General features: G+C 39.6%; 1 protein-coding gene and 1 long non-coding RNA gene across 3 annotated transcripts; one reads left to right on the top strand and one right to left on the bottom strand.

The window, feature by feature from the left end:
- The first annotated feature begins 27,821 nt into the window (after positions 1–27,821).
- Positions 27,822–134,375, top strand: RSPO3 (R-spondin 3). 2 transcript variants are annotated; one of them, XM_055534947.1, is made up of 5 exons: positions 27,822–28,448; positions 64,743–64,934; positions 66,877–67,023; positions 73,060–73,257; positions 133,730–134,375. In XM_055534947.1, the coding sequence occupies exons 1-5, from the start codon at positions 28,352–28,354 to the stop codon at positions 133,789–133,791; spliced, it is 696 nt and encodes a 231-aa protein (XP_055390922.1). In that variant the 5' UTR covers positions 27,822–28,351; the 3' UTR covers positions 133,792–134,375. The 2 variants fall into 2 exon arrangements, with proteins under 2 accessions (XP_055390922.1, XP_055390921.1); XM_055534946.1 differs by lacking the exon at positions 133,730–134,375 and adding an exon at positions 120,168–121,402 and having other exon boundaries at positions 27,823–28,448.
- LOC129619691 (uncharacterized) lies at positions 132,180–143,232 on the bottom strand. The gene is made up of 4 exons (XR_008698036.1): positions 143,078–143,232; positions 138,127–138,377; positions 134,369–134,534; positions 132,180–132,519 (listed from the first exon to the last, which is right to left on the bottom strand). It is a non-coding gene; the product is annotated as an uncharacterized LOC129619691 (long non-coding RNA).
- Positions 143,233–144,179: the final 947 nt, after the last annotated feature.

The following is a 144,179-nucleotide window of genomic DNA, read 5'->3' as shown; positions in this document are numbered from 1 at the left end:
GAAAAAAACACACATATATATATATATATATATGTATTACCATCTGTCCTAAGTATATGAAAATGTTTACTAAAAATCTGGAAAAGCGGGGCTTCCTTGATGGCTCAGTGGTAAAGAATCCACCTGCCAATGCAGGAAACACCAAGTTGATCGCTAATCTGGGAAGATCCCACATGCCTCTGAGTAACTAAGCCCCAGCACCATGACTACTGAGCCTGTGCTCTAGAGCCCGTGAATGGCTGCTCCTGAGCCCACTCATGGCAACTGCTGAAGCCCACGTGCCCTAGAGCTCATGCTCCACTACCGGAGAGACCACCACAGTGAAAAGCCCCACACCAAGACCAGAGAGTGGCCCCTGCTCACCACAACTAGACAAAAGCCTGCACAGCAACAAAGACTCAGGACAGACAAAAACAAGTAAATAAGTACATACAAAAAAATTTTTTAACTAAATGTTAAAAAAAGAAAGAAGATACTAGAGAGAAATATGGACTTTTGAGAATAAAAGAAGAGCAACACAAATTGTAAACATTGAATAAATAAACAGTATTTTTCCTTAAAGTTAAAAAAATTAAAAAAAATAAAAAAATAATAAAAGAAAGAACCCTTACAACTCAATAATAGAATAGCCCAATTTTTTAAAAATCTAGAAAATGAAAAAAAAATAGGAATTATTTAATGCCTACATTTTTATATTTCAATATAGGGCATAATTTAAAACAAATATATATCTGTCAAAACCAGGATTTCCTATAAACAGAGGCTAAGTTAAAGATTAAGTCTTAATAGCTTCACTTGGGAAAAGAATGCAATCAGTGGCTACAAGAATGAATGAGAGAAACCAGCAGATGAGACAAGGAAGCAAGAAAGCAGAAACGACATGGGACTGGCACAGCTTCACAGGAAAGCGTGGTTGGGGCTGTGTCCTGGCAGGCCACATGGAACATCCGTTCGCACGCTGCCATAGTTGGGGATGAGATGGGGGTGAACTAGAGAATCAGCTCTCTCTCATCTCCTATTCCTCACTGGTCAACTATCCCTTCACAAGTTAACTCCTCTGTCCTGCTGGCTTGTATTAGTCATCACGTCTGAAGAGTCTTTGGGAAAGGCATGTCTCATGCCCAATGCTCAGTGGAAAGCAGAACCAGTGGGAAGAGGAAAAGTTGTCATGCATTTAGCCGGGTTGAGCCTGCTTTACCTGCTGCTGTAGTTCTCCTCCATCAGGCGCAGCAAAATCTGCCATCTTGCCAGGGGAATCTGCGATAACAAGTGATATTTGGGAACGAGGCAACACTATAGTGTAATGGTCAAAGATCTCCACTGAGCAAACAGCCAAGACCCCGGAAGTACATGGCATCAGGTGAATGTGAGAAGATGCACGAATGTTTAATTCGACCACAGATACATTAATTATGTAAATATACTAATTACAGAAATAAAAATAAGTAACCTAAACAAATGAGTTGTTAATATATGTTTACCTCCAATATAAGAGACACTAATAAACTAAAGTATTTTTGAAACTATTTTAATTCTACTAGTTAAAGCAGGAGTAAAATTTAAAATGGGATGCTTACTTTCCAAATTCCTAGACAAGTCAAAACCAAAATATAACTCATCATTAGTAAAAGGAGTCTCCAAGGGAGCACAAAAGTCAGGAAACATCAAACAGAATACTAAAAAAGAAAGATTTAAATTATGCTAAATGGTCAACCTCCCTATTAAAAGGCAAAAATACACAGTATTAAAGCAAACAAATCAATACCCAAATATTTATTGGAAAAACATTCCTCATCAGTTCTGAGACCTCTCAGAGCACATGAATGAAAAGATATTTATTTTATTCAATGTAAAACATCTTCAGCTGTCAATAGAAAAAGTTAGTCCCCAAATGAGTAGATGAATACAGATGTCTACGCATAAAATCTAATGGCCAGAACTAATTCGGAAGTTTCAATCTAAATGCTTTATTCAATTATTTTTAATGGAATGTATTTTGTCTATAGTAGTAGAAACATGGTTACATTGCCTTGTTTTCTAATATGAAAAAAAATCGTCATTTTACAAATCATGGAAACCACAGTGGCATGGAGATGTTTTGATGGGGTGAGGAGAGACAAAGCACAGGAAGAGTGCGAATCCTCAGGCTTATGGAGAAGATCCTTTGAGAGCTTGACTTCCCTATATGTTTTGCATTTTTAAAAGTCTTGGCATGAAACTGAACAGAAGTATAAAGGCAACAAGAGAAATCTACCAGTAATAATTCAGATAAGATTTTTAAGAGAGTTCATTATGATTAAGATAAGTTCCTTATTTCTGTGCCTCTGCTCCAACATAACTTTTTTTCCCTATAAATATTTTACATATTTTTCTGCATTATTGTAAATGAAACTTAATCTTGTTTTCTTCCCTACTTCAAAGACTTTTAGTGGGTTTCCCAAAGCCATATCTAAATGTTTGAGATAATTGCTGCACTACAGAAATTTACATATGTTGTTCAAGTCCTTACCATTTACCCTCAGGAAATTTTGCAGTTAAAAGATAGTTTTTTCTGTGTCATCATTGCTATGCTTGATATAAGCTGCACCCCAAAACATAAAATATGAAGGAAAAAAACCATATATGCAGGACAAAAGCCAAGACTTATGACTCTAAGTAATGCATAGATTACTATCAAGACTACTCTTCTGACACATTTTTTCCCAAGGAATGATCCTGGCACTGCCTCTTTATATATCTTTACAGATAAACACATTAGCTATGATGTGTTTAGTTCTAGATTCTGAACATTTTTATGATATTAGTGTCTTTCTTCCAAGATATTCAAGCCCTAGCTTTATCAGTCATTCATTTTAGAGTTTCAAAGAAGACTTGGGTCCAGGACACATGAACACATCAGTTTGTCAGTTAATCTATACTTTTCAGCCATTAAAAAGAAATAAAGAAGAAGCAAAAGAAAGAAGGGAGATTATGACACAAATCTAAAATCCTGAAATATTGAGAGCAGTTCAATGCTATAACAATATCATAAAATTTATGTTCACTTTATCAATATTGGCCATATATATGTTATACTTTACCAGCAACTTAAATCATTATCAATAGCATGAAGTGCCAGCCTGAAATCCAAGTCAGCTCTGAAACCAAGAGAAGAGAATGATACCAACCACCTTATGAGGGCAGAGAACCAGCTGTTCCTTAATAGAGTCACAATGGCTTTAATGCTCAAAAGATTCCTCTATCATTTAAAGGCACACCTTAAACTGTAAAAGGAATCATCAAAGAAGACACAGAAACTAAGCCTCTAAAATCATAGATGATACTATCTCTATTATGAAATTCTGTTCAGAGTTTTGATGTAAAGGATAAAAATATGTTTTGTTTTCTGCCATATCAATAGTTTGATTTTTAAATGAAAACTTCTTCCTTCTACAAGGAAGACCTAGAAATTAATCTGGAATATAAGTTATCACAAAGCCTCTGCAATCTATGTTAGACATTGCACACTCCATAGTGCTCAGCCTTCTGGAACACCAAAAAAAAAATCAGTTGAGCAAAACATCAATCCAAGGGACAGAACTCAAATACAGAGTGCCATGAACTCCTACCAGAGCTCATCATTGCAAATGGCATTTATCCCTCTCTAATACTGTTTCAACCTGGCCTTTAACGTCAATCTTTTTGACACTTCTGATTCTAGTATACGATATTACCATTAATATAAGATGTAATTTTCTAATACATATTTAAATTAAGATAAAGTTTTCTTACCCTGGTCATCACACCAGTCCAGAAGAGGCACAAAGAACTGTGGCAGAAGGATGAGATAGGAATTAAAAAGAATGGATAAGAACTCTGCCTTCAGCCCTGCACTGAGCTCAGAGGTGAGGAGGCCTAAGTGAAAGAGATTCAACATCAGGGTAGAAGGAAGAACTCTGCCACACCCACTGATAAAGCCATAAATGTTCATGGTATGATAACGTGAAGGACATGATGATGCACAAGGCCCTCAGGTCCAGAAATCTCAACCCTGCCACTTAATATTTTATCATCAGGGATTTATGCCTTTGCAATTAACAAGGGAGGGAATCCCACAGTGTAAGCTGATGGCCAACAGGAATGAAATGGTAGCCACTTGAAGAAAATACAGAAGAGCTAAAATACAGGATGAAAAGTTTGTGATGAAAAAGGCCACTGAGAGGGCAAGTAATTTTGCAAGTTACCAAAAAAAAAAAGACAAATTCTACACGCATCACTCGTTTCCCTGGATAAAATTCCACTCCCTAGTAGAGGAAAATGACCAGTAAGAATAAAAACAAATAAAACATGTATTGAAAACCCAGTATATAAATGTCTTGTCATAACTGTGGGCTGTAAGGAAGAAACAAAATGTGGAAATCGAAACAGGAAGAAAAGAAGGAGGCATAATAACAGAAATCAAAGTTGCAATGATGAAGAAACTGTGAGGTAAATGTCTATACGCATTTTGTACTAAATATAAGAATTTCTAATTTCACATCCAGTTCTACTTGGAGATGTGATCCTGTTATGATATGGAAATAAATTGGTATCTGATGAGAAAAATGCTGGCTACTCCTCATCCCCAAGGGCTACATTTACAAGAATGAACTACATGAAACTGTTTTGCAGATCTTAAAAGCATTCACACAAAATCTGCTTTGAGTAATACCAACTTATAGCTGCCAGAGAATAAAATTGAAACTATAATTTCTTAGAAATAAATATGTAAAGTACACTAGAAAAAGATATTCAAAATAATTTTTCCTCCCTTGATCCCTAAAGAGAGAATTTCCTAAAACTATTTCCTCAAAAAATATAGGAGCTGTCTCAGCATTCAAGGAGGAAGCATGAAGAATTGCAATTAGTGATACTAAAACAGACTCCATGTCTCCTTATAAGTTTCTATAACTAGGTGTGTTTTTCTTTATTAAGTAGCATTCTTTTTATTCATGTTTGAATAAATATTTGAGCATTTCCTATGAGCAAGTCATGCTACTTAAAATGAAGAACATAATCAGAAAAGTTATGACCAACCTAGATAGCATATTCAGAAGCAGAGACATTACTTTGCCAACAAAGGTCCGTCTAGTCAAGGCTATTGTTTTTCCAGTGGTCATGTATGGATGTGAGAGTTGGACTGTGAAGAAGGCTGAGCGCCGAAGAATTGATGCTTTTGAAATGTGGTGTTGGAGAAAACTCTTGAGAGTCCCTTGGACTGCAAGGAGATCCAACCAGTCCATTCTGAAGATCAGCCCTGGGATTTCTTTGGAGGGAATGATGCTGAAGCTGAAACTCCAGTACTTTGGCCACCTCACGTGAAGAGTTGACTCATTGGAAAAGACTCTGATGCTGGGAGGGATTGGGGGCAGGAGGAGAAGGGGACGACAGAGGATGAAATGGCTGGATGGCATCACTGACTCGATGGATGTGAGTCTGAGTGAACTCTGGGAGTTGGTGATGGACAGGGGGGCCTGGCGTGCTGCGATTCATGGGGTCGCAAAGAGTCAGACATGACTGAGCGACTGAACTGAACTGAATCAGATCTACACTTAAGGAGCTTTAAGATGTGCTGAAGATCCCTGGGTAGGGAAGATCCCATGGACTAGGAAATGGCACCTCACCCCATTATTCTTGCCTGGAAAATCCCATGGACAGAGGATCCTGGTGGGCTACAGTCCATGTGACCACAAAGAGTCGGACACGACTGAGCACGAAGAGGTAAGCCACATCCAAAAAACAATTATGAGGCAAGATAAAAAATGATAATGCCAGAAGAAAAATGAAAGCAAATGCCAAGAAAGTTCAGAGGAAGTAGAAATCATTCCCATAATGTTGGAAGGTACAAGGTGTTTTTCATGGAGCACACATCAACTGAGTAGGGCCTTGAAGAACACATAGGATTTCTATAGTTGCAGAGAGTAGCTGGAGGAATTCCAGATGAAAAAAAAAAAAAAAAAAGCCATAAAAGGAGAAAAAAGCCCAAAAAGTGTTTAGGAGAAGAACATGTAGTCCAGTCATGTATGTTCAGTGATGGTCCAAGTATTTTAAGAACAAAACACTGGACATCCACAATTTATCTAGAAGTTCCTGGCTCCTTCTCAGATTTTCAAGGCAGGCTTTTATACAAATGGTAAACTATCTTCTGTTGAAATAATATCATAAAATTTAGATCTGGATCTTTCTAACTCAACGCTCTATTTTAGCAGAATTGGAAAACTGACTTTCGAAGAGGATAATGGCATCTCCAACTTCATACAGCTAATTAATGGCAATGTTAAGACTCATAGTGGAGCTTATATTTTTATCTGGAAGGAAGAATTTCCCTGATTCATGAATACTTTCTCACTCCACTCTTTACCTCCCCATTCATGCCAAAACATGCATCGGTTCACAGGCTGACCCATGCAGTCTGTAATGAAGGACAGGATATTTTCTCTGTAAGATGCTACCTGGTTCGTATAGGGAGTCAGTCCCCACTTTGGCCTCATTAGCTCCAGGTTCTCATCACCTCCTGGACTGAACCTTTATTAACTAAGAGGGCCAAACAACAATGTCACCAAAAAAAGGAATTTCTAAAAAGAACCAATAGCAGTTGAAATGCAGGAAGTATAACTTTCTTAGATTTGACTCCCTCTAGAGTATGTTGGAGGAAAAGACTTGATCCAGTGAATTATTTTTCAGTACATATTTTAAAACAGGAAAAGCTGTTGATACAATATTCCCCTTCCCCCACAAAATCTACAAAGTTTCTAAAAGAGGAAAAGCCATAACAATTCCATTATTCTTAATGGATAGAGCTAAAATGTTTCTGCTGAGTAAACTATTGATTTATATCTCTAACCTGCTGGTACCAGGACAAGAGATCTCTAAAGTCAAGTCATTAAATACTGGCTTTGTGATATATAGTATTAAAATTCCAAATTCCCAGTAATAGCTTTAGTGTGAGGCAGCTAGTGGTTTTTTCCAATGCGCTAGCATTTAATAAATGCTATCAAATAAACCTACCATGAAGCCTTTACTTCTACAAATTAAAGTTCACTAACCAAATTCAAATATATTCAGCTTTTTCGCATGTATAATGAACACACAGTTACTTGTAAATGTGAAAATGTTATGCATTTTATTATGGCAAGATATATATGTATTAGTTCCATGCTGCAAAAACAAAAATCAGGGACTTGCTTAATTCTCCTAATATCTTAACATTTGGATACCTTTAAGAAATTTCTTTCACCCGTTTTGCATTTTCAAACTCAAGTAGGCTTATTAAAGAGAAATTTTCTCAAGGTCATTGAAACATTAAGTATCATACATTGATAACAATCGACATAACTATGAAACCCCTCAAAGGAATAATACTTATGCTGCTGCTGCTAAGTCGCTTCAGTCGTGTCCAACTCTGTGCGACCCCATTGACGGAAGCCCACCAGGCTCCCCAGTCCCTGGGATTCTCCAGGCAAGAACACTGGAGTGGGTTGCCATTTCCTTCTCCAATGCATGAAAGTGAAAAGTGAAAGGGAAGTCGCTCAGTCGTGTCTGACTCTTCGCGATCCCATGGACTGCAGCCTACCAGGCTCCTCCATCCATGGGATTTTCCAGGCAAGAGTACTGGAGTGGGTGCCATTGCCTTCTCCAATACTTATGGTAGGATAATGAAATTACATCTAACCATTTTTGTTCTTTATAGCAGGATACCTACATAAAGTACATCTATATATGTGTGTGTGTGTGCTTAGTCTCTTCAGTCCTGTCTGACTCTTTGTGACCATATGGACTGTAGCCCACCAGGCTCCTCTGTCCATGGGATTCTCCAGGCAAGAATACTGGAGTGGTTGCCATTGCCTTTTCCAGGGGATCTTCCTGATTCAGGGATTGAACCCAGTCTCCTGCATTGCCAGACTGATTCTTTAACACTGAGCCATCTAGGAAGCCTATTATGGATATAGATAGATATTTTAGTGACCTGTTTAGTGAACTTCTGCTATTCTAGGTTGGTAAATCCTATTTTAATTTTATTTTATTACCTACCAACCCAAAATTTAAATAGTGCATTTGAGGGGGCGGGGGGTGGGGGTGGAGGTGGGGGGGCACGCGTGCAGGGAGCGGGCACGCAGCTTGCCAGATCTTAGTTCCCAGACCAGGGATCAAACCCAGGCCCAAACCCAGACCCTGGTAATGAAATGGAGAAGGCAGTGGCAACCCACTCCGATACTCTTGCCTGGAAAATCCCATGGACGGAGGAGCCTGGTGGGCTGCAGTCCATGGCGTCCTTAGGAGTTGGACACGACTGAGCAACTTCACTTTCACTTTTCACTTTCATGCATTGGAGAAGGAAATGGCAACCCACTCCAGTGTTCTTGCCTGGAGAATTCCAGGGATGGGGAAGCCTGGTCAGCTGCCGTCTCTGGGGTCGCACAGAGTTGGACACGACTGAAGCGACTTAGCAGCAGCAGGTAGTGAAAGCATGGAGTCCCAAGCACTGGACTGCCAGGGAATTCCTGAAGAAACCATAAAATCTTAATTTGAAAATGCCTTAATACTCATCCGAATTTACTTAGAAATTCTACTCTGCAGGAAAACATATTCCACTTTAGACAACTCTCATGATTCAAAGCAACCCTTATGTTCTTCTCTCTCAACAAAGCTCCTATCAGTAAAGAAATCTTTCCTTAGGCCTTGGGCCTCTGGCTACTAGTTAGTAAACTACTAGTTAGTAAAGTACTTTGGCCTGTCAATATTAATAGTTAACTTGATTGATTAATCTACATTAAAGAGGCAGAGGAAAGTCATGCTGGTGGGAACCTGTACGAATTGGTTATTTATTTGAACACTACGGTACATTAAGAGTTCATTTTGACTTCATTGAATACTGCAAAGCAGATAACTGCTCACTTTCTGCAGGATTTAGAAGGGGAAATTTTTTTTTTGGTAAGTTGCAAAATGCAGTGACTAATCTTTATTATATTGTATTACACAGTTGTATGATCACTCCTGATGTCAATAGACCATTTCCCATTCCACAGACTGGACTCACTTGACTTTCTGTTTATTTAAGTGACACTTTTGTTTGAAATTCTGGGTGCTTCTTATCCCTTTGAGTCACATACTGCGTCTGGGAGCCTCTGCTCTGGCACTTTTAGCACCTCATTAATTACTAATTGTAGCAAAGTCCTGCTGTTTTGCAACTCTTCTGCCTTTGTTGGGAAATCACAACCCCTTGCTAGAAGGAAAAGGCAGGACAATAGTTATCTGCCAAATGTCCAGTTTGGAAGCATATTACAAAGGCTAATTATCTTAAGGTCTTGTAACTTCCTTAGATATTCAAGCTTAGCAAGATAACTCATTGTGTCTCTGAAGTACCTTTAAACTTAGCGCCAGGGACACACCTAAGAAACCTTTGCATTCAGCTAACTGTTTTTAAGAGAAGTTAAATAATTATTAAAGCTCTAAGTGAGAAAAAGTGATAAAATAGAATAAGTCTCTGAGTTCACACATCTTTTAGAGGTAGAAGCCCAAAGCATAATATCCACAAGCGTAAGAGAACCCCCAGCTTCTTTAGCATTTGTCTGAACCTCCCATTTGGCTTTCAATATGTGCTCTGCTTCGCAGCTGTTTATGTTTATGGGCATACAAGTTCTGACCATCCCATTCCCCCCACTTCCAATAAATTTTAAGCCCTTCAGAGGCAGGAGGGGTATCCTTTAATATTCTTTTCATCTGCAGCACCTAGCAGAGTACTCTGCACATTTCTCTATGTAGGTATTTAAAATACACAGTATTTTCCTACTACAAAAATAAAACAAATAAAATCTAAATAGTTCTATAAATGGGTGCAAGGTCTTGAATGACAACTAACAATTTTATGAAGGATTCATCTTAGATACCAATTTGGTGCTATACGTCAAGATGGTTGATGTATTGAACGAATGCAAGGATCATATCCACCCCAGTATTAGAAAAGTGTTGTTGCCCTTTGTGTCAGCAATAAAAAGACTACACATTTTTGAAATCAGTATTCCTCAACTTGGGGACAAAATAGTAAAAGAAATCCACAGAATAGCTTTCCACAGTACTGAAGAACGCCTACTCATTCCTTTCCTATTGAATCCGAAGACTCTCAATCACATTATCCATTCTGATTTGCTCTCTGTCTTCCCCTAAATACTCTGGTTATCTTCTCTGAAATGTTACCTTCAGCACCACTCCTTTCCCAAACAAAGAGATTCAGAGTTGTTGAAAATCATTCACTGATCTAGGTACACCAATGACTCTTGATTAAGATAAGGGGATGCAAACTGATTTGAGCCCCACCCACCCCCACCTCTGCTTCAGTTCATTTCAGTTCAGTCGCTCAGTCCTGTCCGACTCTTTGTGACCCCACGGACTGCAGCACGCCAGGCTTTCCTGTCCATCACCAACTCCCAGAGTTTATGCAAACTCATGTCCATTGAGTAGGTGATGCCATCCAACGATCTCATCCTCTGTTGTCCCCTTCTCCTCCTGCCTTCAATCTTTCCCAGCATCAGGGTCTTTTCCAATGAGTCAGCTCTTTGCATCAGGTGGCCAAAGCATTGAAATTTCAGCTTCATCATCAGTCCTTCCAATGAATATTCAGGACTGATCTCCTTTAGGATGGACTGGTTGGATCTCCTTGCAGTCCAAGAGACTCTCAACGGTCTTCTCCAACATCACAGTTCAAAAGCATCAGTTCTTCAGTGCTCAGCTTTTTTTATAGTCCAACTTTCACATCCATACATGACTACTGGAAAAACCATAGCTTTGACTAGATGGACCTTTGTTGGCAAATTAATATCTCTGGTTTATAATAGGCTGTCTAGGTTGGTCATAGCTTTTCTTCCAAGGAGCAAGCGTCTTTTAATTTCATGGCTGCAGTCACCATCTGCAGTGATTTTGGAGCCCAAGAAAATAAAGTATCTCACTGTTTCCATTGTTTCCCCATCTATTTGCCATAAAGTGATGGGACTGGACGTCATGATCTTAGTTTTCTGAATGTTGAGTTTTAAGCCAGCTTTTTCACTCTCCTCTTTCACTTTCATCAAGAGGCTCTTTAGTTCTTGTTCACTTTCTGCCATAAGGGTGGTGTCATCTGCATATCTGAGGTTTTGATATTTCTCCCGGCAATCTTGATTCCAGCTTGTCCTTCATCCAGCCCAACGTGTCGCATGACGTACTTTGCATATAAGCTAAATAAACAGGGTGACAGTATATAGCCTTGACTGACTTCCCCAATTTGGAACCAGCCTGTTGTCCCATGTACAGTACTAACTGTTGCTTCTTGACATGCATACAGATTTCTCAGGAGGCAGGTCAAGTGGTCTGGTATTCCCAACTCTTGAAGAATTTTCCACAGTTTATTGTGATCCACACAGTTAAAGGCTTTGGCATAGTCAATAAAGCAAAAGTGAAAGAAAGTGAAGTCGCTCAGTCGTGTCCGACTCTTTGCGACCCCATGGACTGTAGCCCACCAGGCTCCTCAGTCCATGGAATTTTCCAGGCAAGAGTACTGGAGTGGGTTGCCATTTCCTTCTCCAGGGGATCTTCCCAACCCAGGGATCGAACCTGGGTCTCCCGCCCTGCAGGCAGATGCTTTACCGTCTGAGCCACAGCAAAAGTAGATGTTTTTCTGGAACTCTCTTGCTTTTTCTATGATTCAACAGATGTTGGCAATTTGATCTCTGGCTCCCCTGCCTTTTCTAAATCCAGCTTGAACATCTGGAAGTTCATGGTTCACGTACTGCGGAAGCCTGGCTCAGAGAATTTTGAGCATTACTTTGCTAGCATGTGAGATGACTGCAATTGTGTGGTAGTTTGAACATTCTTTGGCATTGCCTTTCTTTGGGATTGGAATGAAAATTGACCTTTTCTAGCCTGTGGTCACCGCTGAGTTTTCCAAATTTGCTGGCATATTGAGTGCGGCACTTTCACAGCATCATCTTTTAGGATTTGAAATAGTTCAACTGGAACTCCATCACCTCCACTAGCTTTGTTAGTAGTGATGCTTCCTAAGGTCCACTTGACTTTGCATTCCAGGATGTCTGGCTCTAGGTGAGTGATCACACCATCATGATTATCTGGGTCATGAAGATTTTTTTTGTATACCTCTGCTTAGACCCTATCAGATATTTTGAAACACATATCTTATCCTATATTCTCTCTTTCCCATGTTTACCTCCCTGCTTTGTGGGTCTGTCTCGTCATCTGGTAAAAGGATGTAGGGGCACTGACTAGAAGAAGGGCAATGCCAAAGAATGCTTGAACTACCACACAACTGCACTCATTTCACATGCTAGCAAGATTACGCTCAAAATCCTTCAAGCTAAGCTTCAGCAGTACATGAACCAAGAACTTACAGTTGTAGCAGCTAGGTTTAGAAAAGGCAGAGGAACCAGAGATCAAATTGCCAACATTTGTTGGATCCTGGAGAAAGCAAGGGAATTCCAGAAAAATACCTACTTGTGCTTTATTGACTACACAAAACCTCTGACTGTGTGGATCACAAAAAAACTTCAGAAAATTCTTAAAGAGATAGGAATACCAGATCACCTTACCTGTCTCCAGTCAGTTGTTCCATATCCGGTTCTAACTGTATATGGGTCAAGAAGCAACAGTTAGAACTGGACATGGAACAACTAACTGGTTCCAAATTGGGAAAGGAATACAACAAAGCTGTATATTGTTACCCAGCTTGTTTAACTTCTATGCAGAATACATCATACGAAATGTTGGGCTGGATGAAGCACAAGCTGGAATCAAGATTGCCAAGAGAAATATCAACAACCTCAGATATGCAGATGATATCACTCTAATGGCAGAAAGTGAAGAGGAACTGAAGAACCTCTTGATGACAGTGAAAGAGGAGGGTGAAAAGCTGGCTTACAACTAAATATTCAAAAAACTAAGATCGTGGCAGCCAGTCCCATCACTTCATGGCAAATAGAAGGAGAAAAAGTGGAAGCAGTGACAGATCTTATTTTCTTGGGCTCCAAAATAACTGCGGATGTGACTGCAGCCATGAAATTAAAAGACTCTTGCTCCTTGGAAGAAAAGCTAGACAAACCTAGACAGCATATTAAAAAGCAGAGACATTACTTTGCTGACAAAGTTCTTTATAGTCAAGGCTGTGGTTTTTCCAGTAGTCATGTACAGATGTGAGAGTTGACCATAAAGAAGGCTGAGTGCAGAAGAATTGATGCTTTTGAATTGTGCTTTTGAACTGTGGTACTGGAGAAGACTCTTGAGGATTCCTTGGACTGTAAGGAGATCAAACCAGTCAATCCTAAAGGAAATCAACTTTGAATATACACTGTAAAGACTGATGCTGAAGCTTCAATACTTTGGCCACCTGTTGTGACAAGCGGACTCATTGGAAAAGACCCTGATACTGGGCAAGATTGAAGGCAAAAGAACAGGGGAGCAGAGGATGAAATGGTTAGATAGCATCACTGACTCAATGGACATGAATTTGAGCAAAGTTCGAGAGACAGTGACAGAAGTGCCTGGTGTGCTGCAGTCCATGGAGTCGCAAAGAGCTGGACGTGACTTAGCAACTGAAAGAAGCACTGACTAGAACCTCCCAGGAAATGTTTCAATCATACAGATGCCAAGTCACCAGAGATTCTGATTTAACTATGTTGAAATAGAGCTCACTAATTAGTACTTTGAAGGTGTGTTAGTTGCTCAGTCATGTCTGACTCTTGGTGACCCCAGAGACTGTAGCCTGCCAGGCTCCTCTGTCCATGGATTCTTCTGGCAAGAATACTTGAGTGTGTTGACATTACCTTCTCCAGGAGATCTTCCCGATGCAGGGATAGAACTCAGGTTTCCTAGATTGCAGGCTGATTCTTTACCATCTGGGCTACCAGGGAAGTACCTTGAAAAGCTCCCTTAAATGACTATATTGGGAAGCAGCTTCTCAACCCTGAATGTGCATGCAAATCACCTAGGAAAATGGTTGAACTGACTCAGTGGACTGCTTCAGCTGATCTCGGGTGGGGCCTGAGATTTGGCATTTCTAATAAGGTGGTCTCTGGGGTGCTGCTCTGTGGACCATGTGTGAGCAGCAAGGCCTATTAAATTGACATCTTCGGGAACAGAGCGAGAGCTAGAGCTAGGGCTTAGTCACCCATCTCTCCTTCCCTTCTCCCTCTCCCCTACACACATCACTTATATATTTTAGATTCCAGTGGTGGGTAAGACTAATAGCATGGAGGGGAAGATTGAGAATAACCTGCCTCGATGGAAAAACAATTAGGTGAACGGATGTGACAACATGCCAGAGCGCTTTACATAGTCGATGGAACTGAGCTCTCAGGAACTGCTGCTGAAAGGGAACCTGAGCATTCTGAAGGGGCGGGCGCACAGACTGGGACATTCAGTTAGTCTCAAAGGAGAGAGAGAAAAATTCGAGCCCAAATGTTTCCTTTGAACAGTGAGAACTTCAGCACCTGAACTACCCTCTCCCTATATCTTCATCAGGTTTGCTTCAAAATCTGGCTTACCATCCAAATCTTCAAACACTGACATGTTGACTGACTGACCTAGTTCTTCTCATTTCTCTGTAGTCCAAAGAGTAACCTTTTTCTAGGGATAAGAATATATCCAGAGCATAAGATTTTCATGGTTCTTATATTTCTTTATGTCTTCTTCATAACTAAATTATGAGTTCCTGGGGACCTATGTCCATCATTTCTTTGGTATAATTTTCACAAGAGTAATAAATGCATGTTTATTGCTCACATGGCAGACAGAGTACTCTCACTATCAGCAGTGGGAAAGCAGAATCCAAGTGACTTTTTTATACATGAACTAATTTGAAAATAAATGACAATTTCATCAGTACAAGTATAGGGTAATACATGGAATAAATACATGGCCTTATTTAACTGTGGAAGTTATACTTTTTTTTTTCCTTAAGTGCAACTGAAAAAACAGGGCCACTTGTATAGCAAATTCATATTGGAATCCTATATTATAAAAACAAATATGGACCTCAGGAAAATAAAAACAGAAATATTAGATCTCCCTCCTATTATATTCGGAATTCATCTGACCCTAGATTTTGCAAAAACAAGTAAATGAAAGTCTATGAGGAATTATTCAAAGAATCAGAATTAAAGTGTTAAACCCAAGGAAATTGGTAAATTTGTACTATTTTCTGTATGAAGAGTTCTTCCTTTGAAAGTGGTAATGAGGATCAATACAATTTCCAAAGAAGGTAGTAAAGGAGTGTTGGATAAATGGGAGTACACAAAAGAATGAACTAGTTAATGAATGCGCTGTTCTGACCCTATTGATGTGAAACAAAAAGATACAAATTTCTAAAATAGTGATGAACAGTGAATGCTAAATGAAACTACATGCAGAATCTTGGTGTGGTCAAAAATATCCTAGAAACGAGAGGGACTGGGCTTTAGTCTCAGCTTTGCCAGTGTGATTTTGGGCAGGTCATCTAATCTTTCAGGTCTCAGTTTCCTCATCTACAAAACAAAATAATATACACTAGGTGATCTCTAGAAGCACTTTCAGTTCTAGAACTCCATGAATTTTGCAAGTCAAATTAAACTGAAACTTTAATTAAGAACTGGAAGTTTTACCAGCTTCTGGGCAGTTTTTGGTTTGTTTTTGAAATTGCAATTCAGGACAGAAACCTTATGCTGGCATAAGTGGCATTAGTGTTAGTCGCTCAGTCGTATCTGACTCGTTGCGACCCCACGGACCGCAGCCCCCCAGGCTCCCCTATTCATGGGATTTTCAAGGCAAGAATTCTCGAGTGGGTTGAATTCCTCCTCCAGGGGATCATCCCACCCAGGGATCTAACTTACCTCTCTTTTGTCTCCTACACTAGGAGGTGGATTCTTTATCACTAGCACCAGCTGGGAAGCCCATAAGCTGCATTAGAGTGAAATAAAATTTGTTCTGTACTTTTTTAAGCTTGCAAAGAAGACTGGAAATCCCTCCCGCCAAGGTGTTTAACAGCGGTGCAGTCTCAGGGATTCCTTAAGCATTCTGCCTCAGGTTCTGGTGCCAACAGGTGTGCCTATTGTATTCCAGCTCTAAAGGCAGTCGTAGCATGGTGCCCTGCGTACACAATAATCCTGAAGCCCCTTAGGGCTTGGTGTTCCAAAGTGCCACAATCACAGTGAATGAGTGCCCTTCAGAGGGCGGGAGTTGGAGCATCAGAGTGAAATATTTGCCAATATGAAAAATTAGAGTAACTACCACTCCCTTCAAATTCTCTAAAACGTGTATATAGCAAACATATCCTACTTCAGGGAATCAGCTATGCAGTCTTTCAGTCAATTTTGCCCATTATCAGTAAGAAACTATTGAATCTTACCTTGTAAATGATCCATTATTATTATTTTAATGGAAATTGCCTATTTTAATTCTCTAATTTATTCTCCTTCTGCACACTTATTTTCATTCACATATGCTAGGACCTATGTTGACTGAAGGAATAAAAATCTGACTTTAGGGAAATCTTAGTAGCCCACTAACTACAAAGTTTTGTTTCTCTTTCCTGCTGCATGTCCAACACAGCCATCAATAGGTAGAGAGTAAGAGGGCTGGCCACCATAGTCCCCCAGGGACCTAGTCTGATGAAGGCTTCATTTTGTCAAAATTATTTTTAGGACAATCCATTGTGAAGGCCTACAAGACCTTTTAGAACTAACACCCAAAAAAGATGTCCTTTTCATTACAGGGGACTGGAATGCAAAAGTAGGAAGTCAAGAAACATCGGGAGTAACAGGCCAATTTGGCCTTGGAATACGGAATGAAGCAGGGCAAAGACTAATAGAGTTTTGCCAAGAAAATGCACTGGTCATAACAAACACCCTCTTCCAACAACACAAGAGAAGACTCTGTACATGGACATCACCAGATGGTCAACACCGAAATCAGATTGATTATATTCTTTGCAGCCAAAGATGGAGAAGTTCTATACAGTCAGCAAAAACAAGACCAGGAGCTGACTGTGGCTCAAACCATGAACTCCTTATTGCCAAATTCAGACTTAAATTGAAGAAAGTAGGGAAAACCACTAGACCATTCAAGTATGACCTAAATCAAATCCCTTATGTTTATACAGTGGAAGTGAGAAATAGATTTAAGGGCCTAGATCTGATAGATAGAGTGCCTGGTGAACTATGGAATGAGGTTCGTGACATTGTACAGGAGACACGGATCAAGACCATTCCCACAGAAAAGAAATGCAAAAAAGCAAAATGGCTGTCTGGGGAGGCCTTACAAATAGCTGTGAAAAGAAGAGAAGCGAAAAGCAAAGGAGAAAAGGAAAGACATAAACATCTGAATGCAGAGTTCCTAAGAATAGCAAGAAGAGATAAGAAAGCCTTCTTCAACGATGAATGCAAAGAAACAGAGGAAAACAACAGAATGGGAAAGACTAGGGATCTCTTCAGGAAAATCAGAGATACCAAAGGAACATTTCATGCAAAGATGAGCTCGATGAAGGACAGAAACGGTATGGACCTAACAGAAGCAGAAGATATTAAGAAGAGATGGCAAGAATACACAGAACTGTACAAAAAAGATCTTCACGACCCAGATAATCACGATGGTGTGATCACTGACCTAGAGCCAGACATCCAGGAATGTGAAGTCAAGTGGGCCTTAGAAAGCATCACTACGAACAAAGCTAGTGGAGGTGATGGAATTCCAGTTGAACTATTTCAAATCCTGAAAGATGATGCTGTGAAAGTGCTGCATTCAATATGCCAGCAAATCTGGAAAACTCAGCAGTGGCCACAGGACTGGAAAAGGTCAGTTTTCATTCCAATCCCAAAGAAAGGCAATGCCAAAGAATGCTCAAACTACCGCACAATTGCAGTCATCTCACATGCTAGTAAAGTAATGCTCAAAATTCTCCAAGCCAGGCTTCAGCAATCTATCTGTGAACCGTGAACTTCCTGATGTTCAAGCTGGTTTTAGAAAAGGCAGAGGAACCAGAGATCAAATTGCCAACATCTGCTGGATCATAGAAAAAGCAAGAGAGTTCCAAAAAAACATCTATTTCTGCTTTCTTGATTATGCCAAAGCCTTTGACTATGTGGATCACAATAAACTGTGGACAATTCTGAAAGAGATGGGAATACCAGAACACCTGATCTGCCTCTTGAGAAATTTGTATGCAGGTCAGGAAGCAACAGTTAGAACTGGACATGGAACAACAGACTGGTTCCAAATAGGAAAAGGAGTTCGTCAAGGCTGTATATTGTCACCCTGCTTATTTAACTTCTATGCAGAGTACATCATGAGAAACACTGGACTGGAAGAAACACAAGCTGGAATCAAGATTGCTGGGAGAAATATCAATAACCTCAGATATGCAGATGACACTACCCTTATGGCAGAAAGTAAAGAGGAACTAAAAAGCCTCTTGATGAAAGTGAAAGTGGAGAGTGAAAAAGTTGGCTTAAAGCTCAACATTCAGAAAACCAAGATCATGGCATCTGGTCCCATCACTTCATGGGAAATAGATGGGGAAACAGTGGAAACTGTGTCAGACTTTATTTTTCTGGGCTCCAAAATCACTACAGATGGTGACTGCAGCCATGAAATTAAAAGACGCTTACTCCTTGGAAGGAAACTTATGACCAACCTAGATAGTATATTCAAAAGCAGAGACATTACTTTGCCAACAAAGGTTCATCTAGTCAAGGCTATGGTTTTTCCTGTGGTCATGTACGGATGTGAGAGTTGGACTGTGAAGAAGGCTGAGCGCCGAAGAATTGATGCTTTTGAACTGTGGTGTTGGAGAAGACTCTTGAGAGTCCCTTGGACTGCAAGGAGATCCAACCAGTCCATTCTGAAGGAGATCAGCCCTGGGATTTCTTTGGAAGGAATGATGCTAAAGCTGAAACTCCAGTACTTTGGCCACGTCATGCGAAGAGTTGACTCATTGGAAAAGACTCTGATGCTGGGAGGGATTGGGGACAGGAGGAGAAGGGGACGACAGAGGGTGAGATGGCTGGATGGCACCTCTGACTCGATGGACGTGAGTCTGAGTGAACTCCGGGAGTTGGTGATGGACAGGGAGGCCTGGCGTGCTGCGATTCATGGGTTCACAAAGAGTCGGACACGACTGAGCGACTGATCTGATCTCTGATTGTTTAATCTTTGACACAATCTTCTCCTATGGTAAGGGAATTGCAAAAAGGTGTCTAACTTAAATTTTCATTAATGCTTCATTTGCTCACCTCCAGAAAACTAAGTTCATCCTTGAAACAGTCACATCTCCCCTCTGCTGCTTTTTCTTGCAGCTTCTGTTTCTGTCCTTATTTTTCAACCTCCCATAGTCACTGAGCATCCTTATTAGACACATCTCCCACACACTCAGATTTCATAATGCCCTGCACACGCTGATCTTCCCTTGCCACATGTCAGAGATCTGTTAAGAAAAAACAACCTAATTAAAATAGTTCACCTGTTCTTAACTTTCTTGGGGGTATGTGCATTTAAACTTAATTTTTAATTATGATGATTTCAAGTAGTATACATAATGTTGTGAACAATTTCAGCAATGGGATTAAACAGGTGAAAAAAATATATAGTCATGAGCGCACATAAAGGAAAAGGTAAAGCAAGCTATATATACTAATAAAATTACTTGAGGGAGACACCCTCAGGTTATTACTTATCTATTAGAAGCCGAGCTGGCATCAAATTTCTAACTACTATACCACATGTCTTTAAGAAAAACATGAAAGACACCATATTTTACATAAATTATGATGCTACTAAAAATATTAATTCTTATGACCACAGATGATGAAAATTCACCGTAAAGTCAGGCAAAATCACTGTGCCATTCTTAAGTCAGAGAATCAATGAATACTGAGGGAGTAAAGATCGTGGCTTCACCTTATTAAATTCCTTATGTTCCTGTGCACGAAAATGATAAGTCCATTTGTCAGTGTTGGTAGGCAAAAGAAAGGCTCTCAGGAAGAAGGCATTTAAACAGTGGTTCTTTTTAATGAAGAGCCCTCTATGCTGTATTCACAAATCTTAAGTCACACTTATCTTAGCCCATGAGACAAGAAAGAAAGGAAGGAAAATAACAGGCTCGAGTTACCTCCATATAGGGAAGCTCTTATGACTTCTCCCAAGATTACAATGCCCCAACAAGTTTTTCCTCCATGAGTTCCAAATGACAACAGCTCTCTACTTATAGACTTAAGTCCAGAACTTTGTCCTACAAGTGTCCTGGAACTCTGTTGCTCTTGTTCAGTGGCTAGGTCATGTCCAACTCTTTGCAACCCCATGGACTGCACCATGCCAGGCTTCCCTGCCCTCCACTATCTCCCCCAGCTGCCAAATGGGAAAAAGTCAAAAGCAGGCTAGCATCCACATGCCAGAACCACTAGCAAACCAGAAACTTTTCTATTCCTTATACAGGCTTTAAAATCCCTATATCTGGGTCATACCCCCCCAGACCAATGTGAAATCAAAATACGTTTCTAGAAAGAAAGGCTTCTGTGAGGGAAGAGAAGAAGGAGACAGTGACAGAGCTAAGCCAATCCTTTATCACTAATGTGTGAATTAGACTTTGGTTTCAGAGTAGGGCACTTCTAAAGTGGGGGAGGGTTGGATCAACCAGTGGATGAGACTCAGCAGGGGACATTTGGGCAAGGTTGGGTGACCGAAACACTGTCTGAGAGAACATGTTGCAAAGAAATACTTGAATGTGTATGGAATGGTGGAACGTGGGGGTGGGGCAGGAGAATGAGAGCAGCCAGACACCAAGCAAGACTGACTTTCATTTTTTGTTGTTGTTGGTTATTAGAAATATATTCAAAATACTTATAAGAAACTGGAGAAACGAAATGTCATTTTTCTCACATGAGTGGAATCCACCCACAGTGCAGCTATAATAAACCAGTCAAATCATTAACCCACAAAGACCCCTGCATAGGTATCAGCCATTAACAACACTCCCACATAGTCAATACTGAGCCACATTGAATTGCTGGAAGAGGTGGAGGCCTGATACCACTCCAGGAGTATGGCCTCCTCCCTAGCAAGCAGGCAGCCAACCTTGACCACCGACCTTCACACAGCAAAATAGAAGGAGAGCTTATCCCTCCACTCTGAGTTAGGGCCAGTCTAAGCAAGGGAAGGAATCCTTCCTTATCTGCATTAAGATTCACTATTAGTCCTTTAAATGTTGCCCATCTTAGACACAGAGCTTATCACGCCCCACCTTCCCCCAAAGCATTGTTTCTCTTTCCTCTTCCCACAACACGACACCAGCCTTATCACACAGCATTTATCTCCTGGAAGCTTTCATGGTGTATGTGGCTCTCTCGCTCACTAAGGGGCTTCCCGGTGGCTCAGTAGAAAAGAATCTGCCTGCAAAGCAGGGAACTGCAGGAGACAGAGGCTCAAGTTTGATCCCTGGGTCAGGAAGATCCCCTGGAGAAACAAATGGCAACCCACTCCAGTACTCTTGCCTGGAGAATCCCATGGGCAGAGGAGCCTGGCGGGCTACAGTCCCTGGGGTCGCAAAGAGTCAGACACAACTGAAGCGACTTAGCACACACATTCCTTCACTGAGTATTCTCTACTTGAGGGCAAGGTCCTAGTCTTCAGAGTTTTGTATCTCTAGAGCCTAGTGGTGCTAACCATATGTTCAGTGAATGCTGAAATAAGGGTCACCAGTTGACCAAAACCAGCTACCTAAATGTATTGGGTAACAACCAATGTAAATCAGAAGCAACAGGTAAATATATAGATGGAGAGAGATTGTTTTTGTTCTATTGTTTTGCTTTTTAATAGAGTTGCTCAGATGAGATATTTCCTTAAAGTTTGTTGAACATGCCTTAATGTATCTCTCCATGCCATTTTATTTCTGTCATAAACCATCACATTGTTTCTAACCAGAATGCCAATACAACCTACACAGTCATCACTTCCACATTCTTGTCTTAAAGACCATGCATGAATCTCTGTCTCCTTGTCCAGCCTGGTGTCCTTCACAGGAGGCACCATCAACATACACTTGCGGAACAAATGAGTACCTGATTTACCTTTCCTGTGTAATCACCTTATTTCTGATGCCCAGTATAATTCTGTACATGAATTTCATTTTGCTCATTGCCATTCTGATTCTAGTTATTCACTCTGGCTTAACCCACAACTTTGCTCCAGAATCTGTTGTATGCCTGCTTGTTTACATCAGAAGCCTTCCTGGCTTGGAACCCTGCAACTTCCCCTATTATCTGCCCCTTTACCCATCTCAGTGTTAGTCAGAGTACATTCCTCTGGATAGGGCTGATGACATGGTAGAAAAAGCACTGACTAAGTCAGATGACCTAGTTTCCGGTCTCAGCTCTGACACTTATGTGTCACTTGGGGAGGGACCTTACAAGACTTTTTGAATAGGTGGTGTTTTTGTTTTTTGCTTCTTTTTTTAAAAAGGATTATTTATTTGGCTGCACCGGGTCTTAGTCATGACATGCACAAAGTAAAGGGGAACAACAGGAGATGTTAAGGCACCCAGGAACTAGCCATCTTCACTCCTAGGTAAATAAGCAGAGAGAGTCAATGGTGTTATTGAAACCTGGTTAAGAACTAGGGCCATAGAAATGGGGCTGCTTGACAGAGCTGTGGTCACCCCTATGGATACAGCCACTTCTAGAATGATGCTGAAGCTAAGAAGGAGCAGAATCACTCTTTCCTCCCATATTCTGATTTCCTCCTGGTGGTCCCATTGACCGAACTGAATCAGGAACCAGAGGAAGAAAGTTCTGGTGACTAGTCCATAGAAATCAACAACTGGGGGTCAGGGAGAGCAGAGAACATAGCTCTTGAGGGTGACATAACCAAAGAGTGTCTATGTAAGTTTAGGCAAACAATTTTATCTTTCTGACTTTATGTTGTCTCATCTATGAAATCATGTGCTTTGAGGCTGTTTGAGATAACACATTCAAGAGCAGTTGTTAACATGTTAACACATGCAAAAAAGTTGTTCATTTAAATTATCATGTAGCCTTGCCCACAACATCTTACAGGATTTGAATGTCATTGACAGTAATCCTTCCACCTAAATCTGTGACCACAGCCACTCAAGCTTCACCGTTAATTTCCTGGAGCATTTCCTGGGACAAAAGAGACATGGATATCAGTCCTCGTCCAAAGACAGGAGTAGGAAAAAGAAAGGAATAACACAGAATAAAAGGAAAGGCCACACACTCAGTGAAATCCATGTGCCTTCCCCACTTACAATTCCTAAAAACAAAAAGAGATTGAGCAGTATCTCCATGAGGCACAGAAGTCCTTTTCCCTAATCTCTCTGGGCATATGCCCAGAATCCAGGATTAAAATTTGTTCCTCTTTGTCCCCAAGTCTAGAGACATCTAGACAGATGAAACTAGTCCTGGATCTGACTTGCCAGGCCAGTCATCTAGGATTCTTGTAAGAGCTTAGGCATTTCCAGAAAATCAACACATTTACAGGCAGATTTCTAAATCTGGACCTATTCAGTTAAACATAATTCTGTAAGTGAAAGCTGTGATGTCACATAACTAGAAATAGCATTGACATTTGCAATTACAAGCATGTCTTTCTTTTCTGGATATATTGCCATTATTTTCAGAGCTAAAAGGGACTCTGCAGATGATTGGATTCCCTCATTTTTCAGATAAAGAAACCTGAAACACAACCACAAATTCAGAACAAGGACTCACCTTGATCCCTAGATTTCTTGCCCTTCTTATCACAACACACAGCCTCTTTGTATTAATACTCTGTAGTCAAACAAAATTTTCTGAGGTAGTAAATAATTTATATTAAGTACTACCAGACATTCACTATTTATATGAGCCCAGTAATCAACTGACTTGTGAAAGGTTTTTAAAAACAGGCACACCAGACAGTGAGTGTGTGCTCAATTGTGTCTGATTCTTTGTGGCCCCAGAGGACTGTAGCCCACCAGCCTCCACTGTCCATGGAATTTTCCAGGCAAGAATACTGGAGGAGCATTGCCATTTCCTACTCCAGGGGATCTTTTTGACCCAGGGGTTGAACTGGAGTCTCTCATATCTCCTGCATTGGCAGGCAGGTTCTTTACCACTGTGCCACCTGGGAAGCCCTGACACCAGATGGTGCTCACCACAACTTTCTAAGTGTCCCATAACTTCATCTGGGAGGAAGAACATTCTTTCTCATTGACAGAAAGTAATTCATCATGGGTCTTGATTTTCTCATGTTCTTAATGCTATATAACCATTTAATCATTTTTTAAATTGCTATAATAATTCTGTCTCCTCTGTTACTCTCTCTAAAAATAGTCATTTCCTTCATCTACTCATTTCAATAGCTTTTAAATACTGCTGTCTGCTCTCTGTTTCAGGAGTGACTTCCAGCTGCATCAGTTACACAGACCCCACCCGCAGTACCCTGCTTGACTTAACTCACTCAGATGCCTCCAGATCTGAGTAACTGGAGAGCTGAGCGTTTTCAGGGTCTGCATGTTAGCTTTGTGGTATAATGACTGATGTCAGCCCAAACTTTGCCAAACATCTCTCATCACTACCAGTGATGTCCCATTCCAAACTCTTGGGCTTGCTCTCTCTTTCTGCAGCACGCCTCCACCACCACCGCCGCTCCCACCCTCTTCACATATTTGCAGTATGGATTCAACAATATGACAATCATTTTCTTTCCTTAAAATGCCACTGCTGCAAGGGACAAAAATAACTTGTTACTGTTGTCACTGCCTGGTGGGGGAAGTAAAGAAAGGAGAGATGAGAAGTTGCAGTAACTAGTCTGGATGTGTTTAACCCTCTATCTTTGTCCAAAACTCTTCTGTCCTCATGGTCTGACTCAAACTCCTGGTTATCTAAACTCCCTGGAACTTTAATGTTTTCTGGAGAAAAACAGACAGCAAGCAAAAGTTGAGTTCTAGGCTAAGCCTATGGCTTTTAACTTGTTTTAGGCTTGGGCCCTAGAATCCATCAGCAGCCACATGCTTTTGTGAACATCGTTTCCTTGATTAAAAAAAAAAAAAAAAGGACTATGTTGCACAAAATAGGCCATGGCAAGCTTTCCATAAGCTGTAAGGACAGTGGAGGGGACATAAGACTCAGCCAGGAAAGAAAATACGCATTTAATAGTATGATAACATGGATCAGGAAAAAGTTATTCTAACACATAGTGTCAAGAGAGAAAGAATACACTAGCCATTTATTTAATGTTTTCCTTATGTTTCCTCAGAGCAGCTCCTTGACAAGCTTTTCCTGCCCACTGCATCTTTTCTGGGATGGCTCAGGAACCGTAGCGTCTCACTGTGTTTGTTTATTTATTGACAGGGCCATTCCTGCCCTCATCCAAATGAACGTATGTCTGCACAACACACAGTGAAAAGTAAATGTCTTTCTTCGTGTTTATTTCCCTGAACTTGTTCACCAAATTGCTTTTTTACATCCCCTTTTGCAACCTCACCCCATCCGGCTCAAGTATCTAGGATTAGAAAAGCCCTCTCTGGAGTCCTTTTCAAAGGGAGCCTCCCACAGCCTTTAAATCCCCACGTTTTATGGTGCAGATATTCAGGATCTGAGGCATTAAGGAAGAAGGAAAGCAAGGCTGGCCCAGAGGGGCACAGAAAACTAGAGTAGCTTCTTCCTTGGACAATCAGTATTGGAATTGTCCTGTTATCTGCAATTTTTCTGGTTCAAAGTAATAGACTCAGTCATTTGGAACAGGACATTATGCAACAGATTAAGGAAGGGAGTGTGTGTGTGTGATGTATAGAAAATACAGCTCCACCATAGAAAGAGAAATGTTGCAAATGACAATCTTTAAAATAAGCCCCAAAGGATAATCTTGATGGGTTGTTTTCTGCAGAATAAAGAAGCTAAAGAAAACTATTTCTACCTTCAAAATCCCCATACAGGTATGCAAAGTAATAGATGATATTTAATTAAGGAATTCACAAGGAAAGGCAAGTCTCTCAGATTCTAATTTTTAGCACTTTCACAGCAGTGTTCATTTCATGTTCCCTTCCTATTGCTTCCAGGCCATTTCATCTCCTCACTTTGGGGATGAATAACAGCTACATCTTCATAGACATATAACAATTTGAATGAAGCATTGCAAGCTTGTAAAATGTGATGGATAGAAGCACTTTTTTTTCCTCCTCTCATTCATCAACATATAAATTAAGGCAATCCAGTAAGAAGGATTACAAATGGATAAAAGAAGGGAAAAGACAGATCTTACTGTTTTTCTGCAAGGCTTTAGCTATTTTCTAAACCTAAATTTTTGAGCATAAGCATTAGCAAGCTGCTATGAATCAGGAGTTTTTCAAAGCCACCTCTAAGAAGCCTGGGGCGGTGTAAAGTTGTAAGGCCATAGAGCAGAACCCTGGAGACAGACTGAGTAATACAGCACAGAGGACAAATTTACATTAAAATCACTTTGGGGGCTTGCGACTTTCAGTTTCTTCAGTAAGTACTGGAAGCTCTTCCGACTTGTGGTACTGGAGAAAAGAGATGGGAAGCTACCACTAATAAGAGCCTGGGTGTACCCTGCTCTGAAGGGCCAGCCCTCAACTTTCCCACCTCGGACGGAGGTGGGGCGTGGGAGGGGGGCGAAGGCGCGGGAGAACAACGAACCTTATTTTCCACTGCCAAGGACCCCCTACTTGCATTGGGAACAGGAATAGCGGACCTTCTCCTCCTCCCCCAGCCCAAACCGGGAAAAATCTTTCCCAAGATCATTCCCAATCCCCCAGATGAGAAACCAAATTGCACACGAGATCTTCTCGAGAAGATTGAGAGAGAGAGAGAGAGAGAGAGAGAGAACGGCTCAGAGCGAGGGCGAGCTGACTGCGGAGGGAACTGCCCGAGGGGAGGAGGAATCTTCCAGAGCCCCGGCAGAGACTCCCTTCGGGAGAAAGTCGCAGCACAGTTGAACTTCCAAACGGTGTGTGAGAGCACACACCTCTGAGTCCGACCCGCGTCGGGCAGGTAACGGGCGGTCCGGCTGACCGCGAGTGTCCACCGAAATTCCTCCGGACCACCCGCCCTGCGCCGGACCAACTGCAGCGACTTTTATTGAAAAGAAAGAAAGGAAAGGAGAGAAGCAACAGAGGAAAGGCTCGAGAAGACGGGGAAGGAGTCCGTAGCCAAAAACCCTCCAGCGATCTGCCCCGGAGGGCGAGGAGCGAGCTGCCGTGGGGCCGGGGTTGCGCGCGGGCTTCGGGAGCCGAGGCGCGAGGGAGCCGGGACGCTTGGCCCCCGGGAGGAGCGGAGCGCTCCCGGCCTCTGGCGGCGGAGACCCGCCCAATTCGGGAGTCGGCCCCGGGGGGCGGGGGGTGGGGGGTGGTTCGGGGAAGGGGGACGAGGGGCGGGGTGGTCTCGCGGCCGCGGGACCTTCCACCTCCACACTCGCAGCCGGAGCGCGCCCACCTCTCCCCGCGAGAGCCGCCCTTCGGAGGGGTTCCACTGCGCTCGCAGTGCCTCCTCGGCTCCCCCCGCCCCGGGCTCTCGTTCTCCCGCCTTCTTCGCCGCGTCCAGAGATGCTCCGCCGCAGACCCGAGACCCCTTAGGCGCCTCTTCCCGTGCCTCTGCCAAATCGCGACGCCTGTACTTTTCCAGCTCCCTCTTTCACTCTTGAAATTGAAAGTTATTGAGGTCGCTCGGGGTTGTTGCTCCAGCAGTTTCCTTCCCCGCCCCCAAGCTCCCCCCGCCCCCCGCAGCCGTCCCCCTCCCCCTCCCTCGCCCTGTCCCTCCCTCGCGGCCTCCCTTCTTCCCTCCCTCCACCAGTGGAGCCGCTCCTGCTTGCGAACTGCAGAAGCAGCTCGGGGTCTCTCCGCCGCCCCTTGGCCATGGCCGCGGTGCCCACGGCTCCCGCTCCCCTCCGCTCCCGGGACCCCCGCCGCTGCCTCCGCCACCTCTAAAGCCCGAGGGGCCGCCACCGTCGCCACCGCCCGCCCGGATCCCGCGCAGCCGCGGCGCACCATGCTACCTGCGGCCACCCTGGCGAGGCCGCTCGCTGCTTCTGGAACCCTCACTCGCGGCATTGACAGCCACCGCACGGGAGCCCCCGCAGCTCAGGGCTCGGACAGTTTGAAAGTACAATAGTTGGTTTCCCTGACCACCCGACCCCGCTGCGTTTGCCATCCCGGCTCGCCTGTCGGATCTGAGTGGAGAAGTTGTCCGCAGCTGGGGTTAGCGCTTGCTATCTCCATACGCCTAACACCTACGTGTATTTCTGAAACAGTCAATCTTAATTAACAATCAAAAGAAAAAAAAAAGGAGCAGAGGAAGGGAAACATTATTGGGTTACTATGCACTTGCGACTGATTTCTTGGTTTTTTATCATTTTGAACTTTATGGAATACATCGGCAGCCAAAACGCCTCCCGGGGAAGGCGCCAGCGAAGAAGTAAGTGCAGGCTTTTTTACGCATTTGCTCCCTCCCGCCGCGTTCACCTGTCGGGTCGCTTTTCCTTAACTTGAGTCGGCTCACAGCGGCGGCAGTCCTCCCACCCAACACCCCACGCCTGGAGAGGAGGTAACAGTTGAGGCTCCGGTGTTTCACGCCTTCTTTTCGGCCGCTCCTCTCTTGCCCCGCATCTTCCTGGGTGCCATAGTCCGGCGGACCCGGCGCTCCTGTGCCTCCCGCGCCCCCCATAACCGCAGGTTAGCGGAAAAGTTCGCTCCTTCGTTAAGACCAGCTCAGGGGATGTGTGCTTTCCCCCCAAGACTGGGACAGGAGCCTCCAGCCCCCAGGCGTCGCGGACGCCCGGCTAGCGGGATGCCCCTGACCCACTGAGTGCCCGCCAGGGGAGGCGCGGCCGCGGCGCCCGCTCACCTTGCGTCGCCACCTCGCGTGGGGAGACCTCGTGGGGTCCTCCCTCGGCGCAGGGGTCGCGAAGAGCTCTGCCGCCCCTCGGGAAACCGAGAGCCAGCGCCTGCGCGGCCGCTACTTTCAACCACGCGCGAGTGGAACGGTAGGGCGCGCCGGGCGCTCTGGGTTCGCTTGCCTACGCGCTGGCGGAGCCGCTCGGCGTACCCCTCCGGGGATCGCGAGAGATGCAGAGCCAGCCGCTGGGAGCCAAGGGTGCCAGGTTTCCAGTGACAATCTTGCCTGTCACCCGGGAGGGTTTTTACCGTCTCAGGCCCTTTCAAGTGGGTCCCCTGGGGGCAGACACATACCGAGGGTGGGGTTCCCCTAAAGACTCTGGCTCGCCTCCTCGCTTCCCCTTATCCTGACTCTAGTTACTCGGAAGGTTGGCTGGTGTAGCCTTCCTAGGACTGTGCCGTAGCTGGGATGAAACGGGTATCCCGAAGGGCACCCCCCATCGCGGCTTGGTCTGTTTCAAGGTGGAGTCTTCCATAGATGAGGAGACAAACCCGAGAAAGGCACCTCTCCTTGCTGCCGGGAAGGCTGGCGCGCTGGGCGCTCTGGCTTCTGTGCAGAAGTGGGGAGTCCCTTCTTCGCAGATAGAGCCGGAGCGACCCGGGCTCCAGTGTAGGGAGCGCTGTCGGGGACCCGGAGGGAAAAAGGTTCCCGGGGCGCAGAGAACGATGCTATTGCCTTGACCAACTCAGTCCGCCGCCGCCCGGGAGTCAATGACGCTTGGCGGCGCCTGCTCCGGCGCGCAGAGCCAGCTCCCAGCGCTGGCCCGCGAAGCCCCTCGGGGTAAGCGTGGGTAACAGCGCAGAAGACACAGCATGGGCTTGTGTGAGATGGAGATTTAGTAATCGCTTCTCCGCCGCTATTTGTGCCCTGTCCCTGGACGTGAGGGTCCCCTGAAAGCCCCCTTTGTGCCGCTTGCCTAAAGCAGACAAGGTCTGATTCACCTGAAAATTGTCTTTAAAAAACATAGCTGAGCCAAAGCGCCAGGGGCTCCTGCCCAGCCTCACTGCCTCTAGGATCGTGTAGCAAGGGGCAGGAGGGCCTAATCTAAACATGTCAGGGCATCCGATTTATTTTTCTTGGCCTCTGAATGGTTGTAGTCTTCAAAACTCTTCTACCTACCCTTCCACTCGAGCCTTGCGGCTGCCTCATGCGGCTGCCTCACAAAACAAATGGCTTGGGACTCGAGGCTTGCCCTGGTTCCTGGCAGTCCCCAGGTCCTCTTTTTGCAGAGTCCGGCTCGAGGGCACCGAGTCTCTCCCGCAGGTCGATGGCGAGAAAGAGATGCTAGGCACAAGTGCAGCCTCCTGCCTTCCCATCCCATCTTCCAGCCAGTACCCCACCCGGCGCCCATGGCTCACACCCTCTTTCACCCTACCGAGAATCCCAGGGCCAGGAGCCCCACAATTGCAGGGGAAGGACAGGGTCTTGCGTGTCAGTTAGAGTTGTCTCCGATTCCGGGGTGGGAGTTGGGGGAGGGCTGTTTGCGATGAAAGACACCGGCAAGAAAGCTGACCACCCATTGGTTCTCACTTCCCTAGTGAGGACAGCGGTGCAGGAAGCTGCCCAGTGGTGCTGCCCCAAGTCTTCTGGGAGCAGAGGGGGATGATGCACCTCTGGGCTTGGACTGGAGAGGATTTACAGAGTCTAAAGACGAGCTGCTTTTTGATCTGCCTTCATCGTCTCAAGGCCAAGTCAAAGGCGCCCTCTTGTTGTGCAGCGGGGATGAGAGACGGAGTGGGTGGAACTGTGTTGAAATTCCGATTGTAATGTGGGTGTGAGGCCGGGAGAGAATTCCCCTAGCAGGGGATGCTCCTTGCTCCTTCACGTTTGAGTCTTGCCTTTGCTACTGGGGTTTGCTGGTGCAATTATGGGAGAGGGGCGACCCCTTGCGTTCTCTGAAGAGACAGATTCTCTTGGCAGGTGTAACACGGGGCTTGTTCGTTTATTTTGAGAATGGGGAAGGGGTAAGAGGGTAAAGAGAGAGATTTGTTCAAAATTCCAGAAATTCTAGGTCAGATTGCATGTTCACATACTCATTGTTTGGGAAATCTCTGGGGGAAAAAGTTTTCTCAAATAGGGAATGCGAAAAAGTTGTTTAAATGAAAAATAAGGTAGTAGAGGTATTCTAGAAAGAAACAGTCTGTCCTCTTTATTCTTCAAGAGACAATTAAAGTATTTAAGGGTATCCATTTTGTCCTTAGAGTTAAATATCTTCACTATCCTAAACTTTAAAATCTTAACTAATGATAGACAATTGAGGTGCAAGAACTATTTTTCAAAAATTTTAAAGCCGTCTCTTGAATGTTTTGGTGGAAAAGTTTCTTGCAAAAAAAAATTCATTTGCAGTGTTAAATATTATCAAGTATAAGGAGCCATGACTAATCCTCAGATAAAGGAGATAAAGCTATATCAGTAATCCTGGTTTCCCTCAGGCAACTGGTATACCGTTTATCTCTACTTTGTTGCAAACTAGTTTCTTGTTTCCTTTTATAAAAGAAACAGCATTTTAAACAGGAGTTTGATACTTTAAAAAATACTTATTGGGTTATGGATAAGGATCTGCCTGCAATGCAGAAGGTGTGGGTTCCAGCAGGGGTCAGGAAGGTCCCCTGAAAAAGGAAATGGCAACCCCATTCCAGTATTCTTGCCTAGAAAATCCCATAGACAGAGGAGTCTGGTGGGCTACAGTCCATAACGTGACACAACTTAGCAACTGAACCACCACCACCATGGCGTTATGGATGAAAAAATACCCAATAACTGTATTATCTACTTGGATTCATATACAGCTCCTAGAGTTGACTTAAGTTGATTTTACTTAAGATAAACATGGAATGCAATCCTCATTCAACAGTCCTCAACCAGAAATGTTTTCAGAGGATGTTACATAAAGAATCCTCAATCCAGTTTTAAAATCATTTCCCACTCAGCCTTTGCTACTTGATAGAGTTAGCTTCTGAATTCTAGATTATCTGCTAATAAAAGTAAAGGTTGTGTTTGCCATAATAACCACAGTATCTTACAATTGCACCACACTTTGACTTGAGTTATTTGCTAGGGACCCTGTATAGCCACTTGAGGTATAGAGGCCAGTATTAATATACCCATTTTACAGGGAAAGAATCCAAGAAACAGAGGCTAAGTAATATATACAAAGCTGTAAAATACTGGATGGAACTTGCCTCCTGCTATTTATGCTATATGCTAATCCATGTCTGTGAGTAGATGTCAGGAGTATTAGATAATAAATCTGATTGTCTCCAAACCATCATTTATCCTGTGTTTGGAGAATAAGCTCTTATGGTTGACTGGATGTTTTTGAACTGTTCTTTCTAATGTATTATATATTAATGATTGGTGTCAAAAAGTTACATACCTGATAGTTTGCTAAGTATAATATATTATTTGGTTATTAGGAAGACATTGTAGGTTCATATTATGCCGGAATGCTATTGTGAGAAACATCAGATGCCATTACGGTATCCTTTTTATTTGATGCCATCTATTAATTCATGTTTAATTGCTTAGGTTACAGACAGATCCAGGTTTTGACAAGCCATTGTATGCATCATAATTACCAAGCTCCCATTGCACAATCTATAAAATTTTTAAAACTATTTCATAAAGATGTTTGAAATAAAGGAGTAAGAACACAAGAGAAATTATTTTAATGGTGACAAACTGAAAAATGATGAATACAGTGGCTGTTGCTCACGATATCTTGGTTGTTGAGCCATTCTCTGAAATTATGATACACTCTTGATGATTATATAACTACCTGGGAAAATAACAGGTTAACTGTAAGACAGAAAAATCGTTCATTCTGCTATACATTTTGTAATATTAACTTTGAATGAAAGTGTGTCTGGTTTGGATACTGACTACAGTGCATTTTTTTCACGTGTCTACTTCTGTCACCAGTCTACCTTGTTTTTGAGAGAAACACTGTTTAATGGATGGAGATAGGAGTAAAATTTGCTAGAGAAAATATATTCTGCAACATATCATATGATATCTTCATGAATCAAAGCCCCAAATTCAGACTCTTAAGTAAGCAGTGATGGCAACATCTAAATATAAGCAAAGATCTATTTTTGTGAATTCTAATTTAATCATTATTACACTATCAAGATTGTTTCTTAAAATATCTCTTTGTCATACTATTTTAATCCTTTATCACTTCAATAGAATGATTTTACTAAGAGCATTAAGAATGATAGTTTTGTCTTTTTAGTCCCAAGTTATTCTATGTAAAGTCATTGACAATATAATAGGCATAAAATTGATCAATGTCATTAATTCAGCATTTTTTAAGCATGAAATATGAACGGCCTTTTAGCTTGTAAGTAAGTAAATAAGTTTCATTCAATCGTTTCTCCATTAAATATTTCCTGAAATTTAATATTTTACAAATTATGTCCCCAGAAAGTGATGAATGGGGAATTACAACATGTAGTTAATTTTGATTTTCAAATTATGGAGAAACTCTCGCCACACTACTGCAAAACAAATTTATTAGTCATCTGATCACTTGAGGCTATTTTGATCTGAACAGAGATCTCCAGATTGCTACTATTTCAAATATTTCTAGTTAAATGGTTAATCTTTTTTTTAAAAAATGCAATCGTTCTTTAAATTCTATATATTATTGATAGAACACTGTATGCTGTCAGATCCCTACGTAGAGTTAAGACAACATGATCCCTCTGCAATTACAAGAATAAACTATCAAAAAATAAAACTATTCCACATACAACAGTTTGCTAAATCATCTTCCCCCTGCTTTATCTCTATGCAAATGTTTCATTTTGGACATTGTCCTAACCTCTCTTCCCACTTCCTCACTATTCACTCTCCCCAGCCCCCAAAACATTTTTTTCCAAGTAGTGAATTCTTGAAATGCCATCAGAGTGGGTATTATGTTTCATGAAATGTAAGAATCAACTTTGGTTACCATTAGGAAAACATCATTCAGTTTTGAGAGCATGGTAAGGATCATGTAAGACAGTGTGTTGAAATTATATGTTTTACTTAGTTAGGACTTTTTCTTCTCTGAACAGTGCATTGTACACTGGCATTCTTTTGAGAATGATCATTTGTAAAAATGTTGCATCATAAATTATATAGATTTTTTTTTTGCCTTGCTTTTGATTTTGAGGAAAGATGTGGGTTGCTTTCTTGATTGTGAATTTTTTCATAAGGTTTAAAATGATTGGATTATCTTAAATTTACCATATGTTGGCCAACCTAGTAAGTTTGAAATGCTTTGTAACTATATCTTAGCAAACATATAGCATATAAACATATAAAGTATAAAATACATATCTGTAAAAGATGCTGTCCATTTTTTCTATTTATTTAGTTCTGTCCATCAGATCTTTCCCATTCAGGATTATTACTAGTATTCTGATTAAAGTAGTTATCCAACACTGCTGAAAAGAATGGAATGTTCCATTCTCAAGGATTGTAGGGGTGCTGAAGATGCCATTGAGTATTAAGAAATCCCAGTTTTCTGCTCTGAGGGTATTTCAGCAACATGAAACTTTTAAGCAAAAGAGCTGAATTCTTTTTACCTAACTTCTCTTCCCACTTCCTCACTATTCACAATTATTCAAACCATAAAAAGTTTGAATAACTTAAAAAATTCATTTTAAAAAAGATGTTTGCAGGTGCCTCTTATCTGATAAGAATGTTTCTGCCTTATTTGTAATCTTGGCAAAGGAGCTAGTTACCATCTGCTGTCACTACAATTCTTCTGAAAGTTTTTAAAGAAAATTTAATGGTACTAAAGGATATGATTGCCCAATTAAATACATATTTAATAGGCTTTAACTATCTTTATGCTCTATGCCTTATGTAAGTATCCAACCCAGTCTTCAAATTACTACTTTATTAGGCTTCCCTCTGACCTTAATAATTTGATGGATAACAGCAAACATACATAAATCCATGGTAGTGCCTGAGACCTAAGACATCACTGAGGGAGAATTCCAAGTGTGTTTTGGGAAAAGAAGACTGAGAAGTAGAAGTCCTGGGTGCTAGGTCCAGCGCTGCTTGTAATATCTGAATAACCCAGACGAGCCCTTATACCACACAAAGCTTCAGTTCCTCATCTGTGAAGTGAGGTGGTTGGTTAAAATTTTAGAGCTAAATGATTCTTATAGTCTCTTCAACCTTTAATCTTTTGGTATAAGAGCATGAAGCATGAGCAGAAGTGGGGAGTTATTTCTTCTAAACTTAGCTATCTTATTTAACTAAGTTTAGTAGATGAATATAAATGAATATAAGAAGTATCCATTTATTGTAAGTAAAATGTAAATTCATCATATAAAGATTAATAAGTAACTTATCAACATAGAGACTGAATTAATTATGATATCCCACACACCCCCCGCCCCCATCACAATTTCTAGTGCCAGAAGACCATAACCGTAGCATCAGTCCACACACTCCATCTTCAGCCAGTTCATTTTGTCCTTAGACATAAGAGTCACAGGGAACTGGTTTGGAATCCCAACCAGAGAGATGCTTCAGAACTCCCTTACATGTCAGGCTTTTAGAAGTGGCCTGTGCTGGGGGTGGAAGTGGCAATTACAGTGGCCCAGGTTTAAGTTATAAGAGCCTGTGTTATGACAGTGACTGAGCAGGAGAGTGCATATGAAGGAAAAGAGGAAGACAGCCATATTTGTCACCACACTTTGGAGTATAAGGACTCAGGTCTGGTGAAAAGCAAGGCAGTTCATCTGGGCTTCCCTCGTGGCTCAGCTGGTAAAGAATCTGCCTGCAATGTGGGAGACCTGGGTTCGATTCATGGGTTGGGAAGATTCCCCTGGATAACGGAACACTACCCACTTCAGTATTCTGGCCTGGAGAATTCCATGGACTATATAGTCCATGGGGTTGCAAAGAGTCAGACACGACTGAGCCACTTTCACTTCACTTCACTTCATCTGTTTTAAGGAGCCTAGTATATCATTCTCAACTGTGGTTTCTCATTTTTATAGCCCTTTTTGTGCACATAAGAGAGCAGTCACTGGTATCAGGAGCTTTAATTTTACATTGCCAAGACTTCCAACTAAAAATCATACTTGAAAGTCTCATCAACTGTGGAACTGTATTAGTTTGCCACAGATCTTAGGAGACCTAAAAAAGTTTATAGTAAGGAAAGATGTTTCCTTAAAGTATAAAAGTGATTTTTTTGTATCATTCCACTTGGATCTAGCATCTACTCATAGCATTCTACCTTCAAGCAGATTTTTCAAAGTACCCTCTCTTAAAATAAGAAATTCTCCAGTGGGCAAGAATGGAGGGAAGGATAGTTAGGGGCTTTGGGATGGTAATGTACACACTGTTATATTTAAGATGGATAACCAACAAGGACCTACTGTATAGCACATGGAATTCTGCTCAATGTTACCTGGCAGCCTAGATGGGAGGGGAGTCTGGGGGAAAATGGATACATGTATATGTAAGGCTGAATTCCTTCATTGTTCACATGAAACTATCACAGCAGTGTTAATTGATTATATCCCAATAAAGAGTTTAAAAATAAAATAAAAAAACACAAATTCTCAGAATGTATTGAAACGAAGGAATTCAGTCCATCTATATAGAACATGAACTACTTCTGCAACATGCCCACCGAGTAATTGTCTAGCCTCAGTTACAACCAGTTAGGGCTTCTTTGGTAGCTCAGAGGGTAAAGAATCTGCCTGCAATGCAGGAGACCTGGATTCGATCCTTGGATTGGGAAGATCCCCTAGAGAAGGGAATGGCAACCCACTCCAGTGTTCTTGCCTGGAGAATCCCAAGGACAGAGGAGCTTGGTTGGCTACAGTCCATGGGGTCGCAGAGTCGGACACGACTGAGTGACTAGCACGACTACTCAATAACAACCAGATCCCATGCCTTTGCTTGCTTCTCCTAGTCAAGTTGGGTCTTCTGTATCAGGAAGCAGGGTATATTTTCTAGCATGCCTGTTCTCCTTCTTCTGAGCAACTGACAGGGGCATGAGATTGAGATTTAGTTACCTTAAAACTTCTTTATAAAATGAATACACAATAATTCAGTGCACCATATTCACTCCCAAAAATTGCCCTTCGAAAACTAGCTGGTAAGCACATTTATAATTATACCCCAATACAAAGCACATTCCTGAGAGTAAGTGGTAAAGCAGCCCCCATTTTTTAACCACATAATACAAGCCACCACCACACAATATAAAATCACATAATTTGTGAAATGCTTATTTTAGAACACCATTTTCTTAACATATGCTTGATTATAAGAAAAGGAGCAGCTATTTTCCCATTGTTATGTACCCTCATACAATGGGACCTCACATATGTGAACACAGTCATCTCGTCAAAGGCTGTCCTGTAAGAAGAGGCAGAGTCAGTCACATTTAGATGATAGGAAAGAGGTGAAATGTTATGACAAAGTGTGTATAGATACCTCGTGGCAGCTGTAGTTTTATAGTTCTCAGAACCACCGTTATATTCACATGCATTCTATCTGAATGTGCATTTGTATTCATTTATTAAAGTGAGTAATGTGATGATGATGATTTAAATAGGTGCTGTGTTTTAATCACCCATGGGTGCCAGACTCTGTCCTTGATGTTTTTGCAAATATTATCTCACTGAGTGCTCACACTTAACCTGTAAGACAGGTGCCAGTAGTCTCATATCAGTTGCCTGAGGTCACTTGAGTAAGATGTGGTACCTGGGATTCCAGCCCAGGACTGACTTCAAAACTCATGGCCTTCCTTGATTTTTTTATGTCACTTCAACTGTTGGGGTTGGAGTACTTGAAGCAATCATGGCGGGGGATGGGACGGGGGCTCTCAAACCCTACCCTATTTTTCTCTTTCCCTTACTCTCATTGCTTAGCATCTCTTCCTCCTCATTTAACAAACCACAAGCCTTCTTCAGACTTTTACTCCTGAGGTTGCTTCTGGTATTCTAATACTCTTTCCCACATCTCTTTCCTTTCTTGGTTGTTTTTCCTCTCCTTTCTTAAACCTGCCCTACTGATAGTTTTTAAACATAGAAAGTTGCTTAGAAGCAATAGAATAGCACAGTTTATATGAAGTACTTGAAGATTATTCTTCCCATCTATGGTGTGTAATTCAAGAGAAGACTGACTAAGGCATGAGAATGTGGGCAAAGTCTGTAATTTTGCAGTTAAATATCAAAATCCTTCTATGTAATTTATAACCACAATAGATATTTCACTGGCTAGTGTTTGTTATCCAGAAGAGTTATCTTTATGGTGCTTCATAAAATCTCTTATTTATATTCCTTTTACCATGAGCATTAACAGTAACCTCCACCCTGAATTCTTGCTTTATGGGCCTTGGTACAGTGCTTTTGAACCCTAACTTCAAATTAGAATCACCTGGGGATCTTTAAAAAAAAGTCAGGCTCCACCCTAGACCAGATACAACCATCTCTGGGGATGGGGACCTGGACATCTGCACTTTCAAAAGCAATCCTGGTGATGCTAAGATGCAGTTAAAACTGAGAAGTTCTATTGAAACCTTCATCTGAAGATAACACTGACAACTGAACAATTTGAAAACAATGCCAGTTACATGAGAGCTAGACAAACAAAGTAGACTTGTGGGGATTATGATAAGAGATGAGATCTGTGTCACTGAACAGATAGTAGTTTTAAAATGTAAAGCATGTGTTTATCTGATAGCCCCCGATTGTTAATCAGGTGAGTCCTGTTTAAACTTGTGGCACTGACTGGTGCAGCCAAGATCATGTGATTTAGAATCGTCTTGTTCAGAGAGTCGGAGGAGAGATAGCCAAGTGCACGCACGCAGTAGGACATGTGGAGAGTGTAACAGACACTGCTGTTGGTTTCCCTGACGGGAACCTTGCTGCCAGGAGAAGTGGATTCAGGAGTCAGGGTGCTTGCTGCTGAACTACAGCAGGGCTGAGGGAGGCAGTAAATAGGATGGAAGATGAGGTATCAGCTGCACCAAAGATGTTTTTTCAGAGCTACAGAATCATAAACAACTGTTTTCATGTATTACAAGATGATTGTGCCCTAGAGTCCTCTTTGTTTTCAGGAAAAGCGAAATGGTTAGGAAATATCCTCTAATAAGAAATAAACATCTTTTTCTTTTATGATTTCTACAATTCCTGACTAACTCTAGATTGACTACTGGTGATCAATGAAACTACTATAAACCACATAGTTTTAACTGCATCTTAATGGGTGACGTTTTGCAGTAAGTTGTTTATTCTTGAACTTGCTGTTCTTACTTCCCCCCTAATGTGCTCTTCTTCAAGTGGTTATCTTCATTAAATCTTGTTTATTATTCTCTTCTAGCCCACGAACGATGTTCAGACCTTGCCATAAACCAGGGAAAACTCCATGTAAAAGTGAAGTGGAAGTTTGGGCTTCCTGTCAGACTTAATTCTGCTTGTTAAGGGGGCTCCTTGGGAGAATTTGGGTTCCAGGGAGTCACTAGGCCAAATCCCAATAGCCACAATTGCCAAAAGCAATTAGACTGAGGAAAGCCAGGCTTTGGGGGCAGAGGGTCATCACAGCACGCTTGAGCCATTGCTCCGTGGTCAGACCTAGTTACTTGTCCCTGGGGATTGGGAGCAATCATGAGTTACAGGCAGCAGGAAACCCACCAGAAAACAATGCTTTTCCACCAATTTTTTTCCTCAATAGGTTATTCACCCTACGCATGCACGAGATGGAAACATGCCGCCAGTATACGTGCCCAGGGCAAATCGCGGTCATCTTATAAACCACCTTGTCTGCCTGCACGAGGGCAAACCACACATACAGAGCTGCAGCTGCCACCACTGCGAGCTCTCCTCCTCCCTTCCTGAGTAGATAAAAAGAACTCGAGGAATGCAGCCAGAGTCTTTGTACAAGAGGTGTCCGATTAGGATGGGGAGGGAAGGGAAAGGATCTTTGTAAACATCCTAAGGTCAATTTAGATATAATATTACTGAAGTAATATTTGGAAATAAGAAAATAGAAGTACATTACACAGGATAGGAGGTCTAAAACCTCTAGAGCTAGGAAAAGACCAAGAGCAAACTTAGGGATTCTTTTACTGAAAACAATACCGTTTTGAGGTGTGTCGTCGTCAGTAGCTCAGTCAAAATTATTAAGAGCTAAGTGGTGCTCTAATTTTAAGCTCTCAACATGTTAGAAAGTAGAAGCTCTAGTGGTAGAGAACCCTCCTGCCAGTGCAGAAGATGTAAGAGAAGTTGGTTTGATCCCTGGGTCTGAAAGATCCCCTGGAGGAGGGCATGGAAACCCACTCCAGTACTCCTGCCTGGAGAATCCCATGAACAAAGGAGCCTGGAGGACTAGAGTCCACAGGGTCACAAAGAGTCAGGCGTGCCTGAAGCAACTTAGCATGGGAGAAGATTGTTAAACCTTTCTATAGGAAAACATTCAAGTAGCACATATACATCTATCCTCAATAATCTCAGTGAAAGTTCACCTTTGAAACTATTGGCATTGCCTCAAATACCCAGAAAGGTTACTCTGTCACCTCAAGTGTTGGATCTTTAGTTGAACAAAGACACAGAGTCCCCACTGATCAGTGTCCTAAATGTGGTAAGTCTGACATTCTTTTATGATTCAGAATGATGTCAGTATATTTCAGTACTCCTATGATCTTAAACCTTAGACTCCTGTGACCTGAGTCTCTCTTTGTTTAAACACGTGGATGGGTGATATTGCTTTTTTTAAACCCACAGAAAGGCAGGAAGTCAGATTCTTATTCTTGCCAGCCTTCTGTGGAAACTGGCAATCTCCAGGTAGCACTGGGCAAGTAAACTCTGACCTCATGCCCTTTGCCAGAGTTAGCATGATCTGCTATCAATATGATAGCAGTTTAGTGAAATCATGTATTTGATTTTCTTTGGTCTTAAATTTGGCCATGAGCTGATTTAAGAATGGAAGAATCTTAACTTTTGGAAATTTAGCAGCAAAATGTGCTTACTTGTATCATACCTTTTGATGACATGTAATTTCTGCCATGAAATACAAAAGATATATAGACTAATGTTGCCTGATTCTTGAGAGTCTTGAGAGACTCTTGAGAGTCCCTTGGACTGCAAGGAGATCCAACCAGTCCATCCTAAAGGAGATCAGTCCTGAGTGTTCATTGGAAGGACTGATGTTGAAGTTGAAACTCCAATACTTTGGCCACCTCATGCGAAGAGCTGACTCATTGGAAAAGACCCTGATGCTGGGAAAGATTGAGGATGAGATGGTAGGATGGCATCACTGACTCAATGGACATGAGTTTGAGTAAACTCTGAGAGTTAGTGATGGACAGGGAGGCCTGGTATGCTGCAGTCGGTGCAAAGAGTTGGACACAACTGAGCGACTGAACTGAACCTGAACCTGAATGTTGCCTGGCCACAAGCTAAAGGACCACACATTGAGCCGCTTCCCTGGTGGTTCAGACAGTAAAGAATCTGCCTACAATGTGGGAGACTTGGGTTCAATCCCTGGGTTGAGAAGACCCCCCGGAGAAGGGAATGGCCACCTACTCCAGTATTCTTGCCTGGAGAGCCCGGTGGACAGAGGAGCCTGGTGGGCTACAGTCCATGGAGTCGCAGAGTTGGACACAACTGAGCAACTAACAGTTTGACTTTTCATTGAGTCCCTGAAGATTTGTCTGTTACAGATTTCAGTCTTATTTCCCAATGTGTGACCAATTTGTTGATCTAAGTTTAAAAGGACCCTCATTACTATTAGGTAACAAGAAGTAAAGCCCAAAGGTAGTGTCCTTAAGCCCCTCTGGTCTCAATTCACACACTCATTTGATGTCAATATTAAGATGTTAACTTGTAGCCCCCTCCACAAAGACTAATGTAATTTAAAATAGGCAGTGTCTCCTGTAGCATATTTCTAAGACATCCATCCAGCATTCCAGTTCTGTCCAGAGCTTGATGTAAATCCAAGCTTTTAACATAGATCAGTGGGATTCCCTTGGAAGCCAGCTAGACTTGCAGGATCATGTCGATGCATTCTTGGCCCCAGTATAATCAATGGCATGTGCCATTCTACCCAGCATGGAGCCTCCAGGAGCCAGCCCTAATTCGTATGTGTTTGCAGACTTGTGAGCATTATGTGCCCATTCAACATTTAATTTCTAATAGAATAAGGGAGATTTCCAGCAAGAGTAGCTCTAGACCGTTTCAGGCTACTTCTACTGTTTTCAGTACCCACGTGGACATCTCATTGACGTTCTCGAATTCATTGTCAACTGTTTGCCTTTGAATTTAATAAACTGCCCATACTATAATGGAGTGCTTACAAACCCAGAAACCTTTATGGAATCCTTTTTTAACCAAACTACTTCATTCATAGACTTTGGGGGCAGAAATACCATCATTCATCAGATAAGAACACATTTCAAGTGAAAATTTCCGAGATTTTCCAGTGCAGGATATTTTCTCTGCCCTTTCTAGCCCAAACTTACTTCCTCAATCCACCCCTTAAATTCTAAACCATTACTAAGATGAGTCGAATAGCCTTAATTTTAGGCTCTTCCAAAGAAAAAACAAACAGACAGCGGAGTTAATTTATAAAACACTGTTAACATTTATCTTGGCATTTATCTTGGCAGGTTTCACTTCTCTCCTGTCTAACTCTTGCATGCTGACTGTCTCACTTAGCAATTCATGGAGGGAACAAGACATTTCTATATATTAAAGCACCTTGAGGGCCATTGCATAAAATGATTTCAATGTTTGTTCACACTTCCTGTACAAGATTCTTTCCTCATGTACAGTTTTTTTGCTGGGTCTCTGAAACCTAAACCATCCCTTTTACTTTAAACCTAAAGCCAATGGAGAGCCATTTTTACAAGAGCAATAAATGAAAGTGGCTGTTCAGATACTTCACTTGAATTGGTCTACACACTGAAGTACCTTTTTGTTAATACAAACCCCTCATGTTCCAGCAAGAAGCTTCCTGAAAATCTAGGACTTCTTAAGATTAGACAACCAAGGACCAGGAATCTCCCCTCCCCCTAACACCAGCTCCCTGCTCCTGGGAGTATGCCAGCAATTTTGCAGGATTCATTCTGACAACTGTTCTGGTGTAAATATTTAGAGAAATCCTTTCCATTAGAGATGAAGCAAAGTGTAAGTAAGTGCTCCCAAATGATAGATCTTATTAATGTTTGCAACAACAAGCCTTATGCTATCTGATGCACAGATTCTGATATGGGACACTAGAGAAAAAGGTGAAGGGGAAAAAAAATCAAGACAAGAGTTAGATTGAACTCTATGTAACCTGAGCGGCAAAATATTATTTTAAGTTATCACCAGAGAGATGACATGTTTTAATGTATACAGAATGTAGGGGAAATGAGTTCGATTAAATTGACAATAGTAAAACTTGGCTACTGGTGTTTTTAATGATTTAATAAAAAGTGAGGGGCAATTAAGATTTTTTGATCAACCCTGCCAGTCAAATACAGTTCTTAGCTATTTCTCCATATTCCCAAAAAAATGAAGTCATACATCTGAGATCCTATCTGATGTAAGTTCTCATTTCTATATTATTCAAGAACTACTAAAAAGGATAATGGCTAGTCTCTAATGCTTATATGAAATATCACTTGTTAAAACTGGGTGGTACCCTAGCCTCAGTGGGTGGAAGAGCACTAGTCCACTTCTGTGCCATCCTATTTGCGTAGCATGTTCAAGTGTTTTATATACTAGGGGATTGCCCAGCTAAGTAATTGAAAGCATAGGAGGCTTCACTGGCTGAATTTTAAGTTAATTCCACTATACTGATGATTACTGTGATACTTGATTAGAAAAGGTATTCAGCCTTTATACCAATTATTGTTTCCACTTTCCCTTGATGATTTAAGGCCTACATTAAAATATAAAAAGCCAAGAATTTTAATTCAGTTTCTATATTGATAAGTCACAATCTAAGATTTCTTATTAGTATATGTAATTTTTTCTTCTTTTATAGGAGTAGGATTTTTCTTTACTTTCCATAGGATTTTTTTTTCTGCTGAAACTCATTTTAGAAAAACAATGCTCTAAAAAGAATATTATTAAAATATCTACAATGAGATTTTACTCCTCCTTGTTTTGAGTCTAACTTATTATGACAACCATTTGATGCTGAGTCTCCAGTTGGATCCCACTTGAATCCTGTATTTGTTGATGATTTAGCAAAGAAAATAAAAAGAGATTTAAGGAAGATGAAATGGAAACTTGATAAACTTCATTGAAGGAAAATATCTTTTTCCTTGGCTTTTTAGAATCTTGATCATTGTGAGTTTGGACTATGGTTAGAGAAATGCCACACTAGAGGGTGGGTGAATTGATTTCTGATTAACACTATGCTGTATACTTTAGACAAATCATTTAGTCTGTGATTCAGTTGCAGCCATTATAAAATCTAATTTTTAATCTTTCTTTTATTTGAAAGCAGGACACTGATCTTGAAGTCCCTGCAACAGTAAGATCAAAGAACTTTCCCTTTCCTCCTTGTAGCATTCTCTAAACTTGACAACTATTCATCAAAACTTCAAGAATATGAAGTTAGGGCTTGAATGCAGCATAAGTTTCTCTTTGTACTTTCATGGGGTTTTTTAGATCATATTTTTAAAAACTAACAAATGGAAAAGAAGTTCTATTGGGGGAAAAGTTGAAATTAAACTTAGCCCTTATTAAAACAGCATAAATTTATTCATTTGTTCATTCAACAGTTATCTATTGAACATTTAGTATGTGCTGAGGTTACAAAAGTGAGCAAACCACACGTGAAACCTGCCTTCGTAGCACATCACGGTGGTTAAGGAAAAAAGAAACATGAAACCAGAATTAAACAATATTTGGTTTACAGTAAATGAGAACTGTTAAGCACTCTAAGCTGTATAACTTTTCTTTTGTAAGGCTTGCATAAATACAACTGGAAATCAAAGTGTTTACAAATAAGCCTAATGAACATCCAGGTTTTTCTCTGGAAAATAAGGATAGTAGACATACTGTAAGGAAAACACAGGAAAGTCGAAGACAGATCAACAGAAAACACTGGAATTTATTGAGTCTCCTGGTATTTTCTTGTTTGAAAATTTATGACCGATGAATAGGAGTCATCATTTAGCATGACCTTTGTGACAATCATAGGAAGTTTGCCATGCAAACCATAAAAGTGGTTGGCATTGTTAGGTAAAGCTTGTAATGGAGCAGCATGGTTTAGCTGAGTGAATTTCTTTTTTTGGCACTGAACAATTTCTATAGTTGAACTTTCACAGTAGTTCATTAACTGGAATTACTTTTATCAAACAAACATTAAAATATTGTATGTTTAAACATAGTGCATTTTTGCTCATATCTCAGAGGCATTTTCCAAACCATTTATGGTAACCTTTGACCACTACATGGAACATACAAACAGATCTATTAATACTTAAAGCACCGGTGTGGCAAGTGCATGTCAACAAGTTATTTGGATTTCTATGTAAGTCTGTTAGTGATCTTTCCTAACATCAATTGATAGCTTTAAGTCTGTCAGTTGCCAGAATTCAGATTCCCGAAAATCACATGACCCACTTCTTTTCTGTGTGTTATTACTAACTTGTGAAGGATTTTGAGTAAAGAGAGGTGACCCTCAGGCATTTTATATGTGTTATCTCATGTAACCTTCACCTCAGTCTTGTACAATATCAATATATAGTTAACTGTTTTAGAAATGAAGAAACTGAGGCTTAAACTAATTAGGAAACAGGTCAAAATGACATAGTCAGCAAGGGTAGAACTGAGTGTGTACCCAGATCTTCTAACCTGAAGCACCATTTTCTCCATTACACTCTGCTTTTCATTAAGTCCATTAACCAAGAAGGCCAAAAGAGGTTTAAGTGAGGGAAATTCTCTTTCTGCTACTGAGACAGAACTACTAACGCCTTCTTAGACAAGTGAGGTTGAAAGAGTAAACTGGGCTAACTGGCAGAAATGGTTACTTGGGAAGTAGAATAGAAGCCTTTAAACTGCTGTTGCAGCAGAGGCCTGATAAGATCACAGCTACTCCTCTGAAAAGTCCACTGTCACTGCTCAACAGGAGTAAAAGTGGTGGCAGGAAATGGGAAGATGTGAGCTCTGTTCATAGCAAAGGGATTGGAAATGAGAATGGGGAGGGCGCTTGGCTCTCTGGCTCTAGCCAATGGGTGGTACCATTTACTGAAATTGAGAATACTAGAGAAAGAGCCATGTGGATTAGGTGTACAACATGTTTTAATAGCTAGGAAGATTGGGGGAAATTATGTCTGTGGTATAATTCCCTTATGTAACTTAAGAGGAAAAAGAAAGGCCAGAGAAGTGAATTATTTGACCAAACTCACTTTGCAGTGGAGCCAAGAGTAGAAACAACTCCTGTGGCCATTCTGTAACACCAAACACCGCACAGCAGATGGTTCCAAGGACTGATATTCCAGAGAAATACTCTGTGGATCTTCCAGCAATCTGATTTCCTATTTGTTTAATTAATGGTCATTTCAAAGAAAATTATCTGTTCACTGGCTATTTATTTCACAATCTCTTCATTTTCTTACTCCAAGATCTAAACCTTAAAAAGTCCCTAGTGTAACAAGACTCACAAGAGGACACAATTAAAAAAAAAACAAACTCAATTATACATATTCCCATAAAATAAACTTGTCAGTTTTCTCGTCAAATGTATTCTTATTCTATTCCTGGGAATGGTAAGTTCAAATCTGGCCCTGAGATGGTAGAGTACCATCATGCCCATTTTTAACAACAACATATCAATATATTAGCTTGGCCAAAAATTTCATTCAAGTTTTTCCATAAGGTTATGGAACATCTTGCATCTTATGGAAAAACCGAGATGAACTTTTGGCCAACCTAATAATTTTGTATAACTTATAAACACTTTTTCATATTTGTCTTGATTTTTTTCAATACCCTATGAAATGAGCAGAGCAGGTTTTACCGTCCTTACTTTACAGATAACTCTCAAAGATGTTAAGTGATTTGTATAAACATCATAAAGGTGGTAAGTGGCAAACCTCAGCCTCAGGTTTCTTACAGGGGAATATGTCTTTTGTTTTACTACAAGTTTATAGCCTTTCCTGCATTGGCAGAATCCTCTTTTATCTTCCTGTGAAATTACTACTATTAATAAAATTTTCTTTGAGTCTGACAACAAAGGCATATAAATTAGGGGAAATCTTTGTTATGGATGAGATTGTTCTTACTGGTTGATAAGGTGGATTGGTGGTTCTTTAAGGTCCCTTCCCATTGTAATACCCAAGTGTGAGCTCATCCTGGAAGGTGGGATGTGGGGAAATTCTGAGGGAAAAGGGTACCCCAAAAGGGGGACCATTTTAAAGAGTGAACAAAAATGCTTTTAAATCTAAGAATAAAATTCTAAACCCATGACTCCCTCAATAGTCCTTATAAGCTAAAAGAAACTAAAAATAAAGATTCATAGTAATATATTAATTTATAAAATTATTAAAGATAAAATGCTTTCCCATTTTGTTATTTCATTGTCTATAATCATTTACTTTTGTTATATATAAGGTCATGAATTAGGACCTTGAAATTAGCTTCCTGATTAAAATTGACTGAGAGCTTTCTGATGATACAGTATCCAAAGTAACATGCTTACTGGGGGCATGATGGAAAATGAATCAATTTGGATCTCTTTTTGTTACTAAAGATTTTGGCTCTACAGTCTCAATGGAGAGTGACCACTTGTCACGGACCACAGGAACATTTCCTTCATCCAGTGAGGAAGATAGAATATCAGAGGTATAACAGCCAAGTGTCTGTGCTCCTACTCTGGGCAATATTAATGACTAACTTTCCAAGACCTGTCTCCACAATGACTAATCACAGGGAAATGAACATCAGGGAATGATCTCAAACCCTGGAAAATGTAATGGGATATTGATCCTGTAAGAAATTACACTTAGTGTCAGCATTTTAGCTCTCTTTGGTTTTGGAGAACTCTTAGATTCCATTCCTAAGTTCTCACATGCTCAGGTGTAGTGATTAAACTGCTGGATCACAAGCACCATGATTCCCAGCTTTGTGTTCTGAACTCATATAGTGCAAGAACAACTTTTCCTAAAGTCCCATCACCTTTCAAAACCATGACGTATCCTTGTTATCATCATGGTCAACTCCTTGGCCTGCTTCCTATGTTTAGTCTTAACTTTCTCTCCCCTCTATTTCTCTCCACAAATTTTACATTCCAGTCAAACCAAAAAAGAAAAAAAACAAACCCTGAAGAGTGCCACTAACGCTAGGAGATCCTTGTCAAGGCATCAAACTCCATAAACCTCAGCTTTTGCTTTTTGGGGTTTGAATTTTCTTTTTAATAAAATGAAGGGGGTTAGGGTATTATTCCTTATGGTATCTTGTGAACCTGTTAATATGCCTTGTCCTGTGCTATGGCTTTGGGATACACAAAGAGAAATAAAACAAGTCCAAGCCCCAGGACCTCAAAAACAATTATTTTAACTTACTTTTCTCCCTCCCTCACTACCTGTCCTTCTGACTTGATATCTGAATGCCCTTATCTCAGTTACCACGTTGTTTTATGCCTGGTCTCCCACGTTAGAAACCCCCAACTCAACATGTGTTACTCCTTCATTTGCCCATTGTAAACTGATTGTCAAATCCTGTCAGTCCTGCCCGTCTTCATTGGAAATAACTTTAAGATCTGTGCTTTCTTTGTAACATCTTATTAATGCTGTAGTAATTGAGCAGAAAGCAGTGCCAGGTACGGAACAGAACATCCTACTAATGCCCTCAACTTTAGTCTGCCTTCTCCAGTGCGTCTCTTCTTCACCATCAGAGAGGATTCCCTTAAAACCAAATTAGAGCATGGTCTTAGATTTGTCCATAAACAGTTCATCCAGATTACATTTATGATTAAATTCAACCCCCACCCTCCCCCAGTTTCTCCTTATTTCTCAAAATCCAGCTCAAATGTAAGGTCTGCCAACTAGGTGTCTGCTTTCTGCCTGGTTTGTACACAGAGTTCACCACGCTGGCTTAACCTAGTTTGTAATCTCTAGCCATACTGGAAACTCCTAGGTCTTAACTATCTTTCCATCCTAGGCACCAGGTATTGTCTGACAAACTGTCTTAAGGAAAACAGAAAGCATATTGAGTGTGGTCTATGATATTAGGTTGGTGCAAAAGTAATTTTGGTTTTGTATTGTTGAACTTTGCCATTTGATATTGGAATACATTCTTAAAATGTGGTTATGTTCTGCATCATTTTAATGTTCATTTCTTGCTTTATGTTTTTTGCTAATGAATTATTACTTGCTGTTTGTTTTATAAGTATTTTAGACTATGGAAATGATGTTAGACAAAGCAAATTCAAGCAGTTTTCTTATTTGAGTTCAAAATGGATTCATAAAGCAGCAGAGACAACTTGCAACATCAGCAATTCATTTGGCCCAAAAGCTGCTACTGAACATACAGTATAGAGGTGCGTCAAGAAGTTTTGCAAAGGAGATTAGAGCCTTGAAGATGAGGAGTGCAGTGGCCGGCCATTGAAAGTTGATAAAGACCAATTGAGAGGATCATCGAAGCTGATCCTCTTAAAACTACAGCAGAAATTGCCAAAGAACTCAACATCGACGATTCTTTAGCATTTGAAGCAAACTGGAAAGGTGAAAAAGCTCAATAAGTGGCTGCTCATGCTGCTGCTGCTGCTGCTGCTAAGTCGCTTCAGTTGTGTCCAACTCTGTGTGACCCCATAGACGGCAGCCCACCAGGCTCCCCCGTCCCTGGGATTCTCCAGGCAAGAACACTGGAGTGGGTTGCCATTTCCTTCTCCAATGCATGAAGGTGAAAAGTGAAAGTGAAGTCACTCAGTCGTGTCCAACCCTCAGCAACCCCATGGACTGCAGCCTTCCAGGCTCCTCCATCCATGGAATTTTCCAGGCAAGAGTACTTGAGTGGGGTGCCATTGCCTTCTCTGGGGTGCCTCATGAGCTGGCCACAAATCAAAACAATAGTTGTTTTGAGGTGTCATCTTCTCTTATTCTACACAACAATGAACCATTTCTCAATTGGATTGTGACATGTGACAAAAAGTGAATTTTATATGACAACTGTTGATGACCAGTTCAGTGGTTGGACTGAGAAGAAGGTCTAAAGCACTTCTTAAAGCCAAACTTGCACCAAAAAAGTTCATGGTCACTGTTAGGTAGTCTACTGCTTCTCTGATCCACTACAGCTTTCTGAATCCCAGTGAAACCATTACATCTGAGAAGTATGCTCAGCAAATCAGTGAGATGCACTGAAAACTGCAATACCTGAGTTTGCCATTGGTTAACAGAAAGGGCCCAATTCTTCTCTACAATGGCTGACTGCATGTCACACAAACAATGCTTCAAAAGTTGAATGAATTGGGCTACAAAGTTTTACCTCCTCCACCATATTCACCTGACCTCTTGCCAACTGACTACCACTTCAAGCATCTGGACAACTTTTTGCAGGGAAAATGCTTCTACAACCAACCGGACTCAGAAAATGCTTTCCAAGAGTTCATTGAATCCCAAAGCATGGATCTTTATGCTATAGGAATAGACAAACTTATTTCTCATTGGCAAAAATCTGTTGATTGTAATGGTTCCTATTTTGATTAATAAAAATGTGTTTGAGCCTAGTTATAATGATTTAAAATTCAGGGTCCAAAACCATAATTACTTTTGCTCCAATCTAATAGTATGCTTCAAAGGGCCCCTAAAACACCCCAAAGAAATATATTTAACTAATTAAGTTCATTTGGTATGTTGGATTACTTGAGAAGTATTGTCAAATGAGGGCTTCCCTGGTGGCTCAGATGGTAAAGAAGCTGCCTGCAATGCAGGAGACCCAGCTTCAATCCCTGATTCAGGAAGACACCCCTGGAGAAGAGAATGACAACCAACTCCAGTATTCTTGCTGGGAAAATCCTATGGACAGAGGAGCCTGGTGGGCTATAGTCCATGGAGTCACAAAGAGCTGGGCACTACTGAGCAACTAAGCACATGAACTTTGTGAAAGACAGATTTACATTCACTGTGGGGAGACGTTTTAATATGTTCAATATGATGGGATGCTGTAAAATAATTATATTGTTTGCCCCCAGATATCATAAGATTTGTTTTACTAAATATGATTAAATAGACTTTTCTGGGAGAGCTGTTTGAACTAAATCCCTCTAAAGTTCCAAAGGTTTATGATTCTATCAGCTGGAAGCTGGTTAACTTTATGGATGTCAGTGTTTTCATTTGAAATTTAAGAGAGAAGGAAGAGCTCTAAGATCCCTTAAAATTCCACAACTTTATATTCACCATTGTCCCAAATATTCTTTTTATATTCCTGTTATGAACATTCCTGTTCATAACATTCCTTCCCTTTCCATTTGTCTAAGTTCTTCTCTTCCCTCAAGTCCCATAACTATTCCTAATTGCTCTCTGCGATCTTGAAATACCTCAACCATCAGTAATTGCGCCTACCTTTTAATGTCTGCTGTACTTCATTTCTAAACTATATATTTATAGCCCTCAGAATATAAACAGACTATTTTACTGTGGCATTATAGAATTCTTGAGCCAGGGACCATGCTTTGTCTCTCAGTGCCTAGTAGAGAATTTCCAGTAATCACTGAATAAGTAAGTACCTAGTTGGGAGGATGGCCATGATATGATACTGAGAGTATGATATTAGTATCATCTGCATCACATTCACCTAGAGTGCTTGTTATAAATGGAGCTACCTAAGCCCACCTCTTCATTCCCCAAATCAAAGAGTTCTAGAGTGAAACCTATGCACCTGCCTTATTAACAAGTACTCCAGGTCATTTTCACACATAGAAAAGTTTAGTCTAGACATTAGTCTGGACATACTCTAGAACCTTCAGGTTCTCTGTTATCATTCTGGTACCACTTCCATGGCATGCCTGACCTCTTTCCAGGTTTAAGCAGGTTCTTGTCTTGTCTTGTTCTTGCTCTTGTCTTCAGTGGGTTGCTAGAGTCCCAGAGGACTTCTTGCTCAGAATGTTGTGTAAGACCATCTTGGATATTCATTAAAAGCTGTGTCTGCAGTCCTGAAAAAGTAGCCCCTCTCTATGACTGTTAGTGAATCCTTGGCTCTTAAAGGTTCCCCAAATCTCCTGTCTCCTTGCTTGGAGGCTTTTGAAGAGTTATTATTGACCAAAGCTCCCAGCTGCCTTGAATAAGAGTGGACATAATACAAGAATGTGTTTGGTACTTCTCAGGTAGAACAAAATGTCTTAACACTTACTGATCTGTAACAAGTACCTATAAGAGTGGGCTTCCCAGGCAGCACTTGTGGTAAAGAAACTGTCTGCCAATGTAGGAGACATAAGAGACGTGGATTCCGCCACTGGGTTGGGAAGGTACCCCGGAGGAGGGAATGGCAAGTCACTCCAGTTTTCTTGCCTGGAGAAACCCATGGACAGAGGAGCCTGGTGGCTCCCATAGGGTTGCACAGGGTCGGACATGACTGAAGCAACTTAGTACGTATGCACACACAGCTGTAACAGTGCTAGGTGCTTCCAAATGCTCTCACTTAATTCCCTCCTCCCACCCCCACCATGTCTATCAGGTAGATATTCTCAGGTTGCAAGTAAGGAAGCTGAGGTTCAGAGAGGTTACACATCTGTTGTCTATCTAAATAAATAATCAGACTGTGAACTCTTAGACACAGATTATTGGTTTTATTCATCTTTGAATGTTCACCAACTCGCCCCATGTCTGGATGTTTAGAAAACTCAATCGTTTAAATGAACAGCTAGATGAAGAGGTACATTCTGGTTTTCCAGGTAGTAAATGTCAGAACTCTGTTAAAGTCCCAAACCAGCTCTCCTCCTCCCAGTCCCTGTGCTCCTCTAGGAAGTGCATAAGCCACATTTCTGACTGAGGCAGTGCCCCGGTGAGTGGTGCACATAAGTACAAACACACATCCTACTCACAAAGGTGTGTGTCTGCACCTTCTGTTGTGTCAGCAATTTTGTGAACCTAGAGAAAAAAAAATCCACTTTTTTTTTTTTTTCTGCTCAGGATTTCAGATGTCACACATAAAGCTGAATTTATTTAATGGTATACCCACTATTTGCACATCTTCTTGTGCCTGTTAAAATACCACAAGTCCCTCGCCTGCTGTTTGCTTATGCTAAGACTTCAGCATGAGATATGCTACTTGACCATGCTATGTGGTGAGAAGATCCAAGTTTATTCCTAATATAACAAAGTGGAGTTTGTTTTTAGCACAAACTGAAGTTTGTTTCATTCAAGAATGCAAACTTAGTAGTTATGGAATCACACCCATGCAGATTCATTACCATTAAACTATCACATTTTCTGTTTATGTTGATTTCTAATTAATTCTCTCCTAAAAAAAAAAAAGGAATGGCTCAGCCAGACCAGAGCACATAATGATTCCCACTGTTGGATGAACACTGTTGGATCTGTCTCATGAAAAACGCTGCTATTACCACCCACTAACTCATCAACAGGTCCTGGCTCTCTACAGAATCTGGGTCTCCGTTACCCCCATCCAGGCCTTCTTGTCCTCTATTCACCTCCACTTGGGAACATAGCCACTTGGAGAAGGGGAAGCTCTCCCGCTCTACCAACAGCTGGAGATGTTGATTCAGTACCTTATGTATTACACCCATAGCAGAGTGCATTAACTTTATGATAGATTTTCTACTTGTAGTTAAGGGGAAAAAATTCCACTATTTTGATTCTACAAATGCTTTTTGTTGCAGTTTCAGCATCAACTACAGCTATTGGTAGGTCACATGAAAACTAATACGGTTTTCACTGCATTTGAAGAATCAACTTTGGAATTAGCCCTTAGGTTATTTAATTCATTTAATGGGAGAAAAAAGAACATAATAGTGGGATTCTAAAAGGAAGGTTAGATCATAAGTGAAAACGATAGTGTTGTTGTTCTAAATTAGACTGTGTCAGTATGTGTCACTAATGGCAAGAATTCAGAAAAATACAAAAAAAAGATTATATGAAAGATTGCAGAATGCTTTACTTTTTTAGAGTTTGTCCTTATGACATCTTATATATTTCATAACATTTTTGTTTCTCCTCACCACTACCAAGGCCCCCTCCTCTCCCCCCGACACACACTCCAGTACAGTAGAATGAAAATTTAAAACCCCAAAGAAAACTAAAGTTACTGCTAGAGAGAGATGGGAGAAACAAAAATGAAATAACATCTTCCCAAAGCAAAGTACAGGTAGAACAATGTACAGGAGATTGGAATCTGAATGTAAATTCCTAAGTTATGTCTAGTTAGAACATTATCCTTTAATATAAAACTTAATAAGAAAACCTGTGTTTGTGGAATCCAAGATGTTGGTTCTGTTCTATAACCTATAAAATTAGCAAAAAATTAAAGTGGATGACTAAATCAGGCAAAAATGTGTTCTTTCCTTTCCTTCTGATGTCTACTTAGCAATGCAGGGTCTAAAGGGTCTTGGTAGACAATCCCAGCTATTTACTTTGGTCATTAAGGGTCTGTAGGATCTGGCTTTAACTTTAACCTCTTTTCCTAACCTTGTCTCATACCAGTCACAGCACTGCAGCCTCATTGGTTCCCCTTGGCTATTCCTTGTGCCCTGTTCTTTCCCACAGCCTTTGTACTGACTGAGGCTCCACCTGGAGTGCTGGCCCTCAGGTTTTCATGGCTGAGTCCTTCTCATCCTCCCAGTCTCAACTAAAGGGTAAACTTCTTAAAGGGGCCTTTCCTGACCACCGTATTTAAAGTAGATTCCCAGAGTTATTTTCTGCTTTATCCACCTGTTTACTTCCTTCACAACACTCATCACAATCTTTGCCCATTTAATTTCTTTGTTGACTTGCTTATTAACTGATTAACATCATGAGATTGGGAACCAGCTGTTTTATTCGCTCCTATGTTTTCTGCACCATGTGTAGTGTTGGGCACATACAAGTTATCTGAAAATTTTGTTAAAACCCTTAACACTGATCTCCACTATATACATGTGTATATAATAGCATATATATGTATATATTGTGTATAATAACACATACATATGATATATAATGTATATATAACATGTAATATTATATGTAATATTTTATGTAATACATATATATTACATGTAATACTATATATACATATATACACACGATGCAACCCACTTTCATCTTTCACTTCTAGTTCTGATTCTATAGCCTGTGGATAGACAAAGCTCAGTCATTGGCCACCAACTTGGCATCTAGTTCCAAATATTCATCATATCTTAGATTTCGGGAAATCTATGTCTGCCATCACTTGCTAGCCATGTTCTTAATATTTTGAGCTGGCTTGATTTTAGTGGAAAGTCTAGCTAATTGCTACTTAATGTTAGGTCTGTTTTATTGCTGTGGTTTTATTTTAAAGTATTTATAGAATATAAATATTAGACTCCCTTCAGGAAATTATTATTCAGTAAGAGAAAGAGAAAGATCTTCCAAGTTTTCAAAGAAATAGTTTCCATTAAAAACAGTATGTTTCCCACATAATAATGGTGGAGTCCTAACTGGGCTATATTCAGCAGCTGGTGAATACATTCCACTCTGAGATTGCTAGGAATTTTGTGAACCCATTGGTCTGGGCACAGACTTTCAGAGTATCAGAAGTTGATTCACTGGGATAAAAGATGTGGCAGACTCGATTATTTTAACTGCTTCATGTCAGTTAATGTCTGTAATATTGATTTAATAACAGACCAAATAGGATGTGTGAGTGTCATGTGTCTAACACAAAAACGTGTACATTTGTATATTTACATAGCATAGGCAAATTTTAATTCATTTAATGATTAAAACATTGGTATACAAAAACATTAAAATCATCAGATGATACACAGTATTTCAACAATAGAATATATGTGTGTATATATAAACATGTCACTCTTTCAACAAATTATTAGTCAAAAATAATAATGGATGACTATGCTAGACCTCTGTTCATCCAGATATCATTATTTAAGAATGTATACAAGTATGTATGCAAATATTGTATGTATACAATTGTATACATTGTATATATACAAATGTTTATGTATACCAGTATTGTTACTATATGGACAATAAGTAATCATATTTATTCAAGCAACTTTTGATATTTTGATGTCATACCTAATAGTCCCAAGTTACCCAAATGGTTCTAGAGATCTTAACTATAGTCACTTCTGCCCTAAAAGATTTAACTTAGGAATAAATAAGAAACATTGACTCTCAATATTTTCTGGGGTTGAATCAATAAAATTTGAAAGAGACTGCCAAGTTATTCAAATTTTTAGTATTAGATTTTTCTTAAAGTGAATATTGCCAAACATTCCAGAGGAACCACAGAACATCTTTTTCTGTGACCAAAACATTGCATTAAACTTAAAAATGATTCTATAACAATCAAGTCTCAAGATATGATAGAAATGTGCTGTTCTTACTTAGGCAGGAAAAAAGTCTACATTTTCTCTAAGTGAATTGATAACTCAAGTAAATGGCACCTAGAGAACTGTGTGTGTGTGTGTGTGTGTGTGTGTGTGTGTGTGTGTGCACAAGAGACTGAGCCTGTAGCATGCCAGATCCTAGTTTCCCAACTGGGGATCAAACCCATGCCCACTGCATTGGGAATGCCAAGTCTGAAGCAGCAGACCACCAGAGAAGTCCCCTAGGGAAGCTTTTATTATATTATTTTGAATGATTTATTTCATAATTAATGAAGCATCCTCAGAATGTATGTGATATAAAATCTGATTTCTTTACTATATGTTCATAGCTGCAGTTCATTTAAAATCAATTATTGGGCTTCCTTAGTGGCTCAGATGGTAAAGAATCTGCCTGCAATGCAGGACACCTGGGTTCAATCCCTGGGTTGGGAAGATCCCCTGGAGAAGGGCAAGGCAACCCTCTCCAAGCTTCAGCAGCATGTGAACTGAGAACTTCCAGATGTACAAGCTGGATTTAGAAATGGCAGAGAAACCAGAGATCAAATTGCCAACATCTGTTGGATCATAAAAAAGCAAGAGAATTCCAGAAAAATATTGGCTTTATTGACTATGCCAAAGTTTTTCACTATGTGGATCACAACAAACTATAGAAAATTCTTAAAGAGATGTAAATACCACACCAACTTACCTACCACATGAGAAACCTGTATGCAGATCAAGAAAAAGCAGAACCAAACATGGAAAACAGACTGGTTCAAAATTGGGAAAGGTGTGTGTCAAGGCTGTATATTGTCACTCTGCTTATTTAACTTAAATGCAGAGTACATCATATGAAATGCCGGGCTGGATGACTCACAAGCTGGAATCAAGATTGCTGGGAGAAATATCAATAACCTCAGATATGCAGATGACACTACCCTTATGGCAGAAAGTTAAGAGGAACTAGAGAGCCTCTTGATGAAGTTAAAAAAGGAGAGGGAAAAGGCTGGCTTAAAACTCAGCATTCAAAAAATGAAGATCATGGCCTCTGGTTCCATTATTTCATGGCATATCAGTTTAGTTCAGTTCAGTAGCTCAGTCGTGTCTGACTCTTTGCGACCCCACGGACTGCAGCACACCAGGCCTCCCTGTCCATCACCAACTCCCAGAGTTTACGCAAACTCATGTCCATTGAGTCGGTGATGTGATCCAACCATCTCATCCTCTGTTGTCCCCTTCTCTTCCCACCTTCAATCATTCCCAGCATCAGGGTCTTTTCAAATGAGTCAGCTCTTCTCATCAGGTGGCCAAAGTTTTGGAGTTTCAACTTCAACATCAGTCCTTCCAATGAATATTCAGGACTGATTTCCTTTAGGATGGACTGGTTGGATCTCCTTGCAGTCCAAGGGACTCTTAAGAGTCTTCTCCAACACCACAGTTCAAAAACATCAATTGTTCGGTGCTCAGCTTTCTTTATCATCCAACTCTCACATCCACATATGACTACTGGCAAAACCATAGCCTTGACTAGATGGACCTTTGTTGACAAAGTAATGTCGCTGCTTTTCAATATGCTGTCTAGGTTGGTCATAACTTTTCTTCCAAGGAGTAAACATCTTTTAATTTCATGGCTGTAGTCATCATCTGCAGTGATTTTAGAGCCTTCATGGCATATAGAGGGCAAAAAAATGGAAACAGTGAAAGACTGTTTTCTTGGGCTCCAAAATCACTATGGATGGTGACTGCAACCATGAAATTCAGATGCTTGCTCCTTGGAGGAAAAGCTATGACAAACCTTGATAGCATATTAAAAAACAGAGACATTACTTTACCAACAATGGTCTGTCTAGTCAAAGGTATGGTTTTTCCAGTAATGTATGGATGTGAGAGTTGGACCATAAGGAAGGCTGAGCACTGAAGAATTGATGCTTTTGAACTGTGGTGTTGGAGAAGACTCTTAAGAGTCCCTTGGACTGAAAGGAGATCCAACAAGTCCATCCTAAAGGAAATCAACTCTGAATATTCATTGGAAGGACTGATGCTGAAGCTCTAATACTTTGGCCACCTTATACGAAAAGCCTACTCATTGGAAAAGACCCTCATGCTACAAAAGATAGAAGGCAGGAGGAGAAGGGGATGACAGAGGACCAGATGATTGGATGACATCACCAACTCAATGAACATGAGTTTGAGCAAGCTCTGGGAGATGGTGAAAGACAGGAAAACCTGGCATGCTGCAGTCCATGGGGTTGCAAAGTCAGACAGGACTGAGTAACTGAACATGAGCAACAACAATAATGGATTCCTTCTGCATAACAATTACAGATTAGTATTTGCGTTTGGGCTTTAGAAGGGAATAAAGTAAGGCAAGGGCTTCCATGGTGGCTCAGCAGTAAATAATCCACCTGCAATGCAGGAGTTGCAGGAGACACAGGTTCAGATCCCTGGGTTGGGAAGATCCCCTGGAGGAAGGCATGGCAACTCATTCCAGTATTGTTGCCTGGAGAAGCCCATGGACAGAAGAGGCTGGTAGGCTACAGTCCATAGAGTCACAAAAAGTTGGGCACAACTAACGCTACTTAGCATGAACACACAAAGTTGGGAAAATCGTTGACTTACACTTAAATGGTTAAAGAAACAAACTTAGATCCCAATGCTGCAGTTGGTTTTGTATATTATAAACACTAATATAAAGATTGTGTATTTTTCAAATGCACAGTACCATTTAAAACTCCAAGTTCTAGATATTTTATTTAAAAAGTTGAATTGGCTCTCATGACAAGAGCCTTTAGGAATGGTTGCATCAGTTATGCATCGTAAGTTTATCAAACAGAGAAACAGTAGGAAGGTTTGTTTAATAGCTAGAGAAATTGAAGTCACTTACACAGATAGTGTCAACAGTTCAGACACTGAAAATTGGTCTGTTATACATTAAGATGTATTCTTCATACTTAACTTTCATATACAAGTTAAGAAAAGATACTTTCCTCTTTCCCAGTTTTAGGAAAAGTCATACAAATTTCACCATGTATTTGGTGCATCATAAGCAGAAGGTCCCAATTTAGAGTTTCCATGAATTCTGCCCATTTTTCACTTTATATTTATCCATGTTACACATCTAAAGTTTACTTATATGTAAATAGGTTGGTTTGCTGTTGTTTAGTCTCTTAAGTCATGTCCAACTCTTTTGCAACCACATGGATTGTAGCCCACAGGTTCCTCTGTGCATGGGATTTCCCAGGCAAAAATACTAGAGTGGGTTACCATTTCACGTCTCCAGGGGATCTTCCCAACCTAGGGATCGAACCCACATCTCTTGTGTCTCCTGCATTAGCAAGTGGATTCTTCAGCACTGTGCCCCCTGGGAAGTCCTAAATAGATTGGTTTCAAGTATCAAAGGTCTAAGTTCTACTCTTGGATCTAAACTCACTATTTGTCAAGTAGCTTACAGCATTTCATTGAGTCCTAGTCTGGGGTTCCAAAATAAGTAATTGTGATAACTTCTGTCCTTACTGACAGTAATGTCCATGCTTATATTATTTGCTTATTTACTGATTGCACTGAGGCTTTGTTGCAGTGTCCAGACTTCTCTAATTGTGGTGTGTGGGCTCAGTAGTTTCAGTGTGGGATCTTAGTTCCTCTACAGTGATCAAACTCAAGTCCCTTGCTTTGGAAGGCAGATTCTTAACCACTGGACCAGCTAGGGAGTCCCTCCATGGCTAATTTAGCCTTCTGAGATGCATGCTTTGAAAGCAAAAGTGATATAGAAATACAAAGTATTACTGAAATTGTTGTTTAGTAGCTGAGTTGTGTCCAACTCTTTGCAGTCCCATGGACTGTAGCCCACCAGGCTCATCTGTCCATGGGATTTCCCAGGCAAGAATAATGGAGTGGGTTTCCATTTCTTCCTCCAGGGGATCTTCCTGACCCAGGGATTGAACCCACATCTCCTGTATTGACAGGCAGATTCTTTTCCACTGAGCCACCAGGGAATCCCTATTACTAAAATTAACTGATTATACATCTTTTTCTCTTCCTTATTTGGACTACTATTCCTTCTTTTGGCCTCTTTGGCAATCTCCCCCTTTCAAGATGTCTTCTCTAATTAAATGACTCCCACATTCATCTCTAGGAACCATCGCAACATTAAGCTCCATCTACTAAGCATCGCTTTTTGGATATTTCACAAAATCTGCAAAATCAAGGACTCCAACCATGTTTATATTTGTAGACCTTCTTATTCTATGTACCTTGCCCTTCCCTCCAACTGCAGGCTTTTATTTAGCAGTCCCTTTCCATTCTGTTTACTGGCCAAAATGCAAAACACAAGTTATTTTACGTACTCAGTCCACATTCTGTTGGTCAACATATTTGATTGATGCCGCCTCCCAAGTATCCTTGGCATATGAATCCCTCCCTCACCACATTACACTACTTCTGCTGTATTTGAAGCTTTCATCTGTCTTTTTACCTTGATCATTGCTTTAGTCTTCTAGTGTCCGTGCCTGCATGCTGCCAAGGAAATTTCCCCTCTATAATAATACAGATGTGGTTATATCACTCACCAGGTTTAAGTCCTCCAAGTCTACAGAATAATTTCCTTGGGAGAGCCCACAAGGGGTTTTGTAATCTAGATCTATCCTGTGCTTCAAAATTGTCTTGATATGCCTTCTATTTCCATTCACTACTAGTTCAGCATCAGTTGCGTGGAACTTGTGCCAGTCTCCTTGATGGGAATTAACATGGTGTTCCCACCTCCAGCCCCCCCATGGCCTCTTACATACTGCTAACTTTGATACATTTTCTAAGATTAAGTTCAAACTTGAGATGTTCTATGAAACGTCACCACCACCAATCCCTCCAGTGCTTGTATAAAATAATAATACAAAACATTGTTTGAAAAGGAATGATTCAGAAATAGAAAATGAAGGTATTACTAGAGTGGGGGGAAAATGAACAGCATGACAAGTAGAGTTCTATTTTCTCTCTTAGTATTGTAAGACTTTAAGGCTGGAAGGGTTGTTACAGTCAATCCAGACCAAAGTTTTCTGTGGTTTCCATATAAAAAGTAAAAACTCTTCCCTTAAGATGAAGTTTGGGAAATTTGTATCTAGTTGTGTAATACCAGCTGCATAACTTGAGTGATCCTTATACAAGGTTCAAGAAAGCAAAATGTCATGATTCTTAACTATAAAAGAATCTAGAATCATAGAATCTGAATTTTGTAGTCTCAATTTTTTTCTTACTTCCCACAGCATAATACTTAACCCCTCCTGAATAAATAAAGTTTGCCATTATTTGTAGCTGCCCATGTTCAAAATTCTCTAATTAAAAACAAACAGGTATTTTCTTTGCCAGTTAGAACAATTACATGAACCTTGAAAAAACAGATCAAAGTTGTAGGTATTAAACCTCATAATTAGAAAATATCCTAAATGGTACACCAAAGTAATTAACACAGTGTGATAGTGGAATGAAGAAAATTGGGGAAAAGAATGCTATTTTGTCAAAAGCTTTTGTCTCAAAAAGCAAAATACGGGGGAAAAAAGAGTAATTGTAGTACCATGTGTGAGTTGAGTGTGCTACATTTCATCAGTAAAGGTTTTATTTTTATTTTTTTTTTTTTAATTTGATGTTTGCTTTTATAGATATCTCTATCATTCCATTTTTTCCTTTGGCTTAATTGTGTTTTATTTCCTATAAATATGATTTTTTTTTTTAATTTTATTTTATTTTTAAACTTTACATAACTGTATTAGATTTGCCAAATATCAAAATGAATCCGCCACAGGTATACATGTGTTCCCCATCCTGAACCCTCCTCCCTCCTCCCTCCCCATTCCATCCCTCTGGGTCGTCCCAGTGCACCAGCCCCAAGCATCCAGTATCGTGCATCGAACCTGGACTGGCAACTCATTTCATACATGATATTTACATGTTTCAATGCCATTCTCCCAAATCTTCCCACCCTCTCCCTCTCCCACAGAGTCCATAAGACTGTTCTATACATCAGTGTCTCTTTTGCTGTCTCGTACACAGGGTTATTGTTACCATCTTTCTAAATTCCATATATATGCGTTAGTATACTGTATGGTGTTTTTCTTTCTGGCTTACTTCACTCTGTATAATAGGCACAGGTTTTAAAGAGGAGGTTGAGAGAGATCACTTTAGCACATTTCATAATTTGGGGCAAAATTGTTAATCCTGGGATGCATACAGAGGTCTCTCTTGCGGAAGTTTCCAGACATTCAAAACCCAAAGTTTTAAATAAAATTTATTTCAAGGTATATCCATTTTTGAGGCTCAGAACATGTAAATCATGTTTATTTTTTTAACTAATATATTTAACCTTATAATTGACAAACGTTTCAAGGGGCTTAAACTTACACTTCTGTTCCTTCGAGCAACTGTATCTCAGAGACAGAGACACATTGATGTGGACCAATCCAGTCCATCTTCATTTAAATTCAGTCACTTGCTTCCCTGAACTTGGAATGACTTTCTTTCAAACTGAGGTCTATTTTCCCATGGATGATTTTTATGAAAAGTTTTACAGGTTTTGACCTACAACTATCACTTTTTGAAATGGATCAGTTTGATTCCAAACACATGGGGTTTTCACCCCCTTTCTTTTTTAGGGTCTTTCCCTGATTAAAATATGTACACATTTTCTGTAAGTCTCCAATACTGGAGTTACTGGCATGAAAAATGACTCTGTTCCTTGGAAGGCAGTATTCGCTTACAAGTCCCCCAGGTCCTGTAATGTCTAAACCTCCTGTGCCACTTTATATGTCCGCCCCACCCCATGGAGGAGCATGTACAGGAAAAGCGGACTTCCCTTCCCCCACACATTTCCTCAGTTTATTTACAAAATGTCTTGGAATGAGAATGAGCTGCTTGTGGTTCCTGTGGCTGATTCAGGGATGGTTTCCTCCAGGCAGAGGATGCTGGTCAACTGAATGACCTCTCAGCAGCTAACCCATGCGCCCCCGTGGTAAGGCTGATTGGGTTTATGTGTACCCCTTCTAACTAAGCCTGATGGGACTTGTTTTTGCAGTAAAGGACTTTGCAATAATCAAATATCACTGTGAAGACAGACTTAATAATGGAAGGTCCCTCCCACCACCAACAGAAGTGAGAGAGACACAGGATGCCTTTGCACTCTTGTGCATCAGCCCTACTTCTCTTAGGGTCAGGATGATTCCCTTCTGCACTCCTAAAGGGACAATAAAGATGTTACTATTGTATTTGAATAGAAAATACATTAGAAGAAAAAATCATCCCAAACACTAGCTACATGAAAGAGGCCCCTCAGTCAGCAAATTCCATCTGCTCACAGACAGTGCCTATAACTAGTTAATAGTCATTAAAAAAATGTTTAAAGTTATGAAGATCTCAAGTAAACATGAATCTTCCAAATGTTTGCTTATATTTGTTCAGACTTGCTAATGAATAGTCGCACCACATATGTTGGTGATTCTCAGAAATCTTGGGATTCTCAGGAACATGTGTAGTAGCAGCCCTTAGGATGGACTGGTCATGTCCTCACCAAATGTAGATTTCACTTAAGTAAATGAAAGATGAGGGCACAAAAACTATGACTTCTCTCCTAACAGATCAAATATTGAACACAACCTATAATAAATATTATTTAATATTATAAATACTTAGTATGATCCACATGGAACTACTGGTAAGGTAAATCACATTTTCACCATTATATAAATTTCAACTGGTAAATATCATGTGAGCAGAAATAATTCAGGAAAGCATTGGCAAGGAGTGAGGTGCTAAATAGCTACAGAGCTTCAGAGTCAATTTGGTTTGAATCAAAGAGTAAAATTGTGTTTTCTAATACACCAGAGTTTGAAAAGTAATGGAAAGTAATGTTCCTTTTCCAATTAAGTCCCAGTCTATGTTGTCATTCTTATTTGAGGACATTAGATACATCCACCACATACATGAAAAGCAAAACTAATATGTACTGATTTCAATGAAAGAGTACAAAATTCTCATCTCTAATCTACTGGGACATTAGTTCAGTAAGGGTACTTCCATTCAATTTATATTATCTATAAATATTTTGAGGCAGTATATTCTTATTTTTCAAATGCTCACATTTTTAAAGCCTTGAAAGTAAAAAATAATGTATCTATTCAAGGGAAACACCAGATCACAGAAAAGAGAGGGAAAAATTCTGAACTCATTCACCCATTACCACCAAATTGCAAGCTAATAAAAGAACATGTGTATCCTGCCCAGAGAACGTCACTGAACTTCTATATTTATGATTTAACTGTTATTTTTGTCTTTCTCCATTTGTCCCCCCAGTGCATCCTAACGTCAGTCAAGGCTGCCAAGGAGGCTGTGCAACATGTTCAGATTACAATGGATGTTTGTCATGTAAGCCCAAACTATTTTTTGTTCTGGAAAGAATTGGCATGAAGCAGATTGGAGTGTGTCTCTCTTCATGTCCAAGTGGATATTATGGAACCCGATATCCAGATATAAATAAGTGTACAAGTAAGTGCCTAAATAAAATTATGTTTTTATCTCATCCTTGGGGGATGGCATCAGTGACTCGATGGACATGAGTTTGAGCAACCTCTGGGAGGTGGTGATGGACAGGGAAGCCTGGTGTGCTGCAGTCCACAGGGTTGCAAAGAGTCAGACAGGACTGAGCGACTGAACTGAACTGACTGGGGGTACGTTCCAGATATGAAATGGCCTCTAGAATTTTTTAAATATTCAGTGTTAAGTCAATAATAGTCTTTACCTGACAATTAGACTAAACCATACTTGAACTTAGCCCTCAGGGCAGGAAAATTCTCACCACTCTAAAAAATATTCCAGTTTTGAGAGGTGTTTTTTTTTTTTCATTGTAAAAAACAAAACTGAGAATGTGGTGATTATTCATTGAACCTGTATAGAATATGGCAAGCACCAATGCCATTTGGGTTCCCACTGCTATCACGGAATCCAAGTATTTAATGACTGAAAGAAGTAATTCAGCTATTCTTGCTTCAAGGATTCCATTACAACAACTGAAATATTGATTTATCAGTTGGAATTAAATGTTGGAAACTCTCAGATCACCTCTCATGTAGGCCCTGAAAGTCTTCTCTCCACACTGTAGACTGAGGAACTTTTCAAAACATGAATTAGCACACAGCACTTCTCCAGCACACACCACATGTGGCCCTGCTTTTCTCTCCAAATTCCCTCCTGTGACTGCCCCTCGATCACTTTGCACGAACTCCACCGGCCTGCTTGCAGGATCCTCTCACCTCAAGGCTTTTGAAATCATTGTTTTACACTCCCTGTCCGGTAGTTTGGAAAGTTCTTTTCCCACACCTTCACTTGTTGGCTGGCTCTCCCCCTTCATTTAAGATGCTGCTCAGATGTCATCTTCTGAGAGAGGCATTCCATGACTATCTTATCCAAAATAATCAACCTCTTCCCCTTACCTGGTGGCTCAGATGGTAAAGCGTCTATCTACAATGTGAGAGACCTGGGTTCGATCCCTGGGTGGGGAAGATTCCCTGGAGAAGGAAATGGCAACCCACTCCAGTCTTGCCTTGAAAATCCCATGGACGGAGGAGCTTGGTGCAGGCTACTATCCATGGGGTCACAGAGTTGGGCACGACTGAGCGACTTCACTTCACTTCACTTTCGCCTTACCTGTCATTTTTCGTATCTTTTTCCTACCTTTTCTTTTTGTCTTAATTTTTTTTTCTAGAGCACTTGTCACTCTGGAACAAGTCTGAAACAGACTGCCTAGTTTCAAAGACCACTGTGTTCCGTGGTCTTCAGTTAATGACACAATCTTTTTGAGCCATAGTTCCCTTATCTGTAAAATGAGAAATAATAGGGGCTACCTCACTGGGTTGTTGTAAGGTTTAAATGACTTAATATTGTAAAATACTTGTAGCAGTGTGTGACCCACGGTAATCACCATGTAAGGGTCAACTATCATTGTTGGTCACATCTCCCGTCTTAGAATATAAGCATCATGAAGAATAGACTTTATCTCTCTTTTGTTTGCTGCTGTCAACCTGTATCTAGAATGGTGCTTGGCACACAGTGGGCAATCAAATATTTGGTGAATGAACGAAGAAATCTCAAGAGCAGCGTGAAGGCAATATCGTAGTACATTTCATGAAAGTTCTAATAAAACATTTTTACTATCATTTAGTAGAAGTAGACATGCAGTCTTATAAACATTCTTGTCAAAAATTTTTTCACAAGGCAAGAAGAACAACAATTTTGAAATCAATGACTGATGTACATCAACTAAATGATTATGGAGGAATTTTGAATTCTGTTTGGCAAAATAGTTTTGAGGCTGTGTGTTTAACACACAAGTTACAGGTACCAGTGTTGTGAGCATACAGAACTGGACCCACAAAAAATAGCTAACTCACAATAATGGAAGTCTATTTCTCTTTTCTTTTTTTGTTTTCAGAATGCAAAGCTGACTGTGATACCTGTTTCAACAAAAATTTCTGCACAAAGTGTAAAAGTGGATTTTACTTACACCTTGGAAAGTGCCTTGACAATTGCCCAGAAGGGTTGGAAGCCAATAACCACACCATGGAGTGCGTCAGTATTGGTGAGGACTTAGGAGATTTGAGAAACATCAGAGCTGATAACATCAGTCTCCGTGGAAGTGCTGCTCAGAGTCCTGCCTCGCAAGAACCTGAGGGGTTCCTCTTAGAGGCTCACTCCCTCCTTTACAAAGATAACATCTTAATGGGCCTTATTCAGCATGTATTACAGTAAATTTAACACCTTGCGGGCGCCCCATTATTTCTTAGGAACTGTCGATAACTCTTTCAACTATTGTGATATAGACTTATTTTATATCATTATTTAATGAAGTTTTACTTATAGCAATTTATAAGTATACACACACATACTTCCATATATATGTGTGTGTGTATTACAAATTTAATCTTGAACTACATTTCCACCTTAGCTTAAGAGTTTCCATCTAGGTCTGATGTCAACCAGTGACCAAAGTTATTTTCCAAAAGGAGGAAACATAGTCTCTGGATCCAGCCCATTAATACTCAGTAAATGGATTAAAGATTTAAAGAACTGGATATGATAAATCATATTTTTGAAAATCACACTTTTTTCTCTCACACTACTTTGCTGAAATTCTCTGCTTGCACAGGTATTCAGAGACAAGAAGAGGATTTTGGGCTTACTCAAACTGACAGATGGACACAGTCCCAGGGTCTGATTAATTGCAGGCTGAGTTTCCTGGAGGGGAGGTTCCTCAGACAAGTTGTTTGTCTAAATAACGGATCACTGTCAGGCTATATTTTCCCTCTTTTAAATGGTGGGCAGCTACTACAGCTACGAGTTTGATGAACAGTTGGGGAGCAGATGCTCAACCAAATGGGGAAACAGCATACTAAATCTCAAAATCCCCTGGGCAAGGGCTGCAAGAACCTTTGATGCTGCGGTGATGTTGGCATATGCACACAAATGTCCCCTTGATTCAGTACAAGATAGTCTCCAGGACACCCCTGGGGTCCCCACAGACAGATCCATTAGAATCTAAAGTACTGGAGTAATAACTCTAAAATGGCGCTTTAACCACTTCAGATCCATATGAGACTTTTATTTCTAAACAAAGTTTGTATAAGAATGAAACAAATAGATGATATTTTAAAGATAATTTCAGAAGCATCTGGGAAACAACTTTCCTGAAACAGCTCATGGCTCAGTTGGGTTGAGTCTTTATTTTTTTTTCCCTCTAGTCAATAAAAACAGAAAAATAACTTAGAAATAAAGTAAAAGGTACATGAGAAAGCACTTCACATTCATCTCTCTGTAGGTCCTGAGGGCTGACGATTAGAGGTAATAACTTCCAAGCTGTGGAGAAAATAGAAAACAGTTCTGTGGAATATTCAAGGACAGAAATTCAGAATGAGTTGTAGAAAGTTAGTGGTGTTGCTCTACCTAGGAAAGGGGTGAATGTTTAGACTTTATCAGTTGTAGAAGGTATAGCATCAGTTCTTCAAAGACCATTCATCTTAAATGTGTTAATGCTTTCCTATCAGAGAGAGCATTTAACATCTGAAACTGTGGGATTAGCTGTTAAAGCTTCCTGGTAATTTATGCAAAGTAATTTACATAAAGATTGGTAACACAATTAAATTTAAGAAATGTATATATTTTAGAATAGGGATTAGCAATCTAAAAGCCATTTAGTGAATCTGGCTCCTTGAATAGATCCGTGTAAATCAGGGGTCCCCAATTTCTGGGATCTAATGCCTGATGATCTGAGGTGGTGCTGATGTAATAGGAATAGGAATAAAGTGCAAAAAAAAAAAAAAAAAGTAATGCACTTGAATCATCCCAAAACCATCCCTTAACCCCTGGTCCATGGGAAAATTGTCTTTCGTGAAATAGATCCCTGGTGCCAAAAAGGTTGGGGACTGCTGGAATTGACCTCTGACATAGGAATAGGCAAATCAACTGCTTTAGTTCTCAGCTGGCTTTTGTTGCTTGCTCCTTAAGGGATGCCTCCCATTGCGTGGTATCTGGCCTACAAGCAGTGTGTTGGCCGTGCCCGTGAGTTTACCTCAGAATTTCATGAAAAATGGTAACCTGCTTGATGACCACAAAGAACTGTTAGAGCTGTTCCTTTAACAAATCTGAAAACTAGAACCCAGTGAGCTGAAACAGTGATCCCAAGGACACAATGTGAGTTACTGTCAGTGCTATAATTAGTACCTCGACTCTAGCTCTCTAGGACAGAGGTTAAAGGATGTGTCTCTCCCTTTGCTAAAATCTATACCGTATGACTTGTATCTTACCCAGATTTTAAATTGAGAGAGCCTGTCATAAACCGAGAAAACACTACCCTCATACAGAGCTAGGGTGCAAGACTTATGTCATAACATATCCACTTCTCATGGTTTGCAGGTCAAATTAAGCAAAAATGTCAAATGAACCCAATCTTTTAGTAGACCTATTACTTACACTTTGTGCTCCAAATATTTGCCTCTTTTCTGCACTGTCATTCTGCCATTGTCATTGCTCTTCTTAGAGAGCTGGTGTTCAAGTAGTCATAGAAGGAAAGTACCTAGCTCCAAACAGTGAGTAGTGAAGTAAATGGCCTTGCTACATTCCCTCTGGAGCTATGCAGTCAGACAACAAGAATGAGAAGTGAATAATGTTGTAAGACCATTACTAGTGAAACATTCAATTGAACTTTTCTCCATTTCAAGAATCCCTTTTACAGCATTCCAGGCTGATGATCAACCACACCATGACCACTTCCGGGGACAAGGAGCTCATTACATTTTTGAGACACTTGTTTCATTAGTGAACAGTTAAATGTTTCCAATGTTAAGATTATTCTTAATGCAGAATATAGAAGAAAGGCAGAGTTGAGCAGTCCTGTTTTTTTCCTTAATTACCTCTTAACCAAATAGTGCCCCAGACCTACACTGTTCATTTAATGACCTGAATATTACTTAAATCACCCTTTTTGTTGTCTTTACATATTCAACAAAGTTGCCATTTTTTCCTAAAATCTTTTTGCACGCAAACATTAAAGGCTCATTTCTTATTCTCTCAATATTTTTTAACTATCTTATTGTATTAGAGCCCTTTATTGTCTGAACTCATTAGTTTTGAATATTTTTCCTCCTCCTTATTCAATGGAATAATATAAGGCTGTCAGTAAAATTTCACTTTTAGAACCATTCATCATCTGACTGAAGCTACCTATGTTGTAATTTTTAAAATCTGTTTCTCTAAAGTCTAGATATGCTTTTTCCTAGAGCATCTTTGCTCTTATAGCAAAGCACTAAAGTTTGGGTCATTTCCACATCATATAATTTTTTTTTCTAATTTAGTACTCATAGTTCTGGCATTAAATGAATACTGGACAAAGTTACAGCTCACAAACTGGATTTATTTTTTCCATTTACTTTCTTGAAGGTATTTTTATTGGTGTGTACTAAAGCTCCCCTATGTTTTAATGACTAATATTAGTATCAGAGATATGACCTTAACTGGCAAGAGATTATGATGTCATTAAGTGATTTGGTTGCTCCATTCTTTAGCCAATATTATAACAGTATAGCTGAGCATGAAGACTCTTTTGAAAGTGGCTCAATAAAGTTCATTTAAGTTCACAGAAACTTAAACTCACATCCATTTCCACTCAACTCTGTGTTGCACTCAGATATCTGAAAGTAACTGAAAAAAGCATGTGAAAAAAAATGTATTATGAATGGTTTTAAATTTCTAAAACCTTTAAGTTATATTTCTTGAGATTGTATGAAAAATAGTATTCTGCTCTGAAATAAGGATTCTTTACATCAGAAGCCAGCAAAAAAGGTTACTGGGAATTTGTTTTTGTAGAAAGAGAGTCTTCTATCATCTGAAAGGGTTACTGTTGCAAGTCATTTCAGTTGTTGTAAGTCAGGAAGTTTTATGAACATAAATATAAGAATATCACCTTGCAGGTACATATTTTTATAAGTGCAAAAATCTGTTATAGGAAAGACCTTGGAAAGCCAAGATTGAAAAGATTGATACATACAGAAAAAGGGAAAAATTCTACCAAAGAAGCTTTAGAAAAAGGATATCAATTCATCCTAGAAACAAGCCAGTCAAGTGAATTCTAGAAGCAGTTTATCAGCTGAAATTTACCTGGAATTCACTTAAAATAGACACTGCTATGCCTGATCTATACTAATTAATAATTGGCAATATTACAATATTGTAGCACTGTAGCAAAGGCAGTGAGTTGTAGGCCAAAGACCTGGATTCATCTTTTGCTTAACCATTGTCTCGTATAGAAGTTCTCAAAGTGTGTTCTCAGTACCTGCAAATCTGTATCACCTGTATCATAAAAATGCAAATTCTCAGGCCCCACCCAAGACAACTGAATCAGAAACTCAGGGTTGGGACAGGTCCAACATTGTTTGTTTTAGCAAGCCCTCACTGAAGGTGATCCTGTTGCACAATGAACTTTGAGAATCAATTCTTGAGAATGACTAACCTAGCAAGCTATGGTCAGTCAGTTCAGTTCAGTTGCTCAGTCGTGTCTGACTCTGCGACCCTATGGACTGCAGCACACCAGGCTTCCCTGTCCATCACCAACTCCCGGAGCTTGCTCTAACTCATGTCCATCAAGTCGGTGATGCCATCCAACCATCTAATCCTCTGTCATCCCCTTCTCCTCCTGCCTACAATCTTTCCCAGCATCAGGGTCTTTTCCAAAAGGTCAGTTCTTCTCATCAGGTAGCCAAAGTATTGGAGTTTCAGCTTCAGCATCAGTCCTTCCAATGAATATTCAGGGTTGATTTCCTTTAGGATTGACTGGTTTGATCTCCTTGCAGTCCAAGGGACTCTCAAGAGTTTTCTCCAACACCACAGTTCAAAAGCATCTTTGGTGCTCAGCTTTCTTTATAGTCCAACTCTCACATCCATACATGACTACTGAAAAAAACCGTAGCTTTGACTAGACAGACCTTTGTTGGCAAAGTAATGTCCCTGCTTTTTAATATGCTTTCTAGGTTGATCATGGCTTTTCTTTCAAGGAGCAAGCATCTTTTAATTTCTTGGCTGCAGTCATCATCTGGTCAGGATCAATCAATAGTTGTAGCAGGGCTTCCCTGGTTGCTCAGTGGTAAAGAATCTTCCTGCCAATGCAGGAGACGCAAGTTTGATCCCTGATCCAGGAAGATCCCACGTACCATAGAGCAACTAAACCCATGTGTCACAACTATTGAGCCTGTATCCTAGAGCCGGGAGCTGCAATTACTGAGTCCTCACACCACAACTACTGAAGCCCGTGTGCCCTTAGAGCCCATGCTCCACAACTACAATAGCTCCAGCTTGCCTAAACAAAAGAGAAAGCCCCCAAGCATCAACGAAGACCCAGCATCAGTTCAGTTCAGTTCAGTCGCTCAGTCGTGTCCGACTCTTTGCGACCCCATGAATCGCAGCACGCCAGGCCTCCCTGTCCATCACCAATTCCCGGAGTTTACTCAGACTCACGTCCATCGAGTCGGTGATACCATCCAGCCATCTCATCCTCTGTCGTCCCCTTCTCCTCCTGTCCCCAATCCCTCCCAGCATCAGAGTCTTTTCTAATGAGTCAACTCTTAGCATGAGGTGGCCAAAGTACTGGAGTTTCAACTTTAGCATCATTCCTTCCAAAGAAATCCCAGGGCTGATCTTCTTCAGAATGGACTGGTTGGATCTCCTTGCAGTCCAAGGGATTCTCAAGAGTCTTCTCCAACACCACAGTTCAAAAGCATCAATTCTTCCCAGCATAGCCATAAACAAATACATAAATTGTAGCAGTGCTCTAGAAATTATAAAGCATTGGTTACTCGTGAGTAATTACATTAATGCCTGAGTTAAAATCTACAGTGAAAAGTAAACCCAATGCAAGAGTGAGTTTACCTGATAATATCAGGATTAAAAGGGGGAAAACATTCTATTCCTGCCTTTCCCTTTTTCCTTAAGTCATCTTGCCCAGTTTCGTCCTGCAGGATTTCTGCTCAGAATTTGGGCAAGTACTGATGGAAGCAAGCCTTTTTGTTTATTTAACAATTGTGAAACTGTGTGTGAGTGAACTGAGGCTGTTTCTGGTGTTCTGTTTCAGTGCACTGTGAGGCCAGTGAATGGAGCCCTTGGAGTCCATGCACAAAGAAAGGAAAAACATGCGGCTTCAAAAGAGGAACTGAAACACGGGTCCGAGAAATAATACAGCATCCATCAGCAAAGGGTAACCTGTGTCCCCCTACCAGTGAGGCAAGGAAGTGTACAGTACAAAGGAAGAAGTGTCCAAAGGGAGAAAGAGGTACAGTCATACTAACAATATGTGCTCAGTTGGATCCACATGATTTGATGCAAATTTCACTATTTCTTAGGAAACATTTAGTATGATCACTCATGTCTAAAAAAGTCTAAAATGTGTACCAAAGAATATGTTGGCTGTAAAGTACAGAATCTTGAGATGGTGATTCTTAAAAATGGAGCTTGGTATCAGAACTTTACACACAAGTGTGCTAAATGAATCCTGGAGAAGGAGCTGCATTATAATGCATCTATGTCTATATCTTCCTTTGGGGCTATTATCTTTCCTATCACGCATCTTCCTAGTACCTGGCAAACTCATGGGAAGCCTCAGAAATGCAAAGTCAAACAGCATTTGGTACACACATGAGAATGGTGAATACCAGCCACCAACTTACTCCTTTTTTCATTTCCTACAAATCAAAGTAGTGCAATTAGGTGTTAAGCTTTTATAGCAAAACATGTTTTAAAAGTTATATATTTTATTAGCATAATACAAGCATTAATGACAATTTATCCCCAGATTTTTTCATATTACACTAACTTAATATATCAGATTATAGAGCCTACCAAATCAATATTAAATAACTCTGTGTAAGGGCTTGTTCTGAAGTCTTGTTAGGGCTAAAGAAAACTCATGTATCATTTAATATGATGCTTTCTGGTGATTAAACATCTATCTAGAAGATTTGCAGCTGTTGACTTTTAAAATATAATTTTTCCATCTTTCTTGCTTATCCCCAGTACCACTGCCTACAAATATGCTATGTACCTATTAGTAGTAATCTGCTGACTCTATAAATGATCCTTTCAATTAATTAATTGAAAAAATTAATGCAGCCAAGCTATAGCTTGGCTGACTCTATAGTTGAACTTCCTTTGCTTATTTCATTCATTCATCATTTTATTGAATTTTTACTTTATAGCCACACATAGTGCTAAGCACTTGGGATTCTCAACTATAAGGGTACCATCTCTATTCTGAAGTTACACTCAGAGTCCAGTGGAGGGTTGAGATAAGTTTAAGCAGATAATCATAGTATCACATATGAAGGGAGACTTGGTGTGTGAAAACACTCAATGGAAACACAGAAGAGAGTGCTGTGAAACTTGAACTTTGCTCATACAAGAAAGAACTTGGGTCACCCATCCTTTGCAATGTCTTCCCTGTACCAGAAGACCAAGCTGACCACCGTCAGGATGGGTACAGCCTGCCGTTGCCATTAGTAATCAAGTAGTTAATGTGACAAACTTCTTGAGTACGTGGATTATTTTAAAGGAAATTTCAAACTTTTGTAAATTTATAGGAGGTTTTGATTAAAATTAGGTTTAAGGAATGAAAGTTGGCTAGTGAAAAAGGTCTTTCTGACATTTGTTACCAATTAATTTAAAACATCTTAGATTTTAAAAGTTGGATTTGGAAATCAAATATTTCATCACTCTTACTTGTTGGTAAGCTCCCATAGCCGTACATTTACTTATGTTTACTAAATTTTCTTGAAATTTAATGATTCACAGGTGGTCTTTGTTCATATTATTTTTTCCACAAAGATTCTACATTACTAATCAGTAGTGTACTTTGCTTTTAAAATATAAGTGAAGAAAATCTCATCCAATAGATAAATTATGATACTAATTACATTTTATTTCTTTTATTTGAGAAAGTAGTTTTCTAATATATTTTGCTAGCACTGACTTAAACATTGAAAAATGTTAGGTTTTAGACTAGCAGCAAGTAAAATAAATGCCATAAGAAGTTTAAAATAATAACCTGTAACATAAGATTGACTTAAGTTTCTTTCTGGTCTTTTTCTTCCCTTCTAAGTAGGATACAATGACATTTTATGTTTACAATGAGAACTTTTTACAACTAGAAAATTTTAGGTGCTTTATTCTTTTCCAAATTTGATAATCAATAGACTACCGAGTAGGAAGTGTGGATTACATGTATAATTAAATTCAAGATTCAGTTCCATTTTTATTTAGTTTTCAGTCATCTTTTTATATGTCTGTCAAAAGTATTTTCTCAAGTAGCCTATCTAGAAAGTTAAGATAGGAAGGAAACCACTTTTTTCTTCTTTCCTTAACTTCTCTAATCTATTGATTTTCATAACTTCTCTTAATAATAACTCAAATGTAAAATAAATATCTATTTGAATATGAAAGAAACCAAATAGAAAAGTAATTATGACTTCTGAACTTGCCACTCTAGCAAAAATCACATCAAAATCATACTACTACCCAGAGCCTTCTCATTTATATTGTATATCTCAGAGCTATACAATAAAATGATGAATATAAACACAATAAAGTGATGAAGATACAATTTATCCTACCACTAGAATAGCTGTTACTTGAGCTGCACCTAAATCCTTGTAGATTCACAAAATAACATCTTCTAGGTTCATGGCTGTGCATTTCCATATGAGTAAGCTAAAAGATAAGGCTTTATAAAACAAAATTTAGCCTTAAAATCTTGAATTTAAATTTACATCTATCATCCCTGCCTAAGAGGTTAACAATAGACAGAGGTAGATAATTCTTATTTGGAAAAGGTATGGAGCATGTGTTCAGGATTTTTTCTGCTGTGTTGTAATTGCCAAAGGCAAGGTCTCCAGGGAAGAATGATAAGATCCAGAAATGACTTTTCAAAATGTACACAAAGAAGAAGCTGAATAAGAAGAACTAGATTTTAGTAACAGAGTGGATTACTCTCGTTGTAAGATGGATATTTATACACACGAAATTTTCACATATATATATATGAAAAGTTGGTTGCAAAATCTTACACATTTACACATTTTTCTTACTGATATTCTTCTCATGCTTAGAATAATTATCATAAATTAATCCAAGACGATAAATGTGTTTTCTGTAGCCCCAAATCTAAACTTTTCTCTGATACACTACTTGCTTGCACATTTAGGATTATTTCCTTTTACTTGACATGCAGAATTTTAATCACTCTTAACTTCTCCATCAATTATAAACTTTTATAAGAAGTTATTACTATTGCAGTAGTTTCTAGTTGAGTATATCTCAATTGAATTATATATATCTGAAATGTCACAGATAAGTAACATGTATTTTAAGAGATTATGAGGGCTAACATAACATATACTAGTATCACATATGCCTTAAAACAATATATTTGAAATAGAAATAAGCAAGGAGAAAATGCACTTTTAATGGTTTCCAAATTATACTTTTTAACTCTTTTGATATATTGGGTGTAACCATCTTAGATAAGGGGAAGTGAAACAGAGCAGGGAAGTATATACATGTTTGCATTTGATGCAAAAGAGTGATATTTTTGTTTGTTTGGAGTGGAAGGTAGATGCAAAGAAGGGCAGATCACCAAAATGTTTCCCATTCATATGTGAACATGAACATGAAGTCGCTCAGTCATGTCTGACTCTTTGCGACCCCATGGACTGTAGCCTACCAGGCTCCTCTGTCCATGGGATTTTCCAGGAAATAGTACTGGAGTGGATTGCCATTTCCTTCTCCAAGGGATCTTCCCAACCCAGGGATCGAACCTGGGTCTCCGGCATCGTAGACAGATGCTTTACCGTCTGAGCCACCAGGGAAGTCCTCACAAAACCATTCATATGTAGATTGCTTTAATTAACTGAAGAGAATTTCCGATAGATACTGGGTTTTGAACAAATTTACAAAGAATGAAAGAAATTTTGTCCTTTGGTGAATTGCATGAACAAGATCCTAATTAATTACATGTAGTACACGATCTTGGGATAGAAAGGAGAGAGAAGAACAGAGTCATGGAAAAAAATGGGGACAGGGTCTAGTTTCTTGCTGTAAAGAAAGAAATAGCATCCTTCTTGGCAGAGGAGGAAAAAAGGAATCCATTAAAATATAAACAAATGAAAATATCCAGACATTTCCAGGGAAGAAACAAGCATGGGAATTATTGCATTATTTAAACGTACTGTAGGTCACCTTATGTGCCTTCTGAAAATTAAGTCCAGTTGTAAAATTCTACTAGGTTTTACATAGAAGAAAAGTGTTGTAAGTTAACTTACAAATTGTTATTAATCATGTTTTTAAATACCAGTATTATACATATGCATTATACTTATCATGAGCACTATATTTAAAATTACAGCAAATTTAGTTTTTTAAAAAGGAAGCAAATAAAAAGTGAATCTACTTTGTTCCCAGGTTTGCGCCCCTGTCCTCTGGTTTACTTCTTAAAATATTTGTAACAGCCACTCCAGTGATGAAGAGCTGAGTTTTCTACAGGAAGGATTCATATTAAAAATTCATTCAAATTCAAAACAAGACATTTAGCCAAAATTTTTGGAACCATTTTCAAAATCCAAATAGAAGGCTTCATTAGCTCAAAATTGTAGGATGCCAACTGGCTTAGAGAATTTCGGTGATGTCCTCTCACCACCTTCACCTCATGGAGGAAGACCAGCTGGCCTGCAAACACTCATCCTGTTTAAGCATTGGTGGGGGGGGGGGGGGGGGGCGGGGTGCTCTCTGCTCTTTCCCTGCACACAGTCAGTACACTGGCCCTCTGACATGTCAGAGAAAATTCCACAAAATAAAGAGCTGAGATAAGGATGGCATTAAAGACTGGTTTACAGCCAGTCATGAGTCTGCTCCCCAGCGTATACATCTTCTTGTCACAGTTAGAGGCATCTAGTGGGGCAAGGCTGCTAAATAGCTTACAATGCACAAGTCAGCCCCCCACATCAAAAATTATCTGCCAGTTTAGTCCATCCTAAAGGACATCAGTCCTGGGTATTCATTGGAAGGACTGATGTTGAAGCTGAAACTCTAATACTTTGGCCACCTGATGCAAACAGCTGACTCATGTGAAAAGAGCCTGATGCTGGGAAAGATTGAGGGCAGGAGGAGAAGGGGATGACAGAGGATAAGATGGTTGGATGGCATCACCGACTCAATGGACATGGGTTTGGGTGGACTCCGGGAGTTGATGATGGGCAGGGAGGCCTGGTGTGCTGCGGTTCATGAGGTCACAAGTTGGACACGACTAAGCAACTGAACTGAACTGAACTGAACTATGCCAAAGAGGAGAAACCCTGGTGTAAACTCAACAGTTTCTCTTTGTGATCCTTCTTTAGGGTCTAGTCAGCCCCTTACCTAAATGGTTTTTTGTTGAGATTCTGTGAAGAACCAATGTAAGTTTTCATTCAACCAAGGCAAGGTTTCATTGCCACCAATGGAAACCTCTGCATGGTGCAAACCTTTGGTGACAAGAACAATTTGGTGGAACAGAGGGGAAGTTTTTGCCACCCAATTTCCCTGGTGGCTCAGACAATAAAGAATCTGCCTGCAATGCAGAAGAGCCAGGTTCAATCCCTGGATTTCGAAGAGCCTCTGGAAAAGGGAATGGCAACCCACTCCAGTATTCTTGCCTGGAGAATTCCATGGACAGAGGAGCCTGGTGGGCTACAATTCCAAAGAGTCCAACACAACTGAGCGACTTTCACTTTGAATTTAAAATATTCCAGTACCATACAAAAATATTTAGCTATGTTTAAAGCCTCTAGGAAAAGTAATCTATTGCAAATATATAATGCCTTTCACTCTGAGATATGGTCCTTCATATAAATGTGTGGCCTTTCTCTTAAAGGCTAAACCCAGCTTTTCATCTAATGTCCCCAGTGGAGAGGCCTGTCATTTGTTTAGTAAATGTTTAGTTCATTTTTTGGCTGCACTGGGTCTTTGTTGCTACACACGGCTTTCTCTAGTTGCGGCGAGTGGGGGCTGCAGTCTAGTCACAGTGCACCGGCTTCCTGTTATCATGGCTTCCCTTCTTGCGGAGAACAGGCTCTAGGAGCACAGGCTTCAGTGGTTGCAGCACGTGGGCTCTAGAGCTCCAGCTCAGTCGTTGTGGTGCACGAGCTCAGGTGCCCCACGGCATGTGGGATCCTCCCAACCCAGGGATCAAACTCATGTCCTCTGCACTGGCAGAAGGATTCCCAACCACTGGACCACCAGTAAAGCCCCATAGCTCTCTCTTCACCAAGACTAATTATGTGACTATAGTCATCTCTGTTTTTTAATGCTTTCCTGTCTATTCGGTTAAACCACATGAAACTGCCATTTTCTTGCACGTAAATGTGTGTGTGTTAGTCATGTCCGACTCTTTGCAACCCCATGGACTATGGCCTACCAGGCTTCTCTGTCCGTGGGCTTCTCCAGGCAAGAATAGTGGAGTGGGTTGTCATTCCCTTTTCCAGGGGATCGTCCAGACCCACGGCTCAAACCTGGGTCTCCTGCATTCTTTACCATCTAAGCCACCAGGGACTAGCTCTTACTTTGCTTGTCAATAGTCAAATATTAACAATTTCATGGGCTTCCCTAGTGGCTCAGTTGGTAAAGAATCTGCCTGCAATGCAGGAGACCTGGGTTCAATTCCCAGTCGGGAAAAGCCCCTGGAGAAGGAAATGGCAACCCACTCCAGTACTCTTGCCTGGAGAATTCCATGGACAGAGGAGCCAGACAGGCTGCAGTCCATGGGATTGCAAAGAATCGGACATGACTGTGTGACTTTCACTTTCACTAGAGTTTAACCTAATACTTCAAAATTTTATCTCTAAATTCTATAAATACTCAAACTAGACTTAGAGTACCATTGTTACTGACCAAAAGATTACCGTTTGTATATGCTATCACCAAATACAAATTTGGGGCTTTTAATATTAATACAGGTATGCTACTGTTACTGATCTCTAAAGACCCCATAACAACATGGTTCATCTTCCAGTCCATCTCAGTCATGTTCACACATGGCCTATGCACTGATTTATTTGATTATGTATTTTTTCCTTCACTATGTTCACAACTGTTACTCCACTTTGTTTCTTTCCTGCCAATTCCAACCTAATCTTTGAAGCATCAAATCAACTTGCCAATTCCACAGCCATGTGTCCAAATTTATTATCCATATGGTTAAAAGAGTTTGCCTCTGTGATAGGCCCCAGTTTCTCTCATTGATTCCTCTGACGTTGACATTACAATGGCAGGATCTTTGCAGGCATTATCTGTTGCCCAGGTTTGTGGGGTGAAGACCATGCTAAGCTCGTTTATATATGTACAGTTTACTCCCCTCTGTAATAATGGAACTGAAGGGTCACATCCAGCACCTAGACAGATTTCGAAAAAAAGTGAAATGACAGTTATTAGGTTTCTTGCTTTGAACACAATTCCATTGTATATTCTTAATCTCTGTTAATGAAAAACTTGCATACAATTCCACTGTATATTCTTAAACTTCTGTTAATGCAAAAGTTCTGCAGAAGGTAAGATGCCTTTCATTTCATGTTTTACAATCCCAGGTACTATACTAGTTTTTATAATTTAGCCAAGTTATTACCTCATTAAAATTAATACCAAGTTTGTACCATTCCATCTTTGGAGGTTCTCTGAGATTTGAGAGCTATTCATAGTGGTCAAAATTCACAATGGACACGATTCACAGTGTGAAATACTTAAGTATCACTATCATCTGTGCAGTCTCTGCTGGTAGAAGAATCATTTTTAGGCTTTACCAGTGTGTTGGAACATACACTGCAGCATCTCTATTCTAAAATAGTTTTTATACTAACTCTTTATAACAAATTATTTTTGCAAATGCCTATATTTTCTGAGATTTCTGTTTTGTGATTTTTATAAATATCTGATGCTTTCAACCCATTGGTATGTGTGACAGAGCACATTGATCAGGAAGTTGAATCAAGTAGTAGCTGTAGTATACAAAGCATTCTTCAGCCTCTAACCAGGCAATGGTCTTGCCATTGTTCACGTCCTGTGTGTTGGGATGAAACTGTTTCAGTTCATTTATGCTCCATAAGAAATAACCCCCAAACATACAGGCTTAAAACAATAAATGTGGATGGGCAGTGTGGGCTGGGATCCACTGTGCAATTCTGGCTGGTTCCCTAATGTGGTAGACTGGTTGAGCACAGAGGAAACTGCTATTTCTATCATCCTCAAGGTGGCCAGGAATTCTATAATGTTCTAAGAGGAAGAGAAGCAGTCCTGTTGAGTATGTGCTGAGAACTGGCACAATTTTATTTCCACCATGTTTTGTTAGTCTATGCAAGTTACAAGGCCAGTCCTGATTCAAGAGTTAAAGAAATAGATATCCCCTCTTGCAGGGAGAAGTCCCCAGAGTTACTTTGCGATTTGGTATGCATATACAGGGATGAGTGGAGACCTGTAACCGTTTTTTTCCATCTACCACAGAGGTCGTTCTCTTGTTTGTAGTTAGATGAGTGTGACTGCTCTTTTATTCAGCATTGTCTTCCTGTCTAAGGTAATGGCTCTTCCTTTGTAAAAACACATTCAACAGTTGATACAGGAGATAGTGTATAGATTATTTCTATTATACTTTCTAGTTTGTAAAGGGAAGAGTAGGAATATTAATAATCATTTTTTAAAAGGCCAGTCAAGAAACCCTCATACACTCAACACATATCTATTAAAGCACCAGCTTATGCTTGGCACTTTCAGCACTTTTGGGGTTGGCCAAAAAGTTCATTCAGGTTTTTCCACACACTCTTACAGAAAAACCTGAATGAACGTTTTGGCCAACCCAATAGCAGTGGACAGGAAAGACAGAAGTCCCGGCTATCGTGAATCTCTTATTCTATTAAGTGTGTTTAAGTGTGTGTGCTAAATCACTTCAGTCGTGTCCTACTCTTTGCGACCCCATGGACTGTAGCCCGCTAGGCTCCTCTGCCCATGGGATTCCCCAGGCAAGAATACTGGAGTAGGTTGCCATTTCCTCCTCCTGGAGGTCTTCCCACCCAGGGATCGAACCCATGTCTCTTAACGTTTCCTCCACAGGAAGGTAGGGGCTTCTTTACCACTGAACCACTGGGGAGCCCGTCATGGTTTATATTGGGCCACAGAGCAAAGACCATCAACGATCAGCTCGCATGTAGCATCCACTTGTGTGGACAGTTTTCATCGTGATTTGTTCTGTCAGTAGCTGCAGTTTCATTCGTTTGCATTTATAAAAACATTTGTTTATGCTGGCAAGAACGAACAATCTCTGCCTGCTTTTCTTTTTGGTCTGCAGGCAAATCTTTTTCTCTGTGACCACCATGTCAATGTGCTAATGTGTGCTTGTGAGATGACTGAGTAGGGTTAAAGGTACAGCTTGTAGTTGTGGAACAGAGCTGCGTTAACGGGCTCTTTGGAGAAATGACCCTGAGACCTTGGCTTCGTGTGTAGCCTGTTCCAGCCAGCTGAGATCCCTGCCAATGAGGAGGGTTCCCTAGAGAGAGCCTCAGGGAGCATCAGCATAAATTTAAATTCTGGACCCCCAAGTATAGTTTCCAAAAGGGCCTTCTTGTCCTTTGCTAATTACAAAGTAAACATTTCTCCGGCAAAAAAGACACTTCCTCCTTTCATGCTCCTGTCCTCCTTCCCACCTCCCAAACACAGTCACTCCTTGAAACTGCTGGTGTTGCTGAAACCTCTTTGGCAAAGAAATTACCTCACATTTGAAGGCACAAAAGAATTATTCTTTCCATAGATTATTATCTTGTTCTCTTTTTTTATCTACTCTGGTAACTTCACAGAAGTGTTACAGACTAACTTTGTAGATTGTTAACAGCCTGACAGAAAAGACTAGTTACCTCCATCCACCCGCCTCCCAAGAGGCCAATACAACCAAGGTTACAACACCAAGTCAATACAACCAGGTTGCAATGAAATTCCCTGACTTCACTGAAACAGAAACATTCTCAAACTTGTTTACATTAAAACCCTATCATTTTTAGCATCATGAAAGGGAAAGATCACTTGAATGGTTTCATTCTCGTACATTGCTATCAAAGCAGACCCCAAATAGATTATGGTGTACTTTTGTACTAATGGACAAACCCCAGCATAAAATTCTAGCGCAGTGGCTGGCACCTGTGGTCTATTATCGGTAACATGTGCAAAATGAGTATAAATTCTTCAGAACCCATTATTCTACTAAGTTTCTGCTCTCCTTCACATGTACTTCACTTTCCATTTTATTTTCTATTCGATTCGTTTTTCCTTTTGCTTAAAGCACCTCATTCTTCATGTCCTAAATCGGAAATGTTTTCTATCACTTTTCTTACTGTTTTTAAGTTTCTTTAAAAAATTATTTGCAAATGTTGTCATTATTAAGAGTAAAACAGTTTATGTCAGAGTATTTATCCTTCAGTGATAGTCCTTTTTCACCAAGCTCACTGTTACCCTCTGTGTACTTACTAGGATATTTAAAAATGACAGATTTCAAATTAACTTAAGCAAAAAGGAACCTATTGGCTGAAAACACAGCTTGCTCTAAGTGCTCAAACGGTATCATTGGATACATCTTCTTTTCTCCTTCTTGGCATTTCAATTCATCCTGCCTCTGTTTGTGTTTGTTTATTGGCATTGTTCTCCCCTGCTACAGGGAGTCTGTCTCTACTCACAGGGAAAGCTTGGCTGGGGAAGCCCTAAGTCTACATCCAGGTTGCTCTCAGTCCAAAAGGATAGTAAGCTCTCTCTTTCAGCATCCATTCATCCAATCACATGGGAGATGCAAATTGACCCTGCTTGACTCATGTGTCTACCCTTGAACCCATCACTGTGACAGAGGAAATGGAGTGCTGTGATTGGTCTGCCTCAGTCACATGCCCACTGTTGAAGCCAAGGGACACATGGGCCATTTTGAGTGGCAGTTCCATGTAGAAATAAGAGTGCTAGGCTGAAGAAACAAAAATATTAGTTGCTCAGTGTGTCTGACTCTTTGCAACCCAATGGACTGTAGCCCTCCAGGCTCCTCTGCCCATGGAATTCTGCAGGCAAGAATACTGGAGTGGGTAGCCATTCCCTTCTCCAAGGGATCTTCCTGACCCAGGGATCGAACCCAGATCTCTTACACTGCAAGCAAATTCTTAACCATCTGAGCAACCAGGGAAGCCCAAAATTAAAAAGTTTGTACTCTTCTATAGGGTAATCCCTATCCAATATTATTTATGGAAAAGAAAATGTTTAAGTAAAAAAGTTTAATCAAAGTTTTACTTCATCTGTTTTAGACTAGACAAGCGTGTCCAGCATAATGCAAATATTTTAACTGATTTTTTTTTTCTGATTTTTCTGGTTTGCTATAAACCTTTCTTTATGAGTATATGGTCTCTCAAATGAATAGAAATAGAATCCACTATTCATATGAATGGTTTCTGGGATTGATTTGTGCAGGCTAAAGTAAAGACATGTCCATTTCCATTTCTAGCAGCTGAGTGTTCTGTGTGAAATTTACCACCAGTATGGGTAATGACCTCTTGCTTGATTATGCACCAGGCCACTGGAACTTTAAGATTAACTCAAACCTAATTACTGAACTCTTGTGTTTATACTGTGTATACACCACCCGGTCATAACTCTATCCTTTGTGAGCCCAAGCTGCCATAATTGAAAAATATGTTTTGTAAAAGCTTGTTTTGTTTATTTGTTGTTTCTGCTGGAAAAGCCAACTTTTGTAATTTTTGCAAGAGATCAAAATTAGGAAATGGTTTGTGAACAGAGTCCAATTATGTTTTCTATCTCAATGCAAAATGTACGTTTTTAAATAAAATATCCCTTTTACTCTTGTCTTATGTGACAACTAATGTCCGGAAACATGGTGGCACTCATTTTTCATTGCTTTTTTAAAAGTAATTAATTTTTTATTTATTTTTGGCTACCCTGGCTCTTCATTGCTACAGGCGGGCCTTCTCTAGTTTCAGAGGCTAGGGGTTACTCTCTAGTTGTGATACATGGGCTTTTCATTGCAGTGGCTTCTCTTGTTAAAGAACACAGGCTCTCGGTGCACGGGCTTCAGTAGCTGCAGTTCGTGGGCTCTAAAGTTCAGGCTCAGTAATTGTTTTCCTCTTTTTTCTCTTAGTACTACAACAAAAATCTCTATAGTGTTAATGAACTGATGCACTCATTTTCTACCAGAGGTTAAAGAGGTGATTGGTGCAGTCGCTCAGTCATGTCCAACTCTTTGCAACCCCATGGCCTGCAGCACGTCAGGGCTCCCTGTCCATCACCAACTCCTGGAACTTACTCAAACACATGTCCATCAAGTCAATGATGCCATCCAACCATCTCATCCTCTGTCACCCCCTTCTCCTCCCACCTTCAATCTTTCCCAGCATCAGGGTCTTTTCAAATGAGTCAGTTCTTCCCATCAGGTGGCCAAAGTATTGGAGCTTCAGCTTCAGCCTCAGTCTTTCTAATGAATATTCAGGACTGATTGCCTTTAGGATGGACTGGTTGGATCTCCTTGCAGTCAAGGGACTCTTAAGAGTCTTCTCCAACACCACAGTGCAAAAGCATCAATTCTTCAGCACTCAGCTTTCTTTATAGTCCAACTCTCAGATCCATACATGACTACTGGAAAAATCATAGCTTTGACTAGACAGACCTTTGTTGACAAAGTAATGTCTCTGGTTTTTAATAGGCTGTCTAGGTTGGTCATAGCTTTTCTTCTAAGGAGCAAGTTTCTTTTAATTTCATGGCTGCAGCCACCGTCTGCAGTGATTTTGGAGCCCAAAAAGAAAGTCTCTCACTGTTTCTACTGTTTTCCTATCTATTTGCCATCAAATGATGGGACCAGATGCCATGATCTTAGTTTTCTGAATGTAGAGTTTTAAGCCAACTTTTTCACTCTCCTCTTTCACTTTCATCAAGAAGCTCTTTAGTGCTTGTTCACTTTCTGCCATAAGGATGGTGTCATCTGCATATCTGAGGTTATTGATATTTCTCCGGGTAATCTTGATTCCAGCTTGTGCTTCTTCCAGCCCAGCATTCCGCATGATGTACTCTGCATAGAAGTTAAATAAGCAGGGTGACAATATACAGCCTTGACGTACTCCTTTCCCGATTTTGAACCAGTCTGTTGTTCCATGTCCAGTTCTAACTGTTGCTTCTTGACATGCATTCTCAGGAGGCAGGTCAGCTGATCTTGTATTCCCATCTCTTGAAGAATTTTCCTGTTTGTTGTGATCCACAGAGTCAAAGGCTTTGGCATAGTCAATAAAGCAGAAGTAGATGTTTTTCTGGAACTCTCTTGCTTTTTCAATGATCCAGCAGATGTTGGCAATTTGATCTCTGGTTCCTATGCTTTTTCTAAATCCAGCTTGAACATCTGGAAATTCACAGTTCACGTACTGTTGAAGTTTGGCTTAGAGAATTTTGAGCATTGCTTTGCTAGCATGTGAGATGAGTGCAATTGCGCAGCAGTTTGAACACTCTTTGGCATTGCCTTTCTTTGGGATTGGAATGAAAACTGACCTTTTCAAGTCCTGTGGCCACTGCTGAGTTTTCCAGATTTCCTGGCATATTGAGTGCAAGACTTTCACAGCATCATCTTTTAGGATTTGAAATAGCTCAACTGGAATTCCATCACCTCCACTAGCTTTGTTCGTAGTGATGCTTCCTAAGGCCCACTTGACCACATTTCAGGATGTCTGGCTCTAGGTGAGTGATCACACCGTCGTGGTTATCTGGGTCATGAAGACCTTTTTTGTACAGTTCTTCTGTGTATTCTTGCCATCTCTTCTTAATATCTTCTGCTTCTGTTAGGTCCATACCATTTCTGTCCTTTATTGTGCCCATCTTTGCATGAAATGTTCCCTTGGTATCTCTAATTTTCTTGAAGAGATCTCTAGTCTTTCCCATTATATTGTTTTCCTCTATTTCTTTGCATTGATCACTGAAGAAGGCTTTCTTATCTCTCCTAGCTATTCTTTGGAACTCTGCATTCAAACGGGTATATCTTTCCTTTTCTCCTCTGCTTTTCACTTCTCTTGTTTTCACAGCTATTTGTAAGGCCTCCTCAGACAACCATTTTGCCTTTTTACATTTCTTTTTCTCGGGGATGGTCATTATCCCTGCCTTCTGTACAATGTCACAAACCTCTGTCCATAGTTCTTCAGGCACTCTGTCTATCAGATCTAATCCCTTGAATCTATTTGCCAGTTCCCCTGAGCAATCATAAGGGATTGATTTAGGTCACACCTGGATGGTCTAGTTGTTTTGCCTACTTTCTTCAATTTAAGTCTGAATTTGGCAATAAGGAGTTCATGGTCTGAGCCACAGTCAGCTCCTGGTCTTGTTTTTGCTGACTGTATAGAGCTTCTCCGTCTTTGGCTGCAAAGAATATAATCAGTCTGATTTTGGTATTGACCATCTGATGATGTCCATGTGTAGAGTCTTCTCTTGTGTTGTTGGAAGAGGGTGTTTTCTATGACCAGTTATTTGTCCCTTGTTATATGTCCCGGGACATATTCTTGTTATTTGTTCCACCTAATCCCCTAGCACAATGCTTTTTTTCAGGATTTTTGTCATTTATTCTCCTTTTTTTAATTGCTAGATGCAGAATTGAAAACACTAGGTTACAAACCAGCTTTAAATTGGCTAGGAGCTTAGGAGAACTACTCTGAACACTTTTTATATAAACTCTAAGGAGGTCAGATGTAGAAAAATCTCAGCTGCTGTACTTGGATCCCATGAGCCACTGACCATTTATAATTAATATTAATAAATGGCAGATGACAGATGTTTATTGCTTAACTAAAAATGTGTGTGCAATACTAAATTAAAAAAAATAAGTTAGTTTAAGACCCAAAGGACTTGAATATATGTATTTGGAATATTGAAAAGAGTAAAACTACCAACACATGATCCAGAATCTTCTAACTGCAAAAACCCAAAGTTCCATAGGAAACATAAAACTGTCTTTAATTCATGATATTAGATATTGGATTTGCCATGAAACTCTGTTCCTTTAAACTAAAAGGCCTTTTCACAAACCTACATTTCTCTGGAAAGGAGGCTTATGAATCATTAGTAAATCCTTAATTATTGATATTACAGTCTAAAACCAGATTGTTTAACATATTTAGCTTTTATAGTCGATTTTTTATTTAAAAAATTCAAATTCTGAGTTGGTTTAAATCTTAATATTCCATGGAGCCCCACTAAATTGCACAACAACTGGAAGAATTTTCTCACTGCTGGACACTAAAGGGGTAAGGTGGGGTAGTTCAGTTTCCTAGTTTCATTATGCCTCGGAACTTGATAAAATGATTAAAATGGAGATGAGACTTCTAGTTATTAATGAAGAAGTAATAATGGTTTTCCAGAGTAAGGCATCAGAGAAGGCAATGGCACCCTACTCCAGTACTCTTGCTTGGAAAATCCCATGGATGGAGGAGCCTGTTAGGCTGCAGTCCATGGGGTCACTAAGAGTCGGACACGACTGAGTGACTTCACTTTCACTTTTCACTTTCATGCATTGGAGAAGGCAATGGCAACCCACTCCAGTGTTCTTGCCTGGAGAATCCAAGGGACAGAGGAGCCCGGTGGGCTGCCGTCTATGGGGTCACACAGAGTTGGACATGACTGAAGTACTTAGCGGCAGGGTAATTATAGTGGGCCACAAATTACCATTTTCAAAAAGCCAAAGAAAATAATTTGCTTGGGTTGTATCCTTGCCTGCATGCATGCTAAGTCACTTCAGTCGTGTCCAACTCTTTGAGATCCTAAGGACTATGACCCATCAGGCTCCTCTGTCCATGGATTCTCCAGGCAAGAAAGCTAGAAAATAATTTGGTTAGGTTGTATATCCTTGCTGTATATCCTTTACTCAAACCCAATAACCATATCCATTGACATATATTCTTTCTGATGGGGTTGTGATTTAACAATATGATTTGTCTAGATCTTGGCAGTTTTGCATAATTATCTCATGTAGTTCTTTTAACTATTTCAGGTATCTCTGCATTTCTACTATCAACTCCATTTTTAAAATGAGGAAATTGAGACTTTGCATTTGAGTGCTTAGTTGCTCAGTCGTGTCTGACTCTTTTTTACCCTTTGAACTGTAGCCCACCAGGCTCCTCTGTCCGTGGGATGTTTCAGGCAAGATTACTGGAGTGGGTTGCATTTCCTTCTCCAGGGGATCTTCCCAATCCAGGGACTGAAACTGAGTCTCCTGAACCTCCTGCATTGCAGGCAGATTCTTTACCCACTGAGCCACGTGGGTGCAAGTGAGTCAGTTCAGTTCAGTCGCTCAGTCGTGTCCAACTCTTTGCGACCCCATGAATTGCAGCACACCAGGCCCCCCTGTCCATCACCAACTCCCGGAGTTCACTCAAACTCACATCCATCGAGTCGGTGATGCCATCCAGCCATCTCATCCTCTCTCATCCCCTTCTCCTCCTGCCCCCAATCCCTCCTAGCATCAGAGTCTTTTCCAATGAGTCAACTCTTCGCATGAGGTAGCCAAAGTATTGGAGTTTCAGCTTTAGCATCAGTCCTGCCAAAGAACACCCAGGACTGATCTCCTTTAGAATGGACTGGTTGAATCTTCTTGCAGTCCAAGGGACTCTCAAGAGTCTTCTCCAACACCACAGTTCAAAAGCATCAATTCTTCAGCACTCAGCTTTCTTCACAGTCCAACTCTCATACCCATACATGACTACTGGAAAAACCATAGCCTTGACTAAACGGATCTTTGTTGGCAAAATAATGTCTCTGCTTTTGAATATGCTATCTAGGTTGGTCATAACTTTCCTTCCAAGGAGTGAGCGTCTTTTAATGTCATGGCTGCAGTCACCATCTGCAGTGATTTTGGAGCCCAAAAAAATAAAGTCTGACACTGTTTCCACTGTTTCCCCATCTATTTCCCGTGAAGCGATGGGACCAGATGCATCTGAGTAGGTGACTATAAATCACACATAGTAAGCTATAGACATAGAACTCAAACTCAGACCTGACTCCAAGATCAGTGAAATTTCAAGTAACTGAGGCTGAAAAAAGTTTATAACAACCTTAAGAGTGTTAGCTAGTAAATAGATGATTCAGGACTAGAACGTGGATATTTTGTCTGTTAATCCAATCTTCTTTCTATGCTATGTCTTTCAACATTTTTGCCACATGTTCAAGATGACCATTTATTTATATTTTTCTGACCTTTGAAAATTATACACACCAGACATGTGGTTGGCATTAGCTATTATTTCTTATTGTCATTTTATTGCTGGTAAAATTGAGAACCTTCTATTTCTACCACAAAATCTGCTAAATCTTTCCTGTTTTACAATCATTCTGTTGTTCAAAGAACAAACTTGAATTTAATGAGCAAATTGGCCTTTTGCCTCAAATCACACTGCTGTTTTAAAGTCAAATGTTTTTCACAAATTGCTAACATCGTATTCAAATGGAATAAATGGTTATGTTCGCAGCATCATACTGTCTAAACAAAGATACTGTCTGTCAATAGTCTGTGACCTTCAGGCTCTAAGTGCCTTACATGCAGTTTTCATGGGGTTATATTTAAATATGGAACCTAATAAAGATCCTCATTGGGGTTTTTAAAAGGTTATTAAAAATAATACCTCATCCAAGTACTATAAAATAACAAGACAAAATGAAATTCACAAAAACAAAAATGTATTTCAGAGGTTCAGATTTGCAACTCGGTTTACAAAATATATATGTCTCCTAAGTGTTGTGTGAATCAGTGAATATGCCAGACGTGGAGCAAAGTTCCCAGCCCAGGAGGCTTCCAAGCCTGAAGCAAGCTGTAAGAGGATAGAGTTCCAAGAGAGAACACAATGTGCATGTAGGAATAAAGCAGATGCGGCATGACTTTTGGTTTGTTCTTGGGAACTCACGACTGTATGGAAAAATCACATGCTGCTCTCAATTGCTCTAGACATCTGCTGAAGGCACGTGAGATTGAGGGTAGGGTGATGGTGTAAAATTCCTCCTAGAATATAGTAGCTTAACTTTGAAACTGACTGTCACAGAAGAAGAGTTTATTTCTAACATTATAAATATATATATAGCATGTTCCTCCAGGTAGGGAAAGAGAGGGCAGGAAGCTGTTTGTTTGCAAAAAGATGGGAGCATATATTTCCTCTAGTAGTTTTATTAGGTATCTATTTACAGACTTTAGTTTGGGCTGTCAAAGACCAGCCCACTTCTAATGGTGTGCATGTTTGTGATACCTTGCTCTTGGCAAAAGCTTAACAATTTAAAGAGGCTTTTAAATATTTTTTAGATGTGAAATTGAGCTCACAAAATAAGCTTAATGGCAAGTTAGTCAGAAACACATGGATATGTTTCCTTTCAATTATATACAGATTTTCAGAATTAAGATGTGGTAAAAACCTACTAGTGATCTATTAAGCCTTCTAGAGCACATGAAACATAATTAGACATCTTCAAATTCAAGGATGGCCTCATGGAAATAAGAATAAATTGGTGCTTGCCATTTTGGCCTTGCCCATGTGTTTTTAAAAACACTTCATTGAATCTCATTTTTGAAAGGTGTATATGCTCCTATCAGGAAAAGAACAATGTGAAGAGAGCAAAAGAAACATGGGATGTTAAAAAAGCAGGGTAATAGATACATTATGAAACTGCTTCTTTGCTGGATTTTGTTTTGTTGCTGCTGTCCTGTGGAAACATGAAGACCATGGCTTTACAAGTTGACCTCACTCCCACCATAGGGCTTCCCAGGTAATGCTAGTGGTAAAGAGCCTGCCCGTCAATGCAGGAGATGCAAGTTTGATCCCTGGGTGGGGAAGATGCCCTGGAGAAGGAAATGGCAACCCACTCCAGTATTATTGCCTGGAGAATCCCATGGACCGAGGAGTCTGGCAGGCTACAGTCCTGCTGCTGCTGCTGCTGCTGCTAAGTCACTTCAGTTGTGTCCGACTCTGTGCAACCCCATAGACGGCAGCCCTCCAGGCTTCCCCGTCCCTGGGATTCTCCAGGCAAGAACACTGGAGTGGGTTGCCATTTCCTTCTCCAATGCATGAAAGTGAAAAGTGAAAGTGAAGTCGCTCAGTCGTGTCCGACTCTTAGCGACCCCATGGACTGCAGCTTACCAGGCTCCTCCGTCCATGGGATTTTCCAGGCAAGAGTACTGGAGTGGGGTGCCATTGCCTTCTTCTAGGCTACAGTCCATAGGGTCACAAAGAGTTGGACACAACTTAGCACACACGCACACACACACACACACACCCCACCATATTCTCTGGCACCATTAGAATGTAACTAGTCTTACTTCGTTCTCCTCAAAAGTTAAGTACACATGTGCTAAAAAGTAATTAAAATAATACATGTGGAGTCAAGAGAACTGGAAACGTAGTCACCAACTACATTTTTTTTTAACAAAGTCCATTGTATGATCTATTTGTATTTATTATCAGCCATACAATAAAGTTCCATTTGAAGTACTCAGTAAAATTTTCTTAGACCAATTTGGAAGAATGTCTGATAAAAATAGTGTTTAGATTTACAAAGAAGCTTGCTCAGGGCAACTTTATCTTAACACGTTAAACTAGCCGGGGAATCATTATGAGTAACTCCTTTGTATCCCTGACTTCAGGTACAATTGCATGAAACTTTATTCAGTTTTAAAACTCTTTAGTGAATAGATTTTGTAGCACATTTAAATACAAAAAGTAGTAATTTTCCCAGCTTACTGAAATGGCCTCACTCTCATTATGTTATATAATTCATTTTTCCTCTAGCATTTATTTTCCTAGTATGAGTTATTTGTTGATTCATGGTTTTATCCTTATAATTGACAGTGTCTCTTATCTTTGGGTATGCCCATTTGTTTTGGTTTGTTCATCTGTCTGACTTAGAAAATTGAGTCCTTTTACTGAAGAGAAAGTCCCAAAGCACGGTATTTAGTTTTGTTGAGGTTAGTGGAGGGTGGGGCAGGGGTTGCATCTGCTAAATATTGAAAACTCAGCAAATCCAAAGAAATAGCTTTCCTGGTGTGAATTACAGAACATGTTTGAACGATATGTAGTTGTGATACTTTCCTCAAAAGCATATGATTGACCTATTGTAGTCAGGTGTAAAATTGGTTAGGAGAGCTGCTTCAGTTATCAAATAATACTTCCTGGTAAGATGAATTTTTTTTTTTTTTTTTTGTAAATGATATAAAAGACTGGAAAAGTTTATATTTTTTGATAATTTAAACACTTCTAAAACAACCATTTGTTTCAGTATTAATTTGCATAACAAATCCTCTTTCTCCCTGATGATATTGCAAAGGTCAATTTCAGCATATTTATCATAGTTTGTTCTGAACGTAGATTCCAAATTCACATAAGCTGAATTTTTTTTTTATTACTTAATTTCTTTTATCTCCATACTGGTCTCAATCTGAAAACTAATAGGAACAGATGTAGTATTAAACCCCGAATATTCGTAAATACGGCATTATTAAGACTGGCTTACCAAATTTTCTAATACTGGTGAGTGAAGACACTTCATTTTGAATGAGGGTATTATTAGCCGTATTCCCTCCAAGATTCATCTTAAATTTTTTGTTTCAAGCAGTATGTATTTGTAATAAAAAAGATCACTATTATTTTAAAACACAAAGTGCCCATTTGAAAATGATATGCTGTTGGATGCTTCGTAATGTTAAACAGATGCAGACATAAAGACAAAAGCAAACTCCAGAGTATTTTTGCAGCCATGAAACCACCATAAAAAGAGTGTTTGTGACCCCAATGTTACCTTAACATTGTCTTCAGCATTTCATATTTAATTATAATAGATTACTCACCAATATAATAAATATAGATTTATGAGATACTTTAATGTTCTTAAAACAAATGAAAAAACCACCCAAGAGGAGCCTCACCAACCCTGAGGTTGTCCAGATTGCATTGGCTAAGATTAAGTAGAAGACCATTCATCTCCAAGGGTCATGCAATTAATCTCAGAGTGGGAGTTAAAGCAATGACTAAGCAGAAAAAGAAGCTGAAGTACAAGCCTGTAACAAAAGAAATTGACGCTCCAATGTCAGGGAACTTGTTATTTCCTTTTTCTGTGTGTGAATAGACCTAAATGCTCACTCTTAACTATCAGCTTCTTTGAGTCCTAAAGTCCCACTTGTTTTATTTTAGGTCAGCCATTTTTCATGACTATTCTTAATATGGCCAAACACATGGAGGGAATTAGCCTTTAAAAGAACATAATGTATTTTAATATCTAGGAAGCGGGGGGGGGGGGGGGGGTGGTCGGGGGGGAAGCACTTTATCTTAGGAATCACCAGAAAGTAGTTTAGGATGAATTTATAATAATCCGGGGTTTGGACAGTGAAAAACCTCAAGATATGTTATAAAAGAAGAAATATTCTACTCTAGGGTTTATATATTTATTTAATTTCAAATAAAAGTCAAAGTTTCAGTTCAGTTCTGTAGCTCAGTAGTGTCCGACTCTTTGCGACCCCATGGAATGCAGCACGAAAAAAAGTGTTCAAGTTTATCTTCATTTAACTCAGGTGACACTCGTTACAAGATGTGAATTCCTTGTTGCTGAATTACAATACTCTTGATAATCCCTATGATTCTCCATGGCAGCAAATTTTTACTTCTAATAAACACTACCTGTTTCCACCCCCCTCCACCCTACTAAGATTATCAAACCTTACATTTTAAACCAAGACTTGTTTTGAACTTGTTCTTTTCTTAATGGTAGAGCCTTCCTCTAACTGGAGAGAGTTCTGACCCAAAAATTGGCCTGCCTTGGGGGTTTTTATTGTGATATGCCACGGCTGATGGCTCACAAAAGTGACTGTTAAGTCTGCTGCTCACGTCAGTGTTCCCACTGGATATTTTGCTCATTCTTTGGGAATTTAGAAGAATAACAAATAACCAACAAATCATCAAAAGCTATAACATGTTACCCAATTCTTGGGAATAAGCCAGTGAGACTAAAATCTGCTTAAATTATCACGAATGTGAATTCCCAGCCTTTCAAGCTACCAGATTGTACCAAATGGTCACCAACAACAATTTCATATCTCAGCTGTACAGAAGAGGCACATTCATCTGGTATCTATCAACCATGAGGTCCTGCCTCCTTCTTAAACCCAGCTGGCCATCCAGCAGGCAGGACCTGTATATTTGCTCCGAGCAGAAGAGAGTGCCCTGCCAAAAAGAGGATGTGGATACAAACATAATCTGAAATTAGTTTATGGTTGGCACCAAATATTCCATGCCAGTAATAAGTTCTGATCACAAGAACTGAACTCTGTATTCTATTAGAATTTCTGATAAGGTGTGACGAGTAAGTCAGGAACTATAAAGATGAATAATCAGAGTTGGGTGAACAACTAAATTGGTTAAACAGGAACTGAAAAGCAGTTTTTAAAATGTAAATTAAGAAGATTTGCATCTACTTTCTCTCTTTTTTCTAATAACTTGAGTAAGACAGATGAAAGACAAAGGGAGAAAGGACTCACAGGAAGCCAAACTTTTTACAAATGTGTTTGTTTTTCCTCAAAAGTCAATTATTTAATGGCTGTCCAGGGAAAGGAGGGAGAGACAGCCAAATAGTGGTCTTAAAGTTTTGTTTTTGTTTCTTGGGGTTTTGCTGAGTTTTTTCAATGACTGAATAGAATAATAAGTTTTGTTTCACTAGTATTAGTCTCATACTGTGGGTTACAGTCCTTTGACTCGTTTCTGAAACAGAATGAAGTGTTTAATGAATCTGGCATTCATAGAATATTAATAGGTATTTACCTGTTTCTCTAGGACTTTACATTCTGTGAAAGAGTCTATAGTTATCTTTAATTCAAATATTGAAATGTTAACTAATTTTATTTCACTGTATATATTTTTAAATGGTAGATTATACATTAAGTCGACAAGTAGTGACATTTTGTAGAATTTGGGTTGAACAACAACTTTAAATGTTACAAAAACTCCTTGAGATTCTCTAAGATATATACACATGCTTAGTTACTAAACTCAGAATATATGTCTTAAGGCAGCTTAAATTTGAGCCCTGTTTTCTCACATAATAATAAAAATGAAAGACAAGTAACATGATTAAATTTTGGGCAACTTAGTTTTTAGGTACCTCTTCAAAGATTTTCCTAAAATGATTGGAAGTCTAATAAATTAAAAATATTCTCCATGCTATAAATATGCTCAACTGTAAGTCAGAATAGGCTTCCCTGGTGGCTCAAACAGTAAAGAATCTGCCTACAATACAGGAGACCCAGGTTCAATCCCTGGATCAGGAAGATCCCCTGGAGAAGAGAATGACTACCCACTCCAGTATTCTTGCCGAGAAAACTTCATGGACAGAAGAGCCTGGTGGGCTAGAGTCCATGGGGTCACAAAGAGTCGGACATGACTGAGTGACTAACACTTCACATAAGTCAGAATAAATAGTAGAATATCTATTTCCTTTGAATTTTCAAAGAAAGACATGCTGGGTTAAGGGTCAACATCAACATGAAACAACATTTATTGCCTTGTATTACATATTATATATGATAGAATCATATTATTATATAATCTTAGACATTTCCAAAAGATATTTATCTTTAGTTAACTTATATAAATCAATAAAATATGTGGATATACAAAATAGATATTGTTCTAGATTGTAACTAGATTTTTTCATAGTATGCTTCAAAAGTATGAAAATATTGCTGGGAAAGGAACATCTGTGACTTTTCACATCTAACTTTTCTTGATTATTTCTAAGAAAGCAGACTAAACATGCAGTTCTGACATAATGCAGCATCCCATTTTGATTTCTGGTTAGCTCAGAAGCCTTCATTTGGCTGAAAAAAGTCTCTGAAAAGGGCAAAACTTTCTGACCTCAGGAGGTTCTGATAGGAAGAAGTAAAGCAACGAACACTGTGAGTTCAGAAAACATTGGAATAAATTCCCTGAAGCTCTATAACCACACTGGTGAGGGTGCTTGGAGGAAGGCATAATTTCATTCTTAAAGAATCTCCCTGTTTTTACATTCTTTCGTTTCTCTTAAAGCTGATCTTGCAGATGATATACTCCAGATGAATTTCTGCTTAATAGGAATCCTTGTTCACAAATTGATGCAGAAAATGTATTCACCATACATGTAAAAATAAGATGGAAAGGACCCATCTTGTTTCACAACTTTGTCTTAAAATAATCAGGTAATTTTCAGGAGAAGCAAATTTTTGGTTCTCACAGAACTGGATAAATATTAGAGGTTATGAACTTTTTAAGAAATTAGTATTTCTGACATTTGGCTGCTTTTGATCTACTATTTTTCACTTGATCATCAGTAAATTCAGTTTCTCCAAATGTCCAGGAAGAAAGTTGCCAGAAAGAAATGTATGGTGCTCATGTTCTAAAAGTCTGTGTAGACAAGCGAGATGTTATTCAGAACCAAGACGATCCATTCAAGTTTCCTAGAGCATTTAAATAGCAAATGGCCTTCAAAACCATTTTGGCGTATATTTATGAGCTTAAATATAAGAAAACCATTACAAAGTTTGGGCTCATATTAGTTTTCTATCACTGCCAAAATTTAGTGTCTTAAACAACACAAAGTTATCATCTTACAATTCTCTTATGTCAGAAGACCAATACATGCCTAATCAGTTTAAAATCAGGGTGTCCAAGGGGCAGTATCTCTTTCTAGAAGTGCTAAGGGAGAATTCATTTTCTTGCCTTTCCCAGCTTGTATAGATTGCCCACATTTCTTGACTCATGGCCTCTTCCTCCATCTACAAAGCCACAAATGGCAGGTTGAGTCTTTAACCATACCATATCTCTGACTCTTTCTTCTGCCTCTGCCTTTTAAGTTCTTTTAAGGACTCATGAGGCCTTCCCCAGTGGCTCAGCAGTAAAGGATCCACCTGCAAATCAGGAGATCCAGGTTCAATCCCTGGGTTGGGAAGATCCCCTGGAGAAGGGCATGGTAACCCACTCTAGTATTCTTGCCTGGAGAATCCCATGGACAGTGAAGACTGGCAGGCTACAATCCTCGGGGTCATGAAGAGTAGGACATGACTGAAGTGACCCAAAATGCATACACAAGGACTCGTGAAATTAGACTACGCTTACCTAGATAATCCCAGATATTCCATCCATCTCAAAGTCACCTGAATAGCAACCTTAATTCCATCTACCTTGTAAAGCAGCATATTCATAGGCTCCAGCATTAGGACATGGACAGCTTTGGGAGGCTCTTATTCTGCCTGCCACTGAGCTGTTCCAGCAAAACAAGCCACACTACTTATAAATTTGAAGCCCCCCCCCCTGCCCAATTTACATAATGTTCTCTGAAGGGGCCCTGGATAAATGATTACCAAGCCAAGGACCAAACATTAACTGGCATTGCTCCTTTTTATGAAGTGAAGACTCACAGTGATGATTTCCTCCATAAGAAATTGTTGACAGATTCAGCTGTCTGCCTGGTTCTTTCATTACTCTATATATCCCCTCTGACTATCCTCACTGATTTAAAAAAGAAGTTAATCCTTCTCATAAACAGACTGTAGAAAATATGACTAAATCCATCATCTCTAACTCATCAGGCATGTGTTGTGCATATTAATTAGAGGACAAACTGAAGCCTAGAAAATTGAAAGCTGGATGTAACGGTACCATGAGTAAGCCTTGCTTCCAGCTGGAGTGACGTGATGATGCCATTCCTCATATAGAACAGTTTTATTTACAGGATCACACCATCACCAAAAACAAAGATTCCTTTACTAAAAAGAATGTAAAGAAACTGACAAAGCAATATCATTGTGACAAAGGCAAAGTAAGTCTAAAAAAATAAACTTGATGTCCTATAAGAAAATCTGTTTTCATGAATAGAATTGTCAAACTCTTCCATTGATTAAGTTTTGTGGTATTACTGTTTGCTCAGCTTTGCATGATTCTGGCATTGAACACTCTGTCTATTCATCCTTTCATTTGACTTTATGAGTTGAGTAACTGCTGTATTCCAGAAACCATCCTAGATGCAAGAAGCGAAAATGGCAAGGAGGATACATAAATCTGTATGAGACTCACTCGAGAGTTTACAATTTCATGTGAGAGTTGGTTGTAAACAAATAGTGGTAAAATAGACAGATGGGTTGGGTGTTCTGGAAACAGAGGAGATAAAGTATAATTGGTTCTTGAAGAACAAGTAGAATTTTTCTAGCTAAAGAAGCTTTCTATTAAGGACCAGCATCTAAGGCACAAAAGCAAGAAAGAATATGATGTGATCAGATAATCATGACACATGTGGTTTTAGCTAAATCAAAGGCAAATTGGGGAAAGAAATGACACTCTATAAAACAGACTGGAGTCAGATTCTGAAGGACCTTCTAAGCCACACACTCCCAACTTTGGAAGTACAGGAACCAGGGAGATTAAAAAAACAAGAGATCAACAGGAAGAGCAGAGCAGCCCTCTGTGCAATAAGAAGGTAACCTGACAGCAAGGTAGGAAACATCTGGAAGCAAAAAAAAAAAAAAAAAAAATGCAATGTCCCTAGTTGTACAAAATTATACCCTAGAGATGGTAATAGGCTTGAACTAAATGAGAATGAAGAGACTGTAACAAGTTTGAGAGACATATAAGAAGTAAGATTTTATTTTAAATTTTACTAAAGCACATGGACTTGAGTCATAGTCCTAGACAGCATATTAAAAAGCAGAGACATCACTTTGCTGACAAGGTTGATATAGTCAAAGCTATGGTTTTTCCAGTAGTCATGTACAGATATGAGAATTGGACCATAAAGATGAGTACCAAAGAACTGACGCTTTTGAACTGTGATGATGGATAAGACTCTTGAGAGTTCCCTGGACAGCAAGGAGATCCAACCAGTCAATCCTAAAGGCAATCAGTCCTGAATATTCATTGGAAGGACTGATGCTGAAGCTGAAACTCCAATACTGTGGCTATCTGATGCAAAGAGCTGACTCATTGGAAAAGACCCTGATGCTCAGAAAGATTGAAGGCAGAAGAAGGGGGTGACAGAAGATGAAATGGTTGGATGGCATCACCAACCCAATGGACATGAATTTGAGCAAACTCCAGGAGATAGTGAAGGACAGGGAAGCCTGATGTACTGCCGTGCGTGGGGTCACAAAGAGTCAGACACAACCGAACAACTGAACAACATGGACTTGAGTGGGTTAAGGACTTCCACCAAAAGTCTTAAAAAATTAAGTGCCCCTGAAGTTTTATTTTAGGCATATTAGAGCTTTTCTATTTTCAAAGGTGACTTGGTTTACTCCACTCTTTTGTATTTTCATAGAGAGCACCACCACCAACATCATCATCATGTTTTAGGAGTTATAACTTTATAACTATAAACAACATATATAATTATAATTTTTTCAATTTTCTAAGTACTTGTTCCTCACACCTATCCCAACTAGTGAGAAGAAGAGGAATTATCTGTTCATGTTTATAAATGAGGCAACTAAATTACAGAAAGTGCTTCACTTAAGGTCACATAGCTGCTAAGGAACATAGCCAAATATAAAATGCACATTTTCTGATACCCATTTCACATGTTTGACATTTAATTTAATACCACACATATTTTTAAGCTCATACATATTTTTAAATGAGGTCTTGAGAGTTTAAGTAACATCCCCCAAGGATAGACAATGACTAAATGGTTTGGCAGGGAGTCAGACTAGGATCTGTCTAACTTCAAAGTCCAAGGTCATACAAGCTAGACTTTACTGCATCCCTACTCACCTTCTGGAGAATAACTAGAGAAGACTTCATGGGCAAAGCAGCCTTTAAATGTATCTTGAAGGATGTCTATAGGCAAGGAGTGATTTTCAAAACATTTAACAACTAGTACAGTAAAATATGTGATTAATCCATGTGTGAACCAAAAATGTTAAATATATTAGCATACCTAAAGAACACAAGTAGTTGTTACGTGTTGTAAGCAATAGGGAAAATCATCTATTAGAGCATTTGGTGAGCTCTGAAATATTTGCTGATTTTTAGAAATCACTGGTATTGTTTTCTGTTAGGACAGAATCATCACCCACACCCAGACCTGTTCATACTCAGGGAAGGCTGCCCACAAGACAGCCTTTTGTGCTTCACTCCTCAAGGCTTCTGGAGCTAAAAGGGCCAATGAAGTCTGCAGGATCCCAAAATGTACTTGATTAAAAACGCCTAGGGCTTCCCTGGTGGCTCAGCGGTAAAGCATCTGCCTGCCAATGCAGAAGACACGGATTCAGTCCCTGGACTGGGAAGATCCCCTGGAGAAGGAAATGGCAACTGACTTAGTATTCTTGCCTGGAGAATCCCATGGACTAAGGAACCTGGTGGGCTGCAGTCCAATGGGGTCACAAAAGAGTCAGACACACCTTAGTGACTAAACAACAGCAAAAGGATGGCCAGGGTGTGATGGAAAAGGAAGGATTCTCCTTCCTGTCCCTCCAGGCCCTAGCCCAGCAGAGACAAATCTGCCAGTCTTACTCCTGCCTTCCTTAAATATTTGTACTCCTCAGCATTTTTAAAATTTGTTTTAATATTTTATTAACATTATTAATACTTATTAATATTATTATTACTATTTAGTGTTAATAATAATATTTTGGCTGCGCTGGGTCTTTGCTGTATGCAGGCTTTCTCTAGCTGCGGTGAGCAGGGGCTACTCCCTAGTTGCAGGGCTCAGATTTCTCACTGCAGCGGCTTCTCTTGTTGCGGCACACAGGCTTTAGGCACTCAGGCTTCAGCTGTTGCGATGCATGGGCTTAGTGGCCCCGCAGCACATGGAAACTTCCCAGAGCAAGGATTGAACCCGTGTCCCCTGCATCAGCAGGCAAACTCCTTATCACTGGACCACCAGGGAAGTCCATATTCCTCAGCATTTTCAATCACCTCCTGACTACTACCCTTTTTCCTAAAAATCCCCTGGAGATAAGGCAAAGTTTTATATCAATCATTAGTCACATATTCCCCTTTCTACTTTCAAGCAGTCTTCAGGGATACAAGAAGATTCTGTATTTTTCTCAGAAAATAAAAACCCAAAACATGAGATATTAAAAACTGTTTATTCCTTTAAAATATTTTTTGCTATTTCATTCAGCATTTTTATTTCCAGGACCTTCTTATTTGATTCTTAAATACTCAATTAAACAATAAATATTCATTTTCATGGAGATTGAGTAAGAGGGCGTTCGTTCCTTCAGAAACAGTCACAGTTTCTTTCATTTTCAGGTCATTTGGCTTAAGTCTTTCCAGGACTTTCTCTGGTTAATTGCATTGCACGTCCCATTTGCTGCCCTTGCTACACCCTCTTCAACTGACAGTATCATCATATTATCAAATGGCCCCTCATTATAGTGGAATTCTACTGAATGCAGAATTTGGTGGATTACAACAAGAGCCACAGTCATTCAAAACTCAAGAGGAAATCAAGCTTCTGAGACTGTGTAGTTCCAGTTCAAAAGATTGGGCCCAAGACTGGGCCAAGATAAGCCAGGGTCATTTTTCATTATTTTAGAAGAAGACTACATTCCCAGCTCCACCAAATAGCACATCATTTATGCCTGCTATAGAAGATAATTTGAAGAAAAACTTATTTTGCCATCTTTCAACTTTTCACAGTCAGTTCCCTTCCCTTCCTCCTGTTTCCCCTCTCTGTCTCTCTCCCTAACCCCTCTTATTCTCCAGCCTCAAAAAAATTTTTGTTAGGCCCTGTTTCCCAGTTTGGGGCTGAGAGTTGGTCCACATTCCAAGTTTCAATGAAACCTTAGAGCTTTCAAATCCCTTAAACTGTTCTGGAATTCAAGTTCCTCCTCACAGTAGAAGACAGTCAGATCCTCTGTAATCTCTCTGTGCATCCTGGACTTCTAAGGTCTCTTCTGAAGCTGCCTTGTGGAAACTGCAGTTATTAATCATTGGTTTGGTCCCAAAGATGATCTTCTAGAGCCTGACAAATCAAAATTAGTTCCTTGCAACCATGATGTAGCTCTCTGGAGTGGGTTGTACTCACTTGAAACCAATACTCAAATGGAAGTGGCTAGCTGGCAGAAAAGTGACAGCGTTAGTCACTCAGTCATGTCTGACTCTTTGGGACCTCATGAACCGCAGCCTGCCAGGCTTCTCTGTCCGTGGAATTTTCCAGGCAAGGATTCTAGACTGATTTGCCATTTGCTTTTCCAGGGGATCTTCCCGACCCAGGGATCAAACCCAAGTCTCCTGTACTGTAAGCAGATTCTTTACTGACCAAGCTACCAGGGAAGCCCCTAACTGGCAGAGGACTCCAAAATGTCATTCATTAAGACAAGTTGTTCAAAATATTGGGTAATCACAGCATGCTTTGGAGAAGGAAATGGCAACCCACTCCAGTATTCTTGCCTGGAAAATCCCATGGACGGAGGAGCCTGGCAGGTTTACAGTCCATGGGATCACAGAGTCGGACACGACTGAGTGACTTCACTCACTCACTCACAGCATGCTTGCATGTGTGAGAATAACACCAAAAGTATCTCTGTGCATGCCTGCCCTTCCCCATCTCTCCCTCAATAGAATGACAGGCATTAAATCAAGAAAAAAAGAGCGTCATTCATATTTTCTCTTAGTTTTTCAACAAATATGTATTGAGTCACTACTGTGCACAGGAGGCTTGTGACAAAGAGCAAGGCAAAACTAGCACATTCTTTGGAGCAGTGGTAGCAGCGCTTACCTGTGTACCCAGGCACGGAGGCCTCCCTATGCCTCCAGGTTCTCTGTGCATAGAATTATGCAAATGAATCAGAAACCCACTACTGGAAACCCCAACATTACCCACCCCACCCCACCCGAAATAACCCATTCTGTGACTTGCATTTCCTTTCCAAATATTTTTATAGGGAAGCAGAATTAAGGTTGCATTTCTACAAGGTAAGTCCATCATATTTTCAATTATTACTACTACAAAAAATAGAAATATAATTTTATATATATACACAAAATATAACTACTTTTACAAAAAATAGAAATATAATTCAATATCATCATGTTGTATTACAAAAGGGCCTAGAAATATATAGGTCAGAATTCATTAGATTATATATATATATATATATAATACATATAATGTACACTTAGAAACCCGATCAAAACAATGGAAGGAAATGAACTAGTTAGTCATGAAGAAAGAAGAGAGAAATTGGGCTTCCCATGATAACGCTAACGTTAGGAGAGAAAGTCCTCGTGTAAAAGAGTATTTGAAGAATAAATATAATTCTTTAAATTTTCCTGCATTAATCAGATGCATATTAGGGCACCATATTCTATTTTTCCTAAAACATTTTGAAAGTTTGAAAAGAAAGAAAGGGTGCAAGTTAATTTAAGTTTAATTTAACATATGGAAAATGTTTGATAAGAAAAAAAGTCACGTATAATCTAGCAGAGTCTCTTAATTTTAAAGGTTTGAGTTTCTGAAGGACTCTTTTAATTGGCTAAATCCCCTTTTAGGCTTACTGAAAATTAAATTGGAAAACAGGCTTTCTGTCTTGAATTGGTATTTTTAAATCCACCAGAAAAATAGAACTTTTCCATCTGTGGTGGGAAAGGACCTATAAATAAATATGTGCATATATATTTATATATATACACAAACACACACACACACATTTGTTGCACATGTGTCTACCCTCCTGACTCTTTCCCCACCCTAACATGTACAGTGAAAAAGGAAGCACAACGAAAAACTGTAAAGTGAGATATGGTAAAATATTACTGTGAGTGAGTGCGTGTTAGTCGTCCAATCATGTCCAACTCTTTGCAACCCCCCAGACTGTAGCCCGTCAGGCTCCCCTGTCCATGAGATTCTCTAGGCAAGAATACTGGAGTGGGTTGCCATTTCCTTCTCCAGGGGATCTTCCCAATGCAGTGATCAAACTCAGGTCTCAAATCTTGCTTAATTATCGGACTGATATTTCTAGATGAGTGAACACTCAACTGCTAAAAACTTAAAGAAACTAAATTGTTTGTATTCCATTCAAGTATATGTAACCACTGTTGATGAAATAATTACAAGGTGCTATCTTGTTGGTTATGAGAATGAATGTGAAAAGTATCTCTAATGAAAAACAGATCTTTGCACCAACAGTGAGAGGAAAAGAACTAAAACAGCTTACGTTATCTACTAAAGGTGAAATATGCCCCATCTGATCTTATTTGCATGAATGAAGAAAATTTATTTCTTACACATTTTAATATAGTAAAGGCTACATGGGATTTTCTATGTTTTCCAAGCTAGTTAAGAAATCGAGAGTTTAGCATCAAGTCTATAACAGAAAAGAAAAGTGAAAATATTTGAGGATGTACTGAAGGTGCATTAAAAAATGAGCTTTACGTAAGTAATCAATAAATTTCTGAAAACAGTAAATTATGACTACAAAAGAGTGTGACATCTTTACTAAAAATGTGGAGTAGCACATGCTAAATGAGACACTTGGTAGTTGTTTTTCCCCCTGTGATGTAATTCCAGATTAGAGTTACATTTTTTCCCCCATAGAGCAGTAAAAAGCTTCAAAGGAAGGAAAGAGTGGGATGTGGTAGAATGAGAATTAGACAGCACAGTCAGCTGGTACATAAAATGATGAAAGAGACTAGAATAATATCAACATCTTGTATAATCAATCACTGCAAATGTGTCACCAAGTATGAGGCCATCTCCAACTGTCAATACAACCGTGAAGACAATCCGGGTAAGGGAGGAAGTACAGCACAGTCAAACATGCCTATCAACACTTCTTTTTTTGTCTCCGAAGAACAAAATTCTGAGACGAGACAAGTTCTTGGAGCAAATGGAAATTTATCCAAATGAAAATCAAATGATAAATGCCAAGAGAATATTCTTTCTTTGGATTTATTTCAGTCCTGTAATTTAACCAGCTGGAATGAATTTTCAAGTAGCATTCTGTTCAGCCTTTTGAAATGGAGGACTTTCCTGTTAATTGGAAAGTTATATTTCATCAAAGATGAAGACAGTGCTCTTGGCTTAGAGATTCTCTTAAAAAAAAAAAAAAAAAGCATTTGGTGGATATTTACCATAAAAAGATTTCAGAACCTGTATTTCAAGTAGGAAAAACTGAACTCTGAGCCTACACACCTAGCTGGAGGAAAAGAGGAAAATTCAAATACCAGTGTTATCCTAAGCTCTACACAAAAATGCACTATCGCTGTGTTTTCTCTCGAGAGGAATATGCAAGGATGTAAAACAGTTTAAAATATCAAGTGTTAATTTTCAGAATCAAATGTTGATATAACTGAGGTTTCTGATCTTCTAAGGTAAATGAATTGGGTAAGTCAACATATTGAAGCATTTTTAATTGTTACTTTAACATGTTTTATGGGGACTGGGGTAACATGATTGTCAACTCAGAAAGATTTAAAGCAAGAAAATGAATATTCACTAGGAAAAAACATTTTTAAGGCTCAGATTTTCAAAGTGCTCTACACTTTGAGCATATTTCCAACTTATTGTTGACTAGTAACATTTTAAAATTGTTACATTTAAAATTTTAATGGACACAAATAAGAAAACTAATTTATCACAAAAGTGAAAAAAATTAAGTATAATGAAGTATTAAAGAATTAATTGTTCATATTTCTTAAAGGAATCACTCAAAATATGGTCTGAATGATAATTGTGTGTTCTGCTCTAAAATAATTTTGCAAGAAATCCTACCTGTAATACTATCTTACATACTTTAAGTTTGGCAATATGCATATGGTAGGAGTTTTCTAAGAGGCTATTCTACTGGGCATTTTTTTCATATTTAAATGGCTGCAATCGATTTTTTTAAGGATGATATGAAAAAAAATTGATGAAAACATTCCATAGATTCACATATATTCTCTACCTTGCTATATGAGGTGGTAGCCTGTTTAGCAGCCACCATGAGTTGAGGGTGGACCCTGAGGAAGAAAGCAAGGTAAAGAATGAACACTGCAACCAAGAGAAACACATCACTTCATCCCTGAGATAGTCATTAATACTTTGAGAAGGCGGATCTCAACTGAAAATTTCAGAGAGGATGCTTCACAATGCTACAAGGCAAGCTTCAACAGTTTTTGAAATAGCGGTACTAGCCACATCACTATCTAAATTTCTGAAGATAAGCAATATACACATATCCTCATAAATTCATAAACAGTATGTTAAACACTCCAAGACTCATATCCAGAATCAACGTTTTCTAAGGAGAGCCATAATAGTAATTTTACAAATTAGTCGTGAATTTCATGGTAGAAGTAATGAACCAAATTTAATTGATTTAAAGCTGAAATTTACCAACACATTCTTTGACAGCAAAGAAAATCAGAATGTTTATGTGCTTATCCAATAGATAAAATTGTATAAGACCCAAGATCTAGTTCTAAACACACTATGCAAACATGCTTAGATCAAGAAACTTTCGACACATAAATTGTACATGATTTAGTTTCCAAGAATTTTGTAATCTAACATAATGTGCTGGGTAGAATTTCAAAGTCAAGTTAAGAAATTTTGCACTAAAAAAAAAATAAAGTACACTGAAATTACTAATTTCAAATGAACTTCCAAACAAAAGTAGTTGATTCAAAAGAAATCAGCCCACATAAAAGAATATTAAATTTAAAATAGCTATATAATATAAATTGTAATGCCCTGTTATATTTTTTAAATATTGTAAAATAAAATACGGGATACACTTTACTTTTATAATGGGTAAATTGTGCATATTGCAAATAGTAACACATTTGAGGGTTCTTTTTTCTCCTTGTACTTTTTAATTATTTTTATCTTTTTAATTTAAATTTATTTATTTTAATTAGAGGCTAATTACTTTACAATAATGTATTGGTTTTGCCATACATCAACATGAATCCGCCACGGGGGTACACGTGTTCCCAATCCTGAACCCCCCTCTCACCTCCCTCCCCATACCATCCCTCTGGGTCATCCCAGTGCACCAGCCCCAAGCATCCTGTATCCTGCATCGAACCTGGACTGGCGATTCGCTTCTTATATGATATTATACATGTTTCAATGCCATTCTCCCAAATCATCCCACCCTCTCCCTCTCCCACAGAGTCCAAAAGACTGTTCTATACATCTGTGTCTCTTTTGCTGTCTCGCATACAGGGTTATCATTACCATCTTTCTAAATTCCATATATATGCATTAGTATACTGTATTGGTGTTTTTCTTTCTGCCTTACTTCACTCTGTATAATCGGCTCCAGTTTCATCCACCTCATTAAAACCGATTCAAGTGTATTTTTTTAATGGCTAAGTAATACTCCATTGTGTATATGTACCATAGCTTTCTTATCCATTCATCTGCTGATGGACATCTAGGTTGCTTCCATGTCCTGGCTATTATAAACAGTGCTGCGATAAACATTGGGGTTTAATACTGATGACTTACAAGAAGGCATCGTAGTATGCATTATTCGGTATCTTTAACAGTCCCTTTTGGACTCTAAGTTAATGCCCCTTTTGAGTGCAAAAAGTCTACAGGGTAGTGTTCTGGGCAACAGAAGCACTGTGATAGACTGGAGTTACCTTGGGAGAAAGGCTTATGAAAAGTTCAGTTGGGACATGGAGCCAGAATTCAAAATTTCAGATCCTATATCTTCAGTGAGTAATGAAACTGCTTAAACAACTTAAGGAGAGAAAAAAATCCATAAAGACCTGTTGACAACAATCAGTAAGAAACATATTTGCTTTGGCAAAAGCAAGTTCATTATGCTAAGATATTATGAAAACATAGATTCTAAAAAGTTGTTAATATTACTATTTATGATGTCTGCCATAAAATGAAGTTATTGATAATAGAACTGCCTTCAAACCTCAGTGGGATTTTGAAATTTGAATTCATACAGTTTTTCTTCCTCTTTATCTGATATTAAATGTTAGCTAAATATAAAAATCTCTGATAAATTCTATTAGAATGTTAAAAGTATAATAGTAGTAGTTTTAAAGTTCAAATGAAGTTTATAAGTTACCTATGAATGATGAAATATATAAATGATTTCCAAATTACATGTATACAATACGTCACCTCTATATGATTGTGCTGCTGCTGCTGCTGCTAAGTCGCTTCAGTCATGTACAACTCTGTGCCACCCCATAGACAGCAGCCCACCAGGCTCCCCCGTCCCTGGGATTCTCCAGGCAAGAACACTGGAGTGGGTTGCCATTTCCTTCTCCAATGCATGAAAGTGAAAAGTGAAAGTGAAGTCTCTCAGTTGTGTCTGACTCTTAGCGACCCCATGGACTGCAGCCCACCAGTCTCCTCCGTCCATGGGATTTTCCAGGCAAGAGTACTGGAGTGGGGTGCCATTGCAGAGGGGTGGAAATAATGAAAATTACTTGTAGCAATGAAACAGAAGCCTGTAACGCATGGTGTAAATGAACGGTGCTGACACGAAACATCTACTGCAAAGTACTCTTAGGTTCTGAAGAGCAGCTGGGTGCTCAGGAAACTGGAATTTCAAGAGGTCAAGGAGGTATGTTCTCATCTTTACAAAACCTCTATGTCTTCTTGTGTTAGTTCACACCTGGACACTGTATTTTCTTTTTCATTTTTTTGTCCTCATCAGTTTCAGTGTAAATAAAACAAGAACACAAGGATGTCATGTCACATGGTGCTCTGTCAAAATAGAATGTGAAGGCAGAGAAGCACAGTGGTTTTCCTCATCTGAAAAGATGTTTTCCTCATCTCTCCATGGAGGTGATAACAGAACTTATAGACACAGTACTTACTCTTAGAAGTATGGCTGGCACTTGGACGTGTTCATTAAATTTTAGTCATCTATCCTTACTCTTACTATTTCTAAAAATTGTTATTGTTTTTGTTTAGTCGTTAAGTGGTGTTCAACTCTTTGAGACACTATGGACTGCAGAATGCCAGGCTTCCCTGTCCTTCACTATCTCCCAGAGTTTGCAGTTTTCATGTCCATTGAGTCACTGATGCCATCCAACCATCTCATCCTCTGTTGCCCCCTTCTCCTCCTGCCCTCAGTCTTTCCCAGGATCAGGGTCCTTTAGAAAAAGCAAGGGATTTGCAGAAAAACATCTGTTTCATTGACTACGCTAAAGTCTTTGGGTTGATCACAACAAACAGTGGAAAATTCTTCAAGAGATGGGAATACCAAACCACCTTACCTCCTGTGAAACCTATATGCAGGTCAAGAAGCAACAGTTAAAACCAGGGATGGAACAACAGACTGGTTCAAAATTGGGAAAGGAGTACAACAAGGCTGTATATTGTCACTCTGCTTATTTAACTTATATGCAGAGTGTATTATGTGAAATGCTGACTGGATGAATCACAGGCTGGAACCAAGATTGCCAGGAGAAATATCAACAACCTCAGACATGTAGATGATACCACTCTAACGGCAGGAAGTGAAGAGGAACTAAAGAGCCCCTTGATGAAGGTGAAAAAGGAGAGTGAAAAAGGTGGCTTAAAACTCAACATTCAAAACACTAAGATCATGGCATCCGGTCCCATCACTTCATGGCAAATAGATAGGCAAAAAGTAGAAAGAGTGGCAGATTGTATTTCTAAAAATAGACAGCGTTAAGTCATCTTCATCTTGATTATTACAACAGGATTACTAATTGGAAGTTTAAGGAGCAAAGAGAGGAGAGACATAATTAATCCAGCAGAGGGAAAGATTACAAGAATGGGGAAGATTTTTCTGAAGGTGTGACACATAAGCACGTAAGTCTGAGTTAGATCCAGGGATACTAGAGAATGCATTCTAGGGAAAGGCATCAGTGGGATTTGTAACCATTGTGGGTTATGGTGAGTGATGTGCAGGGGTGACTAGAAAGAGCAGAATGAGGACTTCAAAGTTGATGACTACTTAAGCAGGGGTCAGGTCACCGAGGATAAGCACCCTGGGTGCCATGGTAGGAAGCTTGGGTTTATCTTCTTTAACCTCTGAAAATTTATACTGAGTACATTATAGTCAGGACAATCTTATTTCAGAATCCCCAAAAGAATGGGGCATAAAAAGATTTGTTGTTGTTGTTTAGTCAGTAAGTCATGTCTAACTCTTTCTGAACCCATGAACTGCAGCACACCAGGCTCTTCTGCCCTCCTCTATCTCCCGGAGTTTACTCAAATTCATGTCCATTGAGTTACTGATGCTATCTATCCCATCCTCTGCCACCCCCTTCTCCTTTTGCCTTCAATCTTTCCCAGCATCAGGGTCTTTTCCAGTGAGTCAGCTCTTCACATCAGGTAGCCAAAGGATTGGAACTTCAGCTTCATCATCAGTCCTTCCAATGAATTTTCAGGACTGATTTCCTTTAGGATTGACTGGTTTGATCTCCTTGCAGTCCAAGAGACTCTCAAATCTTCTTTAACACCACAGTTCAAAAGCATCAGTTTTTGGCACTCAGCTTTATGGTCCAACTCTCACATCTGTACATGACTACTGCAAAAACCATAGCTTTGGCAGACAGACCTTTGTTGGCAAAGTGATGTCTCTGCTTTTTAAGATGCTATCTAGGTTCGTCTTAGATTCCCTTCCAAGGAGCAAATGTCTTTCAATTTCATGACTGAAGTCACTGTCTGCAGTGACTTTTGGAGCCCAGGAAAAAAAGTATGTCACTGCTTCCACTTTTCCCTTCTATTTACCACAAAATGATGGATGCCATCATCTTAGTTTTTTAATGTTGAGTTCCAAGCCATTGTTTTCACTCTCCTCTTTCACGCTCATCAAGAGGCTCTTTAGTTTCTCTTCATTTTCTTCCATTAACAATGGATGAACACCTCTTATATTAACTGTTTTCAATTGGTAGCCAAAATGCTGTTTTAGTCTTAATATCTTTGCAAAAATGGGCTCAAGATAATTTCCAAAATTACAGCATTTAGCAGAGCATGTAATGATACATCAAATTATTTTCCTGCAAATAATTACTCAGAAGCATCTTGGAAGTTAAACGGAAATACAGTTGAACTAATTCATGTATTAAACAATGGTTTACCCTTATACAACTTCAGAGGGTTAATCCATGTATAATTTACAGTCACCCTCCATATCTGTGGTTCCCCTGCATCTGGGGATTTAACCAACCAGAAGCTGTAGTACTGTAGTATTGTTGAAAAATATCCATGTATAAGTCGATCTGTGCAGTTCAAACCTGTGTTGTTCAAGGATCAACTATACAGAGTAGATAAAACAGGTAGCTTAAATTTCCATTTGGAGAAATTGTCTGCCTATTTTAAGTATCCATTATACCATATTTGCACTGTATTTTAAATAAATTCCTAGGTTAAAATAATAGAAAGGAAATAAGTATTTCTGTTCTGTTAAACAACAAAAACCCAAAAGGTTTTAATGCATTTCTCAAGTCAATTCTACTTGGTAAAAATATAGCTGAGAAGGAATTTAGCCTTGCTGACTTTCAGCTCTGTTCTACACCACTAGGTCAAGCTGTCCTGTGTTTATATAGCCCACAATTCAAAGACCTTTAAATATGTATTTACACAATAGATCATATTTGCTGAAGTCATACTGTAGCAATTTGCCCTCCTTTGCGTAATTTCTTCAGTGATGTCTTCACAAAAAAGGAAAAAAATTGGAATTTTCATCCTCTAAACATAAAATTCAGGTCCAATTCTAGATCCAAAAATCATCAAATTAACTTCTTTTTCACGTCATTTGTGCTCTTTTGAAAGTATTAAGTCTTGGCTTCTCAAATGAATTTCCTGCCGTACCCAATAAAGAGAACTACCTAGCAATGAATTTCGTACTTTTGATGTGATACTCATTTAACTGGCTTGATCGTAGATTCTGTGATATTTAGTCCTCAGTTCATAGAGTGTGGGATGCACTTTTAGCGTTCTGAGAAAACTTAGTCTTGGAAGTTGAGCTACTTAAAGCTCAATAGCTCCCCTTAGTGGTACCTTGCAAGAAATTCACCAAGAAGCAGCTTTTATAAAGATCTATACACAGATATATCTAAATACCCTGAAAATTGTGAACTAATATTCCTAATTTGAGTAATTCTCAATAAACAAATTCTATTTGTGATTCTAACGAGAACGATTCTTTTATTCATAACCCTATTACATTTAAAAAGATAATTGAGCATTTTCTGCGGTTTTTATTTTTACTTGGAACTTAAAATATGTAATACACAATTTAGGAAATATTATTCAAGAGCACTTATTTTGTTCTTTTTTAATATATTTGTTTTTCAGTTCATACTTCTGTTTGAACATATTTTAAAAAGACAATCTGCAAGTAATTTTTTATTCTGTATATAGGTTCCTGTTCCAAATGTACCTAATTAGAAAACTTGACTTAAAAATTAATAGTACAGTAAGTAAAAAAAAAAATACTGGATATTCATGGGAAACTATAAGAAATTAAATGATCAATGCTATGATATGACATAAACTTTTTGAAAGCACATGTTTGAGAAAATTGGATTTCTATTGATCTCTAGTTATGGTTCTTAAATGTAGCTGCACAGAAGAATAAACTGGGAATGAACATGTTGTTAACTCCTGGGCACATCATAAAACTGCTGACTCATAATCTCCAGGAGTGGCACTAGGAATCTATTTTTCAAAGTCATCTGTGCTTGGAAACCCAGTTTGCAGATGGCCCTAGGAGATCTTTACGTAAGTGACAATATGGTATTTTATTCATGGGCTTACCTGGTGTCTCAGATGGTAAAGAATCCGCCTTCATGTCCCTCAGCAGATGAATGGATAAGAAAGCTGTGGTACATATACACAATGGAGTATTACTCGGCCATTAAAAAGAATACATTGAAGCAGTTCTAATGAAGTGGATGAAACTGGAGCCGATTATACAGAGTGAAGTAAGGCAGAAAGAAAAACACCAATACAGTATACTAACGCATATATATGGAATTTAGAAAGATGGTAACTATAACCCTGTATGCGAGACAGCAAAAGAGACACAGATGTATAGAACAGTCTTTTGGACTCTATGGGAGAGGGAGAGGGTGGGATGATTTGGGAGAATGGCATTGAAACATGTATAATATCATATAAGAAGCGAATCACCAGTCCAGGTTCGATGCAGGATACAGGATGCTTGGGGCTGGTGCACTGGGATGACCCAGAGGGATGGTATGGGGAGGGAGGTGGGAGGGGGGTTCAGGATTGGGAACACATGTACACCCGTGGTGGATTCGTGTTGATGTATGGCAAAACCAATAGAATATTGTAAAGTAAAAAACAAAAAAAATTTTTTTAATAAAATAAAAATTACATGCAATTATTGGGTTGGCCAAAAAGTTCATTTGGGTTTTTCTATGACATCATACAGAAAAAGCCGAATGAACTTGGTGGCCAACCTGATAATTAAACTAAACACACCAATAATAAATACTTAAAAAAAAAAAAAAAAAGAATCCGCCTGCAATGAGGGAGACTTGGGGTTCAATCCCTGGGTTGGGTAGATCTCCTGGAGGAGGGCTTGGAAACCCACTCCAGTATTGTATTCATAGAAAATAACTTCAGAATCTCAAAAATGTCAATCACCTACTCAATTATGATTTGCAACAAATATTGAATAATATGTGGCTATATGATCTTCACAGAGATTTAGGCTAAATTTTAGCTACTCTTTTAAAAGTCAAGGCTCAAAAATAAATACCAGTCATCACCATACTCACTTTATGGGTTCTTATTACTTTTAGAAGTGTTTCTGAAATAGAAAATAGCCTTTTCTAAACTAGTCACAGAAACACCCAAATTCTGCTTTGCTCTCAGATTCTGACACTTGCCCTTTTCCAGTTTTCAGTACCACTGGTCCTAGAACAAATTCCCAAAATGGCAATCAAGTCCTGTCTGTCATTCCAGCTTCTCTGGGTAATATACTATATATAGACTCTGATCAAACCACGGAAGTCTACTTCAGTTCCCCAGATTCACCATGTCCTTGCATGCCTTCATGCCATTGACATATTGTTCACTGCCTGCTGTGCCCTTTTTCCCTCATCAGCCTGGCAGACTCTCATTAATTCTTTAAAGCTCAGCTTAAACATCACCCCATCCAGGGAGTCTTTTTCAATCTCCATTGGCAGAGTTCAATGCTTTCCTTGCTCTGCAACCAATAGATCTTGTGCATGCTACAATTTTTGCATTAGTGTGCGACTTTATTTATTGTATCTGTCTCCATATCTCACTTGTATCTCCAGGTTTTAACACACTCCTTGGCAGGGATAGAGGCTTAATTCCTGTTTGTGTAATGAGTTAATAACATTAGCCTTCCTTTCTCCCATGATTAATATGTACCATGGACTATGCTAAGTGCTTTACAAGCATCCTTAAAAAGTTTAGCAAGTGGTAATGATTATCCCCATTTTAAATATCAGACAATTAATCCCAAGAGATACCAACTTGTCAAAAGTCACACAACTAGCTGGTTGCATCTAGAATTTGAACACCATGTTTTTCTGACTAATGTAATGTTTAATGTTCTTAAACGTTACACTTCTATGCAAGGACTAATTTCTTTTTGATGGTTTCTATCCAAACACCGCCATCATAGCTGGGACATAGAAGCATGATGAACATTCTTTTCATCATTGGAGCACTCTACAACCCAATTCTGGTGCACGTGTGTGCATGCACACACATAATCAGTGAATGACAAAGCACAAATGTATATGTAAGACTGTGATAACTGGAGTGCATAGTTTGCAAAATCACCAAAAAATGTATAAAATAACTCCTGCCCACATCAATGAAAAGTCAGCAGAATAGAAAAAGAAACCCCCTTTAATGAAAACCTGACAGAGGTTCCCAAATTGCATGTGATTTTTAATGGACTAGAGACACTCTTCTGCATTTTTATTTCTTGGACAAGAGGAAAATATATTACTTATGCAAAAGGATAGTTAGCATTTCCAACCACTAACACATGGCCTGTAAAAAATAATAATCTCATTTTTCTATTGCGCAATAGCCCTCTGTTAGGCAACAACAACGTACAACGTGCTAGTTTCCTGTTCCTTTAGTAGAGCCTCCCCTTTCACTCACCGCCCAGACTAAATAGTTATTCCTTGGGTAATAAAACTCTAATACTGAGTTTCAAGCTACTTCCAAGAATGTTTCTGCCTGTATTAAGAAATAATCATATCAGTTTGCTAATAAGCAGAAATGCACTGTAAGTTGAATACGTTGTCACATGTAGCTAGCAGACATATAAATCAATCCATGACCAAGAAAGAAACAATATATTTTGTATGGTTGGGATCACAGCTGTAAAATGTTGGACCATCATCAAGAGAACAATGTCAAACACTGAACTTTGGGATGATTTCCATAAAAATAACATTTTGTTTAGGGTCAGTAGTTTTTATGGAACTTTGGAATGATTTTCACTGACGATATTTTTAGAGATGAACTTAAACACCTCCAAAACGCTCTTCAAATGGAAATATTATGTAATCTAACCTTTTCAGCCATGTTCTTTGGAAAATCAACCACATACCACAAAAACCAGCCTCTCCCTCTTTCAGTTTGTACAGATTTATGAAAATTAAATTATAGTACACATGCAAGACAATAAATTAGCTTTTCAGTTTTCTCTTAGTTACTAAGTTCATATCAGCACTGAAAATGTGTAAAGCAGCATGAAAAAAAAGAAAAAACACCCTGAATTTCTTCTATAGAAATCTTATCAATCCAGCAATAGTCTTTTAAGTGAAAAGAGTAGTGGAATTCATGAATCCGTATACAACTAGTCAGCCCTAGATGTAATACTCAACTCTAATATTTTTTGTTCTCTGCATATCCCAAATAATTTGCCTGATATTTGATTTACGTGGTCTGAATTCTTATTTTTGTTTACTCTTCTTTTAAAGTCCAAAATTTGGGGATTTTTATGTTGAGCCCAACTAGGCAAGTTTTCACAACGTAACTGGAAGACTTTATAAATATAGTCTCAGACAAAGCTAGTCGTGGCATAAAATCGAAGGAGACGGTGTTGGCTGAGCATACATATGCAGTATTAATAATGTTGGTTCCTAGAATTCCATAACCAGAGCTCAAGAAAAGGAAAGCCAAACCACTGAATTCAATATTTGCAGCCTATTTCAGGACGTGAAAATATTTTGGTTCTCCCAAGCAAATAATTTCTCGAAAATACTTTTGTTCAAAATGACTTTTTGTAGACTGAAACTAATTTCAGATTCTACATGACTCAGTGTGTAGGGATACACCCAATCAGAATTTCTTCCACACCCAGGTATACTTGGTTCTTAGTTTTCACTTACTGTATTGATTTGAATCAGTAATTTCTCACTGGGATATGTGTGTTAATGGAGATTGCTAAACCATGCCCTCAAAATTACTTTACAATGTAGGTTGTATGTGTAAAATGTTAACATAATAATAAAATATAGCTAATATACTAATTTGAAATTTTAAAACAATTCATCTAATTTGGTGCCAGACTCATGCACTTTGATCAAATTGTGTGCTAAGTCATTTCAGTCGTGTCTGACTCTTTGTGACCCTGTGGACCGTAGCCTGACAGGCTTCTCTGTCCATGGGATTCTCTAGGCAAGAATACTGGAGTGGGTTGCCAGGCCATCCTCAGGGGATCTTTCTGACCCAGGGATCAAACCTGCTTCTCTTATGTCTCCTGCATTGGCAGGTGGGTTCTTTACCACTAGCACCACCTGGGAAGCCCATTGATCAAATTACTCTCTCCTAAAACTGCCAACGGTTACCCAAGGCCAATAGAATGAAATTCATTTCTTCGTCCTGGTCCCAGTCTTTCTCTCATTATGCTTCCTACATCAAGACCTTTAAAGTTGTATTGATTCCACTTTTTAAAATGTTTCACACTGTGTATCTGAATAAATCTGTGCTTCAAACCCTGTTCAAGGTCAAGATTCTCATGGAATCCAGTATATTCAATAAACAACTACTCATTTGGTTGAGAGAGATAAAGTTCCTGCCCTCATGGCTAATACCATAGGGTTATTGATAAGTCATAGTCACAGGTACCCCTGCATGTAGAGAATTTTCAATAAAAATTATTTTCAACATATAAATATTTGTATTAAAATATAATTATCCTCAACCTTATTTACATATTTGTTATGAAAATTAATTCTCTTCTAGTAGATGACATGCAGATGTATCAGTTCAGTTCAGTTCAGTCACTCAGTCGTGTCTGACTCTTTGCCACCCTATGCACTGCAGCACACCAGGCTTCCCTGTTCTTCACCAACTCACAGAGCTTGCTCAAACTCATGTCCATCGAGTCGGTGATGCCATCCAACCATCTAACCCTCTGTTGTCCCCTTCTCCTCCCGCCTTCAATCTCTCCCAGTGTCAGGGTCTTTTCCAATGAGTCAGTTCTTCCCATCAGGTGGCCAAAGTATTGGAGCTTCAGCTTCAGCATCAGTCCTTCCAGTGAATATTCAGGACTGATTTCCTTTTAATGGACTGGTTGGCTCTCCTTGCATTCCAAGGAACTCTCAAGAGTCTTGTCCAACACCACAGTTTAAAAGCATCAATTCTTCGGTGCTCAGCTTTCTTTATAGTCCAACTCTCACATCCATACATGACTACTGGAAAAACCATAGCTTTGACTAGATGGACCTTTGTCAGCAAAGTAATGTCTCTGCTTTTTAATATGCTGTCTAGGTTGGTCATAACTTTTCTTCCAAGGGGCAAGTGTCTTTTAATTTTGTGGCTGCATTCATCATCTGCAGTGATTTTGGAGCCCAAAAAAATAAAGTCTCTCTCTGTTTCCATTGTTTCCCCATCTATCTGCCATGAAGTGATGGGACTAGATGTCATCATCTTAGTTTTTTGAATGTTGAGTTTTAAGCCATCTTTTTCACTCTCCTCTTTCACTTTCACCAAGAGGCTCTTTAGTTCTTCACTTTCTGCCCAAAAGGGTGGTATCATCTGCATATCTGAGGTTATTGATATTTCTCCTGGCAATCTTGACTCCAGCTTGTGCTTCATCCAGCCCAGCATTTCTCATGATATACTCTACATATAAGTTAAATAAACAGAGTGACAATATACAGCTTTGATGCACTCCTTTCCCGATTTGGAACCAGTCTGTTGTTCCATGTCTGGCTTTAACTGTTGCTTCTTGACCTGCATACAGATTTCTCAGGAGGCAGATCAGGTGGTCTAGTATTCCCATCTCTTGAAGAATTTTCCATGGTTTGTTGTGATCCACACAGTCAAAGGCTTTGGCGTAGTCAATAAAGCAAAAGTAGATGTTTTTCCTGGAACTTTCTTGCTTTTTCAGTGATCCAACGGATGCTGGCAATTTGATCTCTGCCCTTTCTAAATCCAGCTTAAACATCTGGAAGTTCATGGTTCACGTACTGTTGAAGCATGGCTTGGAGAATTTTGAGCATTACTTTGCTAGCGTGTGAGATGAGTGCAACTGTGCAGTAGTTTTAACCTTCTTTGAAATTGCCTTTCTTTGGGACAGAATGCAAATAGGTAACTGCTACTTGGAAACTTTTGAAAACAAAATAGAACCTTTTGTAGGAGCCAGATAACATATACACATTAGTAAGTTTCTTGAAAGAAAGTATTAATTTCTCAGTCTTGTCTGACTCTTTGCAACCCCATGGAGTGTAGCCCGCCACGCTCTTCTATGCATGGAATTCTCCAGGCAAGAATACTGGAGTGGGTTGCCATTCCCTTCTCCAGGGGATCTTCCTTACCTAGGGATCGAACCTGGGTCTTCTGCATTGTGTGCAGATTCTTTCCCATCTGAGCCACCAGAAATCTATTCGAAAATTTATATTAATTATCCATCAATAGCTATCATGTAAAATTATACTCATACCAAACTTACAGCAATAGAACCTTCTGGAATTCAGAACTATCAAATATTAATTACTTCATCATATGTTGCATGTCTTTCATGTTTGCATTGCTTAAAGTATAGCACAACAGCCTTCATAAAACTAATTGAATGAATGATTTGAATAGTAGATAATTTCATATCTATGGGTATGGTATGCAACCTAAGAGAAATTCAACTTGCCTTTAAAAACTTTGAAAAATGAAATTTAACAGGACTGAATGCTTTTTAAAAAGTATCTTCTTTCATTTCAGGAAGAAAAGGAAGGGAGAGAAAAAGAAAAAAACCTAATAAAGAAGAAAGTAAAGATACAACACCTGATAACAAAGGTCTGGAGCCCAGCAGGGAAACTCCAGAGCAACGAGAAAACAAACAGCAGCAGAAGAAACGAAAGGTCCAAGATAAACAACAGAAATCAGTATCCGTCAGCACTGTGCACTAGAGGGTCCCATGAGATTGTCGTAAACTCGTGATGCTGCTATCTCCACCAGATGCCCAGGACAGGTGCTCTAGCCATTAGGACCACAAATGGACAACGTGTCAGTTACTGCTCAGTCTAAACAACATTCCAGATAGTTGCTATATTCTTCATACAAGCATAGTTAACAACAAAGAGCCAGAAGTCCAAAGAAGGGATGCTTTTGAATGGTTATCTTACGTGCTTCTGTGCATTTTTAAGAGACAAGAAATTTTGTACATAATCATCAATAGGCTAGAAGCTGTAACAACCTAATGAATGCAGCTGGAGAAGCAACATCTTCTCCCTATAAAATCATGTTTTCAAGCTATTGTTTAAAGAAGCAAATGATAGTTCTGCGAACTCAAAGATGCTGTGTCCCTTCAGAAGAAACCAGAGATCAGAGGAGAGAAACACCTTTCAAAGGACAGTGTTGTTTTGTCCAGGAAATCTAGGGAGTGCTCAGATATTAGGGCCTGGCATTTGGAATCATAGGAATTATCACCACGGAAACAATTGTTTGAAGCTTAGTTCTCTTGCCCTCATTTGTCCTTCTGCAAGAAGCATGAGAGTGCACATATTTTCAGAATTAATATACTTATGGGATTGGAGGAAGGCAAAATGTGGAAGAAACCATAGAGCTGGAGATGATTTTTGTGCTTTACAAAACTGGGAAGGGTTGCGATTACCTGGAACAGGTCTCCAGTCCATGTCCGCACCGTGTGGTTCAGCCTCTGCTACCCCTTGGGTTATATGTCTGTAAACATGTACCTGTAACTTACTTCCAAAAACAAAATCATACTTATGAGAAGAAAATTCTGATTTCATAGAAAACAAAAACTAGAGCAAGGAAAATATAACATGTTTGCAAAGTTGTGTGTTTTCTTTCTCTCTCAACTGGGAGGGGGAAAACCAATCTTATTACCTGCTTAATTGTCCACATGGAACTAAAAGGGATACTACTTTCTAACAAAGTGTATCTAATAGGGGGGAAAGCCACCACAATAAATATATTTGTTGATAGTTTTTAAAGTTTTGTTCATTTTATTGTTTGTTTTATTAAAAAGTTGTTACTCTTAGAGATTCCTGAAATAGGAAAGAGGATTGTGGATGGAATTCAGAACATATTACATTTCTCAGTGTTTGCTTTTGGAGTCCAGCCTTATCTGAGCTGATGGAAATTTACTTATAAAGTATTAGAAGATATTTATCCCATTTTTCTTATTGTGATTAAAAAATTCTAGTTATAGCTACAGGGGCCTCCCTAAATGATTTCATTACCCCCCTCTTCTCTGCTTCGAAATTTGTATCTTTTCTTGCACGTCGGTTCCTCCGGCATCTTGAACATTTGGCCTTTTCTTCTGCATGTTTTTTCAGTCTCTGGATCTCTTCAGGGGACTGAATCACCCTATCTGGAGGCTTCACCAGTATTTCAGAGAGGCCACAGCCAGCCTGGGGCAAGAGGAGACAGGGGCCACAGAACCTCATGACCCACTATAACCTTCCTGTTGCAATGGAAGGATACACAGCTACCCGTTCACCCGTCTTCCCAGCCCTCTAAAGAGCACAGCTTTCTGAAGAGCTGGCAATGAGTCTGGTTTCTAGCTGCCAATTTCTGGTCATTCTTTCTCCACAAACTGTACTCTTCATGTGGACTGTTTGCTTAATTCTCTTTTCCTCTTCCAAGATATAACATTTCTGAGTGATGTGTTCCTGCTTCTTACTCTGTATTTTCTTTTCTTGTCCACGTGAAATGTGTTATGTATAAAAATAATCCAATATTCAACTACAAAATTTATGTCACCAAGGAGAAACAAACATTTTCCTTACAGAGTTGTGTTAGGTGGAAGCATAATCCCATCTTCTAGACCTTAGAGGTGGTTTCTATCACCGTCTTTGTCCTCAATCTTACCTAGTCAAGCTTATGTGGCCAAATAATTTTTGTGTACTTTCTATGTTTATCATTGTCTTCATCCTTCCAACAAGCAGTGACTGAGAAGGTCTACACCTGCATATACAATGCTGAAAAAAGGTTAAATAAACCAGGACACAACAACAGTGGTCAATGATTATCATGTCTTCCCAGGTGTTTTGACTCCAGACTTTTATACTCTGTGGTCCCCCAGACAATGGCAGATAATCTAAATCCCTGATGCAGTGCATAATTACAAGTAGAATTATGACAAAGGAAAAAGAAACGAAAACCAGCATTATAGTCACACATTGGGTGAAATATAAGTGAAGACAGAAAACATCAACTTTAACTGCAGTTCTTAATCCACCTGTAATTAGATCTTTAAGCATGTGAAATCATTATCATCTTCAAATTAGCAGCCTACTCAACTTTGGGAAAATCTCCTGTTTGACTTCTGATAAAATTCCTGTCTTAGTCACTGAAGGCATTAACTTTCTGCTATGATTCTGTCTCTAAGATCTGGTAAACTATTAATGGTGGCAGATGGCTGGTAAAGTCTAGATACAAAGAAAATCAAGGGAATGGAGCAATGTAAATCTGTGTTTGATCCACACGCCTGTTCTGGTCTCCAAATTCTACTTTATAAGAGAAAGAAGGTCTTTTTTCTATCCAGTCATAGATAGCTGGCACTACTCAACTGGCAAACTACTTAACTGCCCTGAGTCCCCATTTCTTATGTGTAGCATGAAAGAAGTGATCTGGAGATGCCTATTGGCAGGGAAGCCTGTGTCCTTTGTGTTAGTTCAAGGTGATGTCCCTAATAGCCCCTCATTAGTGACAGTCTCCTTCTGGGTTCCCCAACTTTGCTTTTCCGAAAACTGGAAATGTACAGGCTCTTAGATGAGAATTAGAAGTTTCACCACTCAATATAATAATTATTCTGTACATAATAAATCGGAGAAGGCAATGGCACCCCACTCCAGTACTCTTGCCTGGAAAATCCTATGGACGGAGGAGCCTGGTAGGCTGCAGTCCATGGGGTCGCTACGAGTCGGACACGACTGAGCGACTTCACTTTCACTTTTCACTTTCCTGCATTGGAGAAGGAAATGGCAACCCACTCCAGTGTTCTTGCCTGGAGAATCCCAGGGACTGGGGAGCCTGGTGGGCTGCCATCTGTGGGATCGCACAGAGTCAAACACGACTGAAGTGACTTAGCACATAATAAATATCAAGAAAAATAACTAATCCCACAAGCCACACATATAAATCAATTTTGTCTTGACTAATATGTGATATTATCCATATAAGTGTGCTTAGTCCTTGAAATTATTACATTAACTTCTTATTCCTTGAAATTATTACATTAATTTCAAGGAATAAGTAATTCCTTGAAATTGTTACATTAACTTCCAGGAATAAGTAATTCCTTGAAATTATTACATTAATTTCAAAGAATAAGTAATTCCTTGATGTAATAATTTCAAGGAATAAGTATATCTGTGCGATTCAGTGGAAATGAAATGACTATTAGTAACCAAAATGTAAACACAGGTTTTGTCTTGGATCTTGTTAAAATTAAAAAATCACATATTCTTAAAAGTATGCATTTTTTAAAATAAATGAGCATAAAGACACTAAGGAACTGACTAGACTCTATCTCAGTCCAACTGCAACTATTTCTGGGCAAATTAGTGGGAGACAAGTCCTCTTTCTAAAGCTGATATGTTACTTCTTGTAACACAGAGTTAGTCTGGAAGCCAATATAAATTCATCCTCCACTAAAGAATCAGATCAGATCAGTTGCTCAGTCGTGTCCGACTCTTTGCGACTCCATGAATCGCAGCACGCCAGGCCTCCCTGTCCATCACCAACTCCCGGAGTTCACCCAGACTCATGTCCATTGAGTCAGTGATGCCATCCAGCCATCTCATCCTCTGTTGTCCCCTTCTCCTCCTGCCCCCAATCCCTCCCAGCATCAGAGTCTTTTCCAGTGAGTCAACTCTTCGCATGAGGTGGCCAAAGTACTGGAGTTTCAACTTCAGCATCATTCCTTCCAAAGAAATTCCAGGGCTGATCTCCTTCAGAATGGACTGGTTGGATCTCCTTGCAGTCCAAGGGACTCTCAAGAGTCTTCTCCAACACCACAGTTCAAAAGCATCAATTCTTCGGCACTCAGCGTTCTTCACAGTCCAACTCTCACATCCATACATGACCACAGGAAAAACCACAGCCTTGACTAGACAGAACTTTGTTGGCAAAGTAATGTCTCTGCTTTTGAATATGCTATCTAGGTTGGTCATAAGTTTCCTTCCAAGGAGTAAGTGTCTTTTAATTTCATGGCTGCAGTCACCATCTGTAGTGATTTTGGAGCCCAGAAAAATAAAGTCTGACACTGTTTCCACTGTTTCCCCATCTATTTCCCATGAAGTGGTGGGACCGGATGCCATGATCTTTGTTTTCTGAATGTTGAGCTTTAAGCCAACTTTTTGACTCTCCACTTTCACTTTCATCAAGAGGCTTTTTAGTTCCTCTTCACTTTCTGCCAGAAGGGTGGTGTCATCTGCATATCTGAGGTTATTGATATTTCTCCCGGCAATCTTGATTCCAGCTTGTGTTTCTTCCAGTCCAGCGTTTCTCATGATATACTCTGCATATAAGTTAAATAAACAGGGTGACAATATACAGCCTTGATGAACTCCTTTTCCTATTTGGAAGCAGTCTGTTGTTCCATGTCCAGTTCTAACTGTTGCTTCCTGAGCTGCATACAAATTTCTCAAGAGGCAGATCAGGTGGTCTGGTATTCCCATCTCTTTCAGAATTTTCCACAGTTTATTGTGATCCACACAGTCAAAGGCTTTGGCATAGTCAATAAAGCAGAAATAGATGTTTTTTCTGGAACTCTCTTGCTTTTTCCATGATCCAGCAGATGTTGGCAATTTATTTTTCTAAAACCACTAAAGAATAAGATTACCTAAAGATGGTGGTTGGATCAACTGAGACTTTTTCTGTTGTAAACAATAACATTTCACCTGCTTTTTAAACCTATTTATTTTTAATTGAAGCGTAATTGCTTAACAGTATTGTGTTGGTTTCTATCAAACATCAACATGAATCAGCCATAGGTTTCCCCATGTCCCGTCCCACTTGAACATCCCTCTCACCTCCCTCCCCAACTGAGTTGTTACCAAGCTAGTTCCCAACCACTCCAGGTTGTTCCCAAGCCTCTAACTTAGTAGATGTGTTATCATTTTTATTATATTCTTACTTCTGGATTTATTAGAAAAAAGAAAACCCCAAAATTGTCTGTACTTCCTTCATTCTAACCAGTTATCCTTTGACTAAATTATAATATGTAATTATCTCCAAAGCACAGTGAGCAGGTTATTGATATATTTTTTGTTAAAATGAGGAAACTAAAGCACAGAGAAGCACCCAAAGTCACAGAAGCAGTAATCAATAAGCCTGGAAGTCACTTCAGCTCTGCCCTTGCTCCTTCCCCTACCTCATAACTCTTTGGAATTCCCTGGTTGACAGTGGTTAAGACTCCATGCTTCCACCGCTGAGGGCATGTGTTCGATCCCTAATCAGGGAGGTTGCACATGCTGTATAATGTGACCAAAAAAAAAATAAAAATCATGTCTATTCTTTGTTCCAAAGAAGTTCATAAACGTATTATAGGAATATTTTCTTGTGATCTGAACTAGTAGCTCATAAAGAAGAAGCAGAGAAGTCAAATCACAGAAGCCTTAGCCCAGGATAAGACTCAACTCTGAATCTGAACTCAAATGTGACTATTTGTATGAATGTGTGTTGGGGGCAGAGGTAGGATGGGGGCCCCAAAGAGTCTATGGGCTGGCTAGTAGGAGATTTGATGGGAGGATTCAAGCGTGCTCAGAGGGAAATGGAAAAATGAGAATTATGTGCCCTCAGAAAAAGACCAGCATTCATATACAAAAGGAATGGCAAGTATGGCTCCTTGGGAAAGTCCTGGATTGCTATAGCTGTTCTTTATTACTGTGTGCTGCTACTGCTGCTAAGTTGCCTCAGTCGTGTCCGACTCTGTGCGACCCCACAGACGGCAGCCCACCAGGCTCCCCAGTCCCTGGGATTCTCCAGGCAAGAACACTGGAGGGGTTACCATTTCCTTCTCCAATGCATGAAAGTGAAAAGTGAAAGTGAAGTCGCTCAGTCGTGTCCAACTCTTCGCGACCCCATGGACTGCAGCCTACCAGACTCCTCTGCCCATGGGATTTTCCAGGCAAGAGTACTGGAGTGGGGTGCCATCCATCGCCTTCTCCTTATTACTGTGTAATGACTCTCAATTCGGTTCTCTTTCAGTGTAAGCAGGATATTGGCCAATTCTATTATCTTTTCCTTGAGTCCTTGTCAAGGGTTAAAATGACACGGGAAGAAGCATCAGCAGATCTTTTTCACTATTGGAACTGCCAAAACAACTTCCTTCAGATAATTCCTCACTTTCTCTTAGCTACTTCTGACATTCAATATCAGTGTTTCAGTTGTCACACGTCTTTTCTTGCCCATCCTGTCTCTCCAGTAATTCAAAGAGCAGCATATCCATCACATAAGCAGGTTTTAAGAAATGAAGAAAAGAAAGAAGAAAGAAATGGAGGAAAGTAAAGACAGAGGTAAAAAGAGTAACCATAGCTTTATTCATAGTCCTTATTTATTTATTTGGCTGCACCAAGTCTGCTGCATGTGGGGTCTAGTCACCTGCCCAGGGATCAAACCCAGGTCCTCTGCACTGACAGCACAGAGTCTTAGACACTGGATCACCAGGGAATTCCCCATAGTCGTGAAAATACACTTGTAAGAGAAACTCAACCAGTAAGAATATTTTATTAGCTGGGAAACTGGCAGCATGATAATCTCAGAAGACTGAATTTCATGACCATAAATAGTTTGAAAAATACCTTACACTTCTATATCTACAGTCTGTGCAATGAAAAAAATTGTTCAAAATGATGTTGAGACAATCAAAAATCTTGAATAACCTACTAAAGACTAAGTTTTACTTTTAAAATAGAAAATTAGCAAATCCTTATTGGAAAAGTTTTTGTACCATTAACATCAATTACTATTTTAGTTATCCCTATCAAATTTCCATATCACAAGTAGATTTTAAGCAAGAGATAGAGTTTTTCAACCCACTTAACAACCCATTAAAATGTTCGCAGAGACGCCTACTTTTATAATAAAATAAGTGCTTTGAAATTACAAAGCACAGTAAATATACAAGCTACTATTGTTGCTAGCCAGTCACTAGCTAAAGCAACAGATTGCCTTTTTCCATTCCTCACACTGTTGAGACACTGGAGACTATTTTTAGAGGAAATTATCCATATCCCTCCCAAGGAGGGATTAATAAAAGCACTCATTCCTGAGTTGACAGACCCCATATTTGAGAATGCAGTACGCAGTCTTTCCTTCTGGCTTATTTTTCTGTTGGGACTTCCCTGGTAGCTCAGTCGGTAAAAAATGCCTGCCGTGCAGGAGACCCCGGTTGGATCCCTGGGTCAGGAAGATCCCCTGAAGAAGGAAATGGCAAACCACTCCAGTATCTTTGCCCAGAAATATCCAATGGAAAGAGAAGCCTGGTGGGCTGCGGTCCATGGGGCCGCAGAGTCAGACACTACTGAGCAACTTTCACTCTATTTTTTTTTATAGCTGCTGTCATTGGAGCTACATCAAAAATGGGGAAGGGGACACCACTCCATCTTGTAAAATTTGTGGTGTCTAAACACAGTAACATAGTTCAGTTCAGTTCAGTTCAGTCGCTCAGTCGTGTCCGACCCTTTGCGACCCCATGAATCACAGCACGCCAGGCCTCCCTGTCCATCACCAACTCCCGGAGTTCACTCAAACTCACCTCCATCGAACAGTAACGTAAGTCCCCACTGAATCTTAATTTTATACGGGAGACGTCTTTGAGTGCATTGATGCTACCCCGTGTGCTCTCTGTCCCTGGATCATCCACACTCTTGCCGAGTTCCAACCTCCCAAGAGGCAGAAAATTCTTTAACAGCTCAGTCAACCATGACAGTCTCAAGGTTTGAAAAAAAGAAAACAGAAGAAAACTTACAATTCCAGAAGAATGGGGGACCTTAGCTTTACTCACGGACAGCTATGTACTATTTCATTGCTTCTCCCCAAGTGAAAGTGAAAGTCGCTCAGTCGTGTCTGACTCTTTGTGACCCCATGGACTATACAGTCCATGGAATTCTCCAGGCCAGAATATCCCTTCCCCAGCGGATCTTCCCGACCCAGGAGTCAAACCGGGGTCTCTTGCATTGCAGGTAGATTCTTTACCAACTGAGCTATCAGGGAAGCCCTGCTTCTCCCCAAGAATGATATCCAAAAAAAAAAGCCACATTCCTAGCCTTAGGGCATGGGGCACTGGGCTCTTCCTGATGGCAATGTCAGTCATCCTGGACTGTGGCCTCTCCCCTTGCTTTGTCCTATACTTTGCTTGATTGTTTTTTTTTTTTTTTTTTTTTGGTTGGCTAGTTTGAGAAGAAAAAAAAAATGACCTAATGATTTAAAAATTAATCTTGGAATAAGCTGGAGAAGAAATAGTTTAATAAGTTCCTCTACTCAATGTAAAACTAAGGAAAGACATTATTTTGTACTTCTTAAAGCAGTAGTTTAATAAAATCGAAACAAAAGGAAACTTGGACTTCCCTGGCAGCCCAGGGGGGTTATGACTTCGTGCATCCACTGCAAGGGGCTCGGATTGGATCCCCAGTTAGGGCAGATCCTGCTTGCTATGAGTCCAAAAGACACAGTACAAAAATAAAAATAAAAACTAGAAAAAAACAAAAATAAAAACACTTGGTATTTAACATCCTAGGGATTGTCTTTATGTGATAACTGCTTAGAAGCAGATCCTATTTATCATGAAGTTTGCCCCTACTCATCTTTTTCCCATAGAAAAAAAATGGTTATGACTCATAACAAGAACACACCATACACTACAGGAACATAGATTATAGTTTTATCCAAACCAGCAGTGAGAATAATTTATGATTCCAGAAAAGACATAGACAAGCAGAGTCAGTTTAGAAAAGTGAATCATTTTCATGCAAATGAATCCTAACTTTCTTGATTGCCATCCTAGTCTCCTTTAAATGTTGACGTTTTTAGGGTGGGAGGGGGGAAATAAATTATTGTGGTAAACCAATATTTCCACTTGTTGACTGTGGAATATTTAAAGCATAGCTTAATATGCAACATGTGAAAGAAAGGGTCAAGAGAATACAGCTTAATTGGAATCCATATGATCCAATCAAATCCAAAATGCTACTATTAATAGAAAGGAAGAGATCATTAGAATGTGCTATTCCATGTCTCCAGATTTTTCAAATTTATTATGAAAATTATCCTTTCCACATCATCAAAATAGATTGTTTGGTCATAGCCATTGTTCCAGGCTGAAGCAATATGAAATTCAGGGCCAATATCAATTTTATTGCCTCAACCCTTTCCACCCCTCAAAACAACCAGCCAATTAGATAATTTATAAGCAATTAAATTAACAAAGAATAATTAAAAAACTAATTTTAACTAAGTTTAAAAAATTTAAGTTTAAAGAGAAATGACTGTAGAAAAGCATCAGTTGTTTCAGGTTTGATATAGTCACCTGTGGGATAGTTCTATAAAACTAATCAGTAAATGTATTTCCTATCTGTCTTAGTCCATTTGGACTGCCATAACAAAATAACTAAGTCTCAGTTCAGTTCAGTTCAGTCACTCAGTCGTGTCCGACTCTTTGCGACCCCATGAATCACAGCACCCCAGGCCTCCCTGTCCATCACCAACTCCCAGAGTTCACTAAGTCTGGTAGCTTATAAATAACAGTTCTGGAGTTTAGAAACTCAAGATGAAGGCACCAGAAGATTTGGTATCTAGTTAGGGCCCACTTAGGGCTTCCCTGGTAGCTCAGCTGGTAAAGAATCTGCCTGCAATATAGGAAACCCCAATTCGATTCCTGGGTCAGAAAGATCCACTGGAGAAGGGTTAGGCTACCCACTCCAGTATTCTTGGGCTTCCCTGGTGGCTCAGCTAGTAAAGAATCTATCACAGTGCAGAAAACCTGTGTTCGACCCCTGGTTTGGGAAGATCCCTCGGAGAAGGGAATGGCTACCCATTCCAGTATTCTGGCCTGGAGAATTCCAGGGACTGTATGTATAGTCCATGGGGTTGCAAAGAGCTGGACATGACTGAGCGACTTTCACCTCACCTTTGAGCAACCACTCTCTAGTTAATAGATGGCACCTTCTTGTTGGGACCTCTTGTGGTAAAACAGGCTACGGATCTCTCTGGAGCCTCTTTTGCTGCTGCTGCTGCTGCTGCTAAGTCGCTTCAGTCGTGTCCGACTCTGTGTGACCCCATGGACGGCAGCCCACCAGGCTCCCCTGTCCCTAGGATTCTCCAGGCAAGAACACTGGAGTGGGTTGCCATTTCCTTCTCTAATGCAGGAAAGTGAAAAGTGAAAATGAAGTCACTCAGTCGTGTCCGACTCCTAGCGACCCCATGGACTTCAGCCTACCAGGCTCCTCCATCCATGGGATTTTCTAGGCAAGAGTACTGGAGTGGCTTGCCATTGCCTTCTCCGGGAGCCTCTTTTACAAGGGCACTAATTCCAATCATGAGGGCTATATCCACATGATGTAATAACCCTATCTCCTAATACCATTACAACAGGCATTAGGGTTTCAAGATATGAATTTGGAAGGGGACACACTCAGGCCATAGCACCATCCACTTATGAGTCACTGAAATGAATAAATAATCAAAAGATAGATTCTGCCATCCTTATTATAAAGCTAACAGCAACAGTGCTTTGAGGGACCAATAGGGCTACCCAATTAGATTTCGTATTTCCATGTGTATAAGTTATATATTCTCTTAAAATTTATCATCTCCAGATAGAAAGAAGTTAAAGCTTTATATTATTTTGCAATAATTGCTCTACCATCCCTGGCGTCTGTTGTAAATATTAATGTTTTCCAGCCTGTAAAAATCATAAGAAAACATTATTGCCTTTGTAGTTATATGCTTTTATAAATTTTGATACCAAAAAAAACAAGAAAATTTGAAAATACAGAAGTCTAACTTTGCAAAGAATCAGAGTGATTTAAGTTCTGAAGGAAAATTCTTTATAAAAATCACTACTGAACTAAATAACGTACCTAAATACTATTTAGGCAGTGCTTCAAAGGGTTGAAAAAAATAAAATATACCTTTGAGTAGCATTTCAATTGGAGAGGTAACCCTGTGTAAGATTATTTTAGACCCTCAAAGAAAAGTAGCATATTGTCTTGCTTTTCCCTGTGTCACTTGAAACACTTACAACACGCACATATTAAGTTATAAGTGAATTGAGATAACAAATCCATTGCTAAGTTGTTTCTTAAAGCTTGGAAAGACACATATTGCTAAAGTAGAGGAAAATAATTAAAAGTGAAATTCCCTATACATTCTAATTTGCAAGACAAAGCTTCCGTCTTACTACAAAGTGCTGCATTATGGTTCTAAAGACACCACACCAGCCCTAATCCATAACTGTCCTCAGCGCTTCCCCAGACTTCACTGGGTGCCACGCTCCCAGCTTCCACTTGGCACTGCCCTCAGCTTGCACTCCCACAAACTCAGTCAGTAGATGTATTTCCTATCTAGACTTCCCAGTGGAAAGTCTAAGGAACTCAGGAAAGCAAAGGTAAGGAAAAGCAATCTTTGGGGAAAAAATTGCTATTTTACACTACAAAAAAAAATTTTTAATGTCATTCGATATTGTCAAAGTGTCAGTGAAGTAATCACAATGAGAAAAATGAGAACTTAGTTGAACTTTCTCACCCTGGTTTTGCAATTTAATATCGTTTTATTTTGCAACACATAAAGGGAAAGGATTACAGCATAGTTCAGCACAGGAAACCTCCACAACCTTGATCCAGCCCTGCTGCACACTGATAACCACCTACTGCCCATCCCCCAGACCTGAGCCTGGTTCCAGAATGAACTGCACTCCAACCTGGGTGCCTTGGGAAAATCTCCAGCTCTTCCAGTTTCACCCTGGACTGGAGCCAGATTGTAAGCAAATGTATGAAGGCCCAGTCACCCCTTCTGCCTTGTGTTTCTCTCATTTCCTGTGCAGGATAACAGGTCCAGGAACTCAGCTTTTCCTCCCAGGGTAAATCACGTAAAACCTATGGGACTGAAAAAGAAAAGAAAACTCCAGAACCCCCATAATGAAAGAAATGACAGAGAACATACTGGAGGAAACCAGCCATCTCCATTCTTTCCAGCACTGGGTAGCTTTAACCCACACCCACGTCGATTGTCTTGACTTCAAGAAGCTGTCTCTCTATAAATAAACTGACCAATGTATCTTTAAAACATAAACGGCTTGAACTGTCATAATAAACACTGCAAAATAAATACCAAATAACATCTGGAGGAAAAGCTTTGGAGGGAATGGGGTGAGAGAGAGTGCTAACTTTCCTTAGTTCTATTACTAAAGTATGGACCTCATTTTTTAAATTCAGGACACGTTTTCCATTATTAACCAAACACAAACCAAAGATGTACTGATTTTACTTTAAAATCTCAGATAAGGGAATACTGTCTGTAATTGTGTCTTTGAGCTAATCTTACTGACATTTTAACTCTCTTGTTTTCTACTATTTGAAACAGTGTTCACTTATTAAGCCACTTCATTTAGATATGAAAATGGTTGGTATTTAGCTCTAATTATTATTGGTACTGTTAGACAAGAGAAGTATCCCCTTTTGCCTTAGGAAACTAAAATCTGCAATGTACTATACTAGGAAATGCAACATTTTCATCCTAACGTGTTATTACATTAAATTATTTCTCCTTGCAATGACAAGCAAAAAGACCATGTTCCATCTGCTTCTCATCTGCATCCAACTTGTGGGTAGTGATTCAATTCGGTTAATATTTATAGAGACAGCAACTGGTCAGACACTCTTCCTATGCAAAATCATTACAAAGAATGCTTGAGTCTCTCCTAGTGAATTTAAGGATTGCTGTGTGCATGCTTGCCCCAGAGTCACCCTGCTTATTTTGTGTAATGCTCTCATAAAATTTTTGTAGGTGACATAGTAAGCATGGTACATCCAATGCCAAAGAAAGAAAAGCACTAGAAATATGTAATTTGTAAGTAAAATTTTATATCAAAAAATTATCATGCCTATTTTATAGTAAATAACAATAATCAGTTCAATTATTCCAAGCTTATATACCCTCAATTATTTTTTCTTCCTAGTTCACAAATCTTGATTTTTCTTTTAAATAATGAAACAAACCTGTTCATACTAATAGGATGATAAATATTTCTCAAATAAGGATGTTTAATCTCATGTAAGTGTTTTTCAAAAGTACATTTGCTTCTCTTTCCTTAGGGAGTAGAGTTTGGCAAAGGATGTTGCTGAGATACGGTTTGAGGCATCATCTCATCTGCTAACAGTCTGCTCCTGATGACACATATTTATTCCATTTTTCACATGTGGCTGAAACTATACCAGCAAAATGGGGAACTCAGTTTTCCTATTTTAAAAAAAGATACCATTTGGCTGCATCATGAAACAATCCAAATGTACTTCAGAAGAAACAGCCAAGATGGATAGTTACATGGAATCACTGGAGAACACTGGGAAATAAGTCATCAGACATTTCATTGCTTTTTTTTCCTTTCTTTCTTTTTCTGATTAACCAAAATGCCAGTTTTAGCCAGGCTGCGTGAAGGATATTTTACATTCCAGTCTCTTCTATCAGAAACTATTAAATGTGGGCAGTAGGTCAAATGTACCAAGGCTACAAGTTGTAATACATTTAAGAGACTCTTACTCAGTTTTGATGATTAACCATTCCCTCTCTTTCAACAAACAAAAATACAGTAAACAAAATAAAGATGCATTCATACTGCAAGTTCCAAAAAGAGCATTTGCTTTCCATTCTACAAGATTTTGAATGTCACAAAGGCAAGCATATTTAAGCAAAAACAAATATCCCGTAGCTCAACAGAAAGGAAGAGGACATACAAACATGGCTGCAGGGGTGGGGTGGTGCGCCACAGTGTTCGCCATTTTTCCACCTCTCTTCCTCCAGTTCCCTTGACTGACCAGCTCAGTGACTCCAGATTCCTGTTTCTCTCCCGGTCAGTAGACCCCCATTTGGCAGCATCATGAAGCACAAAATCCAAATGTGCTGCAGAAGAAAAAGCAAAGATGACTAGTTAGATGGAATCATTGGAGGACACTGGGAAATAAGCCTGAGGTTACCTGATGGAGTGAAATTTTGTGGAAAGGGCACAGTCTTTGGAGACTCAAAAAGCTTCAATTAAATCCCTTTTTGGCAGACTGTACAATCTTGGAAAAATAACTGAAGTTCTTTGATTCTCAGTATCTTCTTGTATAAAATGAGTATATTATTCCAGACTATGCAGAATTGTTGTCAGGATTAAAGGAAACATAGTATATGGATTGCAGAATAAATTGATTAAAATAAAATTTTAAAAAAGTATATGACTTGCCAGGCACATGGTGGGTACTCTGTAAGTTGTTCCTGTCATCATCAGATCTTTTATATGCTTTGTTTTAAACACTTAGAATTTCCAAATCACTCTGAAATGTAAGTTCTTATATACAAGCATATTTTCTTGCACTTTACTTCATGGCATTTCACAGATAATGTGGTTTTGACAGGCAAGATTTGTGACCACCTTGCTTTGTCAGGTGATGGTTAGCATTTTTTAGCAATAAGATTTTTTGTTTTGCTTTGTAGAGTTCAGCAATGTGTTTCTAAATATTCTTTTTTAACTTTAATTTTTTATTGAAGGATAGTTGATTTACAATGTTGTATTTTCAGATGTACAAGAAAGTGACTCAGTTATACATATATATATATTCTTTTTTAGATTCTTTTCCCTTATGGATTATTACTAAATACTGGATATGTTTCGCTCTGCTATACAGTAGGTACTTGTTGGTCATCTGTTTCATATATAGTGGTATGTATATATTCATCCCAAACAATTAATCCCTCTCCCACTTTCCTCTTTGGCAACCATGTTTGTTTTCTGTGTCTGAGGTCTATTTCTGTTTTGTATGTAAGTTCATTTGTCTCATTTTCTTTTTTAAGATTCCACACGTAAGTGATATCATATGATATTTGTGCTTGTATTCGAGTCACCCTCATTTTACTTAATAACAGCCCCACAACACAAGAGTAGTGATGCTGGCCATTCAGATAGCCAAAGAGAAGCTGAAAGATGCTTCCTTTAAGTGAAAAAGTGAAAGTTCTCAATAAGGAAAGAAAAAAAAAATTGTGTGCTGAGGTTGCTAAATTCTATAGTAAGAACAAGTTTTCCATCCGTGAAATTGTGAAGAAGGAAAAAGAAATTCATGCTACTTTTGCTGTCACACCTCAAACTGCAAAAGTTACAGGCACAGTGAGTGATTAGTACTTAGATAAGATTTTAAAAGGCATTAAGTTTGTACAATAAGACATTCAGAGAGAGAAACAAAGATCATATGCATTTAATTCTTATTACAGTATATTGTTATAATTATTTGATTTTATTATAAGTTATGGTTAATCTCTTTTTGTGCCTAATGTATAAATTAAACTTTATCATAGATATGTATGTGTAGGAAAAAAAAAAATATAGCATATATAGGATTTGATACTATCTATGGTTACAGGCGTACTCTTGCCTGGAAAATCCCATGGACGGAGGAGCCTGGTAGACTGCAATCCATGGGGCCTCGAAGAGTCGGACACGACTGAGCGACTTCACTTTCACTTTTCACTTTCATGCATTGGAGAAGGAAATGGCAACCCACTCCAGTGTTCTTACCTGGAGAATCCCAGGGATGGGGGAGCCTGGCGGGCTACCATCTATGGGGTAGCACAGAGTCGGACACGAATGAAATGACTTGGCAGCAGCGGCAGCAGCGGTTTCAGGCATCCACTGGAGGTCCTGAGATGCACCCTCTATGAATAAGGGGAGACTCAGGTTCGATCCCTGGGTTGGGAACATCCCTTGGAGAAGGAAATGGCAATCCACTCCAGTACTATTGCCTGAAAAATCCCATGGACAGAGGAGCCTGGTAGGCTACAGTCCACGGGGTCGCAAAGAGTCTGACATGACTAAGCAACTTGACGTTCACGTTTCACTGTAGTTATTTGACAGTGAAACAAGATAGGAAGGAAGTGATAGAGTCATAGGCCATGAGAAGACTCTGGCATAAAAGAGCATACATATGCTGTTTGCGAACTCCAAGTAGCTGTTGTGTTCTCTGGCAATAGATTTGGTGGGTGTGTGGGCAGGGAACAGATGACAAATGGCCTTATATGCTATGTGAAAGACTTGGAACTTTATCTTGAAAAGTGATGAGCCTGGGAAAGGTTGTGAGAAAGGCAACGGAATCATTCTATTTGGCTTACAAAGATGAGTTTGGTGATAAAGAAAGGACAGAATTTTTAAAAAGAACGAACAAAAGAAACCTCAGACGAGCAGTTCAATCTCTGAGTCAGGAAGATCCCCTGGAGTAGAAATGGCAAGCCACTCCAGTATTCTTGCCTAGAAAATTCCATGGACAGAGGAGCCTGGTGGACTATGGTCCTTGAAGTCACATAGTCACATATTACTGAGTGACTGATAACTTGCAATAAAATTGTATTACTGAACTAAAAAATACCCAGAGCCTGAATGAATTCACAGAGAAGGTGAAGGAGAGGAGAGAATAGATATGAGACATAATTTGAAAGTAGGAGCCTCAAGAGGAAGCTGGCAAGTGAAGTGAATCCACGTGTCTCTTGGTGTGTCTGAGGTTAGTGGTATCACTACACAGAGAACTGACCATAGGCATAAGTAGATTGCCTTCTTGCCTTGTTGATGTTGAAATGTGTAAAGCATTCAATGGGGATGAACTCAAGGGAGTCTGAGATAGAAGTCAGTCCCTTTCAGAGTGTGTAAAATGAAACATCAAATTAGAAGTAATCATCTAATAAATAAACCAGAGGGCATAGGTGACTGGATCTGAGCAGAATACACTAAAAGTAAAGGAACAAGATTGAACACACTTAGCAATATTTAAGAGAGCCCCTAGAGGAGGAAATGGCAACCCACTCCAGTATTCTTGCCTGGAGAATCCCATGGACAGAGGAGCCTAACAGGCTGTGGTCCATAGAGTCACAAAGAGTTGGACAAGACTGAAGGGACTTAGCATGCATGCACAGAGAAAAACAAAGTCAGACTGAGAGGTAAATAAAGAACAAAGAAAGTGACAGCACAGAAAAGTTACAGGTGGGAATCAAAAGGTGTGATGATATCAAAAACTACAACAAAACCAATTAATCTAAAGACCCTGTGTTGCCATGACTTGCCAGAACTTGTTTCCTCAAAATTATACAAACAGAAGTCAAACCTCAGTGTGTTTTTTTAATTTTAATCTTTTTTTTTTTGCCACAGGGCGTGGTATGGGGGAGCTTAGCTCCTCAACCAAGGATAGAACCCTTGCCCCTATAGTAGAAGCCAGGAGTCTTAACTACAGGACCACCAGGGAAGCCCCAGATCTCAGTGTGTTGAGAACAGAATGGGAGGTAGGGAATTGCAGATGGAAAAGGGACAGAGGCAAAGCAGTGGAAAAGCTCTCCTCTAGTAGATGAGAAAGGAACTCAGACCAGGACCCACACAAAGTCAAGTCATCCTTTCCTTGGACCTGCTTTCCAAGAAAGAAATTAGACTAGAGCATGTTCTGGAGAAGGCAATGGCAACCCACTCCAGTACTCTCACCTGGAAAATCCCTTGGGCGGAGGAGCCTGGTAGGCTGCAGTCCATGGGGTCGCGAAGAGTCAGACACGACTGAGTGACTTCACTTTCACTTTTCAATTTCATGCATTGGAGAAGGAAATGGCAACCCACTCCAGTGGAGAATCCCAGGGACGGGGGAGCCTGGTGGGCTGTCGTCTATGGAGTCACACAGAGTCGGACATGACTGAAGCGATTTAGCAGCAGCAGGAGCAGCAGCAGAGCATGTTCACCTGCTAAAGCAAAGGAGAAAAAGGCATTTCCTGGCTTAACAGACAAAAAGTAGAATTATTAACTAACCCGTAATAAAAGTAAAAGTGCAATTTTAAATATTGTAATAAACACGGTAGACAAATGGGGATGTAAACAGCATTTCCAATTTAACATTCTTCTCCCAACACTTCTTCCAACTCTCTCTCAAATTCCCATATCACTTCATAATTATAAGCAAGGTTTTTTTTTTTTTTTTTTTTTTTTTCGTCTTCTCCTTTGTCTCTTTTCCCTTAAAAGAATGCATTTGGTAATACTATTTCATCTTAACTGATTTTGCTATCCAAAAATCAATCTGTATTACTGCCCTCCTTAACACTTAGGTCAAGCTTCTCAACTTTTAGGCAATATTGTCTACTCAACATTTTACCCCAAACTTGCATATACTATATTAACTTCTACTTTTTTGTATGTTATTTTATAAATGAATTATAAGCAAAATCAAAACTGGATGTGAGTCCTTATAAAGATATTAAAGACTGCAAAATATGAAGTTTAATAGTAAAGTATAAAAATATAAAGTATGTTATTAACATCACTTTAAGGTTGACTTATCTCCTCTTTAATCATAAGTCAGTGTTTGAATCATGAATACAAGTGGTTGGCAAGATAAAATAAACCGTTCAAGTCAACTTATCAGTACCTAGGAGGAATTTAGTAAGTATACTTTCTATGAAGCATAAATTTTTGGTTTCATAACTGTTTTCCTATTTTCAGATATAGTCAGCAGCAGTACAATGTATACAGTCCTGTTTAATGAAACCAGTTTTATTTTGTTGCAGTTGGTAACTCACATATTGGCACAGTTTCATCTATACAATTAAAAATTAGATGTTTTATTAATGTGTTTATTTGCTGATAGGAAGCATCTTGTGTTCAGTATATTCAGCAAAAAATCAGGCTAAATTGTCCCCATTAACTTATTTGATGTCTAAAAACAGAAACATAATGTAATGTTTATTGTATAGATCCAATGATAAATATAGAATTCTAGTTTTCTGCCAGACAGAAACTCAGATAGCCAGTAAAAATCACATATCCTCACAGTTCCTCCTAAATAAAAAAAAGAGAAAAACTTGCTTTCAAGTCTGATTTAAATTTTTTTCTTAAATGTTGTATATTCTTTTGAAAAACAACATCAATTATGTTTTATCACATCTTCAAAACCACTCATTTTTAAACATGTTATTTTCAAAACATATTTTCTGCCACGAGGAACAAATGTAGACTCTGAAGACTACACTGAAGTCATGCATTTATAGCTAAATGAATTCTAAAAGTAATATTAAGCTACTGACACGGAAGCAAGAAGACCAGACATCACACTCAGGGGAGACTGTACAGGCCACCATGGAGTCACCACAGCTCTCAGACCTCAGGCTCTGCCTTACAAAACACTCTTTCCCTTTCCTGTGCTGTTTCATGATTTAGGAGATTTTTTGCTTTTTGCTTGTTTGCTGTTTGCTTTGCCTTTTAGAGTCTTTAATTGGGGAAATTTCATACACTATATCTTGAATTTCAACAGAGTTTCTCTGAATATTTTCATGAATAAATTTACAGCTGTGCTGTGTGCTGTGCTCAGTCACGTCCAACCTTTTGTGACCCCTTGGACTGTGGCCCTCCAGGCCCCTCTGTCCATGGAATTTTCCAAGCAAGAATACTGGGGTGGGTAGCCATTTTCTACTTCAGGGGATCTCCCCAACCCAGGGACCAAACCTGGATGTCTTCGGTCTCTGGCATTGGTAGGTGAATTCTCTACCACTGTGCCACCTGAGAAGCCCATACATTTACAGAAGTGGCTACAATGAGATGGATCTCTATCTAGCTGAGCAGCTTCATGGAAGGAATATTGATAAAATTTTGTGTCAGCCTGCAGGTTCTACGACAGAGCACTGAAGTCTATGTCCTTCACCCTTTACTGTTATTTCATCTCAGTAGCTTGGATGAAGCTAAAGAAAGCATGCTTCTCTAAATCTAAGAGAGAGAATGCTGAGAGATATAAATGATGATTTGGATGAGAAAATGAACACTGTAAAACAGTCAAACTGGAATGACAGGCTGGGACCAAAAAGATAAAATCGAGAAGAAAAGAAAGCCTAGACCTACATTAAAGTAAAGCAAACTACAAAGAGGCAAGGGAATTAATAGCCACTGGCATGGAAAAAAGTCAACCCATAGAGGTTTTAGTTGACCACAAGCTTCAAAGGGATTAAGAATCTGATATGGTACAGAAGGGATCTAATGAAGGAGGGTGCTATGGACCAGCCACCCTCGGGGCTGCTGCTATTTTTACCTAAAGGGCAGGTCCTGGGAATTAGCTAACCTTAGTGTCTGCATACCTGGGCTAGGATGTCTTCAGAGACCTGTGGTTAAGTCCCATTATCAGTTAGTTAGGAATCTTGAAAAGTGACAGATCACTTGTGCTCTCAAGCCACTGCCTGCTCAAGTTCACCCCTAACCTCAATGGGGAAATGGGAAGCCAGTGAACCCCAGAACACAGGTGGGATTTTCTCAGAAGGGATCAAATCTGTACCCTCTCCATTGGGAGGCAAAGTCTTAACCACTGGACTGCCTGGGAAGTCCCTCCTGTTCCTGTTTTTAAGTTTTAACTGTTATCAGTCCAAGCTCACCCTGCTCACTGCATGACAGGCCAGTGAATCTGAGAGACAACGTGTAAGGGCAAGGAAAAGGACTTTATTCAGAAAGCAGCTGACCGAGAGGGTGGTAGGCTAGCACCTCAAAATAACCATCTTATAGGGGGTCTGGATGCCAGGTTCTTTTATAGATTCAGAGGAAGAGCAATGAGGAACTAAATTCAAAAGGCAGAAAAGAGAGGGAGAGGCAGTGGGGAGGTAAAGTACTAAAAGGTCTTCAGTCTTGCAAAACATCTCCAAGGGAATGGCCAGCCTCTGAAAGGGGTGTATTAATCTCTTCTATTCACAGGTGGGTAGGGACAAATTATGCTTCTGTGAGCTGAACAAAGACACTTTACAGTCAAGCAGATGGCCTGGGTCCTCTGAGGCAGGCTATTATGTACGATTATACAAAAGCATAATCATAGTAAATATGACTATACAAAAGTCGGTGATAGCATCATCAACTCGATGGACATGAGTTTGAGCAAGCTCCGGGAGTTGGTGATAGACAGGGAAACCTAGCGTACTGCAGTCCATGGGGTCCCAAAGAAACAGACATGACTGAGTGACTGCACTGATACAAAAGCAAGGAAAAGTAAGTCAAAGAAACAGTTTCCAACATGGAGTCAGAACTGGCTTCCTCCCTGCAACATAACTTCTTAAAACTCGGGACCTTGAGCATAATTATGCTTCACACAAGCAATTGCCATTTTCTGATTCCAACTTACTCTCCACATGCTTACCAAAGGCTTGAGTATATCAATCACAATGTTAGATTTTTGCCCCCATTTCTACTGCATCTTGGATGACTGCCAATTCTGTATAGACAGTATACCTAACACTTCAAACCCACTGTCTATATAGCTTTGTATGGACATCCTGGACCATATGCCATCTAGAATTCTTTACACTCTATGGTGATCTATAGTTTCTGCTCCCTCAGCTTGTTGGTCCACAAAAACTATTCTTAGATCTCAATAAGAACTCTAATCCTTGGTCCATCGAGTTATCTTAATCTTTAATCCTCCTGGCTTCATTAAATTATTCAACTGAGCTTTATTTTCCTCATTTGTAAATGAGAGTAGTAATACCTATATCACGTATTTGATGGGAAGATTAGCAATAAATTATGTAAAATGCATAACATTACGCCTTGCTAAGTGTAGGCATTAAATAATCATTATCAGCTTCAATCTATCTGTCAGGGGGAGTTTGTAATTTCCTTGGTTCTGTCTCACTGCAGGAAAAATTTGAAGCAACAGATGAATCGATGTTACAGCCTAGTTTTATTAGGAAAAAGGATAGTACACCCTTGAGGAATGAGAGTGGGCCGACCCAAAAGATGGAGAAAAGAGGCCCCTGGCTCACTTTTGGCTCCTCTTTTTATATGTTTTTTCTCCCCTCCCTGATCCTGCCCTATGTAAGATGGGCTAGCCAGCAGGGCTGTTTGTTTTACCTGAGGTCCTCACTCTACTCTTCGAACCTTCCTTTGTTCTATTTTCACGGGCTTTCCCCTTCTTTGTCTTCTAGCCACCATCATTCTGAACTCCTTTTTCCTATTTTAACTACCTAACGTATCTAAACTTCATAATTTATTACTTAAAAGCTCTCTTGCCAAAACGATCAGTGCCTTTGCCCCTTATCCTTCTTCTGCACCTAATTAGCAAAACTCTAGCCCAGGATCAACCAGTCACTCTTTTCTTGTCTCTGGCTGCTGAGCATTGCTAAAAACAAATGCCACAACCACATGGATTGATGCCATTACAAATTCATGGTCTCTCACATCAGTCTAGCTATTAACACTACACAGTAAAATCTCTACCTCTTCCTCTCTCCACTTCCTCTCTCATTCTCCACAGCAGTATTTTCAAACCTTCACCACTCTGATCTTTCCCATCACTCTAAGTAAATGAACCCTCCTTTAGAGAGAAAAATAGAGACCACCACATAAGACCATTCTCCACTCCCTGTGTCTACCCACAACACAACCAAATGTAAATATAGGTAAATATAGTTAACACAACCCTTACCTTTTTCTTTATATTTTAGCTAAGTGGTTGCCCTTCTGCCTTTCAAATCCTTCCATCTGTTCTTTGAATCACATCTTTCCATTTCTTTGGGAACCTTACTTAAATCAAGTGTTCTTCCTTTCTTCTGTACTTTTGACTTCTCTTTTTCTTCCAACATGTCCTATCTCTTTATCTCCTTCTAGTGATCATGACTGAAGCAACTTAGCAGCAGCAGCAGCAGCAGCAATGATCACTTTACTTTTTGTGGCTCAACTGGTAAAGAATCCACCTGCAATGCAGGAGACCTGGGTTCAATCCCTGGGTTGGGAAGATCCCCTGGAGAAAAGAAAGGCTACCCACTCCAATATTCTGGCCTGGAGAATTCCACAGACTGTATAGTCCATGGGGTCTCAAAGAGTTGGACATGACTGAGTGACTTTCACTTTTTCTCTTAGAACCAAGTTTCTCCAAAGAGTGATATATATTTACCACCACTTTCCCACTTCCTGCTGCTGCTAAGTCACTTCAGTCGTGTCCAACTCTGTGTGACCGCCTAGACGGCAGCTCACCAGGCTCCCCCATCCCTGGGATTCTCCAGGCAAGAACACTGGAGTGGGTTGCCATTTCCTTCTCCAAGGCATGAAAGGGAAAAGTGAAAGGGAAGTCGCTCAGTCGTGTCCGACTCTTCCCGACCCCGTGGACTGCAGCCTACCAGGCTCCTCCGTCCATGGGATTTTCCAGGCAAGAGTACTGGAGTGGGGTGCCATCACCTTCTCCGTTCCCACTTCCTAGGACTGTCTAAATCACTATATAGATGCTTATTCATTTTCACTAAATGAAGTCTTACAAATATCTTGCTAAAAACAAAAGACGTTTCAATCCTTAATTTACAGGACATCTATACTACTCTTGATGCTATTTATCATCTTTCTCCTCCAAATTCTTTCCTCATATGATTGTTACAACATCACTGACTCTTGATTTTCCTCCTTTATCTCCTGTTGACTAAAAAAATGTACAACTTGAGAGTTGTGAGTTAAGTTTTATTTGAGGCAAAATGAGGATTGAAGCCCAGGAGGCAACACCTCAGATAGCTCTGAGAGATTGCTCCAAAGCCTCAGTG

This window comes from Bubalus kerabau, chromosome 9 (genome assembly GCF_029407905.1).
Source record: "Bubalus kerabau isolate K-KA32 ecotype Philippines breed swamp buffalo chromosome 9, PCC_UOA_SB_1v2, whole genome shotgun sequence".
Taxonomy (NCBI): Eukaryota; Metazoa; Chordata; class Mammalia; order Artiodactyla; family Bovidae; genus Bubalus; species Bubalus kerabau.
Note: the sequence above shows the minus strand (reverse complement) of the source record. Positions and strands in the feature narration are given on the sequence as shown.

Excerpts from the sequence above, each read along its gene's own strand:
- RSPO3 (XM_055534946.1), top strand. The coding sequence starts at position 28,352 with ATGCACTTGCGACTGATTTCTTGGTTTTTTATCATTTTGAACTTTATG. Across the intron at positions 64,935-66,876 it reads AGATATAAATAAGTGTACAA|AATGCAAAGCTGACTGTGAT; the intron begins GTAAGTGCCTAA and ends TTTTGTTTTCAG. Across the intron at positions 73,258-120,167 it reads GTGTCCAAAGGGAGAAAGAG|GAAGAAAAGGAAGGGAGAGA; the intron begins GTACAGTCATAC and ends CTTTCATTTCAG.